The 144,179-nt window shown below is 35.9% G+C and overlaps 1 protein-coding gene across 2 annotated transcripts; it reads left to right on the top strand.

The window, feature by feature from the left end:
• Window positions 1-68,574: 68,574 nt before the first annotated feature.
• On the top strand, window positions 68,575-142,774 carry ANO5 (anoctamin 5). Of its 2 annotated transcripts, XM_081063809.1 has the most exons (22): window positions 68,575-69,281; window positions 75,576-75,622; window positions 86,630-86,680; window positions 91,653-91,694; window positions 94,223-94,336; window positions 99,156-99,224; window positions 100,050-100,334; window positions 105,244-105,357; window positions 108,842-108,957; window positions 116,001-116,135; window positions 116,481-116,586; window positions 116,688-116,748; window positions 120,340-120,491; window positions 121,628-121,702; window positions 123,305-123,527; window positions 125,244-125,413; window positions 126,081-126,178; window positions 131,758-131,888; window positions 134,110-134,315; window positions 135,906-136,084; window positions 137,493-137,598; window positions 140,428-142,774. In XM_081063809.1, the coding sequence occupies exons 1-22, from the start codon at window positions 68,612-68,614 to the stop codon at window positions 140,647-140,649; spliced, it is 3,372 nt and encodes a 1,123-aa protein (XP_080919935.1). In that variant the 5' UTR covers window positions 68,575-68,611; the 3' UTR covers window positions 140,650-142,774. The 2 variants fall into 2 exon arrangements, with proteins under 2 accessions (XP_080919935.1, XP_080919936.1); XM_081063810.1 differs by lacking the exon at window positions 91,653-91,694.
• Window positions 142,775-144,179: the final 1,405 nt, after the last annotated feature.

Genomic DNA, 144,179 nt, shown 5'->3' with positions numbered 1-144,179 from the left:
TTTCATTGTCCCCGTTTTCATATGAGGAACACTCAGTGAAGTTTAGCGATTGATCTGAAATCGTGTAACTGATAAGGGGAACATTGTGAAATGCAGTCAGATTAGGCTGGCTCTGAAGCCTGTGCACTTCAATTATAGCATATACCTCCCAAACTTCAACTACATTAAAAGACCCAAATTTTGGCTGGATGGGTTAGTGTTAGCTGCAAAGTCATTCTGTGCTGCCTGTGTGGTTTTTGGAGTAATGCTCATCCTTGCTATTCTTTGGCCAAGAATCCTCTGCCCCTGCATAGTCAGTCATACAGCTGGGTTTTCTCATCTTTAGCTCTGATCTAAAATGCTACTTTCTAAGAAAGAATGACCCTAATGACCTTACCTAAGTGGAAAAAGTAGTCCCCAGCTCCTATCCTCTATCCTGTCAATGTGGTTCTGTGTTTATTACTTCCTTAGATGATCTTTTGCATCTGTTTTTCATCTCCTCCAAAAAGACACCCCCCCACCCGGGCCCTTTAGTAGATTTTTAACTTCCCATTCTTATGTCTCTACCCTGATATCCTAGTAGCCAGAATGATCCTTTTAAAATGTAAGTCAGTTATTACAGTGCTCTATTCAAACTCCTCAGTTTCCCTACCTCACTCACTGTGAAATACCATGTCCTTCCCCAGTTTGGTCTCTGAGAGCTTCTCCCTCTACTCTCCCCAACTCACTGCCCCCATCACTGCTTCCTGAACAAGCTTCAAGGTCTGTGCCTTTGCAATCCAAATGCCTAGAACAGTATTTACCCAGATATCCTCACTCCTCACTCTCTCACTTCCCTCAGGTCACTGTTCAGTATACTTGGCTGCTTAAAACAAGAAAGAGTAACATAATAAATCTCTACTTTTATATTGAACCAAATTCACTTACAGGCATCCTCACAAGACTAATTAATTGTTTGAAGGATATGTTTCTAAAGGAAGGATAGGTTTCTAAAGGAAGAATTAAAAATATGCTCATTTTTCTATTTCTAGGGGGGATTTTAATTAAATCTAAAAGTAGATTTAATTTATCCCTCACTGGTCTGTAATTTAAATGATCTCATTTGGTTTTATTTTTACCATTCTATTTTTTTCATTTCTATAAGCTGATATTTATTTATTTATTTATTTATTTATTTATTTATTTATTTATTGGTTCATTTGTTCATTCATTTACTCTTTTATTCAACGTATATTTTTGAGTGGTGAAGATACAGAAAGGAGCAAGACCCAGGTCCCTTATTTAAAAGCTCACACACGTAGTGAAAAACAGTCCTGCAAACTATTTTTTTATTGGAGTTTATTGGGGTGGCAATTATTAGTAAAGTTACATAGATTTCAGGTGTACAATCCTGTAATACATCATTTATATATCATATCATGTGTTCACCACCCAGAGTCAGTTCTCTTTCCATCATCATTTAATCCTGCAAACTAAGGAAGGATGGTATGGCATGTGCCACCTGCTGTTTCCATGGGAAAGTTTTCCATTAAACTATTCCAGAAACTCATTCTCAGCATTACAAAAGTAAAAACAGCATTCTGAAATCTCATTTTTAGACGGTCCAGTGTAATAAAAGACATGGTACACTGATGAAATTTAGGATTCATACCAAAAAACATTTGTATATTTGAGTCTTAATAATAGAAAGAGATTTGACTGTGGCTCCATACTTTTCTTGTGTTCAAGAAAAGCCAACCTATTGTATCATTGAAACTTTGATGAAATCAAAGGGAAAGAATATAAGAGGGTTGAGAGCAAAATTTTGTATTTAATTATTTTATACTAGTAACTAAAGAGCAACTCTCTTCTCCTGATTCCTTCTCTTGCCTTCCACGTACCACATAGTTGTTCTTGATTAGGAAGAATTAAGAGATAGTAGAAGAAGTAAAGTATGAATCACAGAAATCACTAGCACATAATTTTCTTTCAATTATAATTTACTGTGGCCAAACTTTTGCATTCAATATCAGTGGTAAAAGACTGCAAGAAGAGTACATTCAGGAACCCAGATTATTCCTGAGTGCCCTGGGTTATGGATATATAGAGGAGGCACCATTTGGTTCTGCTGGCAGTAGAGAAGATAATTGTAAAGAATTCTAGACTATGGAGGTTCCAAAATATGGTTTGGTTTTATGGCCTTGTTATAATTTCTGTGTGGCTATTTAAAATATTTCCATATAAATAACAGTATATTGTGTGTTTATGGGTGTGTGCCCTGTGTGTGTTTATGTGTCTGAATTAACTTTAATTTGCACCCTAGGGATAGATACCGTGTTTCCCCGAAAATAAACCTAGCTGGACAATCAGCTCTAATGCATCCTTTGGAGCAAAAATTAATATAAGACCAGGTCTTATTTTACTATAGTATAAGACCGGTCTAATGTATTATAATATAATATGATATGATATGATAGAATATAATATAATAAAATATAACACTGGGTTTTATATTTATTTTTGCTCCAAAAGACGCATTAGAGCTGATTGTCCAGCTAGGTCTCATTTTCGGGGAAACAGGGTAGCTAGTATTGAAGTACTGCAATTAAGAATCCACTTTCCAAAGTGACTATGCCAGCATGTCAAATATTTATTCTAAATATATCCTAACAACACAAGGTGTCAACTTACAAAAGTAATGTTGGATTTGCCCCCCCCTTGGTAAAAATACTCCTAAGTGGCATTCAAGATCTCTCATTGACTAGAAATATTTTATGAGCTCCAGTGCCATTGCATGAACCACATACAAATCTGCCAAGTGCATTTGCTCAACATTTTCAAAGCATCACTTTAAGTCTAGAACTTGTTTGGGACCTGAGTCCCGCTGATCTAATGATTGTTCCTATCACCTTATTCAATTAGAAGGGGGCTGACCTGGAGTCCATTTCAGAAAGAACTATGCAAGCATGGTACATTTTGGAGTGCCTAAGGTCATAGAGCAGGGTGGCACACATTATAGGAATGACCCCTTGTTGTGTCTGCTCAGTAGTAAATATACAACCAATATAAAATTTGGTAGAAGACTTGTCAACCCACTAACGGTCAGATTGTGAGCAAGGAAATATACAATACCTACCACCTCTAAACTCGGGGTCTTCTCTGCAGACTTCCTTACTGACTTAGATCAGCTAACAACAGGCCTCCATCAGGCACCTACTTTAATCTACTCTGAATCATAACTCTGGAGTAGTGGAGCTATAACAATCAACTCTCCAAATTACAAAATGTTTTATAGTTTTGCAAATCATTTTAAACCACACAGAGAAATACATGATGCACAAAATTCACTGACCACCTGGGACAGCTCTGAGATACTTCTTCCTTGAACAGAGTTTGGGGCATAGTGGAAGTAACTTTATCTAGATTACACATATCTCAATTGCTATGCCAGAAAAACCTAGTGTAAAAGCCTCATTACACAAAGAAATACCCTGTTCATGGTCTGCTAAAAGAAGTACAGACCAACCCACAGTTATTTAATAGGGATTCTCAGAGAAGTATATTTTTGGTTAAAAGTTTCTATAGAATAAGCATTATCTATTTGTTCTCCCAATTCTCCTAAGCTCTATTAGTGGAACTTAATAGGAAAAAAAATAAACAAATAGAATGGTATTTTGAAGTACATTAAATCTTCATAAAGTTTATAAGCTTCTAAAATGAGATAATTAGAGGAGCTAAGGGCAGTCAAGAGAAGAATGAGATTGCTCCCTTAAGGTAATTGGTGTGTGATTATTACTTAATAAGAAATTGTGTGTTGCATAATTTTCTTATTATTCATTGCTACCACTTTATTATTATCTGAAGAGTTAAGCAAATCAAAAAATAAACAACAAATTCCCTAATATGGTAAATTATCTTAATGGTGGTAAAATCTTGAGATGTTTTGATAATCAGTAAAAAATATTTTGAGGTTTGAAGATTGGAGTTACACAAGTGGTAAACATTATCTCTTTTGACCACTTCATGGATGGTGTAGATGCCTGCCCACTGTTCTGTACTCCTGAAGCTGAAGCTGAATAGTATTGTATGTCAACTATAATTATATATATATATATATATATATATATATATATATATATATATATATATATATATAAAATATGGTCACAGGATACGGAGTACAGCATAGGGAATAGAGTCAATGGAATTGTAATAGATTTATATGATGTCAGAGGGGCAATAGATTAGGGGAGGGGTGTTATCACTTTGTGAGGGGTGAAACGTCTATTACATTGTTTTGTACACCTGAAACTAATTTAAAAAAACAACACTGCATGCATGAAGAGCACAGTTGGTGATTAAATTGTTTGTAAGTCAGTACAGAATGGCAAATAGAATTCCATTCTGGGAACTGAATTATCACGTTTATCTACAATGCTCAAATCAACTATATAATAACTAAATCTTTACTGTGAAGCTATGTATTACTCAGGCCTCTCCAGAGAAATAAAACCAATAGAATACCGTGTTTCTCCCAAAATAAGACCAGGTCTTATACTAAGGTTTGCTCCAAAAGATGCATTAGGGCTCATGTTCAGGGGATGTCATCCTGAAAAATCATGCTAGGGCTTATTTTCCGGTTAGGTCTTATTTTTGGAGAAACATGGTATGTATAAATATATATAAGAAGATATTTGTTATAGAAATTGATTTATGCTATCATGAAGGCCAAGAAGCCCCACAATCTACCATCTGCAAACTTGAGAACCAGAAAAGTCTTGGTGTAATTTAGTATGAGTCTGAAACCCTGAGTACCCAAGAGCTCTGACATCTAAGGACAGAAGATGGATGTCACCACTCAAGCAAAGAACAAATTTACCCTTTCTCAACTTTTTTGTCCTATTTGGGCCCTTAACAAATTGGGGGATGCCCACCCACATTGGTGAGGGTGATCTTTACTCATGAGTCAAATGCTACTGAGTCAAATTCTAATCTTTTCTGGAAACACTCTCACAGACACACATAGATTATTATATTACCTGCACTGTGTTGCCAGCAGTTTTTGGACATTGTGTTTAGCCCAGACAAGTTGACACAAAATTAGCCACCACAGGCATTGGAAAACAGAGAATTGAGGCAATTGTTTAAATAATTTAAGTTTGAAAGAGAAATACTCACACATTTTACCTTAAAGTAATTGGAGGTATAGGGTCTAAATAAAATTAATTCTCTCTTTCACAGGTAATCAGAAAGGAGTGGAGTTTTTGTGATTACAGGTGGTCCACAACTTATGATGGTTTGACTTAGGATTTTCAACTTTGCCTTAATGTGAAAGCTACATGTATTCGGTAGAAATTGTACTTTGAATTTTGAATTTTGATCTTTGATGAGGCAAAAAAGGTTTTAATAAAAGTGACCCTGAAGGGGGACTACTCAGGCCGGAATCCCCTCCCCTGGAACTGCCCAGGCTCATCCCCTAGAGATAAATCTAAGATGTCTAAACCCTCATAAAAAGAGGAAGACCCAAATGGTTTTAACTGGTTCTTCACACCTTTGCAAACTGCCAAAACTTGCCTTTAGTTGAACTCTAACTAATTATAATGCAGTTGGAATGGAATGAACATTAAGGCTTGTCTCCCCCTCTCCCCGACCCCCACCGTGGGTTTTTCTGTATGCATTCTGGGTAAGAGTATGCACAGAAAGAAGCTAGTTATATAAGCAACATATGTCAATCAAATGATCTCAGTCTATATGTCAGATCTCCTGCCATAAGGAAATTTACCTACCCTTTCCTATATAAGAAAAAGCTAATCTAAAGTTAGGTGCAGTCCTCTGTCCGGCAACGTCCAGGCCAACTTCTTTCTTCTTGAATAAACTTAATTCCTTGCTTTCTTCATTTCAGGCTGAGTCTGTGAATTCTTTTCACCTTTTGAGAATGGCCAGGGGTTAATTCCAATGACACAAAAATCTTCTCCCGAGCTAATGATAGGCTGTAGGATATTCTCTCATGATGCTGGGCAGCAGCTGCTCACAGTCACGCTCAAGGTCACGTGGGTAAACAACCCATACTCTACAGTGCACTGTGTAGCCAGCAGTTTTTGGATATTGTGTTTTGTGTTTCTGAATCCCACCATGTCTACAAAATGCCCAGCTGTGTCTCCTGCTTCAGGTGAGAAGAAGAGGACAGTGATTACCCTTGAGGTAAAACTCAAGATAATTTCTCAATTTGAGACTAATGTAAGTGTTCTAAGTACGTTTAAGGCAGGCGAGGCTAAGCTATGATGTTCGGTAGATTATGTAATGTATATTACATGCATTTTTGAGTTTCAATATTATCAACTTAGATTGTGTTTATTGAGACCCACGGAGGAGCATCTGTATTCTGGAATAGTGACCCATGTAGACATTCAAAAAACAGCTATACCTCCATTCACATGTTGACAGAGTTCCCTAATTATACTATCTTTCTTTCAGACTTGGGACATCTGCTTTCAATCTTAAAAATTTGATTTGGGTAGTTTTAGGATGTGGAAACTTTTTCCTCTGTCCATGTTAAGTTTGTTTCTAAATAGATTGAATCTTGCCATTAAAGGGGAACAATGAGAAGAGCTTTCTGGTCCTTTTGGTTATGTTTGTTTGGGTTGTTGTTTTTGTTGTGGACAGGAATAGAGCCACATGGGGAGTAGATTTAGTGTTTTATATTGGCTTTCCAATGGATATTGGTAAATAGTGTATTGAATATCCTGTCTTAACTACACAGTATCTCCCAACTCACTTTTCACACATTTCAGGGAAAAGCAACCCTTTGTTCTTTGAATTGCACCAGTAGAACTATAATGCTTTCATGTTGTTCAACTTCTGCTTCAACTTCTTGTTCCAGGGGAAGTACTGGGCACATACTGAGCCAATCAAAGCTTTTACCTGGGATTTTTGGGATTCCGAGCAAATGGTAGCTGCTGATGGCTGAAACTTAAAAACATGAAACTCAGAAGGTGTCAGAAGCTGTCAGAGGCCACGTCAATTGCCATTCAGTGGAAATAAATGGAGTTAACCCAGTGGTAGGTAGAGAAGAGAAAGGAGAGGAGAGTCCAGTTAGTAATTGAGACTTAGCTCTGTTCCTTCCTTTATTCCAGGTTTGTTTTGAACCATTCCTGTGATTCTTATAACCAATAAATTTCTACTTTAGCTCAACCTTGAGTCGGGCTTTGCTAATTTGTAATTAAGTGAATACAAATTGACATATAATATCTGATTGTTTTATCAATACCAGCATAAACCAATCAAGAATAACACATTTATTATAGCATGGAAAGAAATTTTCTAAATCACATTTTAATCTAGTCTAAAGCTGGCATATAAACAATATAAATCTTATTCATCCTCCTTCACCCCACCTCCCCCAAAAATTGACTGTTTAGCACTCTGCCTCTGAGTTCATCTAAATTCCAAATATGTAATTAGAATTTTCAAACTATTGTTAATTTGGATTTAATTTCATATCAATTTAAATCTTTATAGGTTTAAAATTTTGAATGCCAAAATTGTTTCCACCGCAGGGCATTTTCGTGAGGCATTTCCTCTCTCTGGAATACTCTTGCCCAGATATTTTTATGGCTCATTCTTCCTCATTAAAGTTTTATTCAATTATCCCTGTCTTTGAGAGGCTTTGTATTATCATCTATACAAAGGAGATTATTCCCACCTCATAACATTCTGTTATGTTACCCTGTTTTGTTTTCATTATAGCCCTTTCTGAAATTCTTGTTGGTCTCTTGTTTCTTTTATCTCTATTTTAACTAGAATATAAACTCCAAGAGTAAAGCAACGTACCTGCCTTGTCCACCAAGCAAGCACCTAAAACAGTGCCTGACATGGTAAGGAATATATATATGTGTATACGTCTGAAGGAAGGAAGGAAGGAAGGAAGGAAGGAAGGAAGGAAGGAAGGAAAGAAGACAGGCAGATCAGAATGCATTCTTCCTACCTAGTCATTGAAACCAGAACACCACAAAGTTAAACTCAGTTGATGAGATGTCTTTGTTTGCATATTTCTGTGAAAGACAACTTCTTTCAATGCTGGGAATGCATAATGGGAGTGTTATTCAGGATGACCTCTGAGGGACAGCAACTCTTGGGACACCACATTTTTAGAGTATGGATTTGCATCTTAAACTCCAAAAGCTGCATTTTCTTGTTTATCCAGACATAATCCAATGTTCAGTGGTCGCCAAATACTAAATTAATCACATGAGACCATTCTATCAACCAAAATGCTTCTGTGTTGTTTTATAATAGATGCACATAATGTTTGTATTCTACCCCAAGGTCATATCCTCCCTCCACTCTTACCTAACCTTGTTCCCTACCAGAATAATGGTGTCAGGCAAATCAATTGATTAATGAAGCTATTTTTGATAAGCACAAAATCCAAAGGTGAGAAACATCTTGGTGTTATCAAGCTATTAAGACCTCAGTAAATGCAATATATCAAACTTATCTACAACTGAGAATAGTTCACAAGAGAGATGCTACCTTGCACCCACTTAATCCAATATCTTCCTTTTCTGGGAAATATTGAATACACACCTGTAAACTTAACTTTCTTTTCTATGTAAGGCAATTTCTCATGTTAATACACTCTTTACCTTCATATGTATTCATGCTATATCCCTATTTCCCACAGGCTGTCTTGCAGGGTTGAATTAATTTAGCTAACTCACATGGTCCAGAGCACCCCATGACTTCAGCCTACAGAAGCTAATTTTAATATCACACTACAAAAACCGAATGAAGTACGTATGACCTTAGATGTAAATGGAACATGAGAAAAAATAAATAAATAAAAAACACAAGAAAACACTATAAAACCAAAAGTCTAACACTTGAAAGATTTGCAACTTTGTAGGTAACTTTTCAATAACTGAGAAGTGGGCAATCATAGTCAGTACTCAGTAATCATTGAGTCAAGGTCTCAATCTGTGTGTGTTTGTAAAATTCTTTCTTCAAAGGGATATTTACAGGGGAATGTAATGGGTGAAACAATTAATAATGGGTCAAGGTAATATCAGTGCAAATGTACAGTAGAGAACTTCAAAAAGTTGTCCTTTTATAAAAGCAATAAAATAACTGGCAAAGAAAGAAAAAAAGAAAAAGAAAAGAAAAGAAAAGAAAAGAAAAAAGAAAGGAAAAGAAAAGAAAAAGAAAAAGAAAAAATTAAAATCAACTTTTACAGAATGCTGTAAATTAAGCAAAGGTTTGCAACAATCCAGAAAGCATTTCTTCAAGAAATACAAGTGAATCTTGATTTTAAAAAACAACAAAAACAAAAGATAGTGAGCTTTGTGGTATTTTAACTTGCTCTAGTCCCATCCCCTCGCAACCTTGAAAAATAGCAGTGAGCATTCCTAATACCAGATGGAGCAAAATAAAGCTAGAGTTCTTTCAAAGCCTCATTCCCCCAAAAGTTATCATTATTTTACTTGTCAGTGATTCCGTGAAAGATCCCACATGAAAGACTTTCTGTGTTTGACCTGATTTAGAGTGTACCCAAATGCTAAAACCTCATCCTAGGGGCATTTGTTTTCACATTGCAGCTCCTTAAGGTGATACATAAGAATTAGGGCAAACAATAGATTAGTCCAAGACTTAAAAGGAAAAGCTGAGGTATGAGAAACCCTAGGACTAGGCCTTGAAAATTGTTTAATCTATTTAGTTCATTAGGTAAAAAAGGCATTTCAGGGCTGAGAAAATGTAAAGACAGGGAGGAGCAGGCTGATGTGAAGAGAGGAACCCTAGCGGAGGTACTAAACTGAAAGAACCAGCTGTGGTGGGGCCCTGGATGTCTTTTTAAAGAGCTTAGATTTCAAATATCATATAATCTCACTTATATGTGGAATCTAAAGAACAAAATAAATGAGAAAGCAAAACAGAAAGACTCACAGATACAGAGAGCAAACTGATGGGTGCCAGAGTAGAGGTGGGTTGGGGAGCTGGGTGAAAAAGATGAAGAGATAAAGAAATACAAATTGGTAGTTATGAAACAGTCACGGGGATGGAAAGTACAACAAAGGGAATGTAGTCAATAATGTTGCAACAACTATGCATAGTAATGGGGTGTACTCGATTACTCTGTGGGATCACTGCGTAAATTATATAAATGTCTAAGCACCATGCTGTACAGCTGAAACTAATACAAAATAATATTGAATGTGAACTGTAACTGTAAACAATAATTTTCAAAAAATAAATACAGAGCTTAGATTTAATTTGGTAGCAGTGTATCCTAAGAAATATAAGCAGTATTTAAATAAAAGGAAAAGGAAAGGGCAAGTGCAGCCCCTGATAGCTCTGTACACATATTGCTAAATTCAGACTTACCCATTTCTCAGTAAGAAGGTTGTTAGTATTTTATAGGATTCCTTGCAAAATCTCCATGGGCCTAAGACCTGATCTTCTCAATGTCAAATATTCTCTCCTATTCATTTATTCATGGTTGATCAGATTCTAAGGGGCTAACTGATGCTAATCAAACTCACTAGAGATTGATTAGTAACTGGGAAGCTAATTTCTTGATTTATAGTGAGAAACATTACTGCTTCATGGACCAATTGTCAAGCCAAATGAATAGCGTGTTCTTTTCTAGCAGGCATGTTTTCAGGGAACTGAATTAATATGAAAAAGTTGCTTGGTAAGTACAGAGATAAAGGAAAGTAAATATGGCGATCTTAATGCATTCACAATTAACTGCTCTCTCTTCTGTGTGTTTACAGGACTGGACTTATTTGTTCATTCCACAAACATTTACTCAGCATCTTCTCTATGTGCCTTGCCTTACCTTAGTTGCTGAGGCATGTAAAAATGACTGAAACCTAGTCTTTGTCATTCGTGGGAGGACAAATGTGGACTCAACATTACTCAAGGTCTTAGTATGTGCCAGATCATATACTAGATGATTATTATCCATATCTCATTGAGTCTGTACAATTTTTCTATGAGGAATTTAAATTCTTTGCTTCAAAGATGAGAAAACTATTAAAACAAATTTTTCTTAAGGAAGAAAGAAGAGGTAGGTGGAGAAGGCAACATGTCTACCGTCCTAGATTTGACGGGCTTTGTCATACATCAAGCTGGGGGAAGTAAGATGTAAGTTGTTTTGAAAGAATTTACATTGGTTATAGATAAAGGTGGTGGGAGAAGATGAAGCAGGACTAGTTCTGGGATAGGTGCAGAGTCTGTAAGGTAGGAATGTCTTTTCCTTTGGATTGGTTGTGGGCAACTGTCTGGAAAGTCCATGATAAGTAGGATGCAGTTGTATCTGGTGGTTGGTGGTGCCTGGCTATTCCCTTTCAATAATCAATAATCGCGGAAATAGCCGCATAGAAGTTAATTCAAAGTTTCAACATACATTCAGGAATATAAGCAGTCCTGTTGGTTTTTCCCTGCAGTTGTTAACTGATTAACCTCTCCTTTCACACTGCAGATTGCTATAATTTAATTTAGGACATCTCAGAATGTTCTACCGGCAATGTCAAAGTAACTATTGAAGAAAAGTCCCTAGAATTGAGAAAGTTCCAATAAACCTATGAAAGCACATTGCTGAATTCAGTCTATGAATATTTGTTGAATTACTAAATAGTGTTAACTACTGTTTTAGGTGCTACGATACATAGTACCGTACATAGTACCGATACATAGTACACAAGACAGACATAAATCATTGCCTCATAGAACTTTCATGCTAGTGGAGGGCAGGGGGTCACAGATGACAAACATAAATATAAAAGTTCGAACAAGGGGGATCAGGAATGCCAGGATAGATGGGGTAGGCAGCAAAGATGTGAAAGAAGTAATGAAGTGAATCATGGAGATTTGCACAAGTCAGAGATAGAGCATTCCAAGTAGAAGTAGTCGATACAAAGACACAAAAGATGGATATTTCCCTGGTATGTTTAAGGAATAAGGAAAAAGGTCCGTGTGGCTGTTGCTAAGTTAGTAGGAAAAAATTAATAATAGATGAAACCAAAGAGATAGTGGGGACTGGATTAGGTTGGCCCTATGTACATTGTAACGACTTTGGATTTTGCTGTGAATAAAACAGTCATTTCATGGTTTTGAACTAGGATCACACCAGCTGCTTAAGAATAAAGGAGTAAGGGAAAAGGCGAGGTGACCAAGTAGGAAGCAATATTCTAAGTGAAAGATAATGGCTTTGACTCCACTAATAACACTAAACGTGGAGAATTCTGAATGTATATTGGAAGTAACTCTAATAGGATTCCCTGACAAATCAGATATGTGAAAAGAAGAAAGAATTAAGAATGATTCCACAGAATTGGAGCTTTAAAAATTGGAAGGATGACTTTCCAAGATGGGGTTGATTGCAAACAGAAGACAATTGGGGGGAAAAGATTAGTTCAAATTGGACATCTTAAATTTAAGGTATTAGACATCCAAATGGACATGTTGAATAGGCAACTAGAAATAAAAGTCCAGATTTTAAGAGAGAAATAGGAGCCAGCCACACAAATTTAGGATTCATTATTATAAATTGTGATTTCACACAAAGATATCATGTGATTTTTAAACTGCCTTATGCCCTGAACTTCCTCTTCCTCCCCCCTCCCATTGTAGTGTGAAAGACAAAGAGGTAAGTAGAATCAAGGACCAAAACCTCACTATAGAGCCATTCTTGGTCAACTACAGTCTTTATTTTAAGGGCATGGGCAGGTGAAGGAGAAATCTTACCTCTGAATGAAGATTAAAATGTTCAATATATACCTTGGACTGGACCATCTAATTTCTAAATTAAAGCTTCATTTGCAACTTTAAGTAGTCATAAATCTATTTATTATTGGGGTGCAAGAGTAAAATCACGGAAAATGTGCAAGTTTCAATCCAAGGTCATGGGGATACTTCCCCTGGTGAATACCGTTCAAAAAGGCATTGAGAGAACAAAACTGCTAGTCACTATCATGACATAGCAAGTACATTATTTTATGCACTGTCATCTATTTCATGTATCTACTTATGTTAATCTTTCTTTCCACAACCATATGAAGACAGATCCTATTGCTGTTTTATTGTAAAAAGCTTCCAATTATGAGTAGGAAGGAGTTTGCTGAAGGACGGAGCCTTTATAAATGTGTGAATGGGTAACGCTTAAGATTTCTTCCCAGTTACCTGTGCAACACTGAGCAAATTCTAATAACCAATTGTTCTCCACTGATATTTTCATTTTTACTGCAACCATGGGAAATAAATGTCCTTGATTAGTGCTTGGAAAAATAGATTGTGATAAGGTAAGCTGCTTAGAAAAGTATTTGACTAGCTTGGATCCTTTTGTGCAGACACAGCTCATCAACTCAATTGATAAGTTTCAGCACCAAGTTGTGGGTTGAAATGTCATGATGGTATAGGACCTCTTACTTGATGGCTTGAAAAGCTACCTGACTTCATTTACGCAATTTTCCCTTTTTTACAGCAGCGTTCTCTTCTGAAAAGAAGCATCTGACTTTTATGACTGTATTAGAGGTGAGAATTATAAACATTGGATTTACAAAGCACTCAGACAAAGAAAGCATCAGGTGTTAAGATTTTAAAAGGGCTGTCAGGATGATCTTGCATTAATGGGTGTGCTGGCTGCTTGAAGGAACCTAAATATATTCACAAGCACATACGCCCAACTGCTCAGACACACATAAGAGGATGAGGCCAGCTATTTATTATTTAAATAGAACCTTAACGTAATAGAAGGTATTTGCTTGTTTCAGCAAGACTACTATCATAAACTGTGCAGAGTCATACCTTGCTTTTAATGGCACAGCCCAGTAATCAAGAAGGGCAGCAGCCACAGTAAGTCTAGTATAGTAATGGACGGCAGTTTACACCAGAATTTCCCACCCAACATTACCATTTTAGGAAGCTGGTAAAGGTGACCTGGAATGGTAAAAGCCTCAAATATCAGGCACTCTACCAATAGCACTTTGAGTGCAAAAACAGATTGAGAGCAGCAGGAACAAGGTACTTACCCAGGTAAGGTCAGGCTGCTAAAAAACCTAAAGTTCCTGGGGTCTAGCCAGGATTTAGCTGTTTAGTTGCACCTCTTTTTGCTTTCTGATTATAGAGAGGAGGCAAAGACATTCCTTTAAAGAGATTCTAGATTTTTGCTTATCCTCAATCAAAGGTAAACATGTACAATGTGTAGAAGACTCAGATAGGAAACCAACCTAGATGACACTGTATTCTGAAAGATAAACTGACTACCTGTTATGCCCTTTTAGTCCTCTCTCTCTCTCTCTCTCTCTCTCTCTCTCTCTCTCTCTCTCTCTCTCTCTTTCTCTTTTTGAGAATGTTTGCTTCTTTATATTTAAATGAACACAATTTCTTATAGAAAACATAAGCATTTATAAAGAAAAAAGGTTTCCCATAATGTCTCCAATCCAAGAAAACTGCTATTGGTACTTTGGCATATTTTACCCAGTATTTAATATTTAATATAAATAAGAGCATGTGATACAGTCTGTGTATATATGTGTGTGCACATACATATTTGTACATATGAATACATATATGGCAACATTAAGATAGCACTGTGGATTTTTTCCTAATTTCTCCACATTAAATACAACACACAATTATTTTAAATGTTTATATGATATTACATTATATATATATATCACACTTTGTCCAACCAATCTCTAAATGTTATACATTTATATTGGTCTCAATGTTTTACATTATAAATAATGTAATAAATACCCTTGTACCTACACTATTGCTCACGTCTCTGATGATTTCCTCAATTTAGAGTCTTATAAATAAATTTTTACATCTTAAAACACAAGTTATTTTACTATAGACATGTATCACTGAATTGCATTCCAGCAGTATTTTATTAACATATCTTTCAATAGCAGTATCTGAAAGGATCCATGACATTACCTCCAGACTAGCAATGAACGTCATCATTAAATTATTCTTTTGCAAATTCAATAAATTAACAAGGCATATTGTTTTATTTAAAAATTTATTTCTTTAATTACTAATATTGACTATTTAAGCTTGTATTGTTTATGAGACATAAGCATCAGAATTTTTGACTGTTAACATCCTACTTATTACATTTAAGCCATATAGCAATCCTAATTATATATATTACATATAGTATATATTATATATGTATGTGTGTGTCCATTTATAACTGATAAAACTTGGATTTATAAATTCCCAAGATCAAATTGCTAAGTAAATTGTAAACCTAAGATTATGGACACAAATCTGTATGACTCTAAGAGTCATGCTCCTAATTACTATGCTTTAGTTTCTCCTTGTGAAGTATGTTTAATTACCAGTTTTAGAGTTCAGAAACTGAGGGTCAAATTCATTAAGTAGCATAGCCAAGGACATTAAAATCCAGATCTGTTTTGCGCCAAAGCTCTAAATTACCCAACATCGAGGGAAATAAATAAACAAACATTCAGTTGTTAAGAACAAATCTCTTGGATCTGAAAATATGGATGGCTAAAAAGAGCTATCAAGCAATGTCAATTAATGGAATAGAAAAGGATTACTCTTCCAGTTAAGAAAAGCAAAGGTCCTCACCAACTCTAAATTGCAAAGAATATTTTTCTACATTCAAGAAGACCAGTTCTGAAAAAACACCTACTCTTTAGGTCAGGATGTTAAATGTAATTGATTATCTCTGCTTTGGTGTGAATCATTAGAATACACACTAATCAACAGGGCAAACCACTTGAAACAAATCATTTGGAAATGCCAATGAAACAAGGAGGAAATTCTGCTCAGAAATATCAACCCCTATAACAAGTGATGGCTCCACTGTGGAAATTCTGATTTACAGATTTTAGGACAGCTCAGTGTAAATACATGATCAACTACGTATCTCTTTCGAGTCAGAAAAACTCTCTTTCAAAAGACTTTACAGAGATCTAAAATACAGAGCATCAGAGGTTTTGTCAAAGTATAGAATTTATAGATTAGAAGTATTTTTCTTTCTTTCTAAATAAAATTACAATAGTGTCCCTTATATGCCAGGGATACATTCCAACACCCCCAGTGGATGCCTGAAACTACGACTGTACCAAATTCTATGTGTACTATGTTTTTTTTTGTATACATTCATACCTTTTCACTTACAAGACACACATTATGGCTTCTTTTTGGCATATTCAAATTGCCAGCCTTACTATTCTTGCTCTTTGGAGCCATTATTAAGTAAAATAGGATTACTTGGACACAAGCACTGCGACACCATAGTCGATCTGATACACAAGATGACTACTAAGTGACTAAAGGGTAGGTAGTCTACACAGTGTGGATACACTGGACAAAGGCAATTTTCCACTTAATATTTTCAAACTGTGGGTAACTGAAACCATTGCTAAAGGGAATTACCTCACTTCCCTCTCCTAGGGTTTATCAAGTCAAGTGGGTGAAGCCAGCTTGCTCTTTTAAAAGTTAAAAAGACTGTCCACTCTGGTAAACCCTACACCAAAAGTGAATAAAATCAAAGTAAAGGAGTGTGTGATTTTAATCCTCCAGGTTAAAAATATAATTAAAAATAAAAACATCCTTATAACTGAATTGGTTTTGGGGATACATCTCACTTCCTATCTAGGGCAGACACATTCCCAATCTTGATCCTTAATAGGTAACAAATACAAATGGGTTTCATCATAAAAGCAACTTGTATTCATTGTTAATCGCCATTTCTAGTGTTTCCAATGGAACTTACTAGAGTGAGAAAATGTTCTATATTTGTTCTGTCCAATACACTTGCTATATGTAGTTATTGAGGATTTGTCCTTAATGTTCATTAGTGTGATTGATAAACTAAATTTTAAATTGTATTAAAGTATAATTGCTTTACACTAAATTTAGTAAACAATTTTACACCACTAAATTTGACAATGTAAGGTCAGCTGAAAGACCCAACCTATCAAAACTCACTCAAGAAAAAATAAATAACCAGAATAGCTCTATATCTGTTAAAGAAATTCAATTTAGAGTTACAAACCTTCCCACAAAGAAAACTCTAAGCTCAGGTGGCTTAACTGGTATCAAACATTTCAAAAAGAAACTACACCAGTTGTACAAAAAATCTTCCAAAAAACTAAAAGGGAAGGACTACTCCAGGTCATTTTATGAAACCAGCATTACCCTGATACCAAAACCAGACAAAAGTATTATAAGAAAACAAAATCATTAACCTATATCCCTCATGAACACAGCTTCAAAAATTTATAACAAATTTTTAGCAAATTGAATCCAAAAACGTATATAATGAACATTACATGATAACCAAGTGGGATTTACTCCAGGAATGAAAAGTTGGTTTAATATTAAAAAATGAATGCATGTAACTTACCATATTAGCAAACAAATCCAAAAAAAAGATATAATTCTATCAATAAACGCATAAAAGTATTTCTTGAAATTCAAAATCCATTCCTGATAAAATCTCAGCAAAATAAGATTAGAAAGGATCTTCCTAGACCTGATAAAGTGCATCTATGACAAACCTACAGCTAACTTAATTTTTAATAGTGAGAAACAAAATGCTTTTCCCTGCAGATCAGGAACAAAGGAAGGATATCCGCTCGTATACCTTCTATTCTACATTGTATTAGAGGCTCTAGCCAGGGCAGTAAGGCAACAAAAAGAAATGAGGCATCCCCTTTGGAAAGGAAAAATTTAAACCATCTCTATTTGTCGACAACATGATTCTCTACATAGCAATAATTATGCTGAATGTAAAATAGTACATACTGTTTGGCTTAATTTATATAAAATTCTTTAAAAAGCAATTAATTTATAGAGATATAAAGCAGATATTTAATTTATGTAAATACAAAGCAGGTAAGTGGGTGCCTGGGGATTGGGGATGGACAGGGAAGGGTGCGCGAGAGGCAGAAATGACAAATGGGCACAAAGAAACTTTGGGAGCAGATGATGGATGTGTGTTTGATTGTGCTGATGTTTTTTACGCGTATATACACATGTCACATTTACCAAGCTGTAAACTTTAAACATGTGCAGTTCATTGAGTGTCAGTGAAACCTCACAAAGCTGTTAACATTTTATGTTTAAATAGTCACATGTAACAAGTGAGGGCAGCAGGAGGCAGTGCAGGTCTATGCTAGTAAAGCCTTCAAGGTTATTTATGACGTTAAGGACATAAAACGCCATGATCAAATATGATATCTGCTTGGGAGATGAGAGAGGAAACAGAAGCACTTGTGCTGTACTTGTCAGTTTGTATCACTGTGTGGCTCCTTCTGCTATTCCAATTGCCCCTTGCCATCTGATGCAGTCACGGAAATATGTAATCTTTTGTTGGGGTCAAAAAGGAAGTCTGAAGAGGCAGAAAATGAACAATAATATTGTTTTCCAACTTTGGCAACTTTCATGGAGTTTTGCCTATAGTCATTTTACAATAAATCTTTAAATCCTAGTTGTCATAATTTTATTGAAATGTAATTGGTGCTTAGTTAATTTAAATATGCTACAATTTTTAAAGAATGATCTTGCCTAGGTAAGCTAATGGATCACATTTTTTTAAAAACGATTTTGTTCTTATTACCCAAAACAATACCACACTTAAAAAAGAAAAAAAAAGGAGTGTCATGGTTGTAAGCTTGAGGAACACGGATATAAGGTTATCTAGTAAGAGTTATCTTGCTTTTCAGGATTCATAAGAACTAGAGCATTCATGCTTGTAGGTAATACATGGGGAAGTGAAGACAATAGTGAACTGACCTCCTTTAGATAAATGAAACATAATATTGCTTTCTGAGAGTTAAAATTATATAATATATGGTTAAGAGCAGTGGTCTAAACCATCAATATGGAGAGGAAAGAATAAGAATATCTTCCATGATAGTAACATAAGAGTATAACTCAATTTAAGGAATTAGCGTAATGAAAGAAATAATGTCAAGAATAAGGGCATCAAGCAGTGACTAAAACATACAAAACTAAAAGGTGTACTTTGCCTGTTTCCCTTAAACACTAACCAGGGAAGAGAGTACCCTGTCAAGATGACTGAAGTATCCTCCCACTGTAAAAGGATTTCAATCTTCAATGGAAGCAGAAGATATGAAAGGGATAATCTCATGTACTCTCAGAAGAACAGAATTTAACAACTGAGAGATGCATTTCCTATAAATGCCTGATTTACTGAAGACTCAGGCTTATCTTCTGATGTTCTGATGTTCTGATGAACATCTGCCAAAAATCCCTCCCCATCTTCAAGAACTTAATGCTTGGACTCTGTCAGGCTGGACTTCCCACTCTGTACTCCTTGCCCATAAGCGCAGCCTGCCCTAAACCCTCAGTAGACTTGTCTGCAGTTTGCTCTAGCATGCATCTCAGGAATTGCAATTCCTCTGCTCTTCCCAAATAAACTCAATTTCTGGTAACTCAAGCTTGCCTCACTTCTTCATTTAGGTTGACACCACCTTTCAGGCTTCTCTATTACTGGGATGCAATAAGAGCATCAGAATGTTAAAACTCAAGGAAAACAAGTTGTTTTTCTCTCCAACAACTACTGTTTCCTTTCTTCCTTAGTGAAAACAAACAAACAAACAAACATTTTATTCAAGTATCAAGCTTTAGAGAAATCTAAATCTGTTTCAAGCTCAAGGGGTGAATCATGATATACTTAAAGTAATATTGGTAGAGAGGTTTGGAAAGTATAAGCCAAGTAAAACACCCCCTTGTTCTTCGTCTGAGATACTGTCATCTGGAAGTGATACTTGGAGTCATGGCAGCTATCTTGACATAATAAAGTTAGTCAGCAAGAGAGGGCAAGTCAGGAGGACAGAAAGATAGAAATAAGATCTTCAATAACATTGTGCAACCACTGAATTACCAAGTCTGGAACTTCCCTTCATGTCAAGGCTACTCCATTTCATTACTATGGACATTTTGGGTTGGATCATATTCTGTGCGGGGCTGGCTGACCTGTGCATCATAGGATTACAGGATGCTTAGCAACATCCCTGGCCTCTGCTCACTAGTAGCACCCTACCCCTAACGGTGACAGCAACAATGTCTCTAGACATTGCTAAATGTTCTCTGGCTGCCAAAATTGATCCTATTTGAGAACCACTGCTTTAGGCTTCTTGGTATATGAGATAATATATTTTCCTTATTATTTTTGGCATTTTAATTGGATATGCAGTCAGAAGCATCCAAATCCAGAACCTCATGGCATCAACCATACCTTTTATCCATTTTAACCTCTTTTTGTTCTGGTATCTTTGCAAAATAATAATAATTAATCATCATCATCATCATCATCATCATCATCATCATCTTATCTTTCTTCTTCCCTTTTTCTTTTCCTTTTCTTGCTTTCTTCTCTTTTTACTTAGCATGTCCTCTTCCCCCTTTCTTCTTTTCCTTCTCTCTCCCTCCTCTCTTGTCTCTTCATTTCCTTCCTTCCTTCCTTTTTTCTTTCTTTCCTTCTTTCTTTTATTTGAATCAGAAAAATCATGAGTCTGCATAAAATAACTATAAGAATTAGCTTTGGTAAAGTTGAGACCATTATGATGTATGCATTAAATCAAAGAAGCTGGAGTGACGAGGCCACTTTTCAACGGATGGTTGAATAGAATGGCAACAAATGAATTACCACATCTGTTCATCTTTCTCTGAAGTATTGCCAAGCATAAATCATGTATGTTGATTTTGAATCTCCTGGTGAGATATAATAAAATATTCTGCTCAGAAAATGGCTGAGTCATTCCAGGCAAAGCCAGAATAGACGTAGCACAGTTGAGGAAGAAACCACACTCAAATGACACTGCTCAGCGGTGAAGGACCCTTACCCTTCCTCACTCCCGTTGCCATCATACTGCCACAATCCTTTCATAATGATAACAATCACCTTTATTTTTCTATATGTTTGTGAAAAACAATTTCTTACAAGAAATTACAATGAAATTTAGCATTACCTAAAGGAGTTAGGTAAAGGAGTTAGTTTGAAGTGAGTTTAAGGTATGCTCTAAAATGGCTGAATTAGAGAATTACAATTAGAGAATTCTCTGTCTCTAGAAGTCTTCCATGGCAGACGTAGTATACATATAATTTAACATAGTTAAAAGTAGTTCTACCAAATTCAGTGTTCTTTTTTTGTAGCAAGAATAACTTAGTGTCTTCCTTCTGTGTTACAAAACCACAAGTCTAATGGAGCATTTCTATCTCAGAATTAAAGTGCTATGTTTTTCAAAGATGTATGTAAATTCAATGCCAAGGATTTCATTAGCCATGTTATGACAATTAAATCAGCTTTACGCTTTAGGAGGTAAGCAAATATCACCTTTGAATGGGACTTGTAAATAATGGAAATCTTAAAAGACATATATAGCTTTTCATAGAGTGCATATGATTATACCACCTGGAGGGTTTTATCACCCAAATAAATTTCAGTTCAACTCTACAACAATTCCAGTAAGTGATTATAAAACCAGGGTTCCAAAATTGGTTGCAAAACATTCTTCCATTCTATTTTTGGAAAACTCTGATGTAATTCTTCCCTCCCTCTCTCCCTTCTTCCTTTCTGTTTTTCTTTCCTTCTTCCCACAATGCTTATTAAATGGTAATATGTAACACGTTCTGAGGAGGTCTAGGGAGACAATACTGAACAAAGTCCAGCTCCTAATTTCAGGGAACTTACAGTCTATATCCTGAAGCATAGTAGAGAAAAAGGATAATAGAGTATAAAAGTGCCCAGACAGAGATCAACTCAAGTACATCAAGAGAGGAAATCAGCAAATCTTACTGTATTACACCCAGTTTGTCCTACACACTGTGCTTACAGCTAGGGAGCTCACACGACAATTCTTACTCATAGTAAGGCAAAATCTGCCTCTTTGTAACTTTAATTAATTGGGTCTAGTTCTGCCCTCTGAAAACACGCATAATAATTCTACTCCTTGTGCCATGTTCAATAGTCTTCTCAAGGAAGAGTTTTTCTTCTTTTTTCCTTGTCAGGCACTAACGAGCAAACTCAGATCGTCTATGATTATTACCAAAATGAGTCATTAACATTTTTCTGTTATGGGAAATATGGAGGAAAGGCTGTTTGGAATTTTCTATCTTTGTTCATTTCAACTGTGAAAACAAAGCACGAAAAGGCTGTGGTCCTTCTCAATCTCCCTTTCCCAGAGTATGTTCTACAAACAGTGGCATTGATGAGTCATCCTCACAATTGACACAAAAGTCAGTGATCCGATTAGTATTCCAGTCTGCATTTGAATTTCAGAGGGTAAAAAATGTCAGGCCTTTAGAGGACTAATTTTATCAAAGTTGAATTTTCTAGATGGTATATAATAGAGACTTTAGCTTATCATCATTTCCTTTCCTTTGGTAAAAAAATTTTTAAGTATCACAGGGAATGTAGGATTTGGTATATACATTTTTTTAAGATACGTGAATTCACTAAAGAAGCCACTGCTTGTAAATCAGGAGCTTTGGATTCTATTCCCTGTTCTGCCACTAATTAACCATGTGACCTTGGGAAAATCACTTAATTATTTCAGGTTTTATATCATCAACTGACTATATTGATAAGATGAACCTGATAATTCCCTAACACTGCTTTCTATTATTTTGAATTTTTTTAGATTTTGAACAGTATTTATTGAAGAAATACTTTAAAAGTCTGAGAATCAAATAAAAAATGATCCTGATTTACCATGTAAGAGTTGTGGATTTTAGCTTCTGAGAATCAATCTTCTTATTTGAAATGATAATGATAGCTAACTTTTATTGAATCCTTATTATCCCAAGTACTCTTCTAAATACTTTATATCTACTAATTCAATAGTCATTACAACCCCAAGCTAGATATTATTGTTATCCCCATTTAATCTGAGATGACGGAAACTGAGAAAATGGAGGCATAGAGAATAAGATTAAGTAACTTTCTCTAGGTCATAGCTAATATGAATTAGAGTCAGAATTTGACCCTAAACAATCTTTTTCCAGAGTCCACACTCATAACTGTAATGCTATGGGAATAATATAGTACCTATCAGTGAGCATTGATATCCAGTGGTGGTGATAGTAGTCAGAGAAGTAGTATCTGTTTTCACCTTTAAAAAGTCACTTCAATTGTCTATCGTTTGGTTTTCATCCTACCCTACCCATTTCATCGGAGCTATTGGGATATACAAATGAGGTAATTCATAAAACTTTAAGTATACTATGAAACTAGTGTTGTTTTATTAACATTATTATACCAAGAATAATTTCTGTGTCTTTCCATCACTAATAAATCCATGAATTTTAAATCTCTTCATGGACCATCATAATCGATGCCAATAATAGATGGCCAGGGCTTTTAACCTGCCACAGATAACAGATATTGTGAATAACTCAACAGAAAGAATCCCAGGCCAAAACAAAAAACTTAAATTGTTTTTGTTTTTTGTTTTGTAATGTATAGGGAGGGTATCATTATGAGGAAAAAAATGTGTAATTTCTACTAGGTTTTTAAAAAATATTTGATGTAAAGTAGACAAAACCCACATTGACTTATAGATCCCATGTTGGGAATTACTATGTGGGTTGGAATTATTATGAGAGGCTGAGCTGAGATGCACTTCCCTCCACCCATTCTTCCCACAGACTCAGAGATGCCAAATGGCTTCAACTAACTCAGGAAAGTTTTTATTTGCTGTTTTCTAATGTATCTCCAATAGATACATATATTTGTTTTTTCAATCACTCCTATGATGGCTGCTTTCTCCTATGACTCAAGAGTTACAAAATCTTGCTGTGGATCTGTTCTGACTGTTGAGCTAAGAAAAATGAGTGACAATTCTTCAAGTGAGGTGTTTGAAAGTAGCTGGTGTGAATAGTCCAAGGGAGGGAATTAAATACAGTAGAGCTCTCTTCTGGAATTCAAATACTATCCTGACCTCATAGAGTAGGTAGGTTAGGGGCTACTGGGAGAGATTTCTGCTCAAATAAAATTTGACACAGACTAAAGAAAACTGCTCAGGAGTTTCTTTGTTACAACAATAAGGACATACTACCCTGGTAGCTATGAACTCTAGAGTCTTGGAGGGATTCTAACAACTGGCAGCCACCATTTTCTTGGGAGTATATTGGGAAATTGTATTGGTCCTATAGCATTCCCTACACTTTAGGAGTGAAGCAGTATCTTCTTGGATCCAGCCTCGGACTGAACACATTATTCAAGATTTTATAATTTTAAAAATTACAACAAATTTTCAAGTCCCTCCCAGCTACTACAATCCCCTTCTCAATATAACAGAATAGTTACAGATATAGTTGGGGAGAGGGTATGAGAGCAAGGGGATGATGAAGAAAAACTAGTTACTATAACTTTGTTCTTGTCCTAAGAGTCATTATCTCATCCTTTTAAATTCCAACTAAGCTATTAACAGAACTCTTGGCAGCCTGGGCTAAGCATCAAAAATCCAAAATAATACAATTTTGTTTCCCAAATTGAAGGACACAGAGGGTCTTCAACTTTCTATCTCTAATTATGTTTATAGAGGATTGTGTCTAGGTACAGAGTATGAAAGCATATTTGTTTAATAGGTGTTATCTAACTTGATTAGCTATGAAGGAGAGGAACAGAGAAAGCCAATATACAGCAATGTGGTCATTTAATGCTGTTCGACATGAAGATGAAAAATATCATTCCCCTCTCAGTTCATTAATAACTCTATCATTAGATTTCAATATGCTTGATTATAACACAACATTATTCTATTCCAAAATAGTCGCAGCCAATTTTATTTTTCCAAAAAAAGAACCAACTGTGAATATGGAGGTTGCTGCCATAGAGAGGATATTCATTAGACTTTCATTTAGAAATAATAATGCCAACAATAGCCTTATTCTCTCTTTTATTCTCCCCTGCTTACTGACCTCTCTTCCTCCAAAATAATAGTACAAACAAACATGAATGAGCCAAACAAAGCTAACGCAGCTTTTGCAGTAGTGAACACATACTTGAGAAAAGATTTCATTTTTTTTCTAGAGATCAGATACATCATTCTTAGAACTTTGGAAAAGGGGAGAAAATTTCTGAAACACCAAACCTGTAATTCCATCCTTTATTTTTTAAGTGAAGAAACGAATGACAAAGGATTTAATTTGTTTCTGACAAATGCTGATGAGCAATAATAAAACCAACATTAGGGAAAAGGGAAAGGGAAATCAGTCCTAAAGTTGCCCCTATTTTCATCTCCCCTTTCTTTACATTCCTATGGCAGAGCCTCCAAAACCAGTGTTCTACAGAATCCTGAAATGCCACGTGTGCTGAAGGCCTGCCCAGATACTGATACCCACCTGCAGCCTTCCTCATGTCCATAAGAGGCCTGGGCCAGTCAGAGCTCCAGAGCTGTTCTTCTTTTATAGTTATATTCTTTAAGTGTCCCCAATGGGCTTACAAATATCATTTTTTTACATATGCCATTATACAATAAAAATTTAAAAGTACTTGCCTATGGGAATTTTTCTTAAGCCTTCTCCATAGGACAGATCATCCTAATGTGGCCAGTTTTCTGTCTCTCTCTTTCTCTCTCTCTCTCTCTCTCTCTCTCTCTCTCTCTCTCTCTCTCTCAGTCTCTCTCTCTCTCTCTCTCTCTCTGTATGTGTTAGCTTTCAGAATTAGTCTAAGCATTCCTAATATTTCTTGAGGGAAACAAATCAATATTATAAAAATTTGTAACTGCAATTGTGCATGGTACATTGCTCCACTCATAGTGAAATTTCACTAATACAATTCTAGTTGATGTAAGTCCATCTTGTGTCAAAAGGAATATGGCAGGTCACATCACCCACTCACTCAACTGAGCCATCTCTCAGACAAATCCAGATGAGGAAATGATTCTTAATTTCAGCATTTAAGCCCTATTCCATATGCTAACCTATGTTCCAGAAAAGACTTTGCATTCCATGTTTCCAGTTGTACAAATGATGATTGGCATAACAATATTTTATTAGACAAAAGCAAGGGTTAGTATGTAAGATAAATTCAAATTGCTAGCCAGACAGCTAAAAGCTGGTTGCTGGTCTTCAACATTGCTTTAAACTTTTTTTCTATGTATGCATTTTTTTAAAAAAATCTAGTCCTTTTTCTAGTCTGTGGGTTCCCCCTGCTGGCTCTTTAACTGTTAGAATCAGAAGCTAAAACACTTTTATACCTGTACACTGAAAACCAACTTTAGAGAGAGGAAAGGTATCAGAATGGTGTCTGACACTGGAAGATTCTTACTGGCAAGGGCAGAGAGATACGAAGATAGGACTAAGTCTACTTAAGCCAAGAACCAATGAGACTTAGCCCATCCTATTCGACATGTTCATCCCCTTAATGTTCTTATAAATTGATTGTCTGTATTTAAAATCTAGATATATAGTTTCCCTTGAAAAGCTGACAACAGTGAGCCAAAATTACCCCATGTGTAGTAAGTAGTCTTTGACCTTCTTAAGTGGAACGTATCCTCTGGAGTTTGCCGTAGTTACTGGTATTTCTTTTGACCTGATCCACACTGACCTAATGTCAGTTGCCCATTATCGTTAGGCATGAGCAGTTATTTTTCATACACTTGGCCCATTTCACTCATTATTATCTTGTGCCCAAATTCCACCAGATATTTGATTCTTGGAATTCTGCTTTGGCACATAATTCAAGTACCAGTTTCTCTAAAAACTATTATTAATTCTTCCACACCCTCACACCTCATACCTTTTAAGCTAAGTTTTTATTTTTGTTTTTCTTTTATGACATAAAAAGGGACAGCATGCCTGGGAGGACAGTATACTATGAAAACTGCAATTTAGGACTTAACTAATTATAATGAGGTAGCTCTTATCAATTGGAGTTTAAACATGAGAAGAGTACATACAGAGAGTTCTCTTAATGAAGAAAAACTATCAAAAGAATATGATTTAGAGATATCGTTTCACTTCTGAATCCATTTCCACAGTTATAGCAAGGGAGATGAGAGAGAGTAATATCCAGAAAACTTTATGAGTTAAATAGTAGAAGAAAAAATGCACTGTGACTGAGAAAGGAATGAAAGGAATATTTGAGGTCTTTCAAGAAAAGACCATATAATCTTGCCAAGACCTGCCCTAGACAGGCTGGAATTTGGGAAACCCAAACCTCCTTTTATATGACATTTGGATAAAAGCAAAGCCTTATTTGGTCTATTATTATGTGGTCCCAAGTAACTTGAACCTGCATCTGGTCTCATTGCTCCTTGGTAATAACTATTCCAGGAGCTCATGGCTCACCAAAGCAGTTAAGTTTACTTCTATATGGAACATGAAATTAGTTTTTTGTTTGTTTTTGTTTAGTTTGGTTTTGCACTGCAACAGTTAAATAACGGTTTTCTGAGGACTTTTCTGTGATAAGTCCCTCCCATCAAGTTCATTTTCTTTCTTTCATCTACCTCTCACTGCAAATACCTCATTTGCCACATCTCAGAAGTTCTTTTGTTAAGAGATCACAAAATGTAGCAAGATAAAGAGTCCTGTCTGGGACTCAGGATATCTGGGCACAAAGCACATTTCTGTCACTGATCAGTTTCTGGGCTGGTTTCTCCCATTGGCAAAATACAGAATTTAGAATACAGGAAAATGCTTTTCTTTGCTTTCCTTCGGTACCTACTATATAATTAGTCTTCCAGGTACATGTGTTTACCTAGTTTAAGATTTTTTAACTGAAAACAGAGGTGAACCAAAGGGTCCACAGTGTATGAGAATTATACATGACCCAAACATGAGTAAAGTGCATATGGAGGCCTTATTCACATCTATTTTCCTTTTGGCAGGGATCTTTCATAAGAATCCCTGTTGTTTTATGATGAAATGTTAGTAAAATGAAACCTGAACAGCTCAAACTGTATAACGAATTCCTATCATCATCAAATAAAATAATTCCTTTATCCAAGCCACTTAGCTTGGTACCAAAGCAGTCAATCTCATAGAGAAACAGATGGTTGGGTCCCAATGGCTCAAAAGATCATGAGTGGTAATCATGTTTAAAATAAAAATTCAAAAAGTCCCCAAGGCCAAGTAGGACATATCTGGCTTTTGGGGTGAATAGTGGATGCCAGGTATTAGATGATCATTAGTCTCTCTTAACATGCTAATGTTCCCTTCCTGGTCCTTCTTGCTAAAGCAGTAGTTTTCAAAAGGTATGCCAAGGGGAATTCACTTGGTGTTCTAAGAAAAGCAAAGGGGAGTGGAGAATAGAGAGGTTCTATATTTATTTAGGATATGGTGAGTAGAATAAAAACATTTAAAAAAGGAATTCGTCACAGAGGCTTTCATATACTAATATACAATATGCTCTGTGAATTTGCATAAAGTGATAGCTTCATTTATTCTGCTTGAGATTTAGTACCTCTCATCAAGGGTCATTTATAATTGTATTAGAGCAATTTTGATTATCATGATGGCTGAGGACCTGCACTTACATTGAAAGGCCAGGGAGCACAGCTGCTAAATATCCTTCAATACTTTGAATAATCCCACACATCCAAAAATTGTCTGACCCTGAATGTTAGTAGGCTGTCATAGACATTGGCAGAGAATACAACATTTCCCAAAGGAATCTGACCACAGAGCCTTTAATTTAGAGAACAACTTGTGAGGCTAGTATTTTCTGGAATCCATTTTGGGAAAGTTAGCCTAAGGTGTATATAAAGCCTTAGATTGTAGCTCTAACCAGCCCTCCTACCACCTCACCGTCACCTATGAATTTTCTCTTTTTTTTTTAAATTGAGGTATAATTGACACATAACATTATATTAGTTTCAGATGTATAGCATAATGATATAAGATTTGTATATATTACAAAATGATCACCACAATAAGTCTAGTTAACATCTGTCACCATACAGAGTCACAAATTTTTTTCTTGAGATGAGAACTTTTAAAATTTACTCTCTAAGCAACTTTCAAATATGCAATACTGAATTTCTCTTTTTCACTGTCACTTGGTGAAGACTAAATTTATTTCAATCCCTTAAGCAAGGTGAGATGGAAGCAGTAGAAGAGAGATAGATATTCAGGGGTAGAAATTATGCCTCAAATCCACTGAATCAGAAAGCTGACTTTGCCTCTTGAGAGCATTTATGGCCCCTCCTCTTTCCTCAAGTATTAGGATGACTCTATAATCAAAGCCTTTCCACACTGTAGGACGAATTGCTGAAGTGGAAGAAAACCATCGTGTACTTACTGGGACTGGTGTCAGAGAAGATACAGAATTGGAAATAACATTGAAAAAAGAAAAAAAGAATCTGTCTTACATGTCCCTACACAATCAGCTGTGTGGCACTCCCCCTCCCCCTACATTAAGAAGTCTGTTTCTTTCCACTTTTACAGAAACCTTCTCAAACTTGTGACCTCTTTGAGGCTTTTCCTTCACCTTAATTGCTGCTTGGATACAGTTTATCTGATTTCATTTTTCAATATTGAAGGGATTTTTCAGGAGAGTAGAAAAGGGGGTAAACCAGAGATGTGATGGCCATTTTCTTTATACTTCCTTCCATAATGATGACCATTAACTTCTTTACCCATTATAAAAACACATAGCTGTGTCATCTTGGGGAAATCACTAATACTTTTGGAGTCTCAGTTTTCCTGTTTCTAAAACAGAGTGACTAAAAATACCTACTTCACAGGGTCGCTATGCAAATGAAGTGAGATCATGTAGCAAAAGTCCCTGGCATATACTTCAGTACTCAACAGATGGTAAAACGGTTACTTGAAGTATTCATAATAATGAAGCAGTTCTTCTGTCTCTTAGTCCACAGGTATTTGGCTACTTCAGTGCTCAAGAGGACCCCTACTGCTTCCAGACATAGCTGAGGAGGCAGCTTTTTCATACACCTCAGACAGTACTGGTGCAAGCAGACAGCAGATACAACCTACTAGTCTGGTGTCTCACTCACCTCCCCGGGCTTCACTTTCTCATTCCCTTCTCATCATTTAAAAAGTCAGTCAGGAAGGCACAGCAGCAGAAGCCACCAAATTAACTTCAATATTCAGTTCTGTGGGATTTACTACTCTCTTTTCAATCTGAACTGAACCCCAAGGCAATTTCTAAATACCATTTTATGTTTTAATTTTATTAGCTGGTTCATTTGGCAGTTTGTGGGTAATATTTGCATAACATGACTTTGTATGCTAGAGTAAAGGGAACCATAATCATCAGAAGTGTCTGTATCTAGCAACTCGCTCACCCTCTAAAATCTCAGGCCTAGAGATGGCAGTCACCTATCCAGGCCTCACAGTGGGTACATTGTAGGACACGAACTAGAATCTGGTTCTCTTGATTCCCTCAGAACACAGAGAATACTATTTTTAGCTCAGTTTTTCCCACAGCCATAAACCAAAAAAACAAAAAAACCAAACAAACGAAAAAAAAAAAATACCCCAGGAACCTTCAGTTGTAAGAATCTTAATAAACTAGCAATGTATTTAGCTTAAATTCAGAATGAAGGTACATCATGTCATGTCGGGGATCCTTCCTACGAGTATAGGACTAAATAAAACTATTTCAACAATACAAAACTGAGACCCACCAATCGTGGCCATGGGTCATGGGAAGAAACAGCTCCAAGAGGAAACTTCCCAAGAGGTCCTGGGGTTCACCCTCCCCTTGGGGTGGGGTGGGGAGAATGCTTCTTAACCAGATTCCCACAGGCATGTGCCTCTTACATCACCTCCTTGAACACTTTGGATTAAGAAAAGCAAAGCCATTCTCTTGTTAGACTTAACACAGTGCAGACCCAGGGAGGAATTTTCACTCCTTACCTACCTAGTTAGAGGACTCAAAAGAAAAGTGACTCTCCCCTCCCTAGACTCATCACACAGCCCTTCTCAGGCGTTTGTTTCCTCTCCAGGGCACTCCTAGGAGTCAGAGGTTGGATCTCCACAGTGCCAGGCCTCACACACACCTGTTTTCTTTTGTTTGTGCTTTGGGCAGGTGTAATTATGCTTAGAGACTGATTTTGTCTTTACCAGGCACTTCGTTAACATAGGTTTGTTGTGGGAATTATAATTATTTTACTGGCCAGTGGCATATAGGATAATGTATCTTAATGTGCCAAACAATGAAAAACACACTCCAAACAAACGATAGATTAACCACACTATTGTTCTAGGCAAGGGGAGATAAAAGGAAGAAAGTCCAAATTTAACAGGTGTACCTTTATATAGGAGTCTGGTTTCTTAGGGGACAGAATGCTTAACCAACTGCGAGCTGACTTCCAGCTGCTGGTGCGAAAAACAGAAGCTAGTCCACTGTTACTGGAGCATACTGCTAGGTATTGACAGACAGACTAAGGCTGCTCCAAAGGTTGTCACTCCAGGGACTGTTGCAGGGTTCAGCACCACTGCTGACCAAAGAGTCACCTTGGCCACAGCAGGAGTAAATGTCTCAAGATCTTTGGAGAATGTTTAGGTCAACAAAGGGTGCCTTGCCCGGACTGAAACTCTTCAATAGTTCTCACAAATCCTCATATTTCTCATTTAAATTTCTCATTTATTTGTTTCTCTAAATGTTCTCACTGATAAGCCTCCAGTGGGGCCTACTAAGTGTTTATCAGTGACAACAGATGAGATGATGACATCCTGACACAATTGACTTCATTCTTATATCAAAACGATTTTACTTCTAAAAACAACTTTTTTCTTTGTTATCTGCAAGTCGATTAAACAACTTCACTCGAGTCATAAACAAATGAATTTGAAATCATATTAAACCAATACGCAACACTGCCTCTCTTTCCTTTAGCCTTGGACTGAAGGAAGCCCATGTCAGCCTTCCATTTCTCCCATTCTTTTAGCCTCTTTCATCAAAACCTAGCTTCCCTTTTCATTTTTCTCAGTGGACTTTGGTGGTTCATTAAAGTCAGATCCTAAATTATCCCCTTTCTTTGAGGGAAAAGAGGATTTAATCTTCAAACCATCCAGGGGGTAAAGAGAAACATTTAATTCAATTCTTACAGGTTAGAAAAAAAAAAAAAGGCAAGAAAAGCAAACCAATTAAGTTTCTATTGTAAGATCATGTGAATGTTTATAGTCTGTTCTAATTGTAAATGTTAGGAGGGTGGAGGGGACATAAAATTCTAATCCAAATTTCTCACTCTACCCAAACTAACCACCTCTCTGCTCTCAGTTTCTGACATCTTTGATAAAGTTTCTAACTGATAAAACCTCTTACCTTGCTTAATCTTGTTTCTTCCTTCTTGTATTCCTTCTTTGAACTTATCAGTTCCAGTTCTTGGGAGGTTACAGTAGAAAAAAAAATGGGGATGATCCATGATATAATCTAGGATAAGACAATAACCAGAGCATTATTACCTTCTGTAATAATAGGTTAGATGTATCGTGTCATTATGAAGATTAAAAGGAGATACTTCATGATGAGGCAGAATAGGGTTAATAAAAGTGAAACTGAAGGGGGGCTGCCAGGCCTGCATCCCCTCCCCAGGAACTTCCCAGGCTCATCCCCTAAACATAAATCAAAGTGTCCAAACACACCTAAAACGAGGAGATAAGACCCACTATATTAACTGCTTCTTCACACATGCGCAAACTGTTAAAACCTGTCCATTAGTTGAACACAAGCCTCATTATAATACAATTGAAATAAAATGACCATTAAGGCTTGCCCCCCCTCCCCCGCCGTGGGTTTTTCTGTATGCATTCTGGGTAAGAGCATGCACAGAAAGAAACTAGTTATACAACCAACATATGTCAATCAAATGACCTCAGTCTATATAACATATCTCCTGCTGTAAGGAAATTTACCTACCTTTTCCTATATAAGAAAAAGCTAACCTAAAGTTAGGTTGTCTGCCCCGGCAACTTCTATGCCTGTATCTTTCTTCTTGAATAAACTTATTTCCTTTCTTTCCTCATTTCAGGCCGAATCTGTGAATTTATTCACATTTTGTGAATGACTAGGGCTTAATTCCAGTGACATAACACTTCACATGAAGTATTTAGCACAGCTCTTGAAACCTATAAGTGTCCAGGAAACGTTTACTATTATTATAAATTTATAACAGAATTTTTCCCTTAAAAGTAACTGTATAGTGACTACCTTCCAGGGAAAAAGCTAACGTTCATACTAGTACATCGCTCTCCAGGTGACAATATGTTATTTGGTATCATTAGAAGAAAAACATATGAATGAATCCCTTAGTGCTAGTCCCACCAGCTATGAATTTAAAATGAGATTAAAACAGAGACTCTTCCATTCACTTAATAAGGGTCTACTGTTAACCAAATATTGCTCTAGGTGTGTGTGTTGGGGGGAGGGGAGAACAAAAGGAAAGGTAAGCAAAATTCTTGAGATCAAGAATTTACAATGTCACTAGAAAACTAGTAACACTTAAACGGGGTACTTTTTTTAGGGGGATGTTGTAATTGAAGTTTACTTTTCCCTTTTCTTATATGTTATTCATATTTGTATTCAGTAAAATTCCAGGCAAAGTATTATTTACAAGGCTTACTTCCCTGGTGTCTTTTGCCAAGCGTGTGACTTCCTGTCATTTCACTGATTCAGGAAGTAATCACCAAATAGTGATTTATATCGTTCCTGTTTCTCAAATTAACTCATAGGAATGGAATTACCCTACACTACAAGATTCCTGAACCATTAGACATTTCCAAAAACTTTGTGTTTACTAAAAAATGAATCTGACAACTGTCCCCCCCAAAATATCAATATACTAAGACGGCCATTGAGTGATACTTCATGAATTTCATTGAACATATGCATAGTCTTCAAGAGATTTGTGTATGTAAGCATTATATAAAATACTGTATGAAAGTACTACGTAAAATGTAACTATTTTATTAAATGGTCATTGCCAATGTCAACAAGAATAATGATGAAATATGTCTTCAAACACTCACCTATAGCTATAGAGCCATGGCAGGAAGCTCCAAAAGAAAAAAATAAATAAGTTCAAGACGTTTCTAGGAATAAAATCTTTACCATACAACTATCTATTATAAGGAAAAAACAAGGGAGATGTCCAAAACCCCAATTTGGGTCTACACAGAGCACTCAAATGAGTTCTGATTTTGAAAACAAGTAGAGAAAAGAGGAGTGTTTAAGAAAAATCACTCCAGGCAAGATGAACAGAGAGAAGTTGATATTATTTCAATACCATTATCAGCAATGGGGTAGAGCCCACAGACCAAATCCGTATACTCAACTTCTATAAGAAAAAGAGCTAGAGAGTTTCTAATAGCTGGGGTGGGGGAGTAGGCTATCTGTCTTTGCAAAATGACCTTACTCAAAAGAAAAGAAAACTTTCTTGTACCTTCATGATAGAAGATCGTTTTACAATATGGAGCAAGGGGTCAGCTGAAGTTAGGCCTATACTCTCCTCCAGAAATGTAGAGATAGGAGTCCGGTCTTCCTTGACATTTGGAAGAAATCATTCTCACGACCTTGAGAAAGTCCTTTTTGGGTGGTAATACTGGCAATAAGTTGTTTAAAATCTTTACATCTCAAAGGAGCTGGGAAAGTACACATTTTTTAAAGTAAATACTCTAAGAAAATGGAAGTCAGAGATGTAGCATCAGGGAAAAACCTGTCCAAAGTTTAGTCCCATGGAGGGGGACATTAAGGCTTTCCTGGTCAGGGGTCATTCTTTTGCACTTAAGAAGCACATAAGAGGAAACTGAGAACATAGTGTCAAAAAGGCTCAATCCCAGACAGAAACAACATATGTCCACTACAGAAAGATAGCTAATGGACCAGAAAAGCTTTTGACAAGTTGCAGTCAGAACAGGGTAAAATCCTGTACGTGGATTTGAAAAATGGATGCACATTTCATGAATATACACATTTTGCCTAACATCGTTTCGGGTACATAAAACTTCCAAGTTTCAATTGACTCAAACTCACTATAAGCCCAGAGTTATACTTGGCTTCCTAAAATAATTCAATCCTCACTAAGTAAATGGAAGGATAAAGTGAAACCTACTCTGAACTGCAATTGAATTATGCAGCCATACCTGAAGTGGCATCAAATCTTAGAAGCAGATTTGCTGAAGTTCTGTCAAATGGAATGAACAAAAACACAGAAAGTAAAGACTGTGTTTGGGATTCCAAAAATAATGTTTTAAATAATTAGTGCTTACATCTGACTCCTCAATTTCTCCCATAGTCTAACGTGTAGCATTCATTCAACAAATGATTACCAAGCGGCTAGTATGTCCAGACTCCCTTCTTGTTTACCTAACTTTATGTTCTCAAGGTGCTTACATTTATTGGGTAGGTACAAAAAAAAAGTATGTAAATATATATGAAATGGTTATAAAATAAGGGAAGATAATGGAGAAGGGCAGAGGAAGAAATGATGAGAAGGGGGTAGAATCCTACTAGGCCCTTTTCCACAGTTTGCCCAAGCTGGACTCCATCACAATAACCATGTCCCATATTCCGTTTGCTCTGACAAATGAGTTTTTGCCATGATAATAGAAGGTAAAGTAAGCATAACAGATTAATTGGTAAGATAATTTTAAAGTGATCAATACTCTGCCATTTATCACCAAAATAGATAAAGTCTTAGGCACATCTATTTCAAAACAAGAACAGTGACTTTTCACACTTGCAATGCTTATTCCTATCAATTCCTATTATATACTTTGTGGATTTGGCCCTAAATGCTGCCTGTTTTCTTTGCAGGTCAGCTCTTCTAAAAACTGCGTTTCCTGGTATGAAAGTAAACGCTGTACTTCAGTGCTTAGATTTATCTAGGGGTTTTCCTTTGAAATAATAAAAACAATAAAGGTTATACTACTTTATATATTCGTATACATTGTACTCATTTTTACTTATGTGACTATATACTACTTCATATTTTGAAACTACTTTTCTAGCTCTGAATTCATTTAATCCTCACAATAATCCTATAAAGAATGTTTATCCCAATTTTACGAAGGAGCTAAAAGAAGGTCACTGATGACAGTGCCTGAAGTCTTACACTTAGCAAATGGCAGAGCTATCAACAGAAAAACAGGACAAACCATTCAGGGTCTTTGTTTGGAGAGGCCTCCACATTACCAGTGCTCGCTCTCCCACATGAGAAACGAGGAGTTTAGGCTAAGTGAGGTTTAGGTCCCTTTTAGCTCTAAGCTTGTGGTTTGTGCTTTGGTGGTTTTTATAATTGCAACTTCAACTCTGTGTCCCTGTGCTATATCCTTGGTGATATATTTGCATGATTAAAAAACCTCTGAAGGCAAAGTTGTCTGTCAGAGGAAAAACAACTTTCGGGTCCGTTTTTGTGAAATTAAGAGACTTGATGACAATAAATTCTATTATTCTGCAAATGTCTGGTAGAACTGTAGTTTTTGTAGAATTTTATAGTTTTTATTATATAGTGCTTTTGTTTTTCTCATCTCTTTCTTCTGTTAAGTATGCTTACCAAATTTGTATATTTCTTTTCCCCGTAAATTCACAAGAAAGTCTATTTGCACCTCCTAGGTAAACATGCACAGATCACTTCAGAGGCTCGGAAACTGCCAACTTGAGTCCCCCAACTAGGAATGAATTGGAGATCTGCCTTTATTGGACAAGCTGATGTAAATACAGCTGATTCGAGAATATTGAAGTGTTCTCTTCCCAACCTCAAATGACATTTCATTCATCTCACTGAAAATTTAGTTTCTAACCAAAGACACAAATAAAACTACATTTCATTGGTTACGCTCTGCGAAAAAGGTTGTACCTACACTGCATGTACTCTGATGATTGTGGCAAAATTCCCAGATCCTTCCGCACTGAGAATGTGATTTGTGGTGGCTTTATAACACCAGAGTAATTGACCAAAATCCACACCCTGCCCTTACTTAAATGAGGTGGCCCACTTCGAAATATAAAAACAACTTTTGTAGCACACACCTAAAAGAAGCAAGGCCAAAAGGAGAGAAGAAACTCTACAACTCAGTCGAATTTATGTCCTATAGATTAGGTTCCTTTGCCCTGGAGCAAAGGAAGAAAATCCATTTCACAATGGCATGGGTCAAATCATGTCTGCTGTCTGGGACCTCAGTTTCTCATCGGTAAAATGAGGGGGTCTGGCCAGCTCAGTGGTTCCCAAACACAGCTGGGCATGAGACCAGGAAGGGAGAGATTAACACTCACTCACTCACATATTCCCACACCTTATCACAGATCATTGGATCAGACACAGGTGAAGGGAGCAAGCAGAAACCTGTATTTTTAACCAGCTGTGAAAGAAGCATTACTGATCTGTAAAGTTCTCCTGCTTCCTGCAGTCCTACCCCAACACCAGCTGGCCACTGCCCTCCAGCTTCTGCCCAGATGCCAAGAATCAGTGTTCCCTCAACTTACACTTGCTACAACCCCTGCATCACTCATTCCCACCCCTCCATACCATAAACAAGAAAGCAGGCCACCCATGCTATTATAGCTTTTGCTTTATACTTGTCTCTCCCTTCCATAATTGCTCCAACATTATTTCCTTTCCCCTAATCCTAGGAACACTCCCATTTTACTTAGTAAGAATTTCTTGGCTGTAATTAATAAAATATTTGATTTAATTCTCATAATGGTGAAGAACAAAGTTTTGGAATCAAACCAGTCTGCCACTTACTGTCTGACATTAAGTAAATCACTTGATCTCCCTAAACCTTCCTTTCTTCATCTGTATAAAGAGGGTAATATTACATTTTTCACTGGATCTTTGTAAGTAGATAGCTTCTGCCCCATAAATATAGCCATTGTTTTTGTTGCTCTGACTTTAAAGAGAGAAAATCCTTCCAGAAGATAATTTGGAGGGGGAAAAACCAACAATTTTCATTTAAATGAACTCATGGTAAAAATCCACACACACTACACTGGATGGGATCTTGTCCCATCTCCTCATTGTGTAACCTTAGTCAAGTCCCTTAGCCTCCCAGATAGTAAAATACCCTATCATATAGCTTCAAGCTTTTGCCAGTTATGAATTTATTTCTTCTCATATCTAAATTTATAATTTATTGCCTGCCATGAGAAAATGGAACTTGGACCTTTTAAACATTTATTTCCTTGCCAACTGGCACAATGTTAAGCTATGTCAGTAGAGGGCACTAGAGAAACGTTGCTGAAAGAATGGCTTTCCCTCCTGCAGCACACACTGCTTCACCAGCACCCAGCTCATGTAGCAAGTGTGGCTTCCCCACAGCCGGGCTCCTGCAGTGAACAGTGGGTAGCAGCTTCTCCCAGAATCCTCTCACCGAGGCAGTTTTGCATATTGTGCCTCAGGCAAGACAACCTTTTGTGAATAATGTTCCCCAGTCCCTAGAGGGTGAATTTCCTGCAAGTTCACAGGGCACATTCCAGCAAGTTCCACTAGTGAGACACCACAGCAAATTCTGTACCATCCAGCCAGCCACAGCAGAGCATTCAACAAGGCCTGGATCTCAGCCCTTGCTTTGAGAGGAGGATCTCCCTTGGGTGCTCTATTTCAGCCCAAGAAGTGCTGGCTGATGCTTTTATCTGCTTTTCTGCCATTCTTCGGAGCTCTCTACCTCTTATTCACTAAAACCTCATTACTCTAATCACATTCTGGTTGATAAGTCTTTAAATTCAATTTTCCCTATTCAATACTGTGGAGTTTTTGTCTCCTGATTAGATTTTGAGACCCAGAAATACTGATTTCAGAGGTAATATTATTAGGAACAGGGTCTTCTAATTTCACTGCTAAGCCTCCCAGAAGGGGATTGGTTCTGAAGTGAGATGTCAGTAGGGGAAAATAAGGTGTTTAGAAGAGAACCTTATTTGAAGGACGGATAAAACTTCATTTAGGATGCAAAAGATACATGCTTTTTAGAGTCCACAATTATCTGAATAATTAAGAGGGGACATTCAAATGCGTTGATTGATTTCTGAATAGCCAAGATTTCGCCAAACTGTGAGGTTAAGGACACAATCTTACAGACTGCCAAGACCTCTGATACCAACTGCAAGTTTGGGGGATTCCCAAAACCACCCTTGGGCTTGACAATTCACTAGAAAGACTCACACAACTCACTATTATACTTGAGTTCACATTTATTACAGAGAAAAGATATAAATTAGAACCAGTCAAAGGAAGGGAAGCATAGGGTAAAGTCTAGAAGGGGTCCAAACCTGGAGCGCTCTGTCCATGAGTTCTCCCCTCCCTACTGATTTATGGACAGAGAGCATTACCTCTTCCTGGCCAAGATATATGACAATACACATAAGTATTACCAAACAGGGCAGCTTACCCCAGCTTTGGTGTCCAGAGTTGTTATTGGGATTCATTACGTAGGCATGATAGATTGAATTACTGCTTATGTGATTGAACTCATTCTCCAGTACTCCCTTCCTCCCTGGGCTAACTTCCCCTGGGCCAGAGGGGTCCCACTCTGAGCCACCTGTCTAGCAGGTAACATAAATTATCAGGTGACGTCTAAGGGGCTTCATGAATAACAAAATGATACCCCTATCACTCAGGAAATTCTGAAGGTTTAGTGGTTATCTCCCAGGAATCTGGAACAAAAACCAGAACTCTCTTCGGGCAGGCTAAATTCCAGACTACACGTACACCAAATACACTGAAGAGCTGAAGTAAAAGAAGCTATAGTAATTATTACACTAAAACCAGATTGTATTGCTTACATAAGGTCAGGCTCAGTAAAAGGATAATACAAGGGGTGATCAAAAAATACGGTGAGTGTTTAAATTACCCCCCAAAAATTACAGTAAAAGATACATTGTTATCAATCCCCCTCACTTTAAACACACATATCCCATAATTCTTGTCACTTTCTGAAACAGTGCTGGAAGCCCTATTTCATGAGTGTGTTTAGTTGCGCTGTTGTGGCTGCCTCTATGTCCTGAATCATTTTCACTTTGGGGAAGAGCCAGAAGTCACATAGTACCATATCTGGTAAATAAAGTGGATGAGGACACACTGTAATGTTTTTATTTGACAGAAATTGCCGTATACCAGAAGCGATGTGTGACACGGGGCCTTTCCATTGTGATCAACAAATATGGTGAATGCTGCTGCCAAGTGCCATCCAATGGAATGGTAGGAATCTTCAATATGGGAAGTGGTGCATGGAACCTTAGTAACAGTGTGTGACAAGTTTCAGCTGGTTTAGTAGTCAGCGGGGTGTGAGCTATGGTTGAGAGAAAGTATGTTTTAAAGCGTGCCACAAATCAACACTCCCTGTCCCACATCACTCCTGGTATACAGAAATTTCTGCCAAATAAAAACATGATGGTGTATCCTCATCCACTTTATTCACTGGATCTGGTACTGTGCAACTTCTGGCTCTTCCCCAAAGTCAAAATGATTCAGGGCATCGAGGCAGCCACAACAGCACAACTAAAGACATTCACAAAAGAGGACTTCCAGAACTGCTTCAGAAAGTGGCAAGAACTATGGGATAAGTGTGTGTGAAGTGAGGGAGAGTATTTTGAGGGGAATAAATAGCAATGTATCTTTTACTGTAATAATTTTTTGTATTTAAACATTCACCATATTGTTTGATCACACCTCATAGACTATGTGTGTGTGTGTGTGTGTGTGTGTGTGTGTGTGTGTGTGTATGAAAAGGCAGCAGCAACATGCTGTAAGATCTGCTGCCTCATCATTTTTTACCCATCCTTTCAGCATTAGGACCCAAGGATTTATGCAATGGCATGAAAAATTGATTTAGAAGTCAGATTAGTCTCATTAAATCTTCATTTCCTTTCTTTCATATAACAACATTTTCATTTATGTACATTAGCATACTTCATGTCACATACTTGCCTCAGAAAGCATGAAGAAACTATTCTGTGCCTCTCTCATCCTTCCCCAACCCAGTGATATTTTAAGGACAAAATATCACTGTCCTCATTAGATTCTGTGATGATGTGGTCTCATCTATCCTCTTCTTGTTCTAAGTGGTTTTATATTCTAAATGATAAAATAGGTTTTACAGTTGTACATATTCAGTTACATCAGGAATGGCTCCAGGAAATTTCAAAATGTTATTATATATAGCAAATGGCAGACTGTTGAAACAGACATAAAATTGTATTCCCATGGTTGACTTCTTATTATACTTGTTCCAGCTAAACTATATGTGGTAAAAGGCAAAACAAAATAAAGGTAAATCAGTCAAGGAAAGCAGATTGGTTACCCATAAATTCATGGTAACCAACCTTGATATACACTCAAAACTGCCAGTCCATCATTGTATATAGATATCTAGTCAATTCATCCTTCTTCTATTATTTTGACCTACTACTCTAACCTCAAATCTTAACTCTCCCTTCTCATTTTTAAAGTTATGCACATGATGTCACCACTTACTCTAAAAAGTACAAGAATTATGTATTATATGCACATACACACACAAATGCCTCCTACACTTGCCACAAATATTCAAACTTTTGCCCTACATAACCAACTAAACTAACAGTGCTTCTCCTTGGTTAAACTGCATGTACAGCCCCTTGCCTATCTAAGGGCAGTAACTCCCTATATATTTTCAATCTCATCATCTTTACTCTGGAAAATTGCATGATCGATTATCCCTCTTATTCCTTTTCTTTTTTATATATTGCAACAACTTTCTGGATTGTTCCATTGGTGTTTAAACCCACTAAGTCTTGCCCATTTGCAAATAAAAATCTCTTTCTCAATGCTACATCCTGCATCAATGAGCAGCATCTCTCTCTCTTCACCATTCAGGCCAAACATATATAAAGAAATGTTTCAATTTGTCTCCAATTTACTCCTCTGACTATACCAGTCTGGAGTTTGGCCTCTGTCATTTTATGAAACAGGCACTCAGAACCTCCTGCTGTAACTTTAGTGGGTATTTATAGACCTTATCTTACTTAACTTCTAAGCATTGTTTGAGTCTGTTGACCACTCCTCTCTTCTTGTAATACTTTCTTCCCCATCATCCTAGGACATAATCATAATATTCTTTTGATTTGGTTATATCTACAGCTACTCATTTTAAATGCTTTTGCCCTCTTTACTTGGTCATTCAATGTTGAAACTCCTAAAAGTTCTATCAGAGACCCTATTATATTGTCACTTTGAACTTTCTTTCTTGGAACAATCGTCTATACTCCAGTCTCCATTGCACCTAAACATAGATGACTCCCAAGTCTTTATTTCCTGCTTAGGTAGCTCCTTGGTATTTTAAGTATGAATTTATAATAGCCAACTTGACAAATTGTCTCAAAAAAATCTTCAGACATAATGTATCCAAATCACACTCATGACTCCCCTCTTTCACCAAAAATTTTACCATCTAGTGATGGTCCATGTCTCATCCATTCAATTAAGACAGAAATCTGGGATTTATCCCTGATATCTTCCTCTCCCATATATCCTATATCCAATCCATCACCAAGTGGAGACAATTTTACTCCTTAAGAATTTCTTAAATATATCTACTTTTTCCATCTCCATGGACACAGCCCAGTCCAAGGCGTCATATTCTATCAGACATTCACAAGTCTCCTCACACATATCCTTGTCCACGTCTGTACTTCTTCTTACTCACACCAGTCTAATAGATTCAACGTGCTAAAGGCAGAGTGATCTGACGATGTCATCTCTCCTTAAAACATGTTAGTAGCTTTCTATTTTTCTTAAGCTATAAATAAAATTCTTGAAGGAGTTTAAAAGGTGCTATTTGTTCTGACCCTTGCTCCTCCCCCTCCTCCCCTACATCTTGCTTTGTTTGTTTTCGCCACATTGACCATCTTCAATTAATTGAAGTGCCATGCTGCTTCTTACCCTGTGGTCTCCATAAAATACTCCTATTTCTTTGTTTTCCTCACGCAACTCTTAACTTAACTTTAGATCCTGCTACACTCATCACCCCCCAGAGAAAGCCTTCCTGACAATCCAGTCTAGATCAAATCTTCCTATCACGTGCTCTCATGGTAATATTTGCCTCTCCTTCATTAAATATTTCACCTTCATAACGTTATATTTATTGATATAATCATTTCCTTTATCGTTACCTCCCCTATAGGTCTTATGGAGGACAGGAAACATCAATTTTTTATGCCACCAGACTCTAGCACAATGTCCGGTGATTAATAAGTATTTGTTAAGTACATAAATGAAAGAGATTTTACTAGTGTTTGAAATGCAAAATCATTTACAGACTGTCAGCATTTGAGGGTAACATTTAACCACATACGGGGAGGGGGCATTTTGTAAATTTTCCTTTTGCTGCCCTTATTGGTCAAAATGTGTTCCTCAAGAACTTGGGAAGCCTCAGAGGCGATCCAGATGTCAACGGGGAAGATAAACAAGAGGGAAGGTTAAGTGGCAAGGAATCAAAACCCCTCCCATGCTCTCTGCTCCACTTGAACCAGATTAAATTTTATTTTCCATGTGTTTTACGTTAGACTTCCATGGACTACTTTATTTGAATAAGTGTCTACTCTTCCTCTTCCCACTCAAAACAGTTTGAAGTTTACTGAACTAGGTATGTCAATGTACAATAGACTGAAAAATGAAGCCCACATTAAATAAGGGAAATAACCACATTAAATACGTGAAATAACTGCAAGCTGCAGTGGTGGCTAATGTAGAATCTTCATATTAGATTAAATTTCTATAGCTATCTATCTATCTATCTATCATCTATCTACATATATATTTATGTTGTCAAGAGGAAGAAAATCCTCTGGGAAGAATATAGTAGTTCTCTAACAACAAAGATAAACCACTCCTTCCCCTCTTCTCCTTTCTTCTCCTTGGAAGTTCCCTTTCCCTCTTGCTGCTGTCATTTTCACAATATTTGCTACATTATAAAAAAAAATGGACTTCATAGATTAAATGTGAATATTTCATTTTCTGACTTTGAAAAGGAGAACCATTCTGGTAACTAAGTTTCCCAGGCAGTTTTCATTCTCATTTGCCAGATGGAAATCCCAGATATTTTTAAAAGTCAGAACTCTCCCAAAATAACTATAGACTGTGAGCCATTTGTATTTCTGAAGTAAATTTGAATAGATTCAAACATTATCTCAATCTATATAGATACATTTCTCCTTTGCCAAGGAATTCTAATAAGCAGAACACAAATTGGAGGCAAAATATATTGTTATCCCTTCTTTGCAAACACCAGAGGGCACTAAATACTAAAAAAGAAGTCAGAAATCTTACAAAGTGTACATACATAGATTTGCTCACTAGAGGGAGCAAAGAAAAAGTTAAATTAAAATAATACATTGTATATTCTTGAAGAAATTCTCTCTAAATGGAATATACCTATGCTTCTTTAAGATAAGGGAACACATTATTTTAATCTAGAGAAACATATTACTATCAGGAAGAATATAATAAAAATCAACCAGAAAAGATAATCTCTTCCTCAAGAATCTTAAAGTCATGGAGAACCTGTATCTATATCATACATATCATTGCTATCTTGTCTCTCCCTCTCTGTCTCTCTCCTTCCACTTTCCCTCCCTCTTATCTCTCTATGTCTATCTCCATCTCTACACCGTTAGGTCTAGCTTTTTACCTTTATATATATAGAGAGAGATAGATATAACATAAAGCAAATAATAAAACTCTCCAACATCTCAATAGAAAAGTGAGCAAGGCATGAAAACAGAATTCACAGAAATAGCATGTAAAAAATGTTCATCTATAATAGTAATATAGCATTGCAATATAAACAAAAACAAAATTATAGTGTTCAATGCTAGTAAGCATATAGAAAAATAGGCATTCTCATACACCACTGGCAAGAATAATGATTGATTTAAAAAAAAAAAATCTTCCAGAAAACAATGTGGAGATGCATGTTTGTAGATAGATAAAGAGAGATAGTAAAATAGATTTTTTCAAACTGAAAAATTTTAACTCTTTAAATCTACCTTAAGAAAATCATAAGAAATATGTAAATATGCATGTACAAAGACATTTATTTGCCAGAGCAATACAATACTAAACAAGTGGAAATAAACTTAATGACTTACAATAAAGAAAATTGTACAATAAATTACTGTTATAGCTATAGGTAGAAAGGATTTTATCTTTCTTGAAAAGTTATGTCTTCAAAAATTATTAAATGACATTTAATATAGTGGTAATTTTTTAAAATAAAATATAAGTATATACACATTATGTTCCAAATATATTTTAAAGTTTCCTTTATTAATAGCAGTTAAATTCATATAGTAGGATTAAAGATACTTTTTATTTTATTCTGAAATTTCTCGTACTTTCTAAATGTTCTAGAATGGGCAACATATCAATCTCATGGTTAGAGAAAAAATATTTTTAGCTTTTATTTTGAAGAAAAATCAGAGTTTTCAAAAAGATAGAAGAATAGTAAAAACAGCTCTTATTAGGGTAAGTTTAAAGAACTGAAAATGTTCAGTATAAAAGATATATCCCAGATGATGTCATAGAAATGGCAGCATGAGGTGAACCTCTTAAAGTCTCCTTTGGAATTTACAACAAATTGAACAGCTATAATTCCATGAAGGACTTCCCCCACAGCAGACAGACAAGACTAAGAGACTTAAGACTAAGAGATGCACTACCGAAATCATCTAAAGGTGGGCATATTGGGCTAGCAGGGGAGGAGGGAAGTGGGAAGTGTGGTGATGCTGGCCGTGAGGGCACAGGATGCAGACCTAGCTTGGAGCTCCAAGCTCCCTGCATTCTGGAACTACTGCAACTGGGAGAGGGAAGAACTCAGACTGCTAGGGCTCTGCTTATGGCCCACCATCCTACCTGAGGGATCAGCACATAATATAGCTGAATCCAACACTCACGGCAGAGACCTAGGAGCAAAGACTGAGGGAAGAAGGATAAAAACAGCAGTTTAAGCCCTCACTACCAAGCAGAGGATGGAAGGCATAGGCAAGAGTCTAGTCACCCCTTCCCCACCTTCCTAGAGGTCGCCCTACCCCCACCCTCCCAGTGTTAGAAGAAGAACAGTACCCTTGTCAGATCAAAAGAACAGAATTTTGCAGTTCTGAGATCTGTGGTCCTCAACAACAGACTTTCAGCCTAACTAGTTTGGGCAAAGGGACGGGAGCCTTGGGTGTAGGACTGGCTGTGTTGGTGGTTGTCGCCATTGCTCTGGGCCACCTCTCACAACCCACCCCACCCCCGCCCCCACCTATCTGGGTGGATCGCTGCAGAGGTAAACAGAGCTGCTGAAACGCACAGGCCCTGAATCTGGTGCAGGAAGAGCTTCGGAACTTCAGAAGCTTTCCACATCCCCCAACTGAGGCACTGCCCTGAAATCCAGGGAACCTGTTCACAAGGAGAAGACCAACTTCTGGGGAATCCCCCCATTGTATGAGAAGCCAGAACAATGCAGAGAAAATATAACACTACAGCATGAGAGAGAATTAAAGGCTGCAGTTGGAAAGAATATAAAGAATTCTACCAACACCTACTGGAAAGCAAAGGAAAGACCTCTTCCTACCAACCTGTTGCAGAACCCACTCCTGTAGATGTCTAGGAAGAGAAATAATAATTCACTAATTGCCATGAATAACTAAAGTAACAAGGCAGCTCAGAAAGAAAATGAAAAGTCTCCAGAAAATGAACTTAAAGACATGGAAATACGTGACTTAAATGACAGAGAATTCAAGATTGCAGAGCTGAAAAAACTCAATGAGATGCAAGAAAACACAGACAAGCATTTAATGAACTCAGAAACACAATCAAAGAACAAAGTGAACATTTTACCAAAGAGATTGAACTTTTAAAAAAGAACCAAATAGAATTTCTGGAGATTAAGAACTCAATAAAAGAAATGAAACAGCCAGCTTGGGTAATAGAATTGAACAGATGGAGGAAAGAATCAGTGACATCAAAGACAGAAATGTGGAAATGACAAAGATGGAAGAGAGAGAGACTAGAGAGTTAAAAGAAAGGAAAAAGGGAGGCAGCCGAATGGCTCAGTTGGTTAGAGTGTGAGCTCTCAACAACACGGCCGTCCCCGCATGGGATGGTGGGCTGTGCCCCCTGCAACTAAATGACAAAAAATGAAAGAACTCTGCAAGAACTTTCTGATTCCATCAAAAAGAGCAATGTAAGAATAATGTGCATACCCAAAGAAGAAAGGGAGAAGGGAACAGAGAGTATATTCAAAGAAATAGTTGATGAGAACTTCCCAAACTTAGAAAGAAGTGGATCCTCAAATCCAAGAAGCAAATAGCACACCTAATTACCTCAACCCCAACAAGGCTTCTCCAAAGCACATTGTACTGAAGCTATCAAAAATTAACAACAAAGAAAGAATCCTCAAGGTAGCCAGGGAAAAGAAGACAGTAAACTACAAATGAATGCCCATTATGTTATCATCAGATTTTTGAGAAGAAACTCTACAACCCAGGAGTGAGTGGACTCAAGTACTGAAACTATTGAAAGAGAAAGTATGAGCCAAGAACAATATATCCAGCAAAGATATCCTTTAGATATGAAGGAGGAATAAAGACCTTTGCAGACATACAGAAGCTAAGGGAATTTTCTAACACACAACCTGCACTACAAGAAATACTGAAGAAGGCTATTTGACCAGCATAAACAAGGATGATTTGTGACAACCAAAACATAAAAGGGGGGAGAGTAAAGGGCTGAACTGGCATAAGGGAATAGACAAAGTAAGCATGCTGAAGAAAATTGAATACTCTAAATATGAAACTTTCTTTTACATAAACTCAAAAAAACATCCAGAACCGAAATAGATAACATAATAAAAGAAGAAACAGAAGGAAAAATTATAGAGTACCACCACACTGAAATAATAGACAGCAACAAAAAGTCAAAGAAACAACGGAGACACAGTCCTACCAGAAAACCAAAGATAGAATGATAGGAAATCATCATTTATCAATATTCACCCTAAATAAAAAGACACAGAGGAGCAGATTGGATCAGACACTAAAACCAACTATATACTGCCTTCAAAAGACACATCAGTTACAAGGACAAATATAGACTTAAAGTGAAAGGGTGGAAATTGACACTCCAAGCAAATGGTATCCAGACAAAAGAAGGTGTAGTTATACTGATATCAGATAAAACAGACTTCACAATAAAAAAGGTAACAAGAGACAAAGACACATTTCATAACGAGGGGACTATACAACAAGAAGATATAACAGTCATCAATATTTATGTTCCCAATCAGGGAGCCCCGAAATATCATGTTTCCCTGAAGATAGATCGGGTCTTACATAAATTTTATGTAAGCATTAGGGCTTCTGTTCAGGTGATGTCATCCTGAAAAATCATGCTAGGGCTTATTTTATGGTTATGTCTTATTTTCTAGGAAACGTGGTATACCAAGCAACTACTAACAGAACTAAAGGGAGAAATTGACCAAAACACAATTATATTAGGGGACCTAAATACATCATTGACAGCTATGGATAGATCATCCAAACAGAAAATAAAGAAATATCAGCCCTAAATGTCACATTAGATGAAGTAAGTATAATTGACATTTATAGAGTACTTCATTCAAGAACATCAAACTACACATTCTTTTCTAGTGTACATGGAACATTCTCAAGGATAGACCATATATTGGGACATGAAATCAGTCTCAGCAAATTTAAGAAGATTGAAATCATACCAAGCACATTCTCTGATCACAAGGCTTTGAAATTGGATATCAACTGCAAAAACAAAGCAGGAAAAACCACAAAAATGTGGAGATTAAACAACATACTGTTAAAGAACGACTGGCTCAAAGAAGAAATAAGAGGAAAGATCAAAAGACATACAGAAACAAATGAGAATGAAAATACATCCTACCAAAATTTTGGAGATGCAGCGAAAGCAGTTTTAAGAGGGAAATTTATTTCATTACAGGTCTATCTCAAGAAATAAGAAAAATCCCAGATAAGTAACTTCATGTTACACATTAAAGAACTAGAAAAAGAAGAACAAATTAAACCCAAAGTCAGCGGAAGGAAGGAAATAATAAAAATCAGAGCAGAACTAAATGAAATAGAGAACAAAAGACAATTGAAAAAATTATTGAGACAAAGAGCTGGTTCTTTGAAAGATGAATAAAATTAACAAACCCTTGGCTAGACTCACCAAGATAAAACAAGAAAAGACACTAATAAACAAAATCAGAAATGAAAGAGGGCATGTTATCACAGATGCCACTGAAATACAAAGGGTCATCCAAAAATACTATGAAGAACTATATGCCAGAAAATTCAATAACCTAGAAGAAATGGACAAGTTCTTAGAAACATATAGCCTTCCTAGGCTGAATCATGAAAAATTGGAAAATCTAAATAGACTGATCACCAGTAACAAAAGTGAATAAGTCATCTGAAACCTTGCAAAAACCAAAATTCTGGGACCAGATGGCTTCACTAGTGAATTCTAACATTCAAAGAGGATCTAATACCTGTCATACTCAGACTCTTCCAAAAAATTGAAGAATAGGCAATACTCCCTAACTCATTTTATGTGGCCAACATTACCCTGATAACAAAACCTGGTAAGGATAACACAAAAAAAGAAAATTACAGGTCAATATCTCTGATGAATACACATGCAAAAATCCTAAACAAAATTCTAGCAAATTGAATGCAACAATGCATTAAAAAGATTATACGTCACGACCAACTGGGGTTCATCCCAGGGGCACAAGGATGGTTCAACATCCGCAAATCCATCAATGTGATACATCACATAAACAAAATAAAAGACAAAAATCATATAATTATATCACTAGATGCAGAAAAAGCATTTGACAAGACACAACATCTATTTATGTTTGAAACACTTAATAAAATGGATATAGAAGAAAAACACCTTAATATAATAAAGGCCATATATGACAAACCCTCAGCTAATATCATAATTAACAGTGAAAAACTAAAGCCCTTTGCTCTGTGTTCAAGAACACGACAGGGCTTTCCCCTATCACCTGTGCTATGTATGTTGATACATAGTATTGGAAGTCCTAGCCAGAGCAATCAGGCTAGAAAAAGAAATAAAAGGCATCCAAGTTGGGAATGAAGAAGTTAAATTGTCACTTTTTGCAGATGACATGATGTCCTTAAGTGTTGGCTGTGCTTTGTGACTTCCTTCCAAAGAGTATAGTATGGAAAGGAGGTTAAAAGAATAACTGTATAGTTACTACCAAACACTCTCATCCAAATTATCAAGGTTAACCTCAACAGTAATAAGTCATGTTGATAGTACTTAACCCTTGAAATGATGGGATGAATATGGCACTTTATCTATGTGATCTCCCTTCCCAAAATATGTTACCCAAATCTAATCAAAAGGAAAGAGAGCATTAGGCAAATCTCAATTGAGTAATGTTCTAGTAAATACCTGACCAGTATTCCTCAAAACTCTGAAGGTATTCAGAAGTAAGGAAAGAATGAGAAACTATCACAGCCAAATGAAGCCTATGGAGACATGATATACTAAAAGTAATGTGGTATCTAGCTGATTTCTTGGAATAGAAATAGGACATCAGGTAAAAGGTAAGGGAATTTGAGCTTTAATTAACGACAATGTATCAATTTAGGTTCATTAATGCAACAAATGCACTATACTAATGTAAGATGTTAATAATAGGTTAAACTAGTTGTAGGGACTACGGGAACTCTCCCAACTATCTTTGCAATTTTTCTGTAACTCTAAAGCTATTCTAAAATAAAATATTTATTTTAAAAATCAGTGCAGAATATTTGGAAAATGCAAAATATATACAGGAAGACTTAAATCATCTTTTGTACCATTTCGACATAAATACCTTTAATATTTTTAGCGTATTCCTCCCTCTCCTCTCTTATCTGCCTTTCCCCTTTCCACCTTTCCTCCCTCCTTACTTGTCCTTCTATTTCTATCTAGATCGCTTTCAATATTTTTAGTATATTTCTCTTTCTCTCTCTCACATTTACTGATTCTCTTTGGGTAAGTGTGTGTGTGATTTGATTGGGATCGCAAAATAAATAGATGTGAAATTTTAACTGACTCTTGAATGTGTCAAGCAAACTGAGAATATAAAAGGATTGGAAAGTAGGCAGAAGAATTAGTGAAGAGATTTCCTTGCAGAGAGCTTGTTCTACAATGTGATTCCTCACTTTATTGAACCCCAGATAAACCTTTACTTAAAACTTATCCAGGCAGGGGAGTTCTCACGGGCCCACTCACAAGACTTAAAATGTGTTTTTGCAGTCAAGAACGCTTGAGGACTAGTAACTGATGTGTGTGTGTCTAAGAATGCGACAAAGTAGAAGAGGCTACATTAGGATAGGCCTGAATGCTTAGACTGTTGAAGCAAGGGAAATGAAGAGGGTTCCCATGAACTGGATGTAAACCATGCAGGAGGAAGAGGCAATGGTGGGTTTTCCTAGGTCCTGGTCAACAGAGCTGTCTAGACGGGCAGAGGAGCCCTAGCTACAAAAAGCTGAATATGGTCAGTAGATTCTTGGGGGTCTAAAAAATGAGCTACAAGCAACCACTTGTAATGAGAAAGCATCTACCCAGGTCAAGGGAGTAGCTGGAGAGAGGTGCTCATAAGTGGTGATCACTAAGGATCCAATAACGTTTGCCAGAGTCTGAAATCACAAAATCATCCAGCCTAGTCAGGAAGCCTCTGTGCCTGTTATGAGCTAAACATTTTTGTCCCCAAAAATTCATAGTTTGAAGCACTAAGCCCCAATGTGACTGTATCTGAAGGTCAGGTCTTTGGGAGGTAATTAGGTTTAGATTAGGTCATGAGGGTGGAAGCCTCATGATGGGATTAGTACTCTTAGAAGAGGACAATCTCTCTCTCTCTCTCTCTCTCTCTCTCTCTCTCTCTCTCTCTCTCTCTCTCTCTCTCTCTTCTCTCTCTTTCTACCTCTGCCTCTGCCTCTACCTCTACTCTCCACCCACACTCATCCAGGAAAGGCCATGAGGACCCAGAGAGAAATAAATGTCTGTTTTTTAAGCCACCCAGTCTATAGTATTTTGTTATAGCAGCCCAAGCTAAGACAGTGACTTTTCCCCTTCTACTTCCTTTCTTCTCTTGCCTATAGAAGCCAGAAACATCAGCTAGCAAGTAGGTATGAGTGGGGCAAAGAGAGAAGGAGGCAGTCCCATACCCTCTTTCTTGTAAGCAGGCTGCTGCCATCTGCAGACCTTAGTATGGAGGGAGGTAAGAAGTCTTACCTTTCAATATAGATTGAATCACTTGATTAACATCTGCAAATGATCACATCCTAATTACTGAATTGACAGACTGCTTTGTAAATTTATGTAACCTTTAAGCTCTTTAAAAACAAAAAAGCCTTAGACTCCTTCCAAATACCATCCAGGGTCAGGAAACATGTACCTGCACTAAATAAATGTTTCCGGAACAGTGCAAGACTAACATGAATTAGTGTTTCAATTGTGTAAAATATCATGTTGTTCATTATGTTGACTATATATTCATTATGGGCTGCATTGTTTCTGCCTCCAAATTCATATGTTAAAGCCCTGACCTCCAAAACCTCATGATGTGACTGTATTGGGAGGTAAGGCATTTAAGGAAATAATTAAGTTAAAAGGAGGCAGTTACGGTGGGTCCTTGTCTAATATGACTGGTATCCTTAAAGAGGAGGAAATCTGGGTACACAAAAAGACCAGGGGCATGGATGCACTGAGGGAGGAACCTAAAGGACAGAAAAAATGGCCGTCTGCAAGCCAAGGAGAAAATCCTCAGGAGAAACTGAACTGAACTGAAACTGCTGACACCTTGATCTTAGACTTCTAGCCTCCAGAACTGGGAGAAAATGAATTTCTGGTGAGATTCCCAGTCAGTGGTATTCTGTGATGGAAAGCCCTAGCAAAGTAGTACACTATTATCTCTATATTTTTGTCATATAACACTTAATTCCTCAACATCTTCCTGTTCTCTGTTTCTGACCTTAAACGTAACTCTTATATCTAATTCACTTTCTTTTTCCTGTGATTATTCTTGGCTTTTTTCCTTAGTTGTAATTGGCCTCCCTTCTCTTGCATTAGGCCTGCTTTTAGCTTCTACATGTACAAAGCAAACAGATCTAAGTAGATGCTGGCACTTTTCCTGAGAACCCTTTTACAAGTCTAATGCAATCATCAAATCCCATCCTTTCCACTCTCAACCCAGATCCGGTGATTGAATTGAACCAAAGCCCAGCAGCTACAACTTATAAACATATCATTAACTAATATCCCACTAAGACTTGCAGAAGTGAACTTCCTTCCCTATGGCATTGGAAATAGTACCAAGTCACACAAAAGCTGGAGTATAAGTTCAAAGTCTTTGATGGCTTATCAGCATGATAGGATCAGCCTTGGGAGAAGGGCTGTTCGTCTCTGACAAACTTGTACTTGCTCTATACCAAAAATCTCTCCTTTCCTTTTACTTTTTCCTTATGCAATGAGTGTGATACCTGGAGTGGAGCTGTGTGTGGTTAGGTGACATGCCCCCTCTAGACAAAGGTTCTCTTTACATAAGTTGTTATTCATGAGGTTTTTGCTTTGGCTAGAGGAACAAAGATTTTTTTTTCTTTTTCTTTTTTTAGAAAGAAGTGCCAAGGCAATGGAAAAGATGGAAAGACTAGAGGCAATGGGATGAAGTTTGCTGCCCACCAACCCCCTTGGGTCATATGAGAGCCTTGGACAAGCGAAGAGGTAGGATCTGAGCATGACAGAACACGTTGTGCGGGACCTGGTGAGAGAGAGTCTAGGAACTGGCACTGTCACTATAAGTCTCAGTTGCCAGAAAGGGGAGGAGAGGATCATTTACCTCTTCCTAAAAATACACTGCTTTGACCTCCAGCGACTTCAGCAGTGTTTGCTCCGCTGGATGTGTGTATTACCACAGGCATGCTGTTTCCATCAAGCAGCTGTGAAATACTGGATTTTGATAAGGGGCAGCTTAACAAGATGCAGCAGATGCTACCTCGTGGTTTGCTGAGCTGAGCATGTTTTACAGGTCCTCTTTAAAGATCCCTAGAAATAGTAAAGAGAGATAATTTGGTGGGCAAGGCAGTGTGGGAATACTTTGGAAGTATTGACTGGGGACAGTATTAAGGTGGGAATCTACTTTCATTTTGCCTCATGTTTTCATGCAGAGGGACCTTTAAATCCAGGATGATGTCATCCCAAGATATTCAACTTAATTACTTCTACAAAGATCCGATTTTCACATAAGGTCACATTCATAGTATAGGGCTTAGTACTTGGACATAGACTATTTACCCCGCTACACTGTCCTGCAGAAGTTGCCCTTCCATTGAGAACCATTATATTTTTTACTCATCTCAACTAGGCAAGAAAATTTTGCCCAGATTTATTTTCTGTAGTTTGTATTACCAAAACTTTAGTGTTTTTCATTTTCTAAAAAAAAAAAAAAAAAATCATGTTTACTTGAATTTCATTTTTCAGAGTACATTCTATCTTTACCCACCTCCCATTCCTATCAGGTAGGAAGCCCATAATGGCTGCTACCGTGTTTTCCCGAAAATAAGACCTAGCCAGACAATCAGATCTAATGTATCTTTTGGAGCAAAAATTAATATAAGACCCAGTCTTATTTTACTTTAGGACCAGGTCTTTATAATGTAATATAATATATAATATAATACAATACAATATAATAGTATACTATACTATACTATAATACTGAGTCTTATATTAATTTTTGCTCCAACAGACGCATTAGAGGTGATTGTCCGGCTAGGTCTTATTTTCAGGGAAACATGGTAGTTACACTGTGTTCTACAGATACTTATCAAGAAAGGCAGCCTCAGGCAATTTACTGCACAGGCCATGATTGACTGAACTATTTCTCTTTATTTTGGGGCACCATGCAGATTACATTTTTTTCATTCTCCTTTGCAGTGTGGAGTGGTCATACAACTAAATTTTGCCCAAAGGGATGTGAGCAGAAGCGCTGCTCATCCCTTCCTGTTGGCCCATCATACCCCCTCATGAGATCACACATCCTCTTCTCTCCCCACATTCCCTAACCTACCCCAGTCTGGATATCTACATTCAGGGAAAACTTAAAAGCCATGTGTTGATAATAGTGAATCATCCATCAGTTTGGGTCTCTTAATGATTAAGTAAAAGAGAGCACCAACACTGATCAGGAATACCATTTTGGAATCTAATGGAATATGAAATAGACTTCTCTTCCATTTAGAATTAAGTCATGGAGATTTTGAGAATTATCTGTCAGAAGGGCAAGCATTCTCTTAATATAAACAACTAAGGTGATAAGCAATCTATTCAATTAGATTCTTCATAATTGAGAAGGTTGAAATCTAGAGACACAGAATGGGGGCGGGGGGGTATTCTATGAAAAATGAAAGTAAAATTCAAACATTTCAAAGCGAGCTCTTAGGCCCTAATAAAAGAGTCCCTACTTTCTCCTTCTACCTCCTTTCCTGATATTCACACCTTATTTACTGTCTCTTTCTTGGACTGGAACACACCACACAGCTTTTGAGTATGCCACTTTCTCTACCTGGATTACTCTTCATTCAATTCTTTGCAAATACTTCTTCTCATCATTCAGGCCTCAGCTTAGATATCATCTTCCCAAAGAAGTCTTCCTAGATGTACTTATATAAACTACATATAAAGTAACCTCTCTCATACCTCCAACCCTATAACTCTCTTTCACTTTACTCTGTTGTTGTTCCTATAACCCTTTGAAATGATCATTTTAATTTTTTACCTGTTTATTTATCTCTTTGCCAGACACTAGAAGTTTCATTAGAATAGATACCTTATTTTTCTTGGTTACTGTTGTGTCCCCAGACCTTAGAACAATGCCTGCCAATCAACACTGAAGAAGCAATGACATTTGTTGAATAAATGAATGAAGAGAGAAAAGAGAGCGAGAAAGAGAGAAATGGTAGAGCACCCAAGAAGGTCACTTGCTATAAACTTAAAATTAACTTTGGTTAAGTTCCTAGTATATCTCTTCCTTGTTCTATAAAAAAACCTAATATGCCAGAGGTCCTAAAAAAATGTATACACATTTTAAGAGATGTTATCTTAAAATGTGTATACATTTTATTTTCACCCTCTGTATACTATATTGTAATACTATACTATACTATACTCATAGAGAATAATATTCTTTCCAATTACTTATCTGTATTTTTTCAATGTACCTCACATAGTAATTGGCATACTTCACAAAAGAGGGACTATACTATTTAACTCAAATCAAGGATACCAGAAAATGCTTGGGAGAAGATATCACAATTTGAGCACAGAAAACTGACAATGAAGCTGGTTTTGGTTGCAGCACCAGGAGACTTACTGAAAGACCGTTGGGACTCAGAGTCATCATTTCACAGGAAGGCCAGACAGAGGGAAAAGACAGGAACCAAAGCAGTATCAAAGGGCCCAGGAACAAGAAGGACAATAACCATCTTCTGGCAGGAATGGTATGGCCAGGAGACCCTGCCTATTTAAATATGGTTGCTACCATTGTGGCATGCCTGAGCATGGTCCCTGTGTTATATTCTACCTACCACCATGGTGAATGAATTCAGATCTTCTTTTGTTTTTGTGTCCTTTGCTCAAGTTTCCAAGAACTAAATGGGAACATCTAATTGGCAAAGTCTAGGTCATGTGACTGCCCTTTAGCTGCTATTCCATCAGCTACTATATTAGGAGGTAGGGGAGTACTTCCAAATGAGAGATGCATTCCAGAAAATGGTCCTTACCAAGGCTCCAAGGCATGAGCCTGCATGGTGAGTAGTTGGATGTTCTCAAAGGAGATCAAGGTGAAGAGAAGGTAAGCTTTCAGGGCAATAAGAAGGCTGTGGTCTAGTCGGGAAAGGTCATGTGTTCTAGGCTCAGAAATTTGGGCTTTATCTGGGAAAAAATGTGCATATTATTTCTCTAACCATATCATTAGTTCCTTGAAGATTTAGAGGCTAAAATATTTATCTCTCCACCCCACCCCCACTCCACACTGCCAACTAAAGACATACATAGCAGTGAGCACAGTTCTTTGTACATCACAAAAAATCAGTAAAGTTTATTTTTCAACTAAAGCAGAACATAGGGGATAACAAGTTGACAAGAATTCATAATGAAGGGTACAAAAAAGTTAAGGAGTAGGGCAACCTTATAAAATTAGAAAGAGGGTGATTTTTCTCCATCCTCTCCTATTTCCAATTTTAGGGTCTTGGATATACATCCTACCCTTCTCCTCTTCCCTAGAAGGTACCCAGGATAATTGAGGAAACAGCACTTAAATATGGGGTCATTTAGATTTGATTTCTAATCCACGCTCTGCTACTTAACAGCTATGTGACCACAGGAAGTCCTTAACCTCTCTGATGTTCAGTTTTCTCCTTCACAAACTGGGACTCATGATGAAAATCTTATTGTTGTGCCAGTTTAACCTAACAGGGAAGTTCCTTCTTTCCCCTCCACCTTCTTCTCACTGAGACACCAAATCCAGGCCTGACCTCCTCGCAGTTTTCCGATGCTCCAGAACTCATTTCTCTACTTCTTCTCTCCCCATGCCTAGCTTCACGTTCTTGCCCACCATAAGCATCTTAAAGAAGGTAACTTGTAATGCAAGTAAATAAAACTTTAATGGTGAAATTGGAGGCTGTTAAAGAGTTAGCTATGTCAGGACATCCCCCAGGGGCATTCCATAACAGTAATTGGTAATCACTTTTGCCTATAATATATCTGCTAGGTAATACGTTTTCAGGTGTAATGTATAAAATTAAGAAACCATTAAGACTTAGAATAGCGCAGAGTAAGAGCCGGATCTCTGGAACCACCTCCTTGAAAATCCTGGCTCTGCCACTTACCTGCTGTGTGGTCTTGGACAAGTTACTAAAACCCTCTGTATGTCAGTTTCCTCATCTGAAAAAAGAGGGAGAATAACATCTATTGTACAAAGTTGTTGTAAAGATTAAATGAGTTAATGTATGTAAAGTGCTTAGAACAGTGCCAGAGTCCAAACTGAAATCAGTTGATTAAAATGATGAAAAGGAAGATTCCTAAATACAAAGAAAATGATACATATCCTTGCGCTATTAACTTTCTTTTATTCAAAACAGCTGAAGCTATAGTGTGAGCAGACTTGCAAACTCTGACTCAGAGATAAACACCTCATGCTCTGACCGAATGAAGGTTAGGCACACAAAGATTAGTGATGTGTGACACATACTAGTCACTCATTCACGCATTGAGAAGAAAAATAGATAACCCAAGCCAGACACAGACATCTATAGTCACCTGCTTTCTCCTTCTTTTCTGTCTCCTACACTAGCTCTGTATTTTGTTGTCTGAAGGACTATTAATTTTTACTTTACAAATTTTTAATTTTTACCATTTTACTTTAAAGCCATTAAAAAATTAGTATAGTACAGTACAGTATTGTATAGTATAGCAATTATGAGCATGAGCTCTGAGCCATACTTAATTTTTTTATCTGTTTTGCCTGTTTTTCAGATAAGCACACTGAGAGAAGGAGATGTTAAGACACTTGCACAAGATGACAGGGGAATGGAGATCCTTTTATTGAGCATCTGTAATGGGGTAGAGGCAGACTTAAGTTCTTAGTTTACCTTAAGTTCTTAGCTTACCTAATCTCTACAACAACCCTCCAACAAGGTCCTTATGCCCATTTCACAACTGAGGAAACTGTGATCCAACAAGAACTGGAAGCTTGTGCAATATTACTAAGCTAGTAAGTAGCAGAGCTAGGATTTCAATTCCAGTTTGCCCACCCAAAATGTCATTTGTTTGTTTTGGTTTCTCAACTTTTATCACTGTCTAGTAATTAGATGGAACTGTTGAAATTAATATGGAATTTATAGGTTAAATGTGGTCAAATTTGGAAATTGCATGTAATTCAGTGTATACTTAGAGATGTGTTGTGCAGAAAGCATCACAACTCTTTACTATCACTCTTGCTTCCCAATCTTTTCCTTTATTTTCTGAAAGTCATGCCTTATTATCCTGTATGCATTGACACTGATCTGAATGAAATTTCATTGAGATGGATTTTGGAGGGATATAAAATACGGTCTCTGCTGTCAGATGACTACAGTCTAGTTGGGGAGATAGGATAATCACAAAAGAAGCTGTCAGAGAGCAAAACAATGATGGAGAGCTTCACCTGGCCATCAATCAATGAATATTCATATGGTATGTCAAGCCCTGTGCTTGTCTCTGGCCTATACAGAGATGAGTAAAAGAGACATGGTTCCAGTTATCCTCACAGAGCAACAGAGCGGAGAACAGTTAACAAATAATTACATAATTGAAGGTGTCAAATATATTCTCAGAGTTCCCAGCAGTTAAATTTTCTCTTCTGGGTAAACACTCTACTTGGACAAGTCCTGGTTCTGCAAACCCTGCCCTGAGGTCCATCTGCAGGGCTTTCTCCACTCTCAGTGGAGTGGATGTTGGTCAGTTCATTTTTGAAGCAGTCTGTTTTTCTTCTACAGATTTCTGTTTCTTTGTCTTTGAAGATGACTTTTTTTGGCAATTCAGGGTTAGAGCCACCCCTTAATGTAAAGCCAATATGTAATTAAGCAGGGTGGGCTCAATTTCTCTGTAAGTGACTGCTTGCAACTACAAATAACTAACTATCTAGCTTGGGGAAACTAAATAAGGAATGTAATTAACAATTTTCTCCTTGAAATGTGAAATTACAAACCACAACAGGCTCAGTTACAAGTATGCTCATGATCCGGGGGGAGTCAAATATATTCTGATGTTTCTTATGCTACTGGTGAAAACCACTGGGTGGAGTAGACTAAAGAGGATTTAATTTGGTGGATAAAACCCCAGATGTAACTACTGATTCAGTGAAACTCTTTAATTGCATTTTCTTTGTATTCATGGTTGAAATTATAACCAAATTAGATACTTTGAAAATAGGCTATGTTTTTGTAAACATATTATATAAAAGGTCTGACCAATTTTAGTGTACATAATTGTGTGCTTTCACTAAGGTGAAGCTCCTATTTCAGTCAAGTTTGGTTTTGTATTTAATCCAAGTTTTAAAGTCTCCTTTAGAATTTCAGTAGTGAGTATAATATATTCTAGGGAACACGAATTGGCTGACAGCATATTTGCATCCAAACATTAAATCATCTTTTAATGGAAACCTACTATTTCTCAGAAGCTTTTATTTCATTGCCACAGCACTAAATATCTGAATGCTATGTAATGGAGCACTTTAATCAATATATGAGTCTACTGGGTCTTAAGAGTTCCTTCCATTGCTTCAAGCAATATTTGTATTGACATTTTTTATGCATCATGTACTTGATTTCAAAGTCCAAGAATCTGTGGGTTTGCTTCACAAATTACTAGAAGTACGAATAGAAATAAATCCTTTCATGAAAATTAAAGGGATAGATATACATTGACAATAAAAGACTCCAGCTTCTCTAAAACTCTACCACCTAAAATCAACTCAACAAGAACAATAACAAATTCAATAAAATGAAAATGGCATCTCATGGTTTAATATTCGAACAAGTGAAAACATATGAGTTCTTACACTTATTATACCAAACACCCCTGTGAGGTAGGAATTATTTTCTTTATAAGTAAGGAAACTGAAGCTCAGCAAGGTTAAGAGTCTCACTAAATATTACACAGTTAAGAACTAAGTGAGCTCAAACTTAAAATTAGTTACCTCAAACCCCAACGCTCACACACTTCTCCATAAACAATATTGCTTGATGGAAAGGAAGAAAATCAACTATCAGGCTGTTGTAGGAATCACAGAAGGAGGTGATAAAGTGACAGCAGCGGGAACTTATTGCCTTCCAGCTAGATGAAACCATTTGCAATAAGAGATGAGTGAGACATTTCAAAAGAAGAAATGACAGAAAACTGGTAATTTAGATATGCCTTATAAAAATATTGGACAAACTCAAAGCTGATTTTAGTTTCCACCTTGAAAGGCTATCTGGTGATTAAGAATATGAACTGTGGCGTCAAGCTGTTCTTGATCCAAGCTCTTGCTCTGTCTTCTAATAGCTATGCAATTCTGGGCAGTTAACTTTTTAGTCTGTTCCCTAAATGGTTTTTTAACATAGGGATACAGTAATAATTCTGTTGTAGCCTGGATTTCTCCTAAGAGCAGAGCCTAAGATATGACTTATATACAAGAAGATTATCTTGGGAAGTGACCCTAAGGAGGAGGAGTGGGTTGGGGTAGAGGGAGGCCTGGGAAAAGTCAAACATGAAAGGAAGGAAAAGTCAACGCAAGGGCAAATGGGGGTTGGTTCCTCTGGGGAACCCTTGAAGATCTGTGTTAAATACACCTCCGGATTACTCCTCCAAGAAATGGAATAGGGGAATATTAATCTATTAATATCAATAGATTAGAATAGATTAATCAATATTAATCTATTCACAGTTGCCTCATGTTGTGCTAACTTCCTCCCACTTAAAGGCTTGCACATGTGTCAGAATACCAGCGTGGACATCCATAGGAAACCCACTATATGGTGGTGGAGAAACCCTGGGCAGAAAGCATGAGATACTCAGTGGAGCTGAGGCAAGGTCCTTTCAAATTATATATGTGCACAACTAATTGCTGTAGTAAAAATGGGAATTAAAAAGGTGAGCCAAAAAACTAGTCATAGAAAGAATATCAGTGATTGCCAGGCACCAGTGGATGGGGATGAGGTGATTGAGTACGAATGCATGGAGTAGTTTCAGAAAATGTTCTATATTGTAAATGTGCTGATGGTTACATAAACGTATATATGTCACAGAATTTATTGGTGATTTTAATTATTAATATAAATTGTCATTATTAATATAAATTATACCTCAATAAAGTTGATTTTAAAAGAAAGGGTGAACCAAGGAGCTCTGGGGCACCCAAAAGAAGTGTCTGATAATAAGTCCCTATCTCACCATGGAATCAATGTAGTAATATATGCAAAACACATTAATGAATACACATTTGAATTATAGCAGCTTTTATAATTATTAATCACTAACTTGAGATAGTCCTGGTGACTACATGGGAGAGTTGGGGAGTTGGAATTGGTTTGAAGGAAGACTGAGTTAGCCTTGAATTTGATTCAACTAGGGTAACGTTAGAACATAGAAGTGACATAAATATTGTTAGGAATTTAGAAATTTTCAATGAGAAGTGTGGACTTGGATCTTTGAGTGAGCCTCAAAGAAGAAATAGTGGAAAAAAGAGTAAATGAGAATAACAAGGAAGATTTTGCTGAAAGAAGATGAAAGAGCCAAGGAAATCGCGTATACAAAGAAAAAAAGATGAAAACTAACTTTTATTTAATGTCTTCTACAGTATGTGCCAAGGACTTAGCATTGTTATTTAATTTTCATAACTACACCATTTGGTGGATATGATTGTTTCCATTACATATATTAATGAGTTAAGGTTTAGAGAAGTTAACTTGTGAGGTCAACACTATACAGCCAGTAGGTGGCTGAGTGAGGATTCAAACCTGGGACAGGTTTGCCTAATCCAGAATGGTCTACCTTGCGTGCTGCTTTTTACATGAAACTTCCTGAAACATGGGAGAATCCGAAATATGGATGGAGACTCAGAATGGTGCAGGTCCTGATAATCACTGTGTACTTTTGGAAGGAGACAATGGATATAATGACTGGTACAAGGGAGTGAAGGATAACCTTTAAAGGAACAATTCTTTAAGGGGCTTGATGAGAGTCAAAAAAAAAAAAATCGGATGGTAAAGAAAATGTAGAGCCAGTGGGTATAGACTCCTTGATGGAAAATTTATCTGTGAAAGATGAAAGGGAAATATGGTAATATAGGTGTAATGCAGGTTCTTAGCTCCCTCTCCCCGAATGAGAACACAGGATATGGTGAGGCCAAAACGGAATAACAACAGAGCCATAGGCAGGCGACTCATACTACTGTATTCTCGATGCTGGCTGGTCGAGACACAAAAGCAAACATCTGCCAGTACCTGAACTAGGGGTCTTCCTACACTCCAGTCTCGCTGGCGGCCAGGTGAGACACAGGAAGTAGGATCAACATGATCCGCAATCCACAATCCACTTGCTAACCGTACTTGCTAGCCGCAATCCGTGCTTGCTACCATGGACGGGGGAGTTATATTAGTGGCTAATGGCTTACTGGTTACAGCTGATGGCCAACTAGTTACAGCTGATGGCCATCTACTTCCCGAGCCAGCACCTTTCCCCCTGAGGTCCAGAGCCTGGAAACTGCTCTCTGAGACTCCATCCCTACAATAGGTATGTCCATTGAAGGCCCAAGATCTACATGCTTACTATTTGATGCAGCCAGAGTAAATTGTATGGGTTCATTAAAAAAAAAAAAAATTAAAAAAAATCTCCTGAGATTAGTGCTCAGATGGGAGGCAAAATCCTGATTTACTGTCTCTATCTCAGTTGATTCTAGTGGTTTCTTTAGGTAATTTTATAGTTTCTTCAGAACTAGAAAATTATTCCTCAGAATGGCACTTGGCCCTTTCAGAGCCACAGGCCACTCAGCAAGTGAGTAATATACTTACGCTTCCAGCTGCTAGAAAGGAAGGGACCTTGGAGGAGTCAGCAACTGACTCAGGACATAGGAAATGTGATGACAGACCTTGAGCGTATCATTCATTCAGCAAATACTTATAGAGAACCTTTCTGTGTCAGGCACCATTTTAATTGCCACAGATACAACAGCGAAGAGAACCAACAAAACCTAGATCTCTGTGGAGTTTATATACAAATAAATATGTGTGAGCAAATAAATATTGGAAGTTAGAAAGAGATAACAGCGAAGAAGAAAAAAATAATGCTAGGTAAGAGGATAGTGATGTGAGATAGTCTTACCGTGGTTAGCAAAGTTCTTTCCAAGGAAGTGACATTTGCCTAGAAACTGAATGATGTAAGAGAGTAAACCATCAAGCATCTGTGTGAAGATTTTTATGGGGAGAACAGCAAGTGCAAAGTACTTGGGAAAATGATGGAAAAGCGCTTACTACGTTTCAGGAAACGTAGCAAGACAGCATGGCTGGAATGTGATTTAGCCAGAACCAGCTCATGTAAAGGTAGCCTTGTAATCCTCTTGACTAGAAAGGTATTTAGATTTTCCCTTACATGTGATAGAAAGCCTTTTGGCAGATTGCAAGCAGAAAAGTGTCATTTGTAATCTCAGCTGCTATCACAGGCAGGCATGGGAGAGAATAACACGTCCTGCTCCTTTTGGTAAAACAGTTTCCCATGGTTTTTTCTAAGAACCTGTGCCATTTTTGTAGTTACAAAACAGAGTAGACATGCCCTCCTAGACATTTATATTGGCAAATATCAAGTAGTGTGTTTCTCCGAAAATAAGACCTAGCCAGACCATCAGCTCTAATGCGTCTTTTGGAGCAAAAATTAATATAAGACCTGGTCTTATATTATATTAGATAAGACCCTTATAATAAAATAAGACCAGTCTTATATTAATTTTTGCTCCAAAAGACACATTAGAGCTGGTGGTCCGGCTAGGTCTTATTTTCTGAGAAATGGTATGAACATGAGTGCTAAGTGTTAAACTGGCTTTTCTGATGACCACAATGGTTCCAGAGGCCAACCTGTAAAGTGAGCTTTTCCTAATAGAAGAAAGAATATAAGATGGTGACAAGTGATTAAGGTGCTATTGAATAGGACTATGGTTTATTGTGAAGGTCCAGGACCTAAAAAAGTCAGAATTCAAAGCGATCCATTTTTCAAATAAAGAGATTTGGCCCCTTCTCTGAAACCAGTGGGTGGGAAGTGAGGAATCTGTATGGAGTCAGAAAGTGCTTGCAAATTTCAGAGAAATGGTTGAAGTGGCATTTTGAGGGGATAAATAACATCCACAACTAGTAGCCTTAACTACTGGTAAACCTATAACTTTACCTCTGTCAGTCCATAAAACTTTCTCATGTTTGTGACATTTCTATTGTGTCCAAAGTCCTTTCATACATATTATTTTTTTGACTTTCACAACAACTGTGGGAGATGAGTGGAACAGGCAAGAACCTTAACATTTATTTACAGCTGAAGGACCTATGATTCCGAGAAGTAAAGTCATCTGTTCAAGGTCATTGTGCTGTTCAGCTGAGTAAGGGACAGAGACAAGGATAGAATGCAGATCTTTTGACTCCTGATGTTGAAAATACATGGAATAAATAAAATTTGGGAGGTTAAAATATGATGACTGCTTAGTAACCCAAAAGGAAGGAACTTATGCTAGGAGTTAAAGCCTTAATGTACAGAGAAATCAAGAAAGTAGACTGATTCAGACCACAGACTGGATACTGCATCCTGAAATACAGGAGGGAGAGCGATTCATTAGATAACTTTCTAAGGGCTTTTCTGACCTCCAGAGTCTAGCTCACGAACTTGCCCTCTTCAAAGTTAAATACATGTATTTGATCCCTCTGCTAATATAAAAGAAGTATTCCTGTGCAGGTGTTGCTGGAGCATATACATTTAATTTCATACAGCTCAGGCTTTCACACATTATGTACTGACAGCCCTAACGTGCCTTTCCCACAGCAAATTTATACTTTTACTTATCAGTTGGCAAACAAGTATTTCAAGCTTCCAGTTAACAATTTTGTTTCCAAAGCATCCATACTTACATCTTTATAGCTGTGTTTCTATTATCATTTAAATACTTTTGCGTCCACCCTCAGTATAAGACACAAACGCAAATACTTTTAAAAGGCACTGCCAGATGAACATAATACCATTGAGACAAAGGATGGTCTAAACATTTGGAGGGCTGAAAAAGACAACTTTTTGGCCCCAATCCAATACAGGAGGCCCACCCGCAACCCCACTCTTATCTGGCAACCCCCAGTAGATGCTTGAAATGGCAGCTAGTACCAAACCCTACACAGTATATATGCTGTCTTTTTTCCTATGCATACATAAGTATGATCAAGTTTAATGTATAAATTAGATACATTAAGCAATTAACAACAACTATTAACAAAACAGAACAATTATCACAATATACTGTCAGGAAGTTATGTGAGTGTGATCTCTCTTTCAAAATATCTTACTGTAACCATCCTTTACTTGCAGTAAACGGCTTGGTGTTACTCCTTTCACGGGATCCCTTGCTGATGTCTCCGTATAGGCTCATTGCTTTCTGGTGCAACCCATTGATGTCAATCAGAATACGTTTTCTGTTCATGGCTTCCACTCGCCAATGTCTTTTGGAAATGCCTTTTCCATCTTTACTAGGTCACTTATTAAGCATTGAGGCCATAACTTTTGCACTTTAGAGTGTGACTGCAAAGTTCACATTAATTTGCTTTTCCTTCTTCACAGTTTCATGGATAGATTTGTTCTTACCACAGATCTTAGCAACCTTAGCAAAGGTGTTTTTTTTCTTTTCTTATTAAGTTGAGGACTTTCACCTTTTCACTTAACGTAAACACTTTATGGCTCCTCTTTGACATATCCGAATTACCAACATGAATACTTTTGCACGTTGGGACATTATTAAATAAAATAGGGGTTACCTGAACACAAGCACACCGATACCTCAAGATTCCGTGGCTACTAAGAAGAGACTAATGGGCGGGTTGCAAATACAGGGTGGGTACGAGATTCACGCCCCAGGCGAGATTACCCGAGATTTCATCTTACTACTCAGAATGGAGCAATTTAAAACTTATGAATTGTTTATTTCTGGAATTTCTAGACCTTTATTTCTGGACCTTGTTTGACTGAGGGTAACTGAAATCAGAGAAAGCAACATCTCATAAGAGGGGGGCTACTGTACTACTGTGTGTTCATTACTAAAAGAACGTGTATTCATTATTTAGGACATAATTCTGGAAATGTATGATGGTTGGAGATTGCATCTAAAGTGCCAGGGTCTAGTAATGGAGGAAATGGATACATTCTAAAATTATGAATGGATAAACAACATAAAATATTACAATGATAAGAATACAGAGAAAATTTCTCAAGATCTACAGAATTGTGGATATGATACAGACCTTTAACAAAAGAACACAGGGAGCCTTCAACTTTTTGTTAACAAAGTTTAAGTAGAAATTGATAAAATATCAGCAAATTCAGCATCAAAATATTCCATTTAATTTTGTGCAAAGTCAATTGTATTAAATGTCTTCTCATATATGTCATTTCAAACAAGGTGCAGAATCAAGAAATATAAAACTGATAATTATATAAAATCATAGAAAAATAATTTTATTGTTTATTTTTAATTAATCTACATAAAGCAAAGATTGTACTCATCTGTTAAATCACAATATCCAGAGCACCTAGTGGAGTACCCAGTATGCAGGAAGAACATGAAACAAACCATGTTGTAAACATTTTATCAGTGATTGATAAGAGTTAAAAAACAAACATTTGCATCATAACTAGTCATTTATTATAATTACATGTAAATCTATTGCTTGACTCACATTTCAAACACAATTCCAAAATGCATCCAGCAAGGAGTTGCTTGTCTCAAATCACTTGACCAGAACTGATGCAGTCCTAGAAGTTTATAAAGTACAGATAACAAGATAAAGCAAAAAACAAAAATGGTGATTTCCAGTTCCAGTTAACCATGACCTTCACCAAAACACCTCTCTTGGCCAGTTTCCTCATCTGTAAAACATAATTCTTAGTTCTAAAAATTCAATAGAAAGGAAAAGTAGACGCACATAAAAAGGAAGAAAGAGCAAGTCTTCCTTAGTCATCTCTTCCTTATTCTTACATCATCCCCTTCCTAGAGTGACTCAAAGTCACTCTATCCTGAGTACTAATCTCAAGGCCCTCAGCTCAGACCTCTACCTCACACCAAGGTCATCATCACTTAATATTATTCCCTCATTAGTTCTTCAGATCACCCAATTATTGGGGAGCTGACAGCTGTTATGTCAACAACATAGAAGGAATTCAGAGGACCCTCTGAAGGGCGGAGCCATTCACTCTGTTTGAGGCTGAAGTCACCAAGGCACTGAGACACTCTGAGGTAGAGCAGGCCTCAAAGTAATATGGGTTAGTTATTATAGCAGCTAAATTTTTAACACATTATGCCAGCACTCTATACTGAACTCCTTACAACACGTGTCCTTGGGAGGTGGGTACTGTTATTGTCCTCATCTTCAAGACAAGGAAACTGAAGCTTATACAACGTTGGTCGATGCCACCCAACTTTGAAAGGACAGAGGCTGAACTCGAACTCAGGACAACAACGTTAGACAGAGATCAGTTCCTTCACCAGGAAGCAGGCCCTGCCAGGAGAAAGGTCAATACCCACGTGCCAGACGCAGGATGGAAGGGGCTGCTAGAACCTTGGCGACTCTGGCCACGCGCTGGCCTTAAGGGATGGGGTCCCCTTAAGAAAGGGGGCCTTTTCTCACCGGACAAAAAACTAACTACCCAACTGGGAGGAGGTTCCTTCCCAGTGCCGGCGCAGGGCTAGGCAGATGGAAGAGGACCCCGACAACTGGTTGAGGGAGCAGGTGGCTGGTCGGCGGGGATAAGAGGAGGAGGGCTGGGAGGGAGGATAGGCGGCAACCCCGGGAGAACCAGGAGTCTTGAACGTGGTCCGACCCGGTGGAATAGACCAGCAAGGCCCGTTGAGAATGGAGCCCACCGGCCAAGAGAGCCAGGGGGCGGCGGGTCCCCAGGAGGGAAGGGAAGAGACCCGCCTGGAGGAGGCGCCAGAGCCGGAGCCAAAATGCTCCGACCGCCGGAGCGGAGAGAACGGGGCTGGCACCCAGCCAGTCGGGCCGGGGGGCAGGGAGCCGGCGGCCGCTGAGGGTGGGGCCCCGGAGGGTCCCGCGGGGGCGGGGAGGGGAGAGGGGCGGGGCAAGGCGGACGGAGCGGACGGGCCAGGAAAGCCGCGGGAGAGCGAGAGTGGGAAGGACCTGGGGAAGCCCGAGGACGAGGCGAGGGAGCCGGGAGAGCAGCAGCCCCGGGCGTCCCGGGGATATTCCTGGGAGAGGCTCCCGGAGAGGGCCGAGGGCACGGAGCAGGCCGAGGGGACACATCCCCTGGAGGAGAAGCCCGACTGGCAGAGGATTCCGAGGCAGGAGGAGACCAAGGAGAACGAGATCCTCAGAGAGAAGAAGGACAGCTCGGCGAGCAGGGAAGCCGAGCAGCTGCTCCCTCGGCCCCCTGTCGGATTCGGTATCTGCCGCAGATCCGACCCCCAGGCGCTGTGGTCTGACCTCTGGTGCCACTCGCCCAGTCTCTTTAACCAGCTGTCGAAGATGGGCGACCCGGATGTCCTGGAAATGGTGCAGCACGAAGGTAGGAGCCCGCGGAGTGGCGCTCGGGGAGGGTGGGACCCCGCGCGCGGAGCCCCCACCGCAGGCGGAGGGACCCGGAGAGACGTTGGCGGCCCTGCGGCCTGGAGCTCGGGGACGTTCGCACAGTGGCGCGCCGCGCGCGAGGCAGGGCTGCACCGCGAACAGATCCCGCCAGGCGTGGGTGGGTGGGTGTGGGCGCCGCACGATGTCGGGTCCTGCTGGGGCGAGCCCGGGACCTCGGTCCTATGACCCCTGAGGTTCTGAGAACACCCTCCTTGCTTCTGTGGAGGATGGAATAACGCAGGGAGGCCAGATGAGTGGGCTGGGTGTGTGGACTTCTGTCCCCGGGCCTATGAACCTGGGCACGAGGAAGAAAGTCTCCCACAGAGAGTCACAGCTTAGGGTGCATGACAACGGATGTGTGTAGGGGAGCTGGCCCTTAATGCTTTTGCTGCTTTTTATTCTCAGATTATTGCTCAAGCTTTGAGATCCTTGTTACTTTTGTTTGTGGCCTACCCTAAGGTTATCAGCTTGAGATTCTTGGGAACGCTGCTGTGGTACCAGCTTTCATTGAATCTTGAGTTACGTTGAGAACTATTTGCTCATTGTCTGGTAAGGCTATTATTACACATACCTATATTCTGTGGATCTGGTGGAATACACACCTTTTCCTAAAAATGCAGGTATTTTTCTGGGACTACCTCCAGGACCTTTAGTGACATCAGTTCCCTAGGTGACACTCTGTTTTCATGTCTTGCTTAATATGAGATCTAAACATGGAAACATTTTTTTTAACTGATAAAATATCTAAGCAGTCTTACTAGTTACTAGACTGCAAAGGCACCAAGAAATGCAATGCATTATTGCATGCTCCTTCGCTTTCTTAAAAGCTTTATTGTGATATACTGTAATTTACATAATTATAAAAGTCACCCATTTAAAGTGTACAATTCAATGGTTTTTAGTATATTTACAGAGTTTTGCAATCATTAGGAGTCTAATTTTAGAACATTTACATCACCCCAAATAGAAACCTCTTAGTGATCACTCCCCATCCACCTTCATCCTATTTCCAACCTCACCCTCCCCCCCACACCCCACCCCACCCCACCCCACCCCACGTCACCCCCAGCTATAGGCAGCTACTAATTTACTCTCTCTATAGATTTACCTATTCTGGTTACTTCATGTAAACAGATTTATATATAACAATTCTTGACAATTAAACATATAAGCAATCAGTGATCTCTTTTGTAATTGGCTTCTTTCTCTTAGCATAATGATTTTGAAATGTATCCATGTTGTGACTCATATCAGTGCATCATTCCTTTTTATTGCCAAATAATATTCCATTGTATAGATATACCACATTTATCCATTCATCAGTTGGTGAACATTTGGCTTTCCACTTTTTTCTTTCTTTTTTCTTTTTTTGCTCTCATGAATAATGCTTCTATGAATGCTCATGTATAAGTTTTTGTATGAAGATGTTTTTGTTTCCTTGGGTATATACCTAGGAGTTGAGTTACTGGATCACATGGTAGCTCTATACTGAACATTTTGAGAACCTACCAAACAGTTTTCTAAGTGTCTGCATCATTTTATATTCCCACCAGCAACGTATGAGTTCCAATTTATCCATATCCTCACTAACATTTGTTATTGTCTCTTATTAATTGCCATCCTAGTGGTTATGAAGTGGTATCTCAATGTGGTTTTGATTTGTATTTTCTCAGTGACTAATGTGTCAAATGTCTTTTCCAGTGCTTGTTAGCCACTCATGTATCTTCTATGGAGAAATGTCAATTCAAATCCTTTGCCCATTTAAAAAAAAAAAAGTTATTTGTTTTTTCATTATTGCATTGTAAGAGTTCTTTATATATTCTATATGTACGATTTGCAAATATTTTCTCCCATTTCTTGGGCTGTCTTTCCATGTCCTTGATGGTGTCACTTGAAGCAACTACCCCCTTTTTAAGTCAAAAAATAATTTAAGGAGAGGGGGGAAAAATTCTTGAAAACTTTCAGCTTTGACTAATGGCTTTGCTAAATGATGTAATAAATTTATTTATTATTCTCTAAATAAATGATTGGTGTTCAGTGGTACAAAAGAAATCAAAAGTATAAAATTAGAAGCCCCTTTCTATACTTATTTAATGGTTTCCTCCTTTGCTGAGAATTAATTTTGTTGTAATTTCAGTAACCCGAAGTTCTTAATAGATATATATTTTTTTCATTTAAAGCATTCAGTAATTCCTTGTAATCAGTCCTTCTGAAGTAAAGCTATGAGCAGGTACAGAAATATATCCTTCATTGAAGGGAAATGTGGAGGAAACAAAGGGAAGTATGTAATTTTCTATATATAATGAAAAAATATTTATCAATATGGCATTGCAGAGATCGACATTGCAGATGTTAGAAATATGATCTAATTTAGCCTTGGGATAATTTTACTTCCTAGAATACATACTTAAATTAGTGTTACTTCAGCATAGTAATTTTACATTACTGCAGCTTGAGTCCAGGAAAGTTAGAATTTTTCCCAAAAGAATTTCAGTTTTCCCTTTTCTTGACAAGGAATGATTTTTAGTATATTTACAGAGTTGCTATGACATATGGCAAAGGTCTTTGCAATGTATTTATATTCCTTCTTATTGTGATCGAAGCTTTGTCTTTGATTTGGGTGGAGGTTGGAGACAAAATACTGGTGTAGAATACCATGTATATTTGATGGTTGGTTCTGGTAACTGCATCCTCCCCAAATTCCTGTTTCCTGTTTTGTTCATAGATCCAAAATCCAAGCACAGCAGGGCTGTGTGCATTAGTGAGAATGGGGCCTAAGGAGCAGGTTGGTCCAGGCCACTCAGTTGACACTTATATTTCTAAATATTTTTCATTATATCAATTATTTTGCTGGGTTGATTTTATTGCCAATTATTGAGACCTCTGTTATTACTAGGGCTGTGTGAAGAGTGTGTTACAATCAGGGTATGTTTTTTAACATTGACAATCCAATGGATTTTGGAAGCCCAGTTCTAAATATACAAATATGTTTCTTCCTGGAGTTTAAAGACACAGTTATCAAAACACAAGTGTTGGTTGAAGAGCCTGAAACATACTGAGTTACACAGCATCAAATTTTAGGAGCTACTTTTAGTTCTGTATGTTAAAATATAAACAGATTTCTTACAGTAAATTTACCGAAACAATTAAGCCTAGATCTTGTATATCATGTATTTCCTAAGTCACCTTTAAAGCGTGAATATACTAAAGTTAAACAATTGATTTACGTGTGATAGGATTTCTTCCCAGAGAGAGAATGCTAACATTCTGCCTTTAGACATAGTAGTTAATATTTCTTGGATATATTACATTTTCTCAGTTTATTTTCTTGATTCCTAAACATATAAGCAATCAGTGATCTCCAATTAGCTGTTTTCTCGCTAATAATTTTTAAAATGAAATTCCAAGGGCAAAATGTAATAGAACATTTAAAAAGTAATATAAACAAATACTGGTAGTAAAATGTCGGTGTTACTGATATTAAACTATTGACTGGTTGACATGATAAAGAAGTTCTGATCTGGAATATTCATTCTTTATCTGATTTGTGACCCATTTAGTATTGGGAAAGATCGTTTAAGGGTTTCACATAGGAAAAGTCAGTTTTAAAGTTGAATGTAAAGTTATCTGCATCTTTACAACTATATTAAACATTGCATGTAACCAAACCATCTGTCTTTTGGTAATGTGAATATTTGATTGCATTTACAGTTGACCCTTGAACAACACGAGTTTGAACGGCATGAGTCCCCTTATATGCAGACGTTTTTCAATAAATACTGTCAATGTATTTTCCTTATGATTTTGTTAATAATATTTTCTTTTCTCTAGCTTACTTACTTTTTTGTAAGAATACAGTATGTGATACATCTGACATACAAAATATGTGTTAGTCTACTGTGTATGTTATTGGTAAAATGCTTCCTGTCAACAGTAGGATATTCGTAATTAAGTTTTTGGGGAGTTGATAGTTATATGCAGACTTTTGATTGTGGGGATGGGGATGTCAGTGCCCCTAACCCCTTCGTTGTTCAAGTATCAGAGGTGTTTTACTTTGTGCTGCTGGAAGGAGTGGAAACTGAGAAGACCATCTGGTAAAGACAAGGGCTATTTTTGGGCTCTGGGGTTGCTGGAGTGTGTATTCTTAGCAATGTGCTTTCAGTGAAAACTCAAAGCTCAGTTTGTGGGCTGGCTTTACTTTTAGCTCATTTTATGTATCCCCACAATGATTGGTATTAAACCCTCCGTATCTCTGGCTTCTAGCCCATTAGGAAGCATACAGTCATTTCCATTAACTTTAGAGGAAGTTGGAAGAATACAAAGAAGCTGATTTAGAGTTTTGGCCTTCAAATCCTGCCTCTTGAGATAGGCCTCTGTTTTGATAGAAGTTTGGTGATTATGCATAGTTATCACAGCCTTATATTCTGTGAGTGAGTGTGAACGTGTGTCTGGGTCTCGGGCATGTGTGAACATCTGACTGTGTCTGTGAGAGAGCTAGTGAAAACTATGTGTGAGTGGGAGCACAGTGTGAGAGGAAATAGATTTATCCTCTTTAGCCTTTCTGCTTTTCAGAAAAGAGCACAGTTTACAGAGTGTGCTTCACCTGGCTCTCAGGGAGCTTGCAGTCTTGTGGAGGGAGGTTTAATTGGGCGAGGCATCCAGAGAGGGCTACATTCAGGGTGATATGGGAGCAGTAGAAGGCTAACCCAGGAGACAGATGAGGAGGTTTCAGGCGAGGGCTGAGAGGAAGATAGCAAAACTGATATAAGGTGAAAAATAAGCAATAGTTAGCCTAGAAAGAAAATAGTTGTTAGTTCTAGGGAAAGGAAGCAACCAGTTGAAAGGTGAAAACATAAGAGAAATAGTATGGATGGGCAATAATCTGGAGGAAATATATCGTCCTGTTTCCACATTTTCAAATGAACACATTTGCATCAAGTCTCGACAGCAGCTTGAAAATATTTTTCAACTCTGTGTTAAAGGCAGCAAAAATAACTAGATGAAGGAGGGATTAGTGCTTGCAGTTTTCAACTTTCTCTTCTAAAAAACAGAATTATAAAATACTCTATAACGACACTTGTTTGTTCTGTACTTGGAAGTCTATTTATTTCTTCTGCTAATAGTGATTTTTTTTTTTGTCCCCAAGGAAAATGAAAGACTCCCTATATCAGTTCTCAAGTACCATACATTGAGAGACAAAGCATGTATTTCTTAGAATCCAATTCTTCATCTACTCATTCTAAGAGTTTGCTAGATAGGTGTCCTTTTCATTAAAAAAAAAATCCAATGAGAGATGGTCAAGACATTGTGGTGTTTTGAGCTATACATCTAAACTATACTCATGATAGTACCGTATGATGTTTTATGTTTTTCAAATAATTTTTACTTATATTTTTAATCTTATAGATGGAAAAGGCTGCACTCAGAAAAGTTGTAGCTGTAGGTAGTCTGTTTTCATGCTTTGCTTACAATAACTATTAACTTTTAAATTAACAGCTCTTGTAACAAAAAGATCTGAATATGAAGGAAATTCTTTTATCTTTATTCTGACATTCTAAAACTTATCCCAAAGAATCTAAAACAGTTTTGAACATTGACAAAAGAGTAGAATTCATCCATCCTAATAATAATAACAACATCAACAAAAATACCATTTATTGACCTTTTCTGTGCCTGTGACTGCATGAAGTACTTTACATGCATTATCTTATTTAATGCTTGCACAAACATTATGAGATAAACATTAATGCCATTTATATGGTATTTGATAGCTTTGAATTTATGTTATATTGTTAAGTTTCTTTACTTGCAGACAGTTTGGGTCAACTCTAGCAAAACACACCGATAAAATATTAAACCTACACGGTAAGAACTAAGAGATAGCGATGGACATCCTGCTAGATGTTTTCCTCTCAACAGATTTGTGGCTATTGATGAATACCTGCATTTATCAGAATTAAATTTATTTGTTAGTTGGTAAGATTGTATCCTATAGGTCAGTGTTTGATGTTTTCTCCCCTAGATTATAGACCGTTTTTGATACTTCTTCTGGAGACGCTTTTGAACAACTTAGCTCCAGGAAGATCTTAGGTGTTTCCTTTCAGTACATTTTCCTTTGAACTTTTTTGTTTGGTTTTTGAATTCCTATTTTATCAGTGTTCAGACTTTTAACATATTCTGATCAATTGGCCATGTTAACATGTATTTTTTTTTTCTTTCTCATTTAATTTAGAGAGAAGAGCTAGTAGGGACGCAGACTATGCTTTTGAAACGAATGAGGTAAGTTAAATGTCTATTAGTTTCCTATAAGTCAGAACAAAAAAAGAGGAAACTAGGTTAGAAATGACTTCCTATAAATACTTAGGTCTTTGTACTTCAGTTATTTACTCATATGACATTCTTTCTATATTGTCCTTTAACCAATTTCTTTTGTAGTAAATAAAGCAAATTCCATGTTTCACACAGATTTAATATTGGACCTTTCTAGATGTTACAAGGGAGCAAACACAAACTTAGATTTGTTTTGAGGCTCCCCGTGAAATAAACTCAGCTATGCTGAGACTTAATATGCAAGATTGACTTATACTCTCCTAGAGTATAATACAGGTAAAATGTGACAGCTTTTTATGTTACAGTTATTAGTATGTGATTAGTAATTATTGATGACTGTGCCAGGGTTCAAGTGACTCACCCCGAATTAAGTAAATATATTAAAAGATAATCGGTAATAAAATTAAATAATACTTGTAAAAATACAAAATTTTCTTAACCAAAAGCCTTATTTTATTTATATAAAGTTGCAAAAAGATACTAACAATTTAGATTTCTTATATATAGAATATAAGCATTCTGAAAGTGTTTCAGATAAAATAATCCTTCTGGTAGGCTCTAACTGACCCAGAGCAGTACTCATGGAGTTACATGTTCTTGATTTGGGTTAGGGATGCCCACCTAGATATAAAAAGATTCTTTAAAAACAGTTTTTTAGGAACGACTGAAATTTCCTCCCTGGGAAACACAACCTATCAGAATAGGTTGGCTGTGTGCTAGTTAGTTGGATAAACTGGTTGACTTAAGATTCTCAGACGTTCTGAGATTCCTTTAAAAGTTCAGTGATGAAAAAGCTGAAAGAAACAGATTATGAGAACCAAAGGGACTGTGAAAAACAGTTGGTCCAGTAATTTTTAGTGTAATTTGTACACCACCTGAATAAGAATTACATGAAAAAGGTTCTTAAAAATACTGACTTGTATATAGAAATAAGCATACTGAAAGTGTTTCAGATAAAATAATCTGAATACTCCAACCTCAGACTACAAATCAGTACCGTAGGGGATAAGATTGAGTCATGACTTAAAAAAGGCACACAGGTGATTCTTATTACTATTAAAGTTGGAAAATTGCTATCATAAAATAGAGTCTCCACAACTAAAGTAATGTCATGTAACACAAAGAACATATTTTTTGAGTGAGTAAATGAATCGACAGTTATCTAGAAAATAAAGAACATGAAAAATGAAAGATTTCATGTCTTTAGAAAAGACTGAGGAAAGATTTGTCTTGAGATTGACTGAACCAATTTAAATGATAATAAAATATATTGTCATTTTCATTTTGTTCATGTTGACATAATAATATACTCCACAGATCTTTTTATGTATTGCTCAAGTTAACTTCAATTACAGCAGTCCACATTCTTTGCTATTTTTCATATTTATGTATATTCCAGACTTAAACTTGTATAAGAGAAAAACAATTTCATGTCGTATTATGCTTTTCCGTATCCCTTTGCACATTTCAAGAGCAATAGATACTGCTTCCTTGCCTTCAACCTCAGGTGTTCATTTGAAACAATTTTGCTCAAATTTCTAAGGCTTTACATTTGGCTTGCCAAACTCAGACATTTATTTACTTAAATTCCACTATATTATTTTAGAAATATCATGTGTCATAGGTTTTAGTTTTTTTGGATCCCCCCCCCACCCCCGTAAGAAGGCAAGAAGTGACAGGTGACAGGGGAATGGATTAAACCATGGGAGAATAGCATTGTCATACCAAACTCTCTTTTAGAGTCAACTTAGACTTATGTCCAGCATATCTTTTTTTAAATATAGATTGCTTTGGAGTAAAAACAGCACCTGTCTGAGACAAAGATGAAGAATTACTGATAAAGTTTAGAGTTATTAAATGAATATATTATTGAATTAATCAGTTTAAAAATGACTATAGCTTTTGCTTCCAGAAAGATGGAGTAGACGAAGTTTTTCCTATTCCTTCTGCTAAGTACAACTAAAACACCTAGACATTATACTTAAAACAAACATAAGGAGACTTTGAAAGTTAGAGAGAAGACAAACAGGCGAGCAGTCCAGGATTCAAGGGACCACACTGAAGTTAGTTTCTTGGGTTTTCTCTTTGCTTCATATAGTGCAGACTGACTGCTAGAGAAGCCAGTAATGCAGAAATGCTAACTGGCACAGACAAATGAAGCACCAGGAGAAGCCTACTCTCTTTGACTAATGGACCAGGAAAGGGGTAACTGAGGAATAAAGAAAACTTATAGTTAATAACTGCTTTATAACACCATAGGCAAAAAAAACCAAAAAACTGATCCTACCACCATCCCCTCAAAAATAACTCAATTGGGGAGAGTAGACTTTCACCCTGGCCTGGTTGTAACAAGATGCCCAACTCCCCATAGAGTTGATATCGAAAAGGCTGGGTGGGGGGCCAAGATTTTCATCTCCACTGGATGAAGACATGTCCCTCCCACACACATTTGCATAGTGTCAGTGGAGAACACGTGGGCAGCCAGGACTTTCACTGTCATCTGTGGTAACAAAGTACTCAATCCTTTTCTGCTGGATTGGTATCAGAAGTGACCTCGCGGAAAGCCAGGAGTTTCACCACTGACTAGAAGTAGAGAAGCCACCCCAACACCACTCCCTGCCATGGTGACAGTAGAGTCCATGTAGGGAGCAGTAAGCAGACATCCTTACCTTTTCCAGCTATGTTGGGAATAGTGAAGGCCTAATAGTAAGCTTGAACTTCCACCCTCACCCAACAGTAATTAGAAACCCTTCCAGCATCCCCACCACCTCTTCATATCCACATAGGCTGAGTGGGGCAACTGGAATTCTATCCCCACCAGGTAGTAAGGCATCACTCCACTTACCCCCACCAGAGTGGGGTGACACAAATGTTCTGATTAGGATTATCTGATTAGATTATCTGATTATCTGATTATCTGATTAGAATTATCTGATTAGGATTTTAAAGAAACCGTCACGTGAATGCTTCGGTGAGCAATTGTGAACATTCTTGAAACAAACACACCAAAAATACAAAGTCTCAGCAAAAATATAATAGAAGTTCAAAGAAAAACATATTAGAAATTTTAGAATTGAAAAATAGAATCACTAAAATGAAAAATAGAGTGGAATCGGTAAAGTAAAGAATTACTGAATTTGGAGCTAGAATAGAAATTACCCATTCTAAACAGAAGAGAGAAAGAAAAAAAAAGAAAATTAACAGAGCTGGAGAGACCTATGGGACTATAACAACAGGTCCTGCATTTGTGTAATTGTAGCCCTGGGAGAGAAGAAAGTGCGATAAAGAATTATTTGAAAAAATAATAGCTGGAAATATCTTAATTTGTCAAAAGACATAAACCTACAGATTCAAGAAGCTGAGGGAACCACAAACAGGATAAACCCAAAGAAATTTACACCAGTCAAACTAGTTAAGAAAATTAAAGACAAGAAAACCATGGAGACTAAAGGAAGTGGTACAATTGTTTCAAGTGCTTAAAAAAAATGCCAATCTAGTATTCTATAAGTGGTGAAAATATCCTTTAGAAATGAATAGAAAATCAAGATATTCTCAAATGAAGGAAGACTAAAGAAAAATTTTACCAGCACATTTGCCCTAAAAGATTGACCAAAGGAAGTTTTCTAACAGAAAGAAAATGGTAAAATAAGTAATTTTGTAACATGGGGAAGGAGAGAAAACACAATAGAAGAAGTAAAATATAAGTAAATACGATAGACTTTCTCTTTTTGAGTTTTCAAAATTTATGTTTGACAGTTGAAGTAAAAATTTTAACAATGTCTGATGTGGTTCTCAATGTATGTAGAGAAATATTTAAGACAATTATAAATAAAGAGGTTTGGGGTTGTAAAGGGAAGTGAGAGTTATATACTTCACTTGACAGATAAAACATACACACTGTAGGCTGTGGTAAGTAATGCATATATAATGTAATATCAAAATCCACCATTTAAAAAACTATACAAAGAGATACACACAAAAACTCTTTAGCTAAATCAAAATGGAATTGAAAAAAAAAAGTCTCAGTAACCCACAGGAGGTCATGAAAAATAAAGCAGAAACAAAACAAAGGGCACACGCAGAAAACAAAAAATTTAAATGGCAGAATTAATTGCTAATGTACCAATAATTACATGAAATGTAAATAGTCTAAACACACCAATTGAAAGACAGAGATTTGCAAAGTGGATTTAAAAACATGAAAGTAAAAGGATTAAAAATATCCATTATGGCTGAAAATATATGCAAACATTAATAAAAAGAAAGCAGGAGTGCTAAATTAATGTCATATTAAGTACAGTTTGTAGCAAAGAAATTGTAGATAGAACAGGACATTATATAATGACAAAAAAGGTCCTTCCACAACATTAAGACGTAGCAATGCTGAAGTGGTATGCACCAAGTAATATCACAATATGTGAAGCAAAAAATAATAGAATGGAAAGGAGTAATATACAAATCTATAATTACAACTGGAGACCACCTCTTTCTTAACAATAGATGGCACAACTAAAAAGAAAACCAGGAAAGATATAGATGAACTCAATCCATCTACCAATAGGATATGTGACATTTATAACTATTCCACTTGACAAGAAGAGAAGACATATCCATTTCAAATACTGATGGAACATATGCCAAGATAGACCATATCCTGGGCCGTGGAACAACCTCTACAAATTTAAAATAATTGAAATCATACAGAGTGTGTTCTTCTGACTACAATGGAATCAAACCACTCAGTAACAATGATAACAGGAACATTTCCAACAATTGGAAACTAAACAACAATCCATGGGTCAAAGTCTCAAGGGAAAAACAAAACCAAACCAAAACATTGAACTGAATAAAAATGAAAATATAACATATTAATATTTGAGGGTTGTAGCCAAAACAATGAAAGGGAAATTAGTAGCACTATATATTTATGTTAGTAAAGAAAAAAAGTCTCAAATCAATAGTAAGCTTCCATCTCAAGAAACAACAGCAAAACATTAAAAATAAGAGCAGAAATCAATGAATTGAAAACAAATATGTATATATATATATATATATATATATATATATACATATATATATATATATATTAGAGAAAAATCATTGAAACAAAAAGCTGGTTCTTTGAAAAGGTCATAAAATTGACAGATTTCTATGTAGACTGACAAAAAAGAGGAAAGGGAGAAGTGGGGAGAGAGAGGAAGGGAGAGGAGAGGAGAATAGAGAAGAGGAGAGAATAGAGAAGAAGAGAGAACACACATAACCAATATCAGGAATAAAACAAGGCATATCATTAGATTCTGTGCATATAAGGAGAGCTAATAAAGAAATACTAAGAATAACTCTACACATATAAATGTTACAACTTAGATGAAATGAATAAATTCCTCAAAAAGCACAAACGACCACAACCCACTTAATAGGAAATAGTCCTATAATTATTAAGGAAATTAAATGTGCGCTTTAAAGTTTTTCCCCAAAGAAATCTCTAGGCCCAAATGGTTTACTGGAAAATTCTATCAAATATTCAAAGAATAATTAACATCAATTTTATACAGTCTCTTCCAGAAAATAGAATAGGAATAAACACTTCACAATTCATTTTAGAGGCTTGCATTACCCTTGTACTAATCATACAAATACAGCACAAAAATTAAAAAAATACAGACTAATATCCCTCATGATTATAGACACCCAAATGCTTAGTAAAATATTAGCAAATAGAATATGAAAAAAAATTTAGTATCATGACCAAGTCGAGTTTATTCCAATGATGGGAGGCTCCTTTATTATTCAAAAATCACTTGATGTACTTTATCATATTAAAAGGCTAAAAAGTAAAAGAAACCCAAACAAACATGATTTTATCTGTTTTTTTCAGGAAAAAAAAAGTTTATCTAAATTCAACGCCTAGAACTCTACACATTCTCAGAAAACTAGGAATGTAGAGGAACTTCCTTACCCGATAAAGAACATATATGAGACTCCTACAGTAACCACATAATTAATAGTAAAAGAGTGAATGTCTTCCCCCTTTGATCAGGAACACATAGTAAAGCTTTCCTCACTTACCACTCCTCTTAAACATAGTAGAACTGAAACTTTGCAGTGAGGCAAGAAAATAAAATAAAAGGATTATGGATCAAAAAGGAATAAATAAAACTCTTCCTATTTGCAGATGACATGATGATCTAAATAGAAAATCCCAAGAAACCTATAAAAAACAAAACAACAGTAAAAATACAAACAAACAAACAAACCTGGCTCTCCTAAAACTAAGAAATGAATTTAATACAGAAATTATTTGCGTTTCGATATATGAATATTGAACACATGGAAACTCAAATTGGTATACAGGTTAATACAATTTTTATCAAAATCTCATCAAGACTTTTTGTAGATATAGATGAGATTTTTCTAAAATTTATATGGAAATGCAAAGGAAGTAGACGAGATAAAATAATTTTGAAAAGATTGGAAGAAATGACTACCCAATTTAAGACTCATTTTTTTTAGCTGCAGTCTAGTTAAGACTTTGTGGTATTTGCAAAGAGAGGGACATAGATTAATGAAATAGAATACAGACTGCATAAATAGCCCCACAGAGTACAGTCAAATAATTTTGCACAAATGTGCAAAAGCAATACAATAGAGGAAGGATAGTCTTTCTAAAAAATGGTGCCGGAGCATTTGAATATCCATAGACAAAATTATAACTTCAACACAAACCTCACATCTTATACAAAAATTAATTCAACATTGATCATAGGTTTAAATATAAACTATGAAACTGTAAACCTTTTTGAAGAAAAAAATAGGAGAAAATCTTTAGAAAGTAGGTCTTGGTGAAGAGTTCTTAGACATGACACAAAAGCATGATTCATAAAAATAAAATTTGATAAATTGGACTTTATCAAATTTAAGAACTTTTGTTCTATGAAAGATCCTGTTAAGAACAGACAAGCTATAGACTGGGAGAAAATATTTGCACATCATGTATCTGACTAATGACTTGTATCTAACGAAATGGCAAATGGTATATAAACAAATGGAAAAACCCAATGGTATTAAAAAACAACCAATCCAGATGGGCAAAATACATGATGAGATATTTTCTAAAGAAGATATATATGAACGACAAATAAGCACATGAAAAGATGTTCAATATCACTAGCCATTAGGGAATTGAAAAATAAGACCAAAGTGAGATATCACTGGACTCATATTAGGACAGCTAAAATGGAAAGTAGTGACGATACCAAATACTACTGGTGAGGGTGCAGAGAGATTGGATCTCTCATACGTTGCTGGTGTGAATGTGAAGTAGTACAGTCACTCTGGAAAATTGTTGGGCAGTTTCTTTAAAAACTAAACATACACTTACTATATGAATCAGTAATCTCACTCTTGGTCGTTTGTCACAGAGAAATGAGAACTTGTAAAGCTGTTCATAACAGCTTTGTTTGTAGTAGCCAAAAGTGAAACAATCCAAATGCCCTTTAGGTGACTAGTTAAACTGTGGCACCTCACCATGGAATACTACCCACAAATATAAAAGAACAACGTAACGATATATACAACCTGAGTGTATCTCCAGGGCATTATGCTGAGTGAAGGGAAAAACAAAACAAAACAAAACAAAACCTTAAAAAGCCACATATTGTGTGATTCTATATTTATAGCACTCTTGAAATGACAATATTATAGAGGTGGAGAACAACTTGGTGGCTAGGGGTTACGGATGTCGAGGGGGAGGAAAGTAGACATAACTTTAAAGGAGTAGCACAGGGGAGATCTTTGTGATGGCATAGCTCTATATCTTAATTGGGCTGGATCTTATTCAAATGTACACATGATACAATGACATGAGTACAAACATATTGTACTCATGTCAGTTTCCTGGTTTTGACATTGCACTATCATGTATCCCCAAAAATAAGACCTAGCCAGACCATCAACCCTAATGTGTCTTTTGGAGCAAAAATTAATATAAGACCCGGTCTTATTTTAATATAAGACCTGGTGTAATATAATATAATATAATATAATATAATATAATGCAATATACTACCGGGTCTTATACTAATTTTTCTTCCAAAAGACGCATTAGAGCTAATGGTCCCGCTAGGTCTTATTTTTGGGGAAATATTGTATAGTTATGTAAGGTATAACCATTGGGGGAAACAGGGTGGAGAGTACATAGGATCTCTCTACTAGCTTTGCAAATTTCTGTGAATCCATAATTACTTCAAAATGAAAAGTAAAATAAAAACGTGAATGCAATTTTTATTCTTCAGTGTCAACTTGATTTTCTCTTACACTCAAATGCTGGGGGGGTAAATCACTCCACATTGCAGTCAATTTTTAAAAAAAGATATGTTGATAACAGAATATCCATTCAAGCTTTGGATTGAGGCAGAGATGACTAGAATCATTCATTTTATTCCATTAGCAAGTTTATAGTTATGATGAATATTTGGGCCTTTTGCAAGACTGATATATATGTAGAACTTTCAGGCTCATTATTTTAAACTTGTTTTATGTTTTCAAAGGATAGCTTGTGCTTTCATTATTGCTTAAACTCTAAAAGGACTAAATTCTAGTGTTACCTCTGATTTATAATTAATATAGATCATCATTGAACATTGATACAGTAGGGGAGATCCAGAAAATGCATGGGAATCTAAAAGTTTTGATAAATATTTTTATATTATCACTAGAAATTAAGCAAAAATTAATTTTTACAAAGCCAACATTTATTGAGAACTTCCCATGTGTTATCTTATTTAATCTCATTGTAAAGAAATTGTGGCATAGAGAGGCTAACTTTCTCAAGTTTACATATATGCATAATTGAAGAAACAGGTTATGAGGAATCTATAAAGTGAGACTATGTAATTTGGTTTATTGTTGTATCTACAAAGTGTTGGTGCTGGGATTCTGAACCCAGGCAATCTAATTCTAGAGCTTGCTCTCTTATTCACTCTACAATATTACTTCTTTAAGAATGCTGTTTTAAGAATCCTGCCTAAAAGTTGTTTTTTTGTGTGTGTGTTTTTCTGAATTTCAATCTTCAACTCATTGCTACTTATGTTTAGAATATTCAGGATGGCTATTCAGTTTCCATGTTGATTTATAGGTCTTCTGAATATTGCCATGTTTTGTTTCTAGTGGAAGTTTGTGTCATTCACTCATCCATTTATTCATTTCATTCCATTTTGTACCATTTCATTCAATTCCTTAATGGTTGGGTCAGGGAAAGACACAGCCTGAGACATGAAAACCATGGCTACTGACAAGGGAAATGTAAAATTGAGAACAGCACAGATTTTCCTTGCTTGAGACTAAGGTCAGTGAGATATGAGACTGTGGAATACTTGGCAAAAGTATGAAGGAACCGATGTTATTTTGTTTTACATTTTGTAAACTGAAGCTATAACCACCATTTTTAATTGGAAAGTTACAGCAAGTTCATTTTTTTCCTAAAGTTAGAGATTGCAAAGTATCTAGCTTGATTGCTTTTGGAACATTTTATATATATTGGTAATAAGTAAAATAACTGACTGTTCTCCAGGATAATTAAAAACATTATATTATTAGGAGTCAGTATAATGTGAAGCTATTATAAATTCACATATTGTATTAAAGGCAGAAATGCAGATACACAATTGATTACTAGAGGTTGCTATTTCAGAATTGAATGATCAAGATATTAGTTATTTATTTTATATCTAACATTTTTAGGTGAGTTAATGGAATTCATTCAAGGTCCACAGGCAGATAGAATCACCTATCAGTGAAATAGAATTTTGAGCATTTATTTGCTCATAGACAGCTTTTCCACAGCTCTCCCCAGTGTTTCAGGATAACTTGAATACCATTGATGACATTTATCTTTTTATGGAATTTATATTGAATAATGTAGTATGAAAATAGACATGTGTTCAAAATTATCTCTTTCCTGTCCTCCTTAAGAACACGGTTAAGTTACTGCTTTTTTTGTGGCACAGTCTGTGATTGAACTGTTACAGCATTGGATATATTTCCAAGATGCCCTTTGAGTTCTTTTTTAAAAATATGCCCATAGCGCGTTTTATCTCCTCTTTTCAAAACTGATCTCCCCAGCATCACCTGGGTGTAATGAGATGCTGTTTGTGATATTCCAAGAACCAAGTAAGTGAATTCCCAGGCCAGGCATGTATTTCAGGTCATTTCTGCTAGCTGCTGCCTCTCCATAGCACGCTACTCTACCTGTCACTAGAAACTGCTAAGAAGTGATCTCAGGAACGTGTGATGTGGTGTGCCGTCTATCATGGACCATGAGGATTTAAAATCCACCATACACCAAGTGAGGCATCACTATTGCTTCAATGACAAGTGGTTTGTGTGTATTTATATCCAAGTATGGGTTTTTCTTGGGTTATAAGTACAAATCCTTAAGAATTCTGGTGGTTCGTTTTCCAAGGTATTCATTTTAATAATTTCCATCAAATGTTTCTTTTCAAAGGCCTAAAATAGCCAGTTAACTCTGCCCTTCTTTTTTTTTTTCCTGTTCAGGATTCAACATCATTAAAATTATGGAGCTCCTCATTATTTTTCTGTAATAGAGTAGTTTTTAACCATTTCTTGTGTCTTAGATTTCTTTTTTACTATTTGATAAAGCTGCCTCCAAAATTCTTATACTCCCTCCAGCTTTTTCTCCCCTCACACACACACATACACATATATACACCCACACATGCATGAAATACACATACATATGTATGAGGCATACACACACACACACACACACACACACATACACACAGTCTTGCATTCCATTTCAGGTGTTTCATAGCTCCCCTGAATTGCAGGTTTAGTATTTCTGTATGGAGAACCTAGAGTTTTGTTGAAAGTTGTGTGCACCCCACTTGCATTATCATTAACATTAACCATGTATCTTCCCCATGGTTCTATTAGCCGAGCCTGGGCAGCAGAGAGACCAGCTTGCTCATCGGTGAAGAAGCATTGGTAAGCAGTGATAAGTACTATATTTTCTTGCATGGACACAAATGGGGTACCTTTTTGTATTCAGGTATGGTGATGCTCTCTTTCTCAGTTCACATTTATTTTTCAGATCCTCCTACATGATTTTGGAGAATTTATTGTTTTTCAAAATAAGCAGCTTCATTTGGGGAAAAAGTAACATCAGACATATTGATGAGAATGATACATAAAACATAGCACTTTGCTTGCAAATTAATTTCTCAGTTTTACAAATGAGGAAATGACAAGTCTGAGAGGTTTAATGACTTGACCAAAATTGTCCAGATGTTTAAGGGGCAGATCTTGGACTAGTACTCAAGTTTCTGAGGCCTAGTTCAGCATTCTTTCTCCATACATCATTTTTCTTGCCTGTAAATACATGACTAAGAATAACCATGAATAAGTACAATCTATATAAAAATCAAATTTGAATATCAATTAAGAGGTTAGTAAAGGGATTCAAAAATTTTCATTAATTGCTTAGTAAATAAAAGACACTGTTTGGGAAGATGGGGAAAGAGTTATATTCTTATACTGACAATTTTAATGTAAATGATGTTTTGCTTCTCACCAATGCACTGATCCAGTGTTCCAGAATGAAGATTGTGGGGTTGATCAAATTATAATAATTTAAAGTTTGTTGTTTTGTTTCCTTATTTATTTGAGGTTGGATCCAAGAAAGCCTCTCAAGAATGTCTTAAGTACATGACTGTCCTCTTCTGGGTTCTAGTAACTGTTCTCTCCCCATTCCCTTCAGTTCTATGGGTAATAATAGACACATGATTACTAGATCTACATACTGGGATTCTTTTGCACCCCATATTTGTAAATTTTGTTTTTATTAAGTCCTCCTCAATTATCCTTCTTTGAGTATGCCTAATAATAGGACCCCAATTGATACAGATTTTTCTTTTGTGATATTTCTGTGACATTAAAAGAAAACTTCCCTGGAGAAATGGCTGATCCTAGGACTGACACAGGAAAAATACAAGACGAGCTTAGAGCATCTTGTAGTGCCAGAATGTAAGAAAATGCTAAAAACGAAAACAAAATTAATAGGGGTATATCAAAGGGATACAGGGGTCAATCAAAAAAGCTCCCAAGAGCCAAAGCTAGAACAATTTGAGTAACAAAAGAAACTCGTATTGGGTTTACAACACAAAATATAAAATATCTGTGGGTGCACACTGATATAAATAAAAAAATAAATAAAGACATAAATAAATACACAAATAGCATATACATAAATACATGAAAAAATGAATAAGAAACAAATCTCCAATCCAGAAGAATTGCAAAAAATTAATTTACCGTTAGAGAGGTGGAGCATAACCACCAATTCGTAAGTGTGGGCTACAGTGAAAGATGATCAAGCCTCTCAAAGTGAAGTCTCTTGCTGAATCCACAGCATCAGTGTATCAGGATCTGGTCACACATACTGGGGATTCTTTAAATTAACTTCCATTTATGAAATTGAAACTTACATATAGATTATTAAAACTCAAGAGAAAGTCAGCAATTCCTTAGGATTTAGGATTATTTTATCAATGATTTTTTTTTTTTTTAATTTACCGGTAACTGTCTTTTTGTTGGTTTTAATATTTTATTTTTGCTTGCACCAATGGTGCACTGCTCCTACTCTACCCAGCCTGTCGTGTACCAAGCTTGTTGTCTGTCTTTGTCATTTGCTGATAGTTAACAGGATCTACCTAATAACATTATTAAACATACAGAGTACACAGTGTTTAGCACAAAGAAATCAAGGCATGCTAACTGCTATTTAATTTCTGTGGTTTTGTTTAAATTTAGGACTAGTGTAAGGTTCACTCGGTAAGTGGGTTTTGTAATTTATAGATTGAATATCTACATCCTTTACATCAAGGGTTAATGTAGATTTTAATATGAAATCCAAGTTTCAAGAACAATTGGACTTTTATTGCTTAGAAGTTCAGAGCATCAAATGAGTTGTGGTATGACTCCACGAATTAATTTGATTTCCATGCTCTTAGAATATACAATCTGGAAAAGTCTACGAGTTTGATACTGGATTTCCTTGTTAATATCTAACTGAGGATCTATTAGCTGAGACAGGAGCTGGAGTCAGCAACCTCTTAATTGCTACCTGCAGATACAGCGCCATAGTGCCTGTTATTGGTCATGGCTGGCTTGTTGAAGACGTCAAAAAATGGCCAAAGAAGGGTGTGAGAAAAACGAAATACATGAAGGAAGAAGAATATAGAAGAGTGGTTAAAAATTATATGTAATAAGAGAAAGATGCTATTGACAACTTCTGCTATGTAGCAATGATATAGGTTTTCAACTCTATTACTGGAAAGGGGCCTCTAAATTATATTCTTACAAATAAATGAGATTACATTTAACTAATTGAAATTATACAGACAAAATTATGTTTATGAAAAGTTTCTTATATATGAAAAAAAATTTTAATACTATTGCAATGTTATGAAAAAGGCAAGAAAAAGGTGTACCTTAAATATAATTGCTTACCATATTAAGAAATTCAGTGTTTAGACAAAACCAGAAATAAATACACCTAGTAGTTACTGAGGTAACAAGGAAATAGCAATTATTTTAAAAGTACCTTTTTATTAGTTTCAGTGTTATCATCTTTTATAATAGCAATGAACATATTTAGCACATAATAGAAATATATGTATAATGTTATTCTAAAAGTTTATTAGTCTATGGATTTTTAATTTTATCTTTTTATAATGAAGTCCTTTGGTGACATGCATTTAATATATTTAAAATCAAGTTTTATTTTTAATTTTTATTAAATGTATTGGGGTGACATTGGTTAGTAAAATTCTATAGGTTTCAAGTGTACAATTCCACAATACATCATCTATGTATTACGTTGTGTGCTCACCATCCAGAGTCAGTTTTTCTTCCATCACCATGTATTTGACCCCCTTTACCCTCATCCGTCAACTCCCTCTCCCCACTTACCCTGTGGTAACCACTTAACTATTGTCTGTGTCGATGAGTTTTTGTTTGTCTTGTTCATTTGTTGCTTTCAGTTTTATATCCCACATACGAGTTAAATCATATGCTTCTTGACTTTTTCTGTCTGACTTATTTTACTTAGCATGATAATCTCAAGATCCATCCATGTTGTCACAAATGGCAACTAATATTCCATTGTCTATATGTACCACATCTTTTTAATCCAAGTCTGTCGAAGGACACTTTAGTCATTTCCATGTCTTTGCCACCGTGAATAATGCTGCAGTGAACATAGGGGTACATATGTCTCTACGGATAAATGTTTCAGATTTTTTTGGTAAATACCCAGCCAGGAGAAGGATTGCTGGGTCAGTACTATTTCAGGACCAACGCTGGTGTTGAGCCCATTGGTTTTTATAGTCAGGATATCATATATATTGGAAAAGATGCATATTAACTTGATATTAGATGTATTTATCACAGAAGGCTTTTTACCTTCTTAGGTAGGTAACTTTTTTATACCCTGCCCTCTCAGCAGCTCTTGAATGTGGTGGTACTTAGTTAAACCCTAACCCCAGGGCCGACATCCTTTAGTCACAGTAGACACAGTGCCTCCTAGAGCCCACCATACCTTTTGGAGCCCATGGAAATGCTTTAATTTTAATTTCTTTTAAAAATCAGAATTTAAAAAATGTATATAATAGTATATATAATAGTATACTATTATATAGGATACTGTATTATATACTATTAATATATATGACACTATTATACATTATATACTACTGTGTGTGTTTGTGTGTGTGTGCATTTTTGTTTTTTTGTTTTGTGTGTTTTTTTAATGGAGGAAGGGGCCCACAAAGACAAACAAGCCAGGACCCAATGGATGTCATAATGTGGGCATGGCCCCTTAAGTGTACAACTTGTTCATTTACTTTAATAATTCTGCATTGAATTTAGGGAAGGTATTGGAGAAAAACAGTAACTTGTGAATTACATGAAAGATCCCAAGAAAACCAAAGTGTCGATGTGAAAAATTTGAACCCAACAGAAGAAATCAGTTTAAAATATGCTTTATGCAATGACCAACATCTGCCTTGTATCTGTAGTGTTTTTAAATAACAGTAATATTAACTCATCTGTATATTGTGGGCTCATCACTTTGTAGAGCAGGGATTTTCACTGTGGTAGTCACCAGCTGCTTAGGTCTCTTGAGCCTATTCCAGGAAAACAGTCTGAACAAAACTTTGCATGACAAGAACTGAAACTATTTATTGAAAATTGTATTAGATTATTTATCATTTCATTATAATATAAATAAATACAATACGTGCATTTTTGTGCCATAGGTTTGATTTTCTTTCAAATATTATTGATTATTTGAGATATTTTAAGGTAATTACCTTGGTGTTTTAAAAATAATGGCAGTGGTAACTGAAGATTAAAGACAACCCGGCATTTAAGTAATTGAATGACTTTTCCATTTTTTCCCCAATATTTTGGGATGCTATGAAATATTTTATACTATTGGGTAAACTTTCCATACCATACATAGACCCAATATAATTGTAGTAATTTTGCTTTCTTTGCCTGTATATATATATATATATATATATATATATATATATATGTGTATTCTTATGCCTATATTTTACTTTATATTTCTGTTATTCCCATGTTTTTCATTATTTTTTTGTCTATTTTCTTCTTTAATTCTGTTCCACAAATATGTATTATTGAAAGTTATAAAGGACAGAAATTTACTTTGAAGTCTTTTCTTTCTTTCTTTTATTATTTCTTGTTTTCTTCCATTTTTTTTTCTCTTTCTTTCTTTCTAACTTCTCCAGCCCTCCAATCCGAATCATCCACACACATACACATTCACCTGAGTGATTATAATGAGGGTTTGTTTGTTTGGGTGTCTGTTTTGGGGGAATCTTTTCTATTATCCTGGGCAGGATTTTCTAACTCTCTGTTGATTGCTTCACAGCCTGCAAAGCGATACAATTTGTTCCTGAGGCGGCGTCTTCTGGTAAAACCAGTGTTGAATGATGCTGCTTATGCTCTGAATGGCTGCAGCCACAGTCTGAGTCATTTTTATTCCAATGAATAGTATAGATTTCGGTGGGGCTTTGTTACTGATTCCTATCCCCCAGGCAATTGAAGTTTTAGAATGGTGATTTTTAATATTTTTTTGAATCTGATTAAAGCTGAGAAACTCTGTGATACACACATACACACATACACACATGCAGTTTACATAAAATTCCAGAGGTTGATGAACCTCTGGAAACCAGGTTCATGAACCTGAGAATAACTACTTCATTCAAAGAGAAGCCACCCAGATGTTTGCCTCATTATAAATAGGCATTTCCAAGAGCAAATATAAACACAAACTCATATACACACTGCAAAGTATGATCTTAATGTCATGTCTTAGGCAAAACCAAAGAATGATAGCTTTTAGTAGTATTCAGTTCTATGTAACAAAATTATCAGGTTTTTCTGCCCCACTTGCCTTCAGCTGGTTTTGGTTAACAGTCCTGATATGTACCTCACAGTGATTTATAAGGCTGCCAGTGATTTTTCTGTTCTGTTTTGTTTTTTTTTAAATGTTACAGTTTATACTGATGGCACAACATAATGATAGAAGTTTGAGTTTTCCTAGGTAGACTTTGGCTTTCAGGAGAAGCGAAATATATATGTATGTATGTGTACATACATACATATATGTATATGTAAAACCATATTGACAGAACATTCAGGAAAATAATTGGAGTCACTAATCTTCTAGGTACGGTTTTTTCCTTAATAGTCAATATTCTGAGTGTGATTTTTGTTGATTTCTATGTGCATATCCTCTGTCACCAGAACTCTCTGTGGACCTAGATTTAGCTTGTCCAAACAGTAAGAGCATTTGTAAATGTATGTTGTTTTTTATAAAATACTCTACCATGTAAAATATGGCTGTTATAGTCTAATAGTATAGGATTATTGTTGTTTTCTCCTCTCATTTTTTGCTTTGAGAATATTTAGTCTAATTTGTATATTTTTTTGCCCCAATTGGCTTCCAGAAGTTTTGATGAATTTCATATGTTAATGCTATGATGATTTACAAGATAGCTCAAATGATTTATTTTTGTTTTATTTACTTTTACCTTTTTTAGTGATTTATAATCAAGGTAGAACAGAACAGTTTGAGTTTTCTCAGGTTCTTTTATTTGCTTTTCGAGAGAGGGTGATGATTTTGTGTCCTTTGCTTAGGGTATAGAGAACTCAGACACAACTTTTGAGTTACTATATTTTGATATTCAGTCTTTCGATTCCCTGAATGTTTTTCACTTCTTTGTCCATTTTTCTACTCATTTCCTCCTGTACATTGAGAGCTACTTCTTTCTGAGACACATCAACTGTGCATTCATATAGATATGCAGTTACTCTGTTCATAGACCACAGATCGTACATGAGATCTTCGTCTCATTTGTATATAATTGTTCTACATTCATTCCTTTTTATGGGAGGGTTGCCAGGCCTGACTTGTGTAAAAACAGCATAGAGTAACATAAAAGAAACTTACAACCTAATATAAATACAAGTTACAAAAATTTAAAACATCCAGTTCCCTATTCACAGATTAAAGGATTGAAAAGTTGTCTATATTGTAACTTTGCATTGCAGGATCAGAGAGATGACTGACATCCACTGCATAGTCTGTTTGCAACATTCTAAGTATTACATGTGGGCTAGTGAAGTATTAAGTATTATATGTTACATGTAAGCTGAGAAGCAAACCTAGTCAGTCAAACATGAAATCCTTTCTTTCTGAAAATCTCTAGTGTTTTTGTAGTATTGAAAGGAAAAGAGCTAATGTAATATACAACATGTGAAAGTTGAATTTACATGTTTGATTATTATACTGAGAGAATCGATAACTCAAATTTAAACAAAGGATTGATTTCAGCTCACCTATGTATTTGGTGCTGAAAGGACATTTGCATGAGAGTTTTCCTTGGAGTGAAGCCTGGGGCAAGCTACCTGCTTCCTAATTTAACTGCACCTTGATGTTATTTTAACTCTTCAAAGGTTGAATTAGAAAGTGGCCATTTTATAAAATCATAGTATAAGCATTAATCACAAGTTTAGTTTTTAGAGTGCAATTCATTCGTTGGTTCTATAATTAATTATACCCCCAAAGTAGTGTGTGACCATGAATTATTTGTTTAACTAATTGGCATGTTATCTAATGAAGATAACAAGTCTCTCTCTGAATATGCATTTGTGGATCAATGTATACATGTATTTTATGTTTTGGTATAATTGCATTATTTTGTTGTGTGTGCATGTTGTTAATATACTTCGTTTCATCTTAAGTGTTTATTGGTTAATGGAACTTCATTTTCTAAAATAAGCATAATTTTCTGTTGATGAAAACTCTTTATTTGTCTTCATCTGTCATTCAGGACTGAAAAAATTAGATGGTAACAAATTTTAGCTAATTCTTATAATTTTTTGCCATTTGAAAATTAAACTATAAACATGTGTCATTCATGTCTCCTGCAGTTTAAGAAAGATAAACACAGCAAAGATTCTATCTTCTTCCGAGACGGGATTAGGCAAATTGATTTTGTGCTTTCCTATGTTGATGATATAAAGAAAGAGGGAGACCTAAAGGCGGTAAGTACCTATCTGAAAGAAACAGGAATAATAAAAAGCAGCACATTCTGTAGTTTGGCAGGGATGTTCCCACTGAATTATGTTGTAAAAGTCAGAAGCTTCTGAAGTGTTACTGAAAGATGAAACTGAGTGAGAAGACTACAAAATGGGCAACCTAAGAATGGATGTATCAAATCAATTTTATTTTTTGGATGTTTTGAACACTAACTTCTTTTTCTTCTTCTAAGTTACTGGTATATTTTTATATAGTTTACCTTAAATATGACCTCTAAAATTTGAGTGGTATATCTAAATATAATATGTTTTCTATACGCAATTTTCATTTCAATTTTCATTAATCCACTCTATCTGAAAAAGCCTTTGCATTATGTTCTCTTCCTTATTTTCCTTTCATTATAACATATCACTTTCTGAACTTACTTACTATTTTTTTTTTACCTGTTTCCTCTGTCAAACACCATAAATTAAGGTCATAAGACCAATGACTTAGTCTTGTTCATTGCTGTCCTCGTCTATCCAAATGCCTAGAACAATGGATAGAACATAATGGATGCTTAATAAATATTAGATATTTCAGATAATTAATATATTAACTCGTGTGTAAGCATATACACACATTTACTCACATACTTGCATAAGAAATAAATATCATATAAAATACAATCCCTTATTATTGTCCCTTCTCCCTTTCCCCTGGAAACCCTTCCAACAGGTCCTCTGAAATTTATTCGCTTTTATCATTTTCTTCTCTCTGAAAGTCACCTTCACACCTTTCTCTTCCTTGAAGTTCCTTGCCTTCCCCAACAGTCTTTTCAAGTAATGGTGGCATTTTCCTTACAGAGCCCTTTTCTGGAGATGAATAAATGCTTGCCCTGTCTTATAGTTGGTTACAGTCCATTCTCCCTTCCTCATCCCTAAAATTCCTGACCTTTAAATCTCATCTGAGCTATCACTACCCTGCATTGTTGCTGTCATGAATCTGTTCCTGGAACTTCCCTTTTATTTCTCAACAATTTTAGCCCCTGGGTCACTGTCACTCTTTCCACCAAAATTTCTTTTTCAGTCATTGATAATCCCATGCATATATCTCGATGATTATTTTGGCATCCTAATCTCTCTGTTCCTTGCACTCCCATTTCTAATTAGTCTGTAACTCAGCCATGCACTCCCCTAGAGCTTATCATTAGTTAAAACACACCTCTTTATAATCTCATTCCAGGCATCCATCCATCCGTCTGACGAACCCCTCAAATCTTTCTGACCGATACCCTCCTTCCTTCCAATGCCTTAGGACCAGATAAGATACAATTATCTTTACTGCTGCTCCATATCTACCTCTTTCCTAGACTGATCCAGTTTGAATCTCCTGTCAACAATTGTAATCACTCTGTTACATAGGCCATCAAATCCTACGCCCTTCTTTCAATTATACTTACTTGGCAGAACAACAGTTTTAGTTAAACCCAACTCTCCACCTACTGTATGCCAGAACCATGCAGAAAGAAAAACATATAGTTCACGTACTGATTGTACCTCATAGTTGTGTCCTTGGACCTCAGCTGAGTCCTGATGCTTTGCTGTCTGGCAAGCATACTTTATTTCCTTATTCTGTTCTACTTCCCACTTTGTGAGATGACTGTTTTATCACTTTTTCTCTCTTCTCACACCTTCAGTACCTCCTTCCCATTTTCAAGCTTAGCTGATCAGACTTCTAGTTCACTGAGAAAACTGAAGCAAGTAGAAGAAAAATTCTAAATTTCCATCACCATAACTGTCCATCCACCAGCACATTTAGTTGTATAGTCTACCGTTCTTTCTGTTAACACAGACAAATTATTTATCCTTCTACTAAAAGCCACCATCCCATTTCTTCTTACTATTCAGGAGTCACCAAGACTACACCCAGGTTTGGTGATTCATTAGAGGGACTTATAGGGCCCTGTGTATAGTCATACTCAGTGGCTGCGTTTTATTGCAGTGAAATGATACAACACAAAATCAGCAAAGGGAAAAGATGCATGTGGCAAAGTCCAGAGGAAACTAGGAGCAAGCTTCCAAGAAGAGTTTTCTCTGTGTGGAGTTACTTAATGTACTTAATTCCTCTGGTAAAAGGTGAAGTGTTGTCTACCAGGGAAGATCATTAAGGACTCACAGTGCCCTAGGATTTTATTCGGAGCTGATCACCTTGTCTGCCTAGCACATACCAACATTTCATGTCTGCCTAAGCACATACCAACATTTCATAGTTCCTGAAGGAAAGCAGGTGTTTAGCAAAACTACACTGTTTGTATAAAGAGTTAAGGTAAAGTGAGTGACTTTTATCACTTCTGGTAATGGTGGGAACCCTCCCCAAAACAGGTCCCCAGACACCAGAGCCAAACTTGCAAGCCGACGTTTCTAAGGATATCAGTTTCAAACCTGTTACGTTAATCCTTTTCTGTATGCCTGCCTCGGGATATTGCTTGTACAAGTCTTTCTTCTCCTAAATTATATTTTGTGTTGTTCTTTACTGGACATTTATTTCAACAGCTTGTTAATTCTTCCATCTATATATATATAAACAAGAACAAAAACCTTCTTTTGATCTCAATTTCATTGCCAGCTACTGTTCATTTCTCAAATTCCTTTCTAATTTTCTCTTAGAACCATTTTTATCAGGCCTTCAGCTGAACCACTCTGCTGATCTTCATATAAGTAAATCCAGTGATTAAGTCACAGCCCTCATTTACGTGACCTATTAGCAGCATTTGCTACAGTTTATCATTCCCTTCTCTATTATGTGTGGGCTTCACTTGGTGTCCAGGACTCCTCATTCTCTTGTTTTTTTTTATTTCACTAGTTGCTTCTTCTCAATCTTTTTTTCTCCGTGATCCCTTATTATTGTCGTGCCTCAGGATCCAGTTCTTAATACTCTTCTTTTCTTAACCTACATTGATTTCTTTGGAGATATAATTCCAAAGTTTACCTTTCCAGTCTCTATTTCTCTGCCATATGACTATTCTGCATCTCTGCTTGGAAAACTTACAGACATTTCAGAATTGGCAGGTCTATAATGAATTCATGAACTTCCCATAAAAACCTGAGCTATCTAAAAATCTTCCCATCTATTATTATTCATCATACATTTCAATAGATCCAAAGGATGTAATTTACACTATATTGTAAGTGGTCCATTTAAATCACTTTTTAGCACATATGGAAATTTGATACCCAACATAATTCATTTAAAATAACAAATTATATAAATAAATCCTTCTTTAACACTTGAAATTTTACATCATTTATTTTTACTCCACCTAAAGTTTCCATTCCACTTTCCCCACATAAATTTTTTTTAATGTAAATGTTTTATCTTTGGTAGTCTTTTATTTTTGTTCAGTTGTAAGTCTCTACAACAAATAGATGCATTTATATTGAAATGTTTTTTATTTCCTTTAACTATAAGAGTCTAAGGCTTAAACTTTTTCCTTTGAGTTTTTTAACAATCGTACAAGTGCATGATTGAGAAAACATCATAAATCTATTACACAATTTGACAAGTAATTATCAAACATAAAAAGTAAACTCATCGTAAATGCATCAATTAATGAGATGGGCAGCGGGGCTTTAAAAAAAGATTTTCTTTATTCATAAACGAATGAGAATTATTCCAAGAATGAGATGGTTCAGCTTCAAATATATTCCTGTTTTGTTTCTATATGTGTTAGTGTGTAAATTAAGCTTATTCAGATAAATAATTAGATTAGAATAGAAAGAGTATTATTTTATCAGTTTTAATCTTTTTTTGAGCTCCTGAGTTATACCAATTACAACGTGATTTATCATAAAAGTAATGTTTAATGGTCTGTGAACTAACAGTCCTATTAGCCCTATTGCGGGGCTCAGAGAATTGGCAACTGTATGACTTGCAGACACATTTGTTACTACAATGAGAAGAGTTACTTACTTTTCAGTACTGATGGGGTATTTTTAATGTCCCTCTCCCACCTTTTTTGGTTTCCTGTCTGCCTTATTTTGGTAGCGTAGGAGAAGAGCAATTATGAAAGGGTCGCTGAGAAAGGAGAACTTACACCAGTAAGTTCTGGTGTAACAGTTCTACTTATAACAGTTCTACAATGTATAATAGTAAACATTGGAAGGAGAGAAAAAGGATACATTCAAATTATATTTTATTCCTGGTGAAATTTGAAGATATCTCAAGGTAGACATATGCATTTGAAGATGAGAATCCTAGAATATCTTAATGTAGCCTTTTAAAATTGCAGTTATTATGAAATTTTTCACACTTAAATCATAATTAAAGTCAAAAGATTTTTCAACCATCAAAGCATTGCTTTGGAGCCCACAAGTAATGATTATTTGTATTTAATTTAATTTTACTTTTCATAAGTGAAGCTACTCTGTTCTTCAAGATTAAAATGTCGTGATGATATTTTAGCTGAAAATTTCATTAAGAATATCATTTATTTGAAGAGTACTGATATTTTTATAATACTATGTCTTTCCAACCAGGAGCATGATATGGCTCTCTGTTTGTCAGGTTTCGTATGGTATTCAGTAAATTTTTTTCAGATAGAAATCCTGCATATTTCCTGAATGTTATTCCTAGATGTATTGGATTTTCATAGTTATATTGTGAATTATAGTCTAGGTGAAAAGTAGTACATGGCACTAGGATGGGGATACTTTTAGGATGGGGATATAGAGTACTTTCATGTGTGACCATAGGAAGGCAAGGGGCACACTCATCGTGTGACAAATGTATTTATCAATGTGTGAATAATGTTCTACATAATTCTATTGATTTGTTTTTTCATAGGAAAGAAGAAAAGAGTTTGAACGTAATCTCAGAAAAACAGGTCTTGAGTTGGAAACGGAAGACAAAACGGTAAAAGTAGTTGTGAATTTATACCAGAATCTTGGTGTTTGAAGTGTTGTTTTCTCCCCTCTGGTGCTTGAGTGGATAAACTTTGTGTTTGGGAGCCTTACAATAACATTTTTTGGCGACAGATATGTACACTGGGGATGGTGATGCCTATGGTTCAGGGAAGTTGGTCTTTGCTCCGAATATAAGGTGATGAGTAGAACATTTTAAAAATAGACATAAATAGTTCTATTCAGGATACAAAGGAAGTGAAGATGTGGTTTTTATTTTATATCTGTCTCATTTTGAAGGCTGCCTGCAACCCAGCACCTTAACTACTAGTTAAGCTGGCTGTTTTGTAGCACAACAGTTGTTTAAGCCGTTTACTGCTCATGAATATGCCAAGTTCTCTTAACTGGACAATCAGCTCTAATGCATCTTTTGGAGCAAAAATTTATGTAAGACCCGGTCTTATTTTACTATACTATAAGACCGGGTCTTATATAATATAATATAGTATAGTATAGTACAGTATAGTACAGTACAGTACAATACAATACAAAACAAAACAAAATGCTGGGTCTTATATAAGAGTGGGTCTTATATTAATTTTTGCTCCAAAAGATGCATTAGAACCGATTGTCCAGCTAGGTCTTATTTTCAGGGAAACACAGTATCTGTTTTGAGCATTTGCTCTTCTAAATGTGTTGCTGAAAATTTCAATAAATTGAAAATCCTGTGACATCTTTAATTTGTTTGAGATTTTATACAGTTTTGTTTCTTTTCTTTAATTAGCTCAGTAACAACAGATCAATAAGTTTTCTATCATTTTGCTTCCTTTTTATACAGAACTCTGAAGATGGAAAAACTTATTTTGTCAAGATCCATGCCCCTTGGGAGGTGTTAGCTACTTATGCTGAAGTGTTGGGAATCAAAATGCCTATTAAAGAGAGTGATATTCCCCGACCTGAGAAAGTCCCGTTTAGCTATATGCTTGGGCCTCTGAAGCTCCCAAGGAATGTGAAACATCCTCATCCTGAATATTTCACTGCCCAGTTCACCAGACATCGCCAGGAACTCTTCCTCATTGATGACAAGTCAAGCTTCTTTCCATCCTCATCAAGGAACAGAATTGTAGGTAGAGAACACCTTCGGGCTAAGGGATATGTGCCTGTGTGTGATTTTATACGTGTGCATATGCAATACTATGTCTGCAAGGTATTCTGTGTAGATTTTTGATAATTTATTTGGTGGTGTTGGATGGGTTTGAAAGTCCACTTGGACTACTTAACCCTGTTAACATCCCTGCTTCTCAAACTATTTTTTTAAAACTGAATGGTTGACATTGTGGACATAGTAAGAAAGAGAGGCATTGTGCCATCCTGGGGAAGCATTTAATTGAAAGACAGGACTTTGATTTTATTGTAAATGTGGTTTTATGATTTTAGAGTTGGTTTTATAATTTTAGTGCAGTGTAAGAAGACTATTGGTCACTCCAAATGGCAATGGAATGTTTTAAGTTCTTTATATATAGATAGCATTTGAGAAACCTCAGAACTTTTTTTTTCACTTAAAACCATTTTCAATCTTTTGAATAATAATATTTCTTCTCCATTTGTAGTCCTAGGGTCTTTAAGTTTACCATTTAAAACCTTCTAAAGAATCACAGTTTCTGTGCCATAGTTTCTTCATGTGAAGATAGGAGTAATATTCACCTCATACACTTAGGTTACCCTGAGAATTAAATGAGTTAAGGTTTGAAAGGCTTTGAACAGTTTCTGGAACCTACTAAGTAAGTACTTAATAAGTGGTTGGTATTATTATTATTATTGATCTGATTTTAGAGGAAAAAATTCAGGTTCTTTGTTTCTCTTACCCTTTCCATCTAGTGCCTATTAATGTAATTACCAAGGTTCTAACAATCACAAGACCCTTGCTTTTATTTATTTTCTCTCCTTGAGCAATTAGAGATGTCATTCCCTTTAGGTTCAGTACTCTTAAGTGTCTTAGAAGGATTTTGAAACAATCACTTTTTCTAGTTCCTACATCTATTTTTTTAAAAAAAGTTTACTGATAGGAATATTAAACAAAATGTAATGCCTGGAATTTATGTATAAGAATGTGAATCTACAAACTGAAAAGTGTCTCCCTTTTCTCACCAAGATTAAAAAACAACAACAAACCTAAGAGGCAACCTGTGAGGGAATAAAGAGCACATGACATGGAATCAGAAATCCTGGTTTCAGGTCATAACTCTGCTATTTTCTAAATAAGATGACCTGTCTTAAAATAGAGATAATGATAATACTGGCATTACTGGGAGAATCAAATGAAACAAATGTATGGGAGACACTGTTAAACTGTTAAGTACTTCAGATATACTTGTAACACTAAAAAGTTGCTAACTAAAGACCAGAGAACTTGTAGGAACAAATTAGGAATCAGCAATAAAAATGTCAGTATTCATTTATCTTTACTTGTTCTTTGTAAAGAGTATCAATACCTTACATTAATTCAGCATTAAAACACAACAATTTCCCCTCCTTCACGGTAGAGCGATTCTATTCTTGCTCTATTGAAGAAGTTATTTGGAAGATTAAGATATAACACTCCCTTCTTTCCCATCCTTATCCTGTGGTTTATGTATGTACAGATTAAACAATATTACAAGAGCATCTTACATTAGTATAAAATGTCATACTTTTCAAAGCATCTTCACAACCATCATATGTACCTCATGATACATATTTTGTAACATCTTGTATATATATATATATAACATATATATAACATAATTTTATTAAAAATTTCAATTTCTGACAGCTATTGAGTTTGTTTCCAACTTTGCTGATAATTACAATCTTGCAGTTTACAACCTGATATTTATATATTTCTATGTAATCTATGTACATTTTTTTACAAAATGGATAGATACCACATAAAATTTCTGAATCTAAAGGCATTCACATTTAAAAGTGTATATCTATATATCTAAATGTAGATATATAGATATATAGATAATGGATTACACTATCACACTGTATAAAAACATGTACTAATTTAGAGTCCTAGTAACATAAGTGGAGATAGGCCCACAAGTTATAAGTGTATACATCACTGAATTATCACCTCACAAAATGCCCAGCCATGTAACCACCACCCAAATCAAAAGAGAAAACCTTCCTAGCACCCAGAATCCCTAGGGCCTCCTGCCATCAGTATTCCCATCGTCCTCAGCAGATGTCGACTCTGACTTCTCACAGCAGCAATTCATTTAGCCTGCTTTAAATTTTATAAAAATGGAGTCATGCAGCATGTATTCATTCTTTTGAGTCTGGCTTTGGCTCAGCATTTATTTGGGTGATTAATTTTGCTCTGTATGTGGTTTTGTTCATTCACTTGTGTTACTTCATATGGAAATTTATTTGTGTATGTGTTATTATGGCTTTAATTTGCATTTCTCTGATGTAAATGAGCTTGATCTCCTTGTATGTATTTATTGGGCATTTAGAGATGCACTTTCATGAAATGCAGGCTGAAGTCTCTTGTCTGCTTTCCAGTTAGGTCTTCCCTAGTTGATTTGTAAGAACTGTTTGTATATATTTTTATATGAGCCCGTTTTTCATCGTCTATTTTACTGATATTTTCCTACTTTGTGCTTCCCTTTTCTTTCTTTTAATGGTTTCTTTTGATAAACAGATGTTTTTAATTTTACTGTAGTCCACTTTCTCAAGCCTTTACTTTACAAATAACGCTCTTAAACTTTAACGACCACCAAGATCGTAAAGTTAATTTCTTATGTAATCTTCTAGGTGTTGTATTATTTTGCTTTTTACATTGAGAACTACTACCCACCTGGAATTGATTTTTATAGTTTGAGATGGAGGCCATTTTTTGCCCATATGTGTAGTCATTCAACTTGCACACCAATTACTGAAAACATTTAATACTTTTTTATACTGTTTCACAATTCTTTCTTTGTCATAATCAAGTATCTATATCGTCACGAGTCTATTGCTGGGCTTGATTTTGCTGCTTTGATCTCTTTCTCTATCTTTGTGTCAATACTGACAATGTTGAACTTTACCTGACTTCTGTAGTCCTGGAAAACAGGGACAGTTAAAGAAATCCCCCACTCTCTCATTCTGGGAAACTGCTTACTATGAAGAATTACCCTTCTCCATATGACTTAAAGCATATTCATAGATAACCTCCCCCCCCCCGGCCCCACACTGATTTTACAGCACCATTTGCCACATAGTTCATTCCAAATTCACCTGGTAATTGAAGTGTTTGCTGTCTTTATCTAAAAACATAAAAAAATAAATAAAACTTCTAATATCTCTGTGTCAAGCAGATAGTTACAACTTAGATCCAGGTACCTGCACTACGCTCACATAGAGACAGGCAAATAGGAATGCCATCTTTCTTGATATTTACATGTAAAAGAGACAGCTCCTAGAAAATTTAAGAAAAGCACTCCTGGGGTGTAAAATTGGCAAGAGGCTTACTTAGCTTTCAAAAAGACTTAACATACCTCTCAAAGGGATAGAGAAAGAATTTATGATTATAATTTCTCTATAGGAAATGCTCTAAGAAAAGGGAGTTGGATGAATTCTCATTCCCTTTTGGCACAAGATAAATTTCAGTTATCTTATATCTATAGTAACCCTTACAATTTTTCCCATTGTTATTACTTTATAGTAATAAGGGTCAGAATCAGACCCTCCACAATTTCATTCTTTGTTTCATAAATGTTTGGCTGAATTGTTTATCCCCATTGATTCATAAAAACTTGTTAGCTGAATTGACCAAACTTTAATTAAATTCTTTCTTCTCTACAGGACCCTAAACTTTGATCTAGCCCAACCTGAGCCAACATTGGCTTGTAGAATAGCCCTTCCTTAACACAAAGAAAGACAGTCTGGGAGCCTGGCTTCCTTCTCCCTGTAAAGGCAAAGTCCTTTTCTGCCTAACTTTGCAGATGTTCACAGATCTCCCTCTTGCAATAGTTCCTATCACACTCTCACAAAAAGGTTTTTGAATGAAATCCTTTCCTAAGCCTGGATTTGTTTTTATTTGACAATACCATGCTGTATTTATTACCATAACTTTATAATAAGTTTTATTATCTAGAAGAGTAAAATTTTCCACTTTGTAAATATCCCAATACAACTTATTTTGGTAAATCTTTCCTAAGGAAACAATATTTATCACATTATTCATGAAACTACTTTATATAGATTATGATTTTTTTTTTTTACCAAGGTGGAATAGTAAGTTCCAGTGAATAACCAGATTAGAAAATGGTGGTTCAAAGACAACAACCATTCCAGTCAACAATTCCTTAAATGATGAAATATTAAAAAGGGAGGGGGAAGGGAAGTATATCTAAAACAATGCTAAAAAGACCAAATTCAGCAATCAGACAAGCAGAAATTCTGCAAAGTTGCTGGAACATGAAAAGCAGGTAAGATTGAATTGACAGAAATATAAGAGCAGAGGACACCAAAGCCCAAATTATATGGAGGAGAAAACTGATATGAAGATATAAGTGATTGCAAAATAGTTGTAGAGATACGATCATCTTGAGTTAATAAATTCAGATATCAGGAAAAAGCACCATATAAATTATCAGAGTAATTAATTTTAAAAGTATTCAAGATCGCTTGCCCAAGTATCAATTCTACTCCATATTCTCTTAACTGAATCAGTAGCAGTGATATTAAACTCCAACTTGAAGCCTTGATTATAGTAGGAATTCTGGCACAAGAGACTCCTAGGAGATTGGGACAGGAGAATAAGTTATGATTCATTCTCCCCTCTCCCCAAGGAAATAGGGAGCTCTCATACCCAGGAGCTAAAATACCTGCAAACTCCTCAAAGCCTCACCTTCTCCATCTTCCCCCAAACAACAAAGGGAACGTTCCCTCTGTAATCAGAGCCTCGATCTACATTCGAAGTAGACATTATTAAATTATGATTGAATAAAGTGTGGGAAGCATAGTTTTCAAATGTGTGTCTCTTTCTGCTTACCTTGTAGGTTTATTATATTCTCTCACGGTGTCCTTTTGGCCTAGAAGAAGGGAAGAAAAGGTTTGGGATTGAAAGACTGCTAACTTCGCACACTTACTCATCTGCCTATCCACTCCATGATGTAAGTATAATCTTGCTTTTAAAATATTGAGCCTATTTTCCTTCTTCCACATTCAGAAGTTGCCTTGTTAGGAGAAAGAATCTTCCATTTGCTTCCTCTTTTTTTAACAGTTTGTTTAATTCTCTCACATGTTGGGAAAATCCCTGAGAGCTTTACCAGCTATGCTGAAACACATAGTGAAGACATCTTCATATTGAGCTTTTAATGGAAATTCACTTTGAATAAAAATTATTGCAGTTGCACGTGATTTTTTTCTTTAGGACCCACATTGAAAATAGCAGTTCTATTAAAAGAACATTTTAGAACGTAATATTTGGAAATTTCTATCTTAATTCATCAGATCTTTTCTCATTTATAAAGTTTTGCAGCTGTAAAGGACTTAAATTGCCTGCATGCATTAAATGCATTCATGCATTCATTCATTAAAGGCATAATAGGTTTTAATTATATGTAAAGCGTTCTGTTAGGTATTGTTAGATCATAACCATGAATCCAAGCTCACAGACTAGGAGTTTCTGGGAAATAATGCATGTGTGCAATTGGAAAACAAACTAAAGACTTCAGTCCTAAGAGACAAATAACTGAGATTTAGAAGAATGATTCTTTGAGTCTGGCGGATCATTGTACAAAACCACGGAGCTTTATGAGTTTAACAAAGAAGTTATGTATGTGATGCACCCATTTAACCAAGCCTGAAAGCTTGACAGCCTTGTTTCTGGGGGTTTCTGAGGGAAACCTTTACTTTTGGATATTCAGTGTTTTACATATCACCACCTGTTGGCAGTAAACATCATGCGACTACATGTATATAAACTAAGATCATCCCTTGGAACTTTCATTTATTTTATTCCTGTTTTATCTTAGATACTTACAAAACACTTTTTGATGATGTGCTCTCTTTTTGAGAAACACTTTCCTTAGGAATGTTGAAGAACCAAGTATTTCCATTTAAACAAGTGGCATCTAAATCATTGCCCATTATTTTGAAGGTAAAGTTGCTGTCATAGTTTCTAAAAGCCCAAATCCAAACTCTTTCTTTTCCAGGACTTAAACTATCATGCCAGCTTTCTTCTGTCAATATTTTCTTCTGTCAATATTTATTCAACAGGATGGTAATTGACTCCAGTCTGTTCAACACTGGTTAGTTGATTATCTTTGATATATTTCCTGTAAGGGTACAGCAGAATTTTTCAAAATGAATGGCAGTTTTCAACAAGAGTATCAATTCAGGTGAATTTAGCTTAACTGTTACAGAAACCATCCTCTCCACCGCCCTCAGTCCATGCCCCTTTTTCTTCCCTCCTATGTTTTCCCTGGGACAAAAGAATTTCTGGGAAATTATGGATTCTAAATAATGTCATGGCCATTTGGTAGAGAGACTATAGCAGGTTAACAAACACTACAATGCATTCCTTGTCAATCTTTCTTCACAGAAGGGCTCATTCCTTTTTTAAAGATTTTGAGGATTGTTTGTTTTTAGGGCATTAATTCTCTCTATTACCAGGTTATGAATCCAAACGAAAATGACCAAGTATCTCAGTTACCAGAAATTGTAATCCATACATCTAGCCTTCTGGTAGAGTCCTGGTGTGTGGGGACAGAGCCAGGAGGGCAGTTTCCAGGCTCTCGGCCTCACGTGGAATGGTGCTCACTCAGGTAGTACATGGCCATCAACTGTGATTGGATGGCCGTCAGCTGTGGCTTGTTGGCCGTCAGCTGGAGCCATTGGCCACTAATATAACTGTCGTGGCTACGCTAGCAGAAAATGGGGGCTAGCAAGAAGATGGTGGCTGAGCTAGCAAGAGCGGATTGCAGTTCGCAAGTGAGGTTGGTTGGAAGAGAAGCGGGCGGCAGGTTGCAGATCACGTGGCTCCTGCTTCCTGTGTCTCCAACCCAGTTGCCAGCGAGAATATAGTTGTATGACTCCTGCATCTATGGCTCCGTGGGTGTTCCTTTTTGGCCTCACCATACCTGCGTTCTTATGTGGGGAGCGGGACTAGAGACCCCAGAAGAGACCCCGCACGACACCCTGCATGACACATGGTGCAGCGAGCAGGGTCCCCCTCGTGACATGGTGTTTCTGGAAAATCACTGTTAGTGAGCTAGTGATAGTTGTAATGTAGTGTTAATGTTACTTTTTTTCCTCTCTTTTCTCCTCAATTCAAGTTTAGGTACTGGATTTTCCCTTATGTACTTTAAAGAATCATTTTTTCCAGATATACAAATAGGCCGCTGTTCTTTTTCTTTTTTTTTCTATTTCATGTCTCAAGATTCAGTATTAAGAAGATAACTGTTGGAATCTGGATGATATACAATTTCATATCTGATCAAATAGAGATTTTCGTGTGTGCTTAATTTTAAATTGGATATTTATTCATTGTTATCTTCAGTAGTTCACTTGTCTAGGCGAACAATTAAAAAGAAGGTATTGAACAGCTGTGTGTAGTCAGTGTTCTGCTAGGTCTTGATGGGTGTTAATAAAGCTACTCAGTACTCAATAGTGAGGAAAATAACTTATGCATGAAACAATACTGAGGCTCTTAAGTGCCAAAGTTTGTTGTATATATTTTAAGTTCTTTGGGAAATGGATATCAGGGAGTGTCGTGCAGGGTCTCAGCTCCCACTCCCCGCCCAAGAACGCAGGACACGGTAAGGCCAAAAAGGAACACCCACGGAGCCATAGATAGGGGAGTCAAACCAATATATTCTCGCTGGCGTTTGGGCTGGAGACACAGGAAGCAGGATCTACATAATCTGCCTAACAGCAGTCCGCGCTTGCCAGCCACCATCTTCTCGCTAGCCCCCATTCCTATTCCTTTTTTGCTAGCGTAGCCACAGCAGTTATATTAGTGGCCAATGGCTTACGGGTTACAGCTGACGGCCAACTAGCCACAGCTGCTGGCCATCTGATCACAGTTGATGGCCATTTACTACCCGAGCCAGCACCTTTCTATGTGAGGCTGAGAGCCTGGAAACTGTTTTTTTTGGGGTTTTGTCCCCACAGGGAGGACAAGATAAGTTCCCTAGATGAGATATCTGTCATAGCAGTATGACTTTGGGTCATTCACTTAACTTCACTTGCAGTTTAATTTTTCAATCTATACAATAAAAGTGTTTGCCTAATTCTAAAGTCACAGCCAGTTATATAAGTATATGAATCCCTGAACTGTGAATATCACATTCGATTTGAGTGGAGAAGAAAGGACATTCCAGGTGAAAGGAAGAGCTTGAGGAAAGCCAAAGTCTCAAACTTTAACTTGCATTTTTAAATAATTGGGTGTGAGAATTTAGTAAGTAAATCACTGTTATTATCGTTTATTATAGATTTGAGTAAACAATTTCACATCAGTGGAATATGACAATCCAAGTCTAAAAGTAAAAGAGAGCATTCACCTCATTCACTCACGTCATAAAAGCAGTCCTGGCTTACTTCATCCTATCTTTTGCTTCGTCATTCACGTATTTTCTTCTTGAATATCTGTAGGGTCAGTATTGGAAGCCATCAGAACCTTCTCATCCTGTCAATGAACGGTACATGCTTTGTCAGAATTGGGCTCGGTTTTCCTATTTTTACAAGGAGCAGCCTTTAGATTTGATTAGGTAAGTTTCTTACAGATAAACAAGCTGACTAAAACTGGACAATGTGATTTTCATGCACAATGGCATCATAATCCATTCTTTTTTACTACTGTTCTCACCGACTATATTTTACACCTTCCCAGTTTTGTAGCTACATTACCATTTAGTCATTCATTTGTGAACAGAATGCTGTTGCCAGAATGTTCTTAACTACCCTGCAGAGATAGCTTGCTGGTTCAGAGGTTGGGCCCGGGTATTTAGGTAGGCTGGGTTCAAATCCAAGTTCTTCCGCTTAGAAACTATCTAAACTTTTTCAAGTTATTTAACCTCTTTGAGAATGAGAATAACAATAATACTTTCCTTACGGGGTTATTTGATAATTAAATGAGGTATGTATATTTTTTAACATAGAGGCTAGCATTTAGTGCTTAATACATATTTTTGCTTTCTTCAGTCCAGGAATTTAGAACGTAGCAGAAAGGTTGTATATGGATGTTTGTGAAGACAATTAATTGTTCTATAACCTCAATTCTTTTTTTTTTTTTTTTATCTTTTGACTCAGGCAATAGACAAGCTTAATGTCTGACCCTGTCTAAGTCCCATGCTCTCTGACAATTTACGTAGACAGTTTTATTAGCTAAGCAAGAAGACTATGGCCGCAGGTTCCTGTTTTGAACTCTAGCAATACTACATACATGCAGGATATTGGGAGACTCCTGCTATGATTTCAGTAAAGGAATAATCATATCTGAACAATTCACTTGGTGATTCATGCTTGTACTATGATGCTGACAAAGCATTACAGCATCCTTTTTAGGAGACTGATTTTGATTCATACGTCCAAATCAATGGAAATGTTGTCTCAACAGTTTTTTTTTTTTTTTTAAGGCAAATAAGGGGAAACTTTCAGAATAATTAAAGGCAACTGAAGTATATAAAATGATGCTTTCTGTAAATCATTATCTGAACTCTTTTTTGGATGGATGTTTTACTTGTTTTTGAGTAATGATCATTTAATGTTTTAGATTATAAAAGTCGCACATTTGTCAAAGAAATTTCAACTAATAAAGAGATGTGAAAAGTTGTAAGTGAAATTCCACTTCCATTGAATTTGTGGAGGTTACTACTCTTGATTTGGGAATATCCATTCAATCTTATTTTTATGTGCATGCATAATAAACCATACAAATGCATTTTCCCCCTAGAGCAATGGTATATTTAATATGTGCTTAATTTTTTGCACTAAATAATATTGGTACTCATCTCAATGAATACATGCAGATCTAAATGCTTTTTAACACAATACAGAGTGCCATACTATAAATTTTGCATAATTCATTTATCTATTTTTCTATCAAAAAACATTAGGTTTTCCCAAATTTTTCACTATAAGATCAAGTCTGCTAAGAACATCTGCAGACATTGCGCCCGTGGAGAATATTTTCATAGTATACTTTCAAAGAAGCGATGTTGTCAGAATGAAGGTTTACATATTTTATGTTGTTAAAAATATATTGAGAGTATTTATTAAGCTAACATTTTTAACTGTCTGCAAGTGTAATTTAAATGTTTTCCAAAGGTTTGTATTTACAACCCTAGATACATGTGAACATATTCTGTCTCAGGTCATTCCAGGTGTATCTGTAATACCTTGTTAGCACTTGCTAATTTCCTTTTTCAATAAAGTGGAATCTCAGATATTTCATGAGATGACAGTGTGAAGCTTAAGTTTAACAACTTTTAAAGTTTTTCATCCTATTAAAGTAACTTTCCATTTATAGCAAGTTGTACTGCTTTTTTATTTCAATAATGAGATCATTTTTTAATAAATTTAAATTTTTAACAAAACTTAATGTAAACAATTGATAACTCGGTGTGAAGTTTTAAACCAAGTAACTGTAAAGTAAAAAAAAGAAAACACTGTGTTATCACAGAGCTAGCAATTGTAAAAAACAGCTGTTATCCCTAGGGTTCCTTTTCAGTGGTAATGTAAGATAATATGCTTATTCTTAGGAATAGACAATGAAGATTTAGGGATGAATGACCATGATGTATTCAATCAACTTACTTTGAAATAGTGCACAATTTCTTTGAGACCCTGTTTACCTCTCTATGTCATATTTTGGGTATGTTTCCTGTTTTTCTTAGTGTCTTATTAGATTTTCACTTAATTTTCCCATCATTCACTCTTGAATACCTGTGGGGACGGAGCCAGGAGAGCAGTTTCCAGGCTCTCTGCCTTACGTGGAAAGATGCTGATTCGGTTATTAGATGGCCATCAGCTGTAATCAGATGGCCATCTGCTATGGTTGGTTGACCATCAGCTGTTACCGGTTAGCCATTAGCTACTAATATAACTGCCGTGCCTATGCCAGCAGGTTAGTGGGTTGGCAGAGAAGCAGATGGCGGATTGCAGCTAGCAAGTGCTGTTAGCAAGCAGAGTGTGGATTGTGGATCATGTTGATCCTACTTCCTGTGTCTCACCAGGCCGCCAGCAAGACTGGGGTGCAGGAAGACCCCTTGTTGGGGTACTGGCAGATAGATGTTTGCTTTTGTGTCTAGACCAGCTGCCATCGAGAATATAGTGATATGACTCCCCTATCTGTGGCTCCATTGTTGTTCTTTTTTGGCCTCACCATGTCCCTCGTTCTTATGCGGGTAGCAGGACTAGAGACCCTGCTTGACAATACCTCATGATTTCAGCAGTCGTTCTATTCTGATATGATCTTATATGACTTTCCCTTTTCCTCTTTCTCTAGAATTCTTTCACTTCTCATTTTATTCCTATTTTTCTCCACTTCTCTTTTTATTTTTATACTCTGTTGTTTTCTTTGTAATTACTCATTTGAGAACATTTAGTTGTTTATAGTGCTTTATTACAGCATCCCTCATGTTCTTTTGGGAGAATTTTCATTAGCTGAAATTATTTGTTTCAAATTTTTATTTATTTATTTATTTTGTATATGTAGCTTTGTGTCGCTATGGTCTGCTTTTTTTCTCTTTGTGTTTAATTCGCAGAGCTTCTAGTCTTAGACTGCCTGCTTCTGTTAGTTCTTTCCTATTTCGTGCAGTTTCTTTTATGGATGATGGTGTGTGGTTGTCACGTGACATTTCTTTCATTTCTACAGGATCCTAACTATCTCTCTTATTTTCTTCTTTCTCTTACTGCCACACTTTTAAGGAGTACCACCTTTTATATCTGACTCTTACTCAGAAACAATGCTTCTCTGAGGCTGCCACTTCCCATCTTGCTCATTTTTAGATCCTTTCCTTTTACCTTGTGCTATGAATTAACCAAGTCCCAACATATGCTTCCAGAGGTTGTTTTGTCTGTGTTAGTGTAACAACTCCATGCTACTTCACATTTCTTTCTTAGAATTTCCTAAGCATCTTCCCTGTTCTCCTTATCTCAGGTTTGTGGCAGCAGGTGGCCGGTGCTCTGTTAGAATTGGTCTTATTTTTTTACTTAAAGGGTAATTTGAAGGTCATGGTGTTCTTTGTCATGAGGCTGAAAGGCCTGTATCAGGTGTAGTTTTATTTCCTATCCTTGCTGATTTTATGGTTTTTAGGAAAGGTTTTATAGGAAGACTTGATAAAAACAAAATATCCTAAAAGAGAGAAAGGAACTGTCCATGCATGCATAATTATAGTACATCCATTCCTTAAATGAGCATTTATTCAACCTCACTCGATATCAGGCAGTAGGCTCGGGCTACAAAGATATTAGGACATGGTTCCCAACATGAACATGAACATATTTTCAGGAAGACACACAAATACATAATACTTATAGCAGCGTGATACTCATGAAAGAACAGAGTACAGAGGAAAAGGCACCTACCTTTCTGACAACCTCAGGGAAACTTTCATAGTGTTGATTTGTGAGCTATGTTTTGAGAGATCAGCAATAGGTTGTTAGGTAAAAAAAAAAAAAAAAAAAAAAAAAGCTGGGTAAGAATATCCCCAGCAGGAAAACAAGCACAGAGCTCTGTGCTGAGAAATAGCCTGTGCATTTAACTTATCATGTAGGAGTCACAGCAGGTGAGATGTGAATGTTATCAGGAACAAAATTATGAAGAACACTGCTAAGGTGAAAGGACAAAACCTTTGCAGAAGGAAAAGGACATTGCTGAACTTTTTCTTTAGAAACATCACTATTGGAAACAAGATCGTTTAGAAAGATGCAAGGCTGAAGTCAGAGAATTTAGGAGGCTGTTGAACCTTTCCAGTAACAGACATTGAAGATCACATCCAAAACACTGGAAACATGAAAGGGGGGATTATGGATTTAAAAAAAAAGATTTTTATGACAGAATTTATTGAATCTAGTGGATGATTAGATATGGCAAATAAAAAGAAATAAACAAAGACAGGATGACTTGGGGTACCTAGAAAGAGATTTAGAATATAGGACTCCGAATTCCTAGATTTCACATATTTCATGTTATCTTTATACTAATCTTAAGTTTCATATCCAAATATTTTTACTGCCTTTTGGGAACTGATCATTTTCTTATATTAGATTTTTTTTTTCCAGGAAAGATGGAAATACCAAGGTTGCCATCATTGTTTTATCCGTCTTCAATTTTACATACCCTCTGATCCCAATTTTTCTTTCCAATTTAAGATCTCCATGTAATTTTTCTTTTGATATCACCAATTTTGAGTGGCTTTATCCTTAGAAATAAAATTGATATACTAAGCTGTATCACATTATAGTTTAGAATAAATGTATTTAAGGTTAATACAATGGTGCTATTAAAATGCCGAGATAATATAATAGCTAAGTTTCTCAGATGTCCATGAATTCACTGTAAAAATGAATCTCTTTAGACCAAATGTTTGCATTTGTTCATTCGTTCCTCAAGCCTGTCTTCAGTTCAGTTCTACTGTTATTCTTTTGATTATTTGCTGTGTCTCAGACTAAGTAATAAGTCCTGGGAATACAAAATTAGACCAATGACTTCTTATAAAAATCTCACAACCAATATTCGTTAATGCCTTCTACCTGTCAGATGCTATATTAGATAGTGTGGGGACACAGATGAGTTGAACGTCTAGTAAGTAAAATGGACAGGTGAAAAAATACCATAAGTATAACTACAAGGTATATTTTTCAAAAAAAATAATACTCAAAGGGTTTTATTTATATTTGAGTTTATAGAGTGTCTCATTGTATTAGATTTTTCCAATTTTCTTTGTTATGAATAATATGATAATTTAACGTCTTAATGTTATTTTAATAATGTACACAGTTTTACCATAATACAAATATTAAACCTGCCTCTTATTTTTTGCACTTTTAAGAGATGATTGAGTTGTTGATCTGTTATTGTTAAGCTCCCAAGTCCAAAGTTTAGTAGAATATGGTCTATATTTCCATATATAATAAATGCTTATCTGAAAATTTCTGTTTTTGAAAACCTTTTTAATACTAATTAAAGATCTGGAGTTCTTGAGAACATTTTTTTTTTTTTTAATTCTCAAGAAATAAGAGTCTTGCTATTTGAAAGGGAGAAAAATGTAATTCTTTAAAAATAATGTTGAATTATCCAGTTTATGAATTCGTGAAAAATTTTTAGGTTAAACCTATAGCAATACTATTAATGCTTTCCCTTAAAAAATTGATTCTTTAATTTTTAAAACATCAAATGGAAATAAACATCATGAATGGTAAAGCCCATAATAGCAAATCTTTTTTCCTCTTTATTTAAAAATCTAAGGTTATGCAGTGTTAAATTAATTGGTGTATTTTTCAGCAAAAAGGAAAAAAGGGGTTGCGGGGGAAGCAAGTTCACTCATCCTAGGTGTGAGTGAACCTCAGGAAGCCGTGAATGGCAAATTAACGGGAATATGATGGAACTGTAATTTAATGTCAAGTTTATAGTGATTTGAAGAGCAGAATAAGGGGAAACAACAATGCAAAAATACCACTGAAAACAATGAAAGATGATAAAAGTAGTAAAATGTCTGTTTAATTAGAAAAGATTAGAAATTTTGAAAACTGAAGAATGGGAGGTTAAAGTTAATATTGAATATGAGAAAATATTTTAAAATCTTCTCATTGGGAAATGAAGCTTATGCTCTTCATGTTCAGAGTTGCCTCCTTTTTGAAATTATAATTTAATATTACGTGCTATAATAGATTTATATATAGCATGCTATTAGTGCTGAAAAGGGGTCTCATCTATCTGCCTAGGAAACCGTGGGAAGGCTTTACAGATTTGCTGAGGTGAGCTCTATATAAATAAGGAGGAGGATTAAGATGGTTTAAACAAACAAAAAACAACCTCTGGATTTCTGAGGCAGAGAAAATTATATTACCCTTGTTCCTCGAGGGATTCCTTAAGGTGTAGTAGGTTTAAAAGCAACAACAAAAATAAAAAATAAAAACAAAACAAAAAAAACAACTGAAACTTGATTGTAAAACTTAAATATTTATGCCAAGTAATACTGTTACTTTTCAACTCTTTGTAAACAAGAGCAGGGCTGTATATTTTATGGAACTTTTACTAAGCAGTCAGTTTTAATTTCTTGGTGTGCTGCCTGCTTTATAATTCTATAAGTATCCATCAGATATCCAAACTTGGGGGAAGATGGAATTTTATACATACAACCACACTCGCCCAATGTGGTCAGAGTACCTTCTTCAATTTTAGAAAGAAAAATAAAGCAAAAGTCTGCAGATTGTGAATGTAATTTTGGTTTTAAGTTTTGCTAGAAGTTACACTGCAGAATGTTCTGCAGTTTATTTTGAAACTCTAACATTTAGCATCTTTTCACATTACCTTCTTATTTCAAAATTGAAAATTAAATTTCACTCATTTGGCTCCTACTTAGATGTGTTATCTTTTTTAATCCTTGCACCAATTCTGTGCATAAGCATTATCCTGCATTTTGTGATGTGAAAACTGAGGCTTCAAGTGTTTGTTAACTACCAAAATTATACGGCTAGAAAGCAGTAGAGCCAAAATTAGAGTACAGGCTTGTCTGAATACAAAACAAGGCTGTCTGGACTGTATTATTCTTCCACCCTCTGACTCTATTTTTATCTTCTTTCCTAGGAATTATTATGGAGAAAAAATTGGCATCTATTTTGTCTTTCTTGGATTTTACACAGAAATGCTGCTGTTTGCAGCTATAGTTGGCTTAGCTTGTTTCATTTATGGCTTGTTATCAATGCACAGTAGCACAAGAAGGTAAGTGCCACTGAGTTGCCTAGATAGAGAAAACGTCTTGATCTTATGCTAACTGAAACTGGTGGTGTTTCCCTGCCCTTGGTTTCAGAATGCTTCTTCGTGGCAGCAGGTTTTTCCAACCAGCTGCCCCTCACCTGGTGCTTTATGGAAAATCTGTTTGTAATGATTACTTCTAAAGATTCTGTTCCCCAAAGCATGACTTGACCGACTACAAAAATTGCTGCTTCATTACCCTTTCTGCCATATGTGAGAAGCTGTATAAACAGTTGTTCTGGTAGGCACAGCTTTCGACTTTCACTCAAACACACATCACTTTGCAAAATAACTTTGCTGTTCCCTCCGCAGTACTGAAATCTGTGACCCTGAGATTGGAGGTCAGATTATCATGTGCCCACTCTGTGATCAAGTATGTGAGTTTTGGAGGCTAAATTCTACGTGTTTGGCTTCAAAGGTATGCATGTATTTTGGTATGTTGAAGAGACTTAGAATTTCCCTCCTTTTGCATTACATTGAAACTAAATAGTTTTTGTGATGCTATTTTTGTTTTTAAAGGTCTCCCATTTATTTGATAATGAGTCAACAGTGTTTTTTGCGATATTCATGGGAATTTGGGGTGAGTAAATAGTCACGTAAAAAACAGCTTTGTTCAAGTTCCATGTTATACGGCGCATCTATCTGTACCACATGCACAGAAGGCATGCCTTCTGTACCAAAGGTGGTTTTAGATCTCTGTGTCTTTGCTAGTGTCAGCACCCTCATGGCATCCACCAACATGTTCTTTAGTCTTCGTCCTTGGTCCACGAAAGGCCTCTATTAATCATCTGCTCATTTCTCTGAGAGACAAGATAATTTTTGAAACCTCTTATGTATTCAGCTCACATTGTCTCCCAGCACTCTGGTGAGAAACAGGCTCAGTAAGTACTTAATTCAGGAGAGAATAAATATCACTATTTGGTGGCTAGAGGATACGGAGTCAGGGATACAAACTAAAATACAAACCAAAATAAATGGTCGAGGGCTAATAAATCAATGAGTCTGAGTTCCCTATGGCTAATTCCACCTTCCAGTTCCAATTGATAAAAGTCTCCCATGTAAAGTGGAATTGCCCTTGATTTTGGAAATGTCCCAGTTTTTCATTTTTATCATTTCGCATGGAGAATAGAAGTGTTAGGAAGTTGCTCCTACCATCAGTGAGGAAAACATCTTCTGTAAGAGTAACTCAGCAAGAAGAGGCCTAAAGACTTCTAAAACATGTCCCAAAATTCAGGGGACTCTGGAAAAAATAGACCTTTTTTTCTTTCCAATTAAAAAAATGAAGTCTATAACAAATACAAATATGTGCATTTAAAAACTGAGCAAAGGGCAAGGGTAGCTTGATCCAGACAAAAAGACAACAAAATTTGTTGCTGTGTATGTGAAGCACAAGAAGGTATGAGTTTCTGTCACTTCTGCTTGGGTGCTGTCGTCTAAAGAGAACAGCCCAGATTCAAAAAGAACAGAACAGGGAAATCTTAACTAATTCTCCAACAACCCCAAGTTTGGTAAGTTGGTGTATGGACATCTCTTCATCACATGACTGCCAAATCTTGCCTCATCATAAATTGGAATCAGAAGTGAATGATAGGTTCACAAATTGTAACAAATCTAGTATTTTTCAATTGTTTCCCTGAGAGAGATTGTACACCAACTCCAACCTTGTATTTCATCACAAATAGAGGAGCAACCATATGTAGAACAGCCAGCAACACTGTCAGTGTTTTGAAGACGTGCTACCATCAGTTAGTTCTTTCAGAAAAGTTTATTGTAGCAGTGACTTGATTTAGCTTTGGTTATTGAGGATGTTGGCCAAATTCTATGAGAACAGAGCTTCAAGGTATTTGTTTTAGTACAAATACTAATAAACAATTGAGCTGAATCAAAGGATGGGTTGGCAGAATAGGTGTGAAGGAAAAGCATTCCAGGTTAAAGGACAGCACTAGTCCAAGAGACTGAGACCTGAATTTAATGTATACTATGCTTTGTACTGGAGTGTAGAGAATTTTTTTTTTTTTGGTTTGGTTTTAACTTTTTGGCTTCTTTATGAAGAACAAATATATATACCTACCACAGGAAATTCAAATTCATATAGAAACTGAAAGAAAATAATAAAATTATCAGAAATAGAGTTTATTGTTTTGGCCATAATTTTTCAGAATCTTTTACTCTCTGTGTGTGGGCATGTGTATTCATATAATCTACATAAATAGTATAATATTATACATAGTTTTAAGCCTACTTTTTTATTCAACAAACAATAAATGATGGGACTCCTTCTATACCAAGGAGTGTGTGTGTGTGTGTGTGTGTGTAAGTGTTTGTAAGATTGAATACAATTGTTTTTTATGAATTTATCACTCTTTATCTAACCAGTTCTCTATGTGTTTTCTGCCCCCCTCCAGTTTTATTGAGATATAATTCACTAATAACATTTTATTAGTTTAAGGTGTATAACATAATGATTTGACATATTTATGCATTGCAAAATGTTTACTACAATAAGTTTAGTTAATATTCATCACCTCACATAGTTACAAATTTTTCTTCTTATGATGAGAACATTTAAGACTGACTCTTAGTAACTTTCAAATATCCAGCACAGTATTTTTAACTGTACTCACCTGCTATACATTACATTCCCAGAAATTATTAATCTTATAATTGGGCATTTATACCTTTAGACCACTTTCAACCACCTTCCCATTCCCCTACCCTCATCAACCACCAGTCTGTTTCTATGAGTTTTGCTTTGTTTTTGTTTTTTACTAGATTCCACACATAAGTGAGATCTTACGGTATTTGTTTTTCTCTATATGACTTCATTCACTTCGCATAATACCCTCAAGGTCCGTTCATGTCACAAATGGCAAGATTTTCTTCTTTTTTTTAATAGCTGAATAATATTCCATTGTGTATATAAACCACATTTTCTTTGTCCATTCATCCATCAATGGATGACTATTGTAAATAATGCTGCACTGAACATGGAATACATATTCTCTCTCTTTCTCTCTCTCCCTCTCTATATATACATATATATATATATACATATATATATATATATATATATATATATATATATATATATATATATAGTGCCAAAAAATGTATACAAGTGGACACTGGTCAATATTGTTTAAGCAGTAGTTCGCTGTAATTAGAAGTGTCTGGACCCTAATGGTAACCACATTGAGCACCTCTTGTAATTGCAGAAGTCAAACATGACTTGTATTCATCTTTTGTTATCAGTATATATTGAGTATTACAATCTAATAGTTTTTTCCTTTCTTAAAATGTGTATACATATTTTTGGCAACCTCTCTCTCTCTCTCCCTCTTTCTCTCTCTCTCTCTCTCTCTCCCTCTTTCTCTCTCTCTCTCTCCTCTCTCTCTCTCTCTCTCTCTCTCTATATATATATATATATATATATATATATATGTGTGTGTGTGTGTGTGTATATATAGATATATATTTCTAGATATAGATATATATATAGGTATCTATATCTAGATTCCTATATATATCTAGATATATATCTAGATATAGATATATAGGTATCTAGATATATATAGGTATCTAGATCTAGATATTTATATATATACAGATATCTATATCTAGATATATATACATATATATGTATATATGTGTATCTATATATAGATATCTGGATATATATATATATATATATATATATATATATATATATAGAGAGAGAGAGAGAGAGAGAGAGAGAGAGTGAGAGAGAGAATGTACCATAGAATGGCACTTAAATTTTTTCTTAAAGTTCACTAAGTCATAACTGCTTGAATGATATTAGTAAAAGACTGATTTTGCAAACAAAATCTACATGTTAGAAAACAGGTAAGTTTAAATATCACTTCAAACTATCTTCATGAAAAGAAAGACTAGCAATGAACTTGAAATTTTCTTCTGGCTTAGAATGCTATCTAAGAAATTAATTTGAAATTGTATATATGAGTTATTTCAATGTTATTCCATACTTACGTCAAGATTAATAATTTTGTCATTAAACGTAACAGTGACGGAAGAACCACTATATAACCAAATCGATATTTAAAAATAGAAGAAAAACTCAAGTTATTTTCTTATTCACTTTATTTCTCCATCACTTGATTATGTTTGTTTTCATACATTTATTTGCCTGCAGTCACACTGTTTCTGGAGTTTTGGAAACAGCGACAAGCCAGACTGGAATATGAGTGGGATCTGGTGGACTTTGAAGAAGAACAGCAGCAGCTACAGCTCAGACCTGAATTTGAAGCTATGTGTAAACACAGGAAAATGAATCCAGTGACTAAGGTACATTAGGGAACTGAAATGAGCAGCATATTTCAGTGGCCATGCTGTTGCAGGTTACCTCTCAAATAACAATATATATTTTAATTTGCCTTTAAAATATTCTCCAACATACCAATTATATAAATTTCTTCATGTTTCTATTCTATATTTCAAACACATACGGAAGTAAATAGAAAAGTTAATGAACCCCAGGATGGACCCACCATCCAGCTTCAATTAATACTAATTCATGGACAGTCTTTTTATTGATAAGCCTCCTTGACACTAGATTATTTTGATGTAAATCCAAGGCATCGTATCATGAAATACATCATTTTAATGCTAAGCGATATAGAAGAAAAATGGGAAATAGTGTGTATGTTGTGGGATTTGTATACATAAATATGTTTCCTTGGGAATGATATTAAGTTAATATGCAAAGATTAAATTAGTATTGTGTTAAGGTGGTGGGCTTATGAGTCACTGTTTTATTAGACCAAATTTTATTCAATGAGTCCCTTTTAATTGATTATAATGGGAAGATCATTGCATTGCTGTCTGGGAGTGAAAGTCTTTTGGGATCCTTAATTGGCATGGACTGCTATCTAAGAAGTTAACTAAGAAATTCTACATGCTGTTGACTGAGTAATTTGACTTCTTGGCCTCAGTTTTTTTGCATGTGAAAAGGGAAGGTACTTTGCCATGAAAACCAGACCCTTGGCTGCATATCCTTGGAGTCTGTCCCTTTCCATAATCTATAGTCACTGAGCTGCCGGATGCTATTACAGGGAGACTAGAATGTGTCTCTAACACAATCTCTTTAGCAGAATGCCCTACTCTGTTCAGGACACTGTTCTTGCAGTATAATACTCATTCTTTATACAGTTTACGTATTTGTTTAACATTTATTAAATTGCATTGAAACATTGCAAAAACTTCAGTAAATGAATAAAGGGGGGAAACACCTGAGAAAATACATTAACAACTTGGGTAGTAATTGCTCTCCATCCTTCCTAGGCTGTAGCTTGCCTTGAGCTGCAGTGAACCCTTTGGAGAGATTTTCTACTTAAATGGGGCTTTGTGCTTTGGATGGCTACTGGAAGTCCCAACTTTGAGGGTAAATTTTGAATTTTGTTGTGATTTCTTCAAAATTACAGGAGTTGGAACCTTACATGCCTCTATATCGTCGTATTCCATGGTACTTCTTATCAGGAGCCACGGTGACATTATGGGTGAGCATTCTTTTTAAAACTATTATCATCTCTTGGACGTGTGGTCGGTCGTATTAGAATTATCTCAACAGTTGTATCTGAAATGGCTCTTGAGTCCCATCTTTCCCTTCCCTTCCCTTCCACAGTCTTCTTATCTTGATAGAGCTCTTATGTGAAATCAATTGTAATTTACATGCATGTGCCACAATTGAACTTTTGAAAAATAGCTGGGGGAGGGAGAAAGAGGAGTTTTATCTTAAAGCCTGTCCCTCCCCTTCTGCCAACTCTTCATTAATTAGGTAATAACTTAAAACCACACCAGTTTAACAAACAATTTGATTACAGATAATTTGGTCATTTTTTTCAAAATCATTAATTTATCTTTATCTCCACTTAAAATATCTGCACAAAATGAAAAGGAAAACCTTCATACTATTAAAGTTCATTCTCTTGCTGAGATAAACAAGAAAATGTTACTTCTACTTGATGAATTTAATTACCATATCCCATTGTGAGGGAGCCATACCTTTTAGCTAATAGATTCCTTGGTCACCAAAATCTATTTCCTGCCCTCCCGTTTCCAAATTGGTGCCCTCTTATAGTTGGACTTTAATTTTAGGAAAAGAGGTAATGTTACCCTCTGAGAGTTTAGCATGTTGAAGTATAAAAAATAAGCAATTATAGACAGTAATTGAACCTCAGCAATGCATATTGCCCCATAATTTCTTACCTTTAACATTTCTTGTTAAAGGTACTAATTTTTCTATTTTGAATATGTGTTTCCTTAGATGATTGAATAGTCATTGAGGAGAGGAGATGGAATAAACTATAATCAATTCAGGACCCTTCTTGAGAAATATTCTGGAGTATGGTCCCAGAAACATTATTCTTTTATTTCTAGTATTTATTCAATGTGATGCAGTTCAACTTTCAGAATAAAATTCTCCAGTCATTGATAAAGCCATCCCTAGATTTTTTTTGTTTTTACAATATGGGAAGTGTATAAAATTTATAACAAATCTATACAAATGTCTAAACTATCAGGCCTATCAGACCACTAATGGCAATATTCTGAAGGGGAGTGAAATACAATCTTTAAATGTATTCTCCTTGGGAAAGTAAGTAATCTTCATACCATATATTTAACTATAATCTAGAGCAGACATTGGCAAAAATTTGCTCCAAAGAGGCCAGATATATTTTAGGGTTTGTGGGCCACAAACAGTCTCTGGCATGTCATTGTCTTTATGTTTCTTTACAATCTTTAAAAGTGCAAAAATCTTTCTTAACTCGAGGGCCAAGCCAACACAAATATGGCCATGGGCAGGATTTGGCCTTCTAGCTAGTTTTCTTAACTTTTGCTCTAGGATGGGCCTAGCGGATGGGCCATGAATACTTTTTCTGCTTTAGATTTACCTAGCTGCTACCCTCTGCCTTATCTGTAACCCTTGTGACTTACTGGTGTTCATTTCCTGACATGTGTGGCGAGAGAGATTGACTTGGGGTGCTTTCCACGTCAGAGCTGCTAAACGTAATGAGATGAAGAAAATAGTGTGTTTCAGACGTGTGTGCAGCACACAACTCCAGAGACGAGAGTGACTGATTCTGTGTCTTCTTCTGCAGATGGCTCTTGTCATAGCAAGCATGGTGTCCGTGATTGTATACCGCCTGGCAGTCTTTGCTACGTTTGCCAGCTTTGTGGAAAGTGAAGCATCCTTGAAGCATGTCAAAAGTATCCTCACTCCTCAGATCACCACATCACTCACTGGATCCTGCTTGAACTTTATTGTCATCTTGATCTTGAATTTTTTTTATGAAAAGATATCTGCCTGGATTACAAAAATGGGTAAGCCGGCCAAATCATTAGTGGGACTCTGCAAAAGTGCTCCTACCAATATATTCATTTTGGACCATCCATATTGGATCATTACCAAGGGAGTTAATTTTTTAAAGGGACATTTTAAGATAGTTTTGCTGTATAGGAAGGCCCATAGCCTGGTACTTGAGAAAATCCCCTAACAGCTACATTCAGGCCTAGTGGAAGCGGGAAGAAGGTCTAAAAAGAAGAATTAGAACTCTGTAGATCTTTTTTATTCTTCTCTTTATCCTCCCTTGATGGGGTTAATTGAATCCTAAGTAAAATCCTCACTTTTCCCAAGGCACAGATACTTTTCATTTCTTGCGTATCGTTTTCACAAGGTATTTGATTTTGAAAACCATCACGAGAAAAATAGAACAATCAGCTTCTCCTGAATAAATCTAAAATTTAGTGCTTCTCTTTTCAGTTGCCACGTCTGAAAAACCTGGATTGTTATTATTTTTTTTAAATATTAAATTTTCTCCTTAAGCCATGAGGGAAGGTGAAGGAGTCACAGGTGAAGTGGGAGACTCACCTGTGACTCGGGGAGAGTAGCACACAGTTGCTTCCAGTCTTAGCAAGTTGGGAATAGAGCAGAGACTCAACTCAAGGCCTCAGCTTCTCTGAGTGCTCTCTCCAGGAGTTCTCCTCTAAATTCATGCAGTGACAGCATGTCCAGTGTAACCAAAAGGAGTATATTTTTCACTCAGCACTAGAGTAAGCCCTGGGAAGCAACTTTAATTAAAAATTATTCTCCAATTTGGAGTTCTGCTCTTTCAAGTTTACTTCTTTTTTTTTTTTTTCTGTGCAACAGAAAAAAAAAAAAAAATCATAGCAGATAACACCTAAAAGTGAAGAGCTTAAAAAATTGCAACTTTCTTCAATGAGAAAAATCACTCATATTCACTTTAGAGATTTTGTAGGAATGCATCTACATTTTACTAAAATGGAAGTGTTATCTGTGTCTTTAGAATAATATATGTTATTATTTCAGTATTGTTAAAATTTTCATGGATTTGGTTGGGTCAGCTCGTGCTATGGAGAGATCATCAGCTCAGACAAACAAGTTCCTTTACTATTTTATGCCTTAAGATGCTTTACTGTGGTGTGAAGAGAATCTAATAATTCCCGTAGCTTTGGAATTCATTAACTGATAGGCATGATAAGGAGAGGGAAAATGTGTATTATTACTGCCACCATTTGCATGACATTTTTTTCAAAATTAACACAGCCATTTAATTCATGAGAGGAAAACAGGATTTGGTTTGGAAATCATCCTTTGCCTTTAATATGAGTTTACTTTGTTTGAACCCGATTGAAGACAGATTGAGAGAGACAGAAAGAAAGAGAAATAGTTGATGTGTTTACAGGATATCATATATAATGTGTGGAGATGAGCATAAGGCTCTTCAGTCTGATGTGAGGCTGATTTTGACTGTGTGACTCCAGGCAAGTATCTCATCCCTCTAAATGTAAGAATGACTGCTTCCTAGGCTTCTCCAGTGATGAAATTAACACAAAGTCTCTAGTGAAAAGCCCAGCACAAATCTACAGTTAACATTGGCCTGTTATAACCAGAGTGGGAAGCATTGCAACAGGCTTTCAGAATAATATGACTAGGTAGCCACTTGTGCCAGGGATTACAAAATTTAAGGAGAAACAGAAAGGTGCATTATTAAGCCTTGGTGTTTTTTACTTACCCAGAAATTCCTCGAACGTACCAGGAGTATGAAAGCAGTCTGACCTTGAAAATGTTCCTGTTTCAGTTTGTAAATTTTTACTCATCCTGCTTCTACGTAGCTTTCTTTAAAGGGAAGTTTGTGGGCTATCCCGGAAAATACACATATATGTTTAATGTGTGGAGAAGTGAAGAGGTAAGAATTCTCTTGGGGGGTAAGATTTGTGGTTTCAGTAACTTGGTGTTAAATAAATACCTTTCTGTGTGTGTGTGTGTGTGTCAGCACTAACTCAGATTTTCTCAAGTTGCAAGAGAAGTCTAAGACGCTGACCAGGTCCACAGAGAATACTGGGCTTACAATCCTGTCATCTGATAGATTTTTCAGGTCCTTTTGGGCAAGAAGTTATATTGTGCTTATTGTTTGGTAGTAAAATGTGAGCTGTGAAATGTGATAAGTTCTATATTCCAGAAGGCTTCCTGCAAAGGATGAATGATAACTTTCTGGAGGTATAGCAGAAAGGGTAAGAGTTAAACCAAATCAGTGGTCTCCAAACCTGGCTATGCATCTAAATCACATGGAGAAAATAACAACTTCCAGCCCTAACCCAAACATAAAGAAGCAGAATTTTCTAAGAATGAGAACAAGGAATCTGTTATTAATATATACATAGATGAACCTAATGAAGCTAGCCTGGCACTGATCTGTTAGCATGCTTGGACTTGTCGAGATAAATATCCTTTTATGTCCCTTTAATAGCCATTCCAACCCAAATGTTCAGATTCTGATCTGAATTGGGATTTTTTTGTTATTGCTAAAGTCCCATCTCTCATTATTCACTTTTTGTCTGCTCACTTCTGACTAGTGTGATCCTGGAGGATGTCTAATAGAATTGACAACGCAGTTGACCATCATAATGACTGGGAAACAGATCTTCGGCAACATTAAAGAAGCCATTTACCCGTATGTATGCTTGACGAGTGTTTGTTTGATTTAAGTATCCGTGAAAGGTTTCCTCTGGAAGAAGATGGGATTCTTTGATTATCATGATACCTTTATTAGCAAATATTTAAGTCAGCAAACAAACAACGAAAACAGTAACTTCACTTTTAATCAATAGGCAAGAATGTATTAAAGTAATACAGGCTTTTAAATTTCTGTTGCTTGAGTGAAGTTGAGGGAAAGGTAATTATTCCCCTCTCCTGGGAAAATTCCACTGGGAAATATGAATGTTTTCTACATTTTCTACATGTTGCATATTATTTCTCAAGATAGCGAAAAATTAAACTCTGTAAAAAAGTATCCATTGTTCATGGACATATCTAGACAGAAAAATTGCCATGAATTGTCATGAATTGTCATGAATGAAATGCTGGTATGTGAAGGGATTGTTCCAAAAGCATAGCAATAATGAATACATGATAAAAAGAAAAACACAAAATGACAGTTGATCTCAAATATAAGATGAAAATTCTCATGCATAAAAAGAGAAAGAATCATAAGCCTGTAATCCCTCAGGGCTCCAAGTGAGGAAATGACAGTGTCAGGGTTTAGTACCTTCAGTGTAAAATGGGCTAAAAGTGCTTCGTTAAGACAGGTGACTGGCCAGTTTAACTGTATTTGAAATCAGGGACTGCTATTATCTTTGCTTATTCATAAAAGAAGGTTGAACCCCCACCCCCTTCTGTTCCCACCCTGCCCTCACAGCTACACAGTGCTCCTTTGGTTCTATTTCATGTGCTGACAAAGAAAGAACATAGACTTTTCCTTTCACATAGTATTTGATATACCACATACCTAATATTGCCACAGAGAAATAACTCCAAACTGTTATTTTAAGTCCTTATCTAGATTGAGAACCTGGAGGGCAGAATGGAGGTAATGTCTAAACCAAACACAAGAGGGAGAATAAATATGCAAAAAGAGGAAAAGAGACGGGAAGTAAAAGAAAAAAAGAAATGAGTAAAATTAAGCCTACAAACCAATATTCCAAAACTTATGATGAGATTTAATGCTACCAAAGCTGCTAAGAAAATCCATTTTTAGAAAATGAACTCACTCTAAGCTAAAAGATTCTAGCAAAACCTAAAAACATAAAAGGAAGTGATATTGTCATTTAAAAGGATTGGGAAATAAATGAAAACAGATATAAATGAAACAAGAACACATAAATACGAAAAAGAATCAATTATACATAAATGAAAAATCATACTTTAAATAAAGAGTACAATAGATGGGATCAGTTACAGACTGGACACAATTGAAGAATGAACTTGTGAATTGGAAAATAGTACTGAGAAATTCCCACATTGTACACTGCAATAGAAAGACAATGGGATTAAAAAAAAATAAAGTGACAGGATGCTATGTTAATAGGCTTCTACTTAACCACATGTAGAAAGTTCCAGAAAAAGAAAATTAAGTAAATGGGAGAGAAAAAAATTCTTTGAATAGGTAATTGCGGAAAGTTTTTGGAACATATCTGGAACAAACATGAGTTCCAGATATGAAAATGAATCCTGAGTATGAAGCAAGATAAAAAATTTCACACCCAGATACGTTATGGTGAAACTACAGAACATCAGACATAGTCAATCTTAAAGGCTTTCCAAAGAAAAAGAAATGTATTCTACATTATCAACAGATTTCTCACTAATAGCATTAGATGCAAAAAACAGTAGAGTACTTTCAAGATTCTGAGTGAAAATAATGTTCACCTTAGATTTCTAGAACCAGATTAACTATTGTATAAAGTGCAGATGAAATTGAGGCATTTTAAACATAAAAGAACTGTGAGTTTCCATTCATAGACCTGACCCTCATTGGAAGAATAATGTAAGATGTACTTGAGCAAGGACACAAAATAAAAGTGTAGGATGCAAAAAAACATTGGTCAGTACAGAAATTTTTAGCTCCAGAAAAATGAAATACTTTGGTATAAATCTAAAAAATAATGTGGGACTCATATGCTGAAAACTATAAATCCTGATGAAAAAAATTATTTTATCTATATAAATGGAGAGAAAAGTGTTCATGGATTGGAAGACTCAACCTAGGAAAGATGCCAATTATCCTCCAAATTGATATATAGATTTATATATTGATATATATTTGATTGTTATTCCAATCAGAATAGCAGCATTTTATAGACATAGACAAGCAGGTTCTAAAATTTATATAGAAGGCAAAGGAACTAGAATAGCCAAAACAATTTTCATAAAGAAGAATAAGATTGAAGACATTACACTACTCGATTTTAAAACTTACAGTAAAACTATGTTAATCATGACAAAGGAATTGGTGAAAGGATAGATATATACAAGGGGTGCCAGAAAAATGTATACACATTTTAATAAAGGAAAACTATTAAAATTGTAACACTCAATACATACTGATAACAAAAGATGAATACAAGTCATGTTTGACTTCTGCAATTACGAGAGGTGCTCAAAGTGGTTACCATCAGCGTCCAAACACTTCTGATTATGGCGAACTACTGCTTGATCTGCGTTGATCAAAGTGTCCACTTGTATACCTTTTTTTGGCACCCCTGGTAACTCAATGGAACAGAGTAGAGATTACAGATATAAATCTACACAAATAAGGCCATTTTATTATTGACAGAGGTGCAAAAACAATTAAAGAAAGAATAGTCTTTTCAACAGCTGTTGCTAGAATAATTGGACAGCCATGTGTAAAATAATGAAACTTGATGTAAATCTTACACCTCATTCAAAAATTAACTAAAAATAAATTATGATGATAAATCATTTTTAAGAAAGCAAAGAAGTGATTATTATAAAATTTGAGATAGTGGTTACTATGTGGGGACCAAGGAGTTTGTAATTGGAATGGAGCACATGGAAGCCCTTCTGGAATCTTGGCCAAGTCCTCTTTCTTGAACTGGGTGGTCTCTGATACCCATCTGTTTCATATTTTCTCAAAATTCTCAGGTGTTCTGTTTCCTTTTCAGCATTCTTTTATCTCTTTGTATTGTAGTTTGGATATAAGCAGTATAAAAGTGTTCTTTTTAATCCACACTGGCTACAGTACTTAATATTGTCTTATTTGTTAATTTTTGCCAATTTGGAGAGTATAAATGAAATCTCATTTTGGTCTTATTTTGCATTTCCCTGATTAATAACATGAATGAGCATTTTTTTTTTTGCCATATGTTTCCTCATCAATGAAATGCTTATTCATGTTGTTTACCCATTTTTCTACTTGTCTGATTTTTTCTTATTGATTTGTAGGACTACTTTATAACTTCTGGTTACTTTGTTTTTGTTTATTTGGTTATAGGTGTTGCAAATATTTTATCCCAACATAAGTTTTGTCTTTATTTTTTAATAGTGTCTTTAGACCACAGTTTCTAAACCTCAGCACTAATTGACATATTTTAGTCCAAAGCATTTAGGTAGATGCTTAGTTGTGGGGGTCTGCCCTTTTCATTGTAGGATATTTAGCAACATCCTTGATTTCTACCCACTATACAGATGTCAGTAGCCCACCTTCTCCCCAGTGTGACAATCAAAAATGTCTCCAGATACTACAAATGTATCATGTGGGATAAATCACTCCCAGTTGGGAACTACTGCTGTAGATGGACAAAAGTACATACTTTTAATATATTAGAATTTATGAATCTTTTATGGGCTCACATTTTTTTTATCTTATTTAGTAAATCCTTTCTTACCCCAAGGTCAAAAAGATATTCTCATGTATTTATTTCTTAATTGTTTAAACATTTTAACATTATTATCTTTTTCTTTTAAATTCTTAATGTATAAGGAAAAAATTTTGCGTTTGCTATGAAATTGAAATTTAATCTTTCATGCACATGGTAAAACACACATACATATATTGTTGGTTACCATTTATTGAGAAGTTTCTCTTCCCCACTCTCCATGATCTACAGCACCATTTATGTCATATAGCAAGTTCAAGGCTATTACTAGGTCTTCATTCCATTCCATGATGTGTCTGTCCCGGCACCAATACTACACTCTCTTAATAGGGTTTTATGATAAATCTTGATATCTGTTGTGAAATGTTTTACCAACTTATTCTTCATCTATAGAAATAGCTTAGCTATCCAGTCTTTTATAAATTTTAGAAACATGTTGTCAGATTTGACATGGAAAAATATTTTTTTTTATTGAAATTACATGTGTTTCATTAAAATTGAATTACAGTTTCATTAAAATTGAATTACAGTGTCAATAAAAACAACTGACAATTTTATAATGCTGAGTCTTTTTATTCATGAACACTTATTTTGGATTTTAATGACTTTAAATGAAGATTTAAGCTTCCACATATAGGTCAAATAAATCTTTTGTCAAATCCAATTCTAAGTATTTTTAATTTAAGTTCCTATTATAAATGGCATCTTTTTGAAAAAAATATGTTTTCTACCTGTGTTTTGTGGGTATGTAGGAATGAAATATATTGATATATTCTACTAGTACTTCTAATAATTTTGTCTAATTTCATTTGAGTTTTCTATGCAGATAATCTAATCATGTGATTGTTAATCATTGATTTCCCCTTCAATTCCAACTCCTTTGCTTTTTTCTTTTTCATCTTATTGTGCTGGCTAAGTTCGCCAGTAGAGTCTTAAATTTGATCATGCCCACTCTTATTTTGTTCTTGATTCTAAAGGGAATGCTATTTAGAATAGGGAACTTTCCCTTTTATGAATGATATTTGCTCAGGATTTTGGTAGAGGTTTAATAGGTGCTTGAAATATATCAAGTGCAGTTTTCTGCAGCGATCGACGTGATTTTATATTTTGCTCCTTAAATTTGTTAATGTAGCCTGTTACATTGATTGATTTTTTTTTTTTTTTTTAGTAAAAAACCTTTCTGTTCCTTAAAGTAATCCAAAATTATCATGATATTAGGTTGGTGCAAAAGTAATTGCGGTTTTTGCAATTATTTTTAACCGTTTAAACCGCAATTACATTTGTACCAACCTAATATATTACTTTTTTTATATAATGTGGAAATTAGGTAATATTTTGTTTAGGATTATTGCATTTATTTTCATATGTTAGATAAGCCTCCGCATTTCTTTTGTCATGAATTTCTGTTGTAACCAATTTCTCATTTCCTTGAGTGTCCTTCTTAGTATCATGAGAATCTACAGGTTAGTGAATTAAACAGAAAAAAAAAAACGTCCTGTAGTGACCCTCTCCTCTACATGCACTTTACCAGAACTGTCTCTGGGTAAATATATTTCAATGGGGAGATTCAGAGTTGTTTTATTTTCTTAATCACCTCAATAAAGAACTTTTGACCTCAGCCTGTGTTGTGAAAAGAATATTAGACTTAATGTGGACTTTAGCTGTAGCCATGTCTCTGCTTTGCTCTGTGATCTTAGGTTATGTAATCTCTCTTACTGCCAACTTCTAGATCAAACACTCTGATTTTGTGACACCCCCTACACACACACACACACACACACACACACACACAAACACACACACACACACCTTTTCTAAAAACTATTTCATATATTACTTTTATCACTTCCAATAGTTTTATTCTGAACTGGTGGAGACGCCGAAAAGCTCGGACCAACTCTGAAAAGCTATACAGCCGATGGGAGCAGGATCATGACCTTGAAAGTTTTGGATCTCTTGGGCTATTCTATGAATACTTAGAAACAGGTAATTTTCAATCACTTATATTGAAACATAGAGTCAGGCTGAGTAAAATAAGTGGTTTTTCAGCTCTTGATAAAGCTCCTCCCTTGTACGTAGTAGGTGTTCAACAAATCATCAGATGGTGGATGAGAAGGTAGATGGAAGGATATAGAAAAGATTGGTTCAACGTTTACATTACCCATGAAATAGACTGCAGAATGAAATTTTGTTTCAAAGTACCAGTCTTTGAGATATTTTTCCTATCAAATGAATGCTAATATTGCTGAACCAAATGAAGTAAGGATCACTAATAACTGTCTCAAATTAGCTTAAATAGCCAATTTATCCTTTTGTTTGCCTCAGTGACATCTCAGAGAGAGAATGAGTTGGAAAACATTTCCAAAGTCTTACATACTTTTAGTGTATGTCTGTTATTTTGGGCTGAAAAGAAGAAGACTAAAATTAATTATTCAAGGGAAACCCAAACAGAACACAATAAACGCGTTAAGATATTCTAAGGACTGAACACAGAAAAGAACTTGAGGTGAAATTTTAGGAGAGAGAATGATGGGGACGGCTTGTGTAGTCTACTCAGAGTGTTAGCTTTCGGTGACTTTGCATGGAATGAAGGAAGACAATTTCTTAAGCTTATTCTTAAGGCTCATAAAATCATGGTTAAATGAATGAGAAGACTTGATGATTAATGATTCTCCACTGTAATGCGTACACATGATACCTGGTTTGCAATAGGACATTTAGGACAAATAGAACATTTAGGACAAATAGAAAGAAGTCTGTTAGTACAGGTGGCTGTAAAATTAGGTAGTCCTTGCTTTATGAGGTGATAAGGCTGTAATTTTTTAAATGTGTAAGTTCCAAATGAATTTGTATATAAATCCATCAGAGATTATCACTGAAATTAAAAGACGAAATCAAGATTTCATAAGATTAACGATCATTTATTGAGACACAGCTAAGAGTTAATTTATTCTGGATGTGTTACATGCATTATCTCTAATCTTGAAACATTCTACGGAGTAGTCATTATTCACTACGTTTCATTTTAGAGGATACTGAAACGTAGATAGGTTAATTAATTTGCCATGGTCCACAAAGGTTTTAGGTAAAGATCTGAATTTGATCCTGAAAAGTCAAGCTGTTTCTGCATAATATTTCCTCTTAACTTTTTAACTCTTGGTTCAATAGAGAGAGCAAGAAAAGAGGCAATTTGTTCACTTGGTTTAGTAGATGACAATGCTGAGTCCTAGGAACAAATTTTATGAGAAAAGCTGAAATCCAGAAACACTTGAGATTCATCTACAACTAGAGGATTAGTGGAAAATTCTTTCTTCCTTCCTCCAATGGAAAGCCATTCCTGTATCTCTTTTATTTTTTTCTTCACTCATGTGGGAAGCTGGACTACCAGTTGATGACTCTTTTATCCCAAACATTGTTGGAAACAAAAGAACAAAAATGGGGAGCAAAGCCAGCTTACACCGGTGTTAATTCTAAATGAGGAAAGAGAGTAAAACTTATTGAGAAAGCTGTTAAGACAGTACAGAGGATCAGGACCTTAACAAATAGCAAATTCCAGAAACCGTATCTTTCCTTTGCCCACGTGAAATTTCTATATATTTCTGAGGCTTTAGATGATTCATTTTCTGGTTTATTTTCAAATATCTTGTTTTGTGCCACCGTTTTATGTGTTAGTGTCTTCAAATCTTACATAATACATTCATTCATAAGGCTTGTAGTTGGGTACTTTTCTATACCCAGCACAGGATGGCTAATGGAAGTATGCAAATTAATCAGTCATTATCCATGATCTGAAAAAAGTACCTAGATTAGCAATACAGGAAAACGTGATTACCCCATTAACGTGGCAATACTGATGTAAAGGCTAGACCAGCATAGACCTAAACATAGCCTATAAAAAAAGACTATGCTTTAAGAAGACTGTCTTATCTAAGAAGAACAGATGCTTTCCTCAGACAAGCAGAACTCAAAAGAAACACCAGGGACGGAAGTGAGTTATGCATGCCCTGTTTCTCCTTCCTAGCCTAGCAAGCAAATAAATCTCTCTGCTTCTTATGGGGAGGAGGAAGTGAACAGATGGAAAGAGGCCTGTAGTGTTTTGCTTGTGCAAATCCTTCCAAAAGGAAGGAAGTGGCAAGAGCTGGGCAGAATGTTCCCCCTGTTCCCTTCCCCAATAATGAACTTATGGATTTTTCTTTTTTCCCTACAGTTATCCAGTTTGGATTTGTGACCTTATTTGTGGCCTCTTTTCCTTTGGCTCCTCTTCTTGCTCTCTTGAATAATGCTATAGAGATCCGGGTGGATGCCTGGAAACTTACTACTCAATACAGGAGACCTGTCGCTGCGAAAGCTCACAGCATAGGTGTCTGGCAAGACATTCTTTATGGAATGGCCGTCCTTTCTGTTGCCTCTAATGTAAGTAGACCTATTTTGGTGAGGTGACTATTTTGTTTTGTTTTCTTGGGGATGGGGAGCATTCATAAAGCTAAAACATCCCTAAACTTTTATGCACTAAACAACATAGAGAAATCTGTGACATGTAAGCTCTTAGAAATGCAAGTAAAATAATAAAGCCACTCTCATCAAAATACCATGATACAGTTTCATGGCATGTGACAAAATAGACAGGAAATGAAAAATGGTATAAAGGATTTGGATCATAATATGAAAGCTTGATTATACTCATGTATCATTGTATACTACAAACAGAGAATATACAACATTGACATGTTATGTCTATGGAACACTTACTGAAAAATGAAAACTGAATTCCCAAAAGCAGACAATGTACAATGCATATTCACCTACATAATAGTATGAAAATTAAAGTTGATAATAAGAGTCAAAAAAAGAATAAGCAACTACTTACCATTCACAATTCTGAGTCAACTTTATTATATAAAGAGAAAACAAAATTGAAATTATGGAGAGCACTTAATTAAAATGAAAACCAATAGGAATCAGCTAAAATCACAGGAAGAGAAAATTTATAGCAATAAATGCTTTTATTTTAAAAAAGAAGCCTGGAAAACATGAGCTGAGCATGTAACTTAAAAACTAAGGAAACAAAACTAATCAGTAGAAAGTAGTTAAGAATTAATAAAGATATAATCAGGAATAATCAAATTAGAAAACAAACAAGAACAATATAATTGTTAAGTAAATCAAGAGTCGGCTCGTTGAAAAAACAACTGAAATAAGCAAAACTCCAAAACTCTCAAACAAAGAAAAAAGAGTAGCAAGATACAGGTGAGAAAATTGAGAGACTATTATGTGTGTATTTATTCCAATAAATTTTAAAATCTATTTGAAATTGTCACTTTTTTAGAAAATAAAAGCTGTCAAAGTGTATTCAGCAAGTGATAGAAAACCTGAATGGACTGGTAGTTATAGAAGTAAATTAAAAGTTTTTAAAATCTACCATTGAAAATGTAGATGGCAGAGCCAGATGGTTTTAAATTGACTTATCTACCTGAAGGAAACATGTTATTTATACTATTTAGAGCTTAGGAAAGTATGGGGAAATACCATTCTCTGAAATCAAATACTGAAATTAATTGCGCTGAACTGTGGGAAATATACCAGCTCATGGTCTGTCTCTCCATTCCCTCCCCACCAACTCCCCCCCTACCCACACCCACACACATACACACTGTCTTAGCCTCTAGAGTTGGTCTAGGCAAGTTCATTTGGTTAAAGACAGTACAATTGCTCTGAAATAACAAGAAATGTAAGAAATAGAAAGGCATGGTGAAAAGAGCATGGTTTTTGGAGGTTCAGTTTTCAACTTAGTCACTTTCTAGCTATGAAATCTTAGAATACCTGTCATATACTGTAAATGAGCTATTTCATGTTTTAGGCCAAAGACTTATATATTAATGTGATTTGTAATAACACTTTAGTCATTTTGCATCCATATCGTACATAGAACTGAGAGATATACAAATCAGACATTTCTAAAACTAGATTATTAGCTCATAATCTCCTTCTTGCTTTGTCCTTTAGGCTTTTATTGTTGCATTTACATCAGACATCATTCCCCGTTTAGTTTACTTATATGCCTACTCAACAAATACCAGTGACCCTTTGAAAGGATACGTCGATAACAGCCTGTCAGTATTTCTGGTAGCTGATTTACCAAACCACACTGCGCCTTCGGAGAAAAGAGACTTCACCACTTGCAGGTTTCGTCTTGTTTTCTTAGGTTTTCATTTTACCCTTTAAATGTACTCCTTGAGTTCTCTATATCCTTCATGACTTACAATGTAAGAGATTTCCTTGGGGTAATAAAAATCCTGGATAAATAAAGTGCATCAATTCTAGAATTCGCACATTGTATCATTCTGATTTGGAAAAGTCAAATGTCCTAAACTAAGAGAATATTATGGGTAAATAATATCACTTTGAATTGTTTCTTATTTCCTAAAATTATTGGAAAGATTTCTCACCAGTAAGTGCCAGTTGATCCCAAGTTGTAATATCTATAGGTGATACAGCATGATTGTATTTTATATGCATTTAACCTACTTGAATTTAACTATAGGTCCTCAAGAAAAGATAGAGTGAGAAAGAAGTAAAAACATGATTAGTTTACCACCCATCCCACTTGAAGGGTTTCTTCTATATAGGGAGTGTGAAAATAGATTTGTGAACCTACTGTTTCCACACTTAGTGTCTCATGTATTGTGAGGATCTTTTCACTCTAAGTTTTAAAGAATATATGTATATAATGTTTATGTAATGTGTATAGAATTATTTTACTATATTTTATTACATAGGAAGACAGATGATAGATAGATAGATAGATAGATAGATAGATAGATAGATAGATAGATAGGATATCAAAGCCCCTTAAGTCTTAAACCAAGTCCTTCATGTTGGATTCCAACAAAGAAACAGTAGAATGTTGCAACACAGGTAGATAGAGCCTGGTTATATTGCATATTTGCATATAGAGCCATCAGCATAGTCTTTAAGAGCAGATTTCTTTGTGTCATCACTTCCTGACTGGACTAAAGCATTGAAGAACATCAATGTCTAGCAACTTTGTAGAAAATGATGATCTTACAAAGTTGAGTACTAGGAAAACTCCAGAAAGATGGTAAGGAAAACAAAAACAATGCAGTGTCAGATAAGCCAAGAGAATATAGAGTTTCAAGAAAATAGAAAAGGTCAACGATATTGAGTTCTATTCTTGAAAGATCAAATAAGATGAGGATTAAAATGTCCCTTCAATTTAATGACAGGACACAATCTGTTATGCTGGGGTGATGGGTAGAACTAATCATGTTAAGGAGTAAGAAAAGAGGGAATGGAGATAGCAAGATTTATCTTTGAAGGTCAGGAAAGGAGTTTCCACTGTGTCTCCTGCTGCATTTACACTGTACCTAAGAAACATTTGGCCATGATTTTTATCTGTACAGGAAAGATAAGTGTTTAATAATATTATGATAATACTATAATTAGAATCATTATCTTACTATGACTTGACTTTTGTTGTCAACTAATAGGGTCTCTTGAGGAATGATAAGAATTTATGCTAGGTCTCTCTGTTTGAAGCCATAGCTAATTTTTTGCATTTCTGTTTTTCAGGTATAGAGATTACAGATATCCTCCCGAGCACGATCAGAAGTACTCTCATAATATGCAGTACTGGCACGTCCTTGCCGCCAAGATGACGTTCATCATAGTTATGGAGGTGAGCCTTTAACTTTCATTCCAGTTTGTCTCCCTGTCGTCAGATGTTTCCAAAAGTACCTGCTCAACAGAAAGTTCACATTATCTTAAATTGTTTTGACAGAAGGATTTGTTGTCATAAAAAGTGCTTAGCGATATTTTCAGTACAATGGATTGCCTGATTTTTCACTTACTATTGTTGAGGATATCACGGTGACAGAAAAGAAAAAAATATGACCTCATTCCTTGAGGTCAGGAAAAGGGCAGAGGACCCACTGATTTTACTGAATACCTGTTATATACTGATTCCGGAGGCTATAATAATAACCTTGTAAGTTAGACTTTATGACTCAGCCTTGAAAAAATTAATCTGAGACTCAGCAAAATTAGGTATTTGGTTTAATGATAATCTCCTAATAGTAGACCTGGGTTTCAATGCCAAATGACTCACTCCCAAGCTTCTGCTCTGTCCACTATATTATGTTTCCTCCCTTTGGAATATCTAGTACTATTATGAATGTAGGACATGCAATAAAAGATTTAATATAGTGCTCACTTCGGCAGCACAAATACTAAAATACAGAGGTGGTATTTGACTAAGCTGCAAATTGAATGCTACATGAAGGCCAATAAGGAAGAGATAAACAATGTAACGCACTTTTTCTCTGTACAGTAAAGCCCAGTAATGGACAAGTCTGTGCAAACACACACAAATTCCAATCAGTTTTTGTTTAACTTATTTTATTTTTATTAAGGTTATACATGTAATTAATTTTAAAAAGTCAAATAATTCTACATGATGAAAAAGAAAGCAGTCTTACGTAATATTCCTCTCCGTGTTTTTCCTCTCTCTCTCTCTCTCTCTCTCTCTCTCTCTCTCTCTCTCTCTCTCTCTCTCAGTTCTTTATGAATTTATCACTGTTTCATTTCCATGTTTTTCATCACAAGTTTAGATCACCTTTCAGTCTGGTAAATTGCACTAGGAATGTCCTGATGTTTTGTTCTTGTTTATTTATTATTATTACTAACTTTTTAATCATCCCAGGCTCTGATTCACCATCATTCTGAGACTTGTCTTCGCCTTCTCTTGTATAAAACACTATTTTTTCTGCAATCTATGTTTCTCCCATTCTTAGATTTCTAGCTTATTTTAAGAAAGCACATCTTTCAGTAATTTTGTGAGGAAAATACAGATGGTCAGTTTTTGAGATCTTGAATACTGAAAATTTCTTTTCTTTCCTTATTGATGATTAAGATCTGATCTAAGGATGATATAGATCATCCTTATAGATGATGTAGATGATTGAACTATACAATTCAAGATTGGTAGTTATTTTAACCTGAAAATTTCTCAGCAATCTTTCTATATGTATTCCTGAAACTTTTGAAGATATTGCTCTATTTTCTGTCAGCTTCCAGTATTGTTATAAAATGCAGTACCATTCTGATTCCCCAGTCTTTGTTTATGATCTTTCGTATACCATACTCTGAGAATTCTCTCACTAGTCCTTCTTTTATGAAACTTCACCAGGCAGTTCCTCTATAGTGGACAATATTGATTGTTCTGGACCCTCACGAAACCCTGTGGATCTGAAAACATGCTTAACCCTTCAAGTTGAGAAAACTTGCTTGTATTCTTTCTCCGATAATTTCCTTCTATTTTCTGTTCTATCTTTCTGGAAGTTCTATTATTCAGATGTTACACTTCCTCTTTCGAAATTTTAATTGTCATTTATATTCTCTTCTACAAACAGACAGATTTATATCTTTGTTTTTTTCTGTTTTACTGTTCTTTTGCTCTCTTTGTTATCTCTGTTTCCTCTTTGTTCCTGTTTTTGTGTTTCAGTCTTTTTCTTTCATGTTAGATACTTTTTTTACTTATTCAGTGGTTCTTTGCCATCGGCTTATATTTAAGAGTGAAGCAATGAAAGCTGATTATAAGCTTTGTATGCATACATAAGGAATGCTGCTTGGTGAGTTTCACTGTAGTGTGATAAGGTAGAGATGGGACCTTTTCATTTGAGACCTACAAAATTTTGATATCTATAGTTCTAATTTCGCAGACTAGTTATTTTCCCCAGGGAAAAATCCTCCAACCTTCTGTCTGTCGAGCTGTTTCATTGCTGCCTATGTTCTGAGAGCTGAGCAAGGCAGAAGGGACTAAGGATCTCAGAAGTCAGTAGGCTGAATTTCACTTAGTTGCCCTGTTTTCAATACGGTGCCACGTATCCGTCCTTTACCATCACTGGTGCTTCTGAATCCATAGTTTCTGTTTTAATTTCAGTTGCTTCCAGGGTAGGATTGGGGAGAAGTAATACCTGGAAATGGATGGGAAAGAGGTTCTGAAAATTCAACTGCTTTTCATACACATTTTTTAGCTAATCCTCTTGTTATCAACTCCTCCCACACTTAAGCCTTCAGAGCCTTTAATGTCTTTATTCCTACCATCACCATATCACCAATTGCAAGTGTAAGTGCCACCTTTCTTTACTTTCTTGAGTTGGTTATCACTATTCCCTCCCTTTTCTTTTTGTCTTTGTGAGTTGTACCATTGTTTTCAATTCATTTGCAAATATTTCATTAGGTTTTCAGGAGTGAGCATAAAGAGTATATTCAATAACCATGTTCAACTGGAATTTCTGTATTACATGTTTTAGTATATATTTCTTTATTTAATATTTGTTGGTCTCTGTAGGAAAGTTCCAGGACAGGGACCCTATATTTTGCTTTCTCTTGTATCTCCTGTGTTGAGCACATTTTATTGAATGAATTAAATGATTTGAAAGAACTTTTTGCTGAACATTTGACAATTCTAACAGTGTCTCTGATTTTCTATTATGTTTCCCTCTAGCACATTGTGTTTTTAGTTAAATTTTTGTTGGCCTGGATGATCCCTGATGTTCCAAAAGATGTTCTGGAGAGAATCAAGCGAGAAAAGTTAATGACTGTCAAGATTATCCATGACTTTGAGCTTAACAAATTAAAAGAGAACTTGAAAATGGATTCTAATGAATTTGCCAAGGAAGTCATGATTCAGGAAAACAAAGTACAGCTGGCTAAATCAACAATTTAGTCAACATAATGAGTACGCAGCTGGTTGCCTGTCTGGCTTCAGTTTTCCAAACTGGGGCCAGAGGCCAGAGCCATGTGTCAATTTTACCCCTTCGTCTTCTGTTTCTTAAAGTTTTTGTACACTTTTATAGAGGCCAGCTTTGAGATTGGAAGAATAGCACTTGTCTGCTCCGTGGGCTGGGCCCTCCCTAGAGATTATTTCCTAGGATTCTGTAAATGATTCTTAAAAGTGCATGAGGACTCAGAATATTGGAAAATCATCGAATGTTGCAGTTATAGTAAAACGCTGGACTTGGGCTGTCCTATCACCTTCTAGTGCATCTGCACATTTTCATGGTCTTTTAGTGGGTTATTTTATATCTCTTTTTCCATCAAGAAAAATGTTGGGACAAAAAGTAAAGAAGTGAAGGGACCTAATGAGCCACTTTTTCCTGCCATTTTACACTACACAAATGAAAAACCAAAATCAGATGACATAAGAAATGCACATATTAAAAACACTGGGTAAATATCATAGCAAGGGTTTGTTTCTGAAATTGTCCTGAATAAATTAAACTTCCATCAGAATTCCAGGTGGTCCTTCTGGGTAAATACAGAATTGATTTTTCAAGAGAGTTTGGGTTTCAAACGTTTGGGTTTCAACAAAAGACCAAGTCAGTAATTTAAAGATAACATTTTGGTAACAGTAGTTTCAAAACTAGACTGTCTTGTCTGGAACAGAGCATTAAGTTATTAGATTGCTTCAGGTCTTCACATTATAGAAGAGTGAATGTCTCTTCTTAGCAGCTAAGGAATGCAAGACAATGTATATTGATTAATTTATTGACCTTAATATAAAAAAGCCTTTGAATTATTTTAAGAAATTATTTGTCTTCTGCAATGCCTGTTTTACATCATGAAGCCTGTTTGAGTTAACTTATAGCTCTTCTTATAAGTTAGGTACAAGTTGTTTATGAAATATGATCTCTTTGTTTAAAGCAATCTCAAATCTTTTAATGAATTTACAACCTTTCCTATTGATTCATCCCTTCAAAATCGGCTTTTGTCCTGTTGGTTTCTGCCATCACCATATCACCAATTGCAAGTTTAAGTGCCACATTTCTTTACGCCCTTGAGTTTGTTATCACTATTTCCTCCCTTTTATTTTTGCCTTTGTGAGTTATACCATTTTTTAAAATTCCTTTGCAAATATTTCATTAGGTTTTCAGGAGGGAGCATAAAGAGTATATTCAATAACCATGTTCATCTGGAATTTCTGTACTACATGTTTGAGTGCCTTGTCCCCATGCCTTTGACACACAAGTGGTATTGTGGTTGTTGATTTAATGTGATGTAAAATCTCAAATGGGAGCCGGCTTTAGAGAAGTTGGCAGTTTAACATCAATCAAAGAGTTTAATACCAAAAATGGATCAACTAAGTAAGAAGAAGGTGGCGAATTTGATAGCTAAGTGAAAAAAAATTTTATTGAATAGTTTCTCTTGTACTTAGTCCTATGTTACATGTACGCTAGTTCTTGTTTTTCTTTCCCTTAAAAAATGGCTTTATTTATATTTTTTAACACTATAGAGTGAGAGATACACTTCATTTATATATTATTTGAATCTCTAGTTTCAAATTACACTTCGGTTCCAAAAGAATAGTGTTTTTAATTGCACATGAAAGAAGAAACTTTATCACATGATTTTTTTTAAAAAGTAGTGTTTCGTTATTTGATGCTAATATATTTTTGTGGAATTGTCAGTATTAAGAACTGAGGATTATGAATTTTATAAAACCATTGAGACAGTTTCCCCAATATTGGCAGTAATGATTTGCCCTCCATTGGGTAGATTTTATGAATATCTTTGTGTAATTTGGAATGATTTCATTATTGAAGCATGATTTCACCTGTGGAGGAGATATATTTCTTGGTTGAGAAAACCTGTCAGTATTACTATTACACAGATGCAGTACCTTTGGCTTGTTAAACTCTGCGTTACTACGATGTTGCACATTGTGCACGGCTCATATTGCTTTCTTTATGGGTGCTAATAAACATAAGAGTGCGGAAATTGGTTTCTTACAGCTTTTAATTTGTATAGCCTAACAGTATTTATAGAGCTATATTGTAAGAATATACAATCTCAAAAAAAAAAAAGAATATACAATCTCACAAAGTTATCTGTACACTGCAATCTTAAACCAACTCAAATGTCGGATTTCTAGGATGTATGGAGAGAACAAGAGAGGAAATATTTTTTTTTCATGTTCATACTATTTATTTTGTTTTTTTCTTTTTTTCTTTTTTTTTCTTTTTATTAGTTTCAGGTGCACAAGACAAGGTACTACTTAGATGTTCATCATTTATATCCCTCACACTGTGGACCCCCCCCACCCTCCATTCCCCCATCCACTATCCCTCCAACCTCGCATCGAGCCATCACATTATATATATAAAATTATAGTTGGCATTCATTATTGTTTAGCTTCCGGTGTACAGTGCCATGATCAGGCATCCATAGTATCTCTGAGGTGGTCTCCCAAATGGGACACGTGTCCATCGGATACCCTACTAAGATCAGTTAATAGTTCCTATGATTGGTAGTCTCCCTTTAAAATATTATCAATAAATATTTTGTATTTATGTTTCGATATTCTACCAAGAACTTGCTCCTTGTTTCACAGGTTTTAAAATGAAATAGAAGTATTCATCACTTTCCTAAAAGCTTGTAGCCAAAATCTGAAGCCAAATTGACCCGGATAGATTTGTCTTATCTAATTAAACCCACTGGCTATTATGAAAGGGCTGAATTAAGAGCACCTGACTACCACATGTAAGTTGATATTTATCAGCACGGCAGATGTTTTTATCATCCAATCAAACCCATAGTTATTTTTTCAGAAATGTTCCGGAAGCATTTGAGATTTTTAAAAAATAATTTTAAGTGCAAAAGCCGAAAAATACATAACTCTTTGCAAATGTCATCTCTAATCCTTGCCTTCATCAGTTTTTCTTTGAGCACAAGAAGCAGAATCCACTTCAAAACATTTATTTTAGAGGAATCCATCAAGAAGGAAATATCTTAATGAAATGGAATGCTGCATCTCATGACTTCTCCTGGATTTAGCATTCTTCTTTTATCTACCCTGTTTCCCTGAAAATAAGACCTAGCTGGACAATCCGCTCTAATGCATCTTTTGGAGCAAAAATTAATATAAGACTCAGTCTTATGTTAGATAAGATCCAGTCTGGTATTATAGTAAATCCAGTCTGGTATTATAGTAAAATAAGACTGAGTCTTATATTAATTTTTGCTCCAAAAGACGTATTAGAGCTGATTGTCTGACTAGGTCTTATTTTCGGGTCTTGTATTAATTTTTGCTCCAAAAGACACATTTAGAGCTGATTGTCCGGCTAGGTCTTATTTTCAGGGAAATACGGTAAGCCGTGAAGCAAGTTATCAGGGGAAAAAAGGAAAGATGATGATAAAGAAGAGAAGGGCCAGAGGAAGGAGATGAAGGAGTTCTCACCTTACAAACCTGTGCCTATT

The sequence above is a fragment of the Rhinolophus hipposideros genome (genome assembly GCF_964194185.1).
Source record: "Rhinolophus hipposideros genome assembly, chromosome: 10".
NCBI lineage: Eukaryota > Metazoa > Chordata > Mammalia > Chiroptera > Rhinolophidae > Rhinolophus > Rhinolophus hipposideros.
The sequence above is the reverse complement of the archived record's forward strand: the minus strand, read 5'-3'. Positions and strand labels throughout refer to the sequence as shown.

Excerpts from the sequence above, each read along its gene's own strand:
- ANO5 (XM_081063809.1), top strand. The coding sequence starts at position 68,612 with ATGGAGCCCACCGGCCAAGAGAGCCAGGGGGCGGCGGGTCCCCAGGAG. Across the intron at positions 116,749-120,339 it reads GATATTCATGGGAATTTGGG|TCACACTGTTTCTGGAGTTT; the intron begins GTGAGTAAATAG and ends ATTTGCCTGCAG. Across the intron at positions 123,528-125,243 it reads TGCCTGGATTACAAAAATGG|AAATTCCTCGAACGTACCAG; the intron begins GTAAGCCGGCCA and ends TTACTTACCCAG.